Raw genomic sequence first — 144,179 nt, forward strand, 5'->3', positions numbered from 1 at the left:
GCCGAAACTGATCTCCTTCATTCACTCATCCCTACCCATCCAAGCCACCCCTCCCCAGATATGTTCCCCTGCATTCTCAAGAGATATAACACTTGTCCCTATACCTCCTCCTTCAACTCTACCCATGGACCTCAGCAGTCCTTCCAGGTGCTACAGAAGTTCATGTTCACCTCATCTAACCTTAGCTACTGCATCCGGTGTTCTCGATGTGACCTACTGTACATTGGCAAGACTAAGCATAGACCCGGTGACCATTTACCCAAACACAGAATCGGTCCAGCATGGCCTGCAGCATATCTCGGTTGACATCCAGTTTAACTCCTCTTCCCATTCCCATACTGACCTTTCCATCCATGGCTAAGATTATCCATTGCCAAGATGAAGTCATGAGGAAACTGGAGGAACAACACCTCACATTTTGCTTGTGTAGCTTTCAACCTGTATGAACATTGAAATCTCCAATTTTAGATAACTACATAACCCACCCCGTCTTTTTTTTCCTATGTAACCTCCCTTCTTCATTCGCCACCCCTTCCTTTCCCCGTGCCCCACTTGGATTTGCATCTATTTCCCTCCCCCTCCACCTGCATCCCTTCTATCTTCACAATTCACAACTCTTAAATCCTTTTGGCTCACACCTTCTGTCTTTTTGTCTTTGGCATATATCTATTTGCCTAATAAAAAAAGCCTCCTCATCTGTGTGGTCCTATTACAAGCCAAGTTTTGTCCTGTCTCTCCTCACTTTTATTACACTTTCACCTCCACCCATATACTCAGTCCCAATCTGACAAAGGGTCCGGACCTGAATGGCACATATGCACCTATCCATGTCCTCCTGAGAGGCTGCCTAGCATGGTGATTTACTCCAGCACTGTCTTCCAAGGTTGAGAATGCTTTCATTTGTAATGAGCCTGTCCCACTTAGGCGATTTTTCAGGCATCTGCCAGCGACTGTCATGTTGCCGGCAGTAGCCTGGAAAACCGGCACACACACATCACAAAGGCAGGGGCCTGGGCAAGCGCTGTCTGAAATTCACATGCAAAGCCAAGGTGATACAGGCACACACCGCGATGAACAGGAAGGTTGGCGCTGTAATTAAGACGGCTAGCACAGTGTACGATAAGTCCTTTAAAAGGGGGGGGGGGGAGAAGGGGCGAGGGAGGGAGAAGGAGTAGAGACAACTGTTAAGAAGCCCGACAACATTTAAGAAACAAGAGACACACGGCTGTGAAGTTCGGCGGACATTTAACATTACCAGTTGGCTATCCTTGGTTCTGAAAACTACTGCTTACGTTTTTTTCCCCCAATGAAATTCACCAGTCAGCACTGGCCACAGCTTACGAGAACCTAAGAGAACTTTTGACCACCTGGCAACCCATTAGGACCTCCTTGCAACCCACCTACAGCTCGGGAATTCTCGCTACTCTCTAGGACGGCTTCATTCTAGTCACCGCTAATTTCTCAACAGGGCCTGTCCCACTTTGGCGACTTTTTAGGCGACTGCAAGAGACTTTGCCGTTGCCACATGTTCGCGGGTGGTTGCCGTGGAGTCGCCTTCAAGGTCGTGAATAATTCCCACAATTTGGGAACTAGTCGCGGCCTCATTATGGTCGCCGAGAATTTTTCAACATGTTGAAAAATTAGCAGCAACTAGAATTAAGTCGCAATGGAGAGTAGCGAGAATTCTCGAGTCTTAAGTGGGTCGCAAGGAGGTCCTAGTGGGTTGCCAGGATGTCCAAGGTTCTCATAGGTTGGAGCAGGTGCTGACCGGTGAATTTCATTGGCTCATTGGGGAAAAAAAAAAAAAAGTAAGCAGTAGTTTTCAGAACTAAGGAACCGACCGGTAATGCTAAATGTCCGCCAAGCTTCATAACCGTGTATCTCTGGCTTCTTAAAAGTTATCTCCACTCATTCTCTCCCCCCCCCCCCCCCCCCCCCCCCCCCCCCCCCCCTCTCTTTTAAAGGACTTAACGTACACTGTGCTAGCCGTCTTAATTACAGCGCCAACCTTCCTGTCCATCGCGGAGTGTGTCTGTATCACCTTAGCTTTGCACTTTACTGTCGCCGGCAGTCCGCTGAAAAATTGCCTAAGTGGGACAGGCCCATAACACTGCAAAGGTTGCAAAATATCTTTGGATGCTTCCAAGTGATAGAAAAATATTTATCTAGATGGCTGTCATCTGTGAGAAAGATTGTGTCTTTAAACATTGTGAAATTATATTTTATGACGATAACCACAGAAATATCTGGAAATACTCATGGAGCATTCGTGAAAAGAATGGGATTAGCATTTCAGGCTGCTGGATGTTCATCAGACTCTTTTGTCCAGCATTTTACATTTTGCCTTAAGTTATTGATCCCTTCGTAGATTCAATAATTTGAATCTCGAGTGTCTCATTGATTAAAAAGGAACAAATAGGTGTATACCAGAATCTGCAGTTCCTTCCTACACACGGGGTTACCAGTGCAAATTGGAGGAACGGCACCTCGTATTTCTCTTGGACAGCTTACACCCCAGGGGTATATTGACTTCTCCAGCTTCAAGTAACCGTTGTACCTTCCGACTATCTTCTTCTTCTATATAGTGTTTTTTGGCGGTTGGCAAACAACTTTTTTGGTGCATTACCGCCACCAACTGGCATGGAGTGTGGATCAAACAACACCATTACATATTCTAATAACCTATATCCTTCCGAACAAATTGGTTACCCTAAGAAAAAGCATCAGAATTTGATAGCACTTATTTGAACTCCCTTGCAAAATATCTACCAAATCAAATTGTACTCCTTCTTTTCTGAACTGCTCACTCATCCGTTCTCTCTCCTCCTCATACCTCTCACAATGTACAATGACATGCTCTATCGTTTCCTCTTGCCCACAGTATTTACATCTGCCTGTATTATGCTTGCCCATTACAAAAAGTGTACTGTTCAGACCAGTGTGTCCAAATCTAATTCTTGAAATCACTGTCTCCTCTTCTCTGTTCTTTCCTGCACATCTCATCACCAGGGACTATACTGGATGTTGGACAATTTTATACTGGACAATTTTTACATTTATCAAGCCAATTAATCAAACCAATTAACCTACAAACCTGTGGGTCTTTGGAATGCGGAGGAAACCGAAGATCTCGGAGAAAACACACGGGGAGAACGTACAAACTCTGTACAGACAGCGCCCGTAGTCGGGATCGAACCCGGGTCTCTGGTGCTGCATTTTGCTGCAAGGTAGCAACTACCGCTGCGCCACCATGAAGGAAACCCAGGCTTTCCTTCTCTCTCCATTCCTCCCCCTTCCTAGTTCTCTGACCAGTCTAACTGTCCCCCTGATTAAATGTTATCTCTGTGTGCTTCGTTGTCATCCTCTTCTGGGTAACAATCGTTTTCCTTGAACCTCAACTCCTTTGATGTCTCGTTTTCACTTCCTTTATCTCTGTTGTCTCCCTCTCTTGACTCTCAGTCTGAAGAAGAGTCAAGACCCGAAACGGCACTCATTCCTTCTCTCCAGAGCTGCTGCCTGTCCCGCTGAGTTACTCCAGCTTTTTGTGTCTATTCGGTTTAAACCAGCGTCTGCAGTTCCTTCCTGCACTCGACTCGTTCGACCAACGGTTCGACCGACAGCATCGCGCGTTCAATGCGCCTGCGCGCACGGTTGCCGACGGTTGGCGCCCACGTGACCTGCTGTCCCACGGGGCAGCGCGTGGAGGGTCACGTGGACGAGATGGCTGCCGCTGCCGCTGCCGCCTTTAACCGCCTCTCCACCGGCTCCAAGTTGGGCCCGCAGTACGACCAAGAGGGCAATGTCATCGAGGTACTCAGCTCGGGGGTCGCAAGCCGAGTTGCCCCTTCTGTGGGGTAAATGTTCGCCTTTAGTATCGGGGGCAAAGAACAAGCTGGAGGAACTCAACGGGTCGAGCAGCGTCTGTGGATTTAACGGATGGTTGAAGCTTGGGGGTGGTGACCCTGCATCAGGGTTAAAGGGGGGGTGGAGGGAGCTTCGGTCACTGGGTTCCTCCAGCAGTTTGTTGTCGTTGCTCCAGATTACAGTATCTGCTGTCTATTGAGTTTCCATTGGAACTGCAGGATACTGTGAAAATAAACTTTGCCTGTTTTACTTGGTGATATTTTTGATTATGTTTGCATGCATTTAATTTAAAGATACAGCAAGGAAACAGGCCCTTCGGCCACAATGGTTTTATCCACTTTCTCATAAACCTCCTACACGTAAATGGCAATTTTTACAGAGGCCAATGAACCTACAAGCTTGCATGTTTGGGGGAAGAAACCGGGGTACCCAGCGGAACCCCATGCAGTTACAGAGAGAATGTGCAAACTCCTCAGACAGCACCCTTGGACAGGATTGAACATCTGCGTCTGGTGTTGTGAGGCAGCAGCTCTATCTCTAGTGCTTCTGTATTTGTTCAGGACATTTTGCCAGTTTTCTGGGGTTTTGTTTTGTTTCTTGTACAGGAGAACTAATAAACAGATATTTGTTTCTTTTTTGAAAATGCTTAATTTATCTTTATTTCTATACATTTCTTGGTGTTGATTTTAATGTTTGACTTTTGCTCTTTGGCTATGATTTTCTCTCTGGACAAATGGTAGCCTGTATCTACTGCAAATGCTTTTTTATATTCCTACCTTTATTGTTTGGTGACATTCCTTAATAGATTTTTACTACTTTTAACTATTCTTTCCAAGTAAGCTTCTTAACTCTTTTAACCTACACATTGGTTGAGTGTGAAATATTGGGAGTACTAAACATATTGCTAGTCATCCTAAGGTATTTATAATTTTCTGGACACTAGATTTCCATAAACGAATTCAAAGCCAGATGAAATATAGCCCAACCTGTTGAATGGAGCAAAGGCTCAGCAATTTTTTTTTTTTTCAGGTGAAATGCCAGTGGTTTGGTCTGAGAGTGGTAGCAGTGTGGAATGAGCTTCCAGTGGAAGTGGTGGAGGCAGATTCATTGGTATCATTTAAAAATAAATTGGATAGGCATATGGATGAGAAGGGAATGGAGGGTTATGGTATGAGTGCAGGCAGGTGGGACTAAGGGGAAAAAAAATTTGTTCGGCACGGACTTGTAGGGCCGAGATGGCCTGTTTCCGTGCTGTAATTGTTATATGGTTAATATGCTGTCCTTTAAAAGGGAATGAGGGAATTAGCCAATTAGCTAAACTTTATTGATGATAACATAATTAGAATCCATTCTCGGTATTGATATCAGCCATACTTCGGCATCCATAGATGCTGCCTGACTTGATGAGTTCCTCTAGCAGTTATAGTTGTACAGCAGAGAAATTGACCCTTTGGCAGAATTTGTCCATGCTGACCAAGATGACCCATCAAAGCAGCAAGCATTTGGACCATAGCCATCAAAAATATTCCTATCCATGTGTCTGTCCAAAATGTTATTGTACCTGCTTTAATCACTTCAACTGGCAGCTCCTAATTCAGCCACCCACTGTTTAATAAAGTTGCCGAGTCTCAGGTTCCTAGTAAATCTTTCCCTTATAACCTTCTACGTGCTCTAATTCTTGATTTTGCCTACTCTGGGGGAAAATGACTCCATGCACTCGCCTTCATGATTTCAAACCTATCAGTTTCTTCCATTCCAAGGAATAAAGTCTGAGCCTGCCCAACATTTCTCTGTAGCTCAGGCCCTCAAATACCTGGACACGTACTTGGATAGGAATGGTTTTGAGGTGATATGGGCCAGACGTGGGAGTAGTGTAGACAGCAGTCTTGGTTGGCATATGCAGGTTGGGCCGAAGGGGCCTGTTTCCTTGCAGAATTTATTCAGTTCTAGCTGCATCCTTGCAAATCTTATCTGCATTATTTTTAGCTTAATTACTTCTTTCTTGTCGCAGGACGACAAAAACGGAGCACTTTTTTTTGCCTCAACTGTAGATACTTCAAAAATGAGGAATCAAAATAAAGTATGATTAATTTTCTTCTGCAAAATATGTCAAAAGCAACCAGCAGTTGATAAGGGTGTGCACCTCATTGTCTCTCAGGGCAGTGGAGGCAGGGTCCTTCATTACATTCAGATAAGACTTGGAAATTAAAATCATGGCTAGGGATTCTGTACGAGATAGTGATATGAGGTTGACTAGGTCTTGTTTTTTGATAAGTACATCCAAGAGAGGCTAACTGGCTACTACCTATGTTTATGCCCTTTCAATAATTCTGCTCTGGGTTTCGAGCATCTGCAGAATCTTGTATTTTGGAGCACTTTGGTATAGCTTAGTTCTGTTTGATTGCTTGTGGTAAAGCTTCATCTGTTCCCAAGGAACTCTATGTTCATGCATTTAACCCATTGTTTATTACATTTAATGCATTCATTTTAGTCATATCTAATGGTTTCTGAGCAAGTAAAATAAAATGCAATCCTTGTAAAAATGTATTAATTTTTGACCTATTAGGTTGAAACTCGTGAGGATGAGGAACAAAATGTCAAGTTGACAGAAATTTTAGAATTGCTGGTTGCTGCTGGATACTTTAGAGCAAGAATTAAGGGACTATCGCCATTTGATAAGGTGAGAATAATAAATGCAGTTCCTTCATATCTTCGGCAGTTCCTTGGGATGAAAGATGATCCAGTCTGGTTATGCGTCCATTCTGCTTCTGCACCAGAAGGGCATTCTGCTTCTGAACCAGAAGTCCATTGTGCTTCTGAACCAGAAGTCCATTGTGCTTCTGAACCAGAAGTCCATTGTGCTTCTGAACCAGAAGTCCATTGTGCTTCTGAACCAGAAGTCTGAACCAGACATTGTGCTTCTGAACCAGAAGTCCATTGTGCTTCTGAACCAGAAGTCCATTGTGCTTCTGAACCAGAAGTCCATTGTGCTTCTGAACCAGAAGGGCATTCTGCTTCTGAACCCCAAGTCCTTTCTGCTTCTGAAGTAGCTAATACGACTAAGCAGCTAATAAGCAGACTCCTGCACAGAACATAGAACAGTACAGTACAGGAACAAATGCTTTAGTCCATGACATTTGTGCCAACCACAATTCCAGTTTAAATGTATCCCAATACAGATCTCCATCCCTCCATCCCTTGCAGGTTAATATGCGTGTTTAAATGCCTCTGAAAAATTCCCACCACATCTGCTTCCATCACCACCCCAGGCAGAACTTTTCAGGCTTCAGTCTGGGTCTGGGTCTGGGTCTGTGTCTGTGTCTGAGCCCGGTAACTGGACCTGGGCAGAAGCAGAGCTGGAGCTCAAGTGAGGGAGTATTGTGTTTGGTATTGTGTTAGGCTGTTATTCATTGACTACAGCTCAGCGTTTAATACGATCATCCCCTCCAAGCTGGTTACCAAGCGCTCACATCTGGGTCTCTGTGCATCCCTCTGGAATTGGATCCTCGACTTGCTCATCCACAGACCACAGTCTGTCCGTATTGGTGGAAATGTGTCATCTACGATAACAATCAGCATGGGAGCACCTCAAGGCTGCGTGCTCAGCCCCCTGCTTTACCCATTCTATACTCATGACTGCGGAGCCGGACATAATGCGAACTCCATCATCACGTTCGCAGACGACACCGCTGTTGTGGGACGAATCACTGATGGTGACGAGTCAGAGTATAAAAGTGAGATCGACCGATTGACCAAATGGTGCTAGCACAATAAACTGGCTCTCAACACCAGTAAAACCAAGGAACTGATTGCAGAAGGGCTAGGATAGGGATCCACAATTCCGTTTATATCAACGGGACGATGGTGGAAAGGACTTCAAATTCCTGGGCGTGCATGTTTCCGAAGATCTTTCCTGGTCCCAGCACACTTATGCAATTATAAAGAAAGCACATCAGCACCTCTACTTCCTGAGAAGATTACGGAGAGTCGGTATGTCAAAGTGGACTCTCTCGAACTTTTACAGGTGCACAGTAGAGAGTAGCGTCCAGGAGCGAAGAAGAATGCAGAAAGTTGTGACCACTGCCCAGTCCATCATCGGTTCAGATCCCTTTGATGGCGGGGAGGTTAATCGCAGTCGCTGCCTCAAAAAGGCTGCCAGCATCATCAATGATCCACACCATCCTGGCAACACACTCATCTCTCCGCTGCCATCAGGTAGAAGATACAGGAGCCTGAAATCTGGTACATCCAGGTTCATGTACAGCTTCTTCCCCACAGCCATCAGGCTATTAAACTATCCATCAAACAAACTGAACTATAACAGATCCTATTGCACTTTATCTGTTTATTTATGTGTATATATATATGGTCTATGCTATATAGACTGTTCTGCATTTATACTAACTAAACTCTCTTGACTTGACTACTCAACTCCTCTTGTTATGAAGGCCAACATGCCATTCGCTTTCTTCACTGCCTGCTGTACTTGCATGCGTACTTTAATTGACTGATGAACAAGGAACCCCAGAATCCGTTGTACTTCCCCTTTTACCAACTTGACCCGACCATTTAGATAATAATCTGCCTTCCTGTTTTTGCTACCAAAGTGGATAACCTCATATTTATCCACATTAAACTGCTTATGCCATGCATCTGCCCACTCACCCAACCTGTCCAAGTTACCCTGCATTCTCATAGTATCCTCCTCACAGTTCGCACTGCCACCCAGCTTTGTGTCATCTGCAAATTTGCTAATGTTTCTTTGAATCCCTTCATCTAAATCATTGATGTATATTGTAAATAGCTGCGGTCCCAGCACCGAGCCTTGCGGTACCCCACTAGTCGCTGCCTGCCATTCTGAAAGGGACCCGTTAATCCCTACTCTTTGTTTCCTGTCTGCCAACCAATTTTCTATCCATGTTAGCACTCTACCCCCAATACCATGTGCCCTAATTTTTCCCAATAATCTCTTATGTGGGACCTTATCAAATGCTATCTGAAAGTCCAAGTACACAACATCCACTGGCTCTCCCTTGTCCATTTTCCTAGTTACATCGACACCATCAAAAGCTCCTTCATTTCAGGATGATTCGTCTTCTGATATTTCCAAACTAATTTATTTGTGTGGATGTATGTATATATTTTTATGTCCTGTACACCCCTGGAGCTCTAAAATCAAATGTGATTACATTTGGACTTTAGACGGTAAAGATGGAAACAGGCACTTCAGCCCACCGAGTCCACGCTGACCAGCGATCACCTCGTACATTAGCGCTACTCTACCTACTAGGGACAATTTACAATTCACAGAAGCTAATTAACCTTCAAACCTGTATGTCTTTGGAGTGTGGGAGGAAACCAGAGCACCCAGAGAAAACCCTCACGGTCACAGGGAGAACCTATAAACTCCGTACAGACAGCACCGGTAGTCAGGATCGAACCTGGGACTCTGACTCTGTTTGACAGGAATCTACCACTGTGCCGCCCAAAATGTTAAATATTTAGAACATACAAATGAATCATGCGTCACAAAGGTAGTCCCGATGTCAGAAACATTGGGGCAGGGATCTCTGCTGTTCCATTGACCACTTTTTGTTCTCATTTTGAGGTAGCTACAATGATTTTGGAAGTCATCTTAGTCTTCCAAGATCTTGCTGTAATCCATTATTGGTGGAGGGCAGTGTGGTGTGGTTGGCGGAGCTTTGTCTTTGCTTTGAAAGTGCAAACAGCAGCTTTGAGTTTGGCTGCTGAGCATTAACAAGCCTAACACCAGCTCTATTGTTGAGGTTTGGGGACCATGTCACTACCAATACACAGAGTCATTGAGTCAGACATCATGGACTCATCCATGCCGCCCAAGCTGCCTCATCTAAGCTCATTCCATTTGCCTTAATTTGACCCATATCCCACTAAACCTTTCTTATCAATGTGCCTTTCAAAGTGTCTTTTAAATGCTATAGTACCTGCCTATGTACTCTGGATCTCGATTCCCCTACCCTGAGTAAAAGACTCTGTGTATTTGCCCTATCTATTCACCTCATGTTTTTTATACCCATCAAACTCAGTATGAGAAGATTATGTGGATAAGTACAGATTTGAAAGAAAATACCATGATCAGTGCACAATGTGACCTTGTTTTTATAAATTATTCGATAAAGATCTGTCCTATATTCAACTTTAAAAACCCTTTTCTTGCAAGTTGAAAATGATATAAAGTCATGAAAGAGATATAAGAATGAGCGAGTACCTGGTTAAGTGTATGGGTAGAATCAGGAACTAGTTTGTTTAGGTGTGGCTGAAACCAGATACCAACATGTACTGTAGTGAGACCAGGCAGGTTGAGTGAAATAGTTTTTATTGACAAAACACAAACAAAAGCTCGTAACACCGCGTATCTAGTCTAACTAACGGATACAACTCCTGGCATTGCGAGGAGAGCTAATTACTATATAAAAGACCGCGAACGAACCCCCGCGGTCACGTGACAGTGCCGACCAATGATGAGGGTTCTGACTTCCCAGCCCCATCACTAGAAGCCGCTACAATACCATATTAACCACTGGGCTAATAATTTGATCATTGCAAGGGTGTAGTCAGGGCAGGTTAGTGGAGGACATGATTAATGTGAAAAATCTTCGACCCCATGTATCCTTTCATGGCCACTCAGAATTTCATCTTCCACAGAGTTACCACTCATTCTTCTAAACTACAATGACTTTTGCCCAACTGGCTGAAACTTTGCTCAAATAACAACCCATCCCTGAGATGAGTACACTAAGTAAACAGTCTGTAGTGCTGTTATCCTAACATAAATGTGGAGACAAACGATGAGTTATACCAAATGTGGTTTGAATAATGTTCTGTATGGTTGCATTACTTTTCCTATTTCCATACCATCTCTAGGCCACCAGTCTTAATTTACCCTCCTAATTACTTGCTATACCTTTTCATTTACAAGGGCATCAGATTCTTCTGCAGTCAAGACTGTTTAATTGTCATATGTACTGAAACAGAACAATGAAATTCTTATAGTGGCCCAACGGGTTTGTAAAACACAGTACTCAATAGATAACATAACATGCAAACAGTTAGAAGTCCCTAATGCAACAAAGATAATTTGTAGTATAGTTGGAGCTCATGGTGTTCAGTAGCCTGATGGTTGTTGGGAAGAAGCCGCATATTATTTTGTATTCTTTTCATATAAGCAATATTATGCTCTCCTGTTCTTCTTGTTTACCCTCATTATACACCACCTACTACATTCTTGCCCATATGTCTTTCCTGTCCAAAACCTTTGGCCAATTATTTGTGTCCTCGTGACTTACTTTCCATCTCACTTTTGTTCCAGTAGCAAATTAGTTTCTAACACTCTCACTCTTGTCATCTAAATCATTGTGTTCACAAATCAGCCTTCCCTCCCTCCAATCCTGATTGACTCCATCTACATTTCTCGCTGCCTCAGGAAAGCAGCCAACATAATCACATAATCAAAGATTATTTTCTTTTCATTTCCTTTTCTCCCCTCTTCCCGTGGGGCAGAAGATACAAAAGCTTGAATACTCCAACTCTCATGTATAAGTATTCTCATAAACTGAGAGTGTAGTCCTGATCTACCAACCTACCTCATTGCAGCCCTTGAATTTTTTATCTGCACTTTCTCTGTAACTAATGCTGCAAAACTACATTTTGTCCTCTAGTTATTTCTCTCTTTGCACTGCCCGGAGCACTTGTGTACGGCTTAATTGGACTCTAATATGTATTATTTGACTGGATAGTTGACCATCCGTTTAAATTTATTGTCATGCGCATGTTTGAAGAAAGACTGGATAGACTCGGCTTGTACTCGCTAGAATTTAAAAGATTGAGGGGGGATCTTCTAGAAACATACAAAATTCTTAAGGGGTTTGACAGGCTAGATGCAGGAAGATTGTTCCCGATGTTGGGGAAGTACAGAACAAGGGGTCACAGTTTAAGGATAGGGGGAAATCTTTTAGGACAGATGAGAAATACATTTTTCACACAGAGAGTGGGGAATCTCTGAAATTCTTTGCCACAGAAGGTAGTTGAGGCCAATTCATTGGCTATATTTAAGAGGGAGTTAGATGTGGCCCTTGTGGCTAAAGGGATCAGGGGGTATGGAGAGAAAGCAGGTACAGGATACTGAGTTGGAAGATCAGCAATGATCATATTGAATGGCGGTGCAGGCTCGAAGGGCCGAATGGCCGACTCCTGCACCTATTTTCTATGTTTCTATGAGATACAGTGAAAAGCTTTTGTTGAGTGTATCTCGGTACATAGGCCAATAATATACCAATAATAAAGATTGCAAATAGCTGAGATCCCTGTACTGATTCCTTGCATCTCACTAGTTACTGTAGAACAATAATTATGATTAAATGATGGCATGTATACAGAATGAAAAGCTTTTGTTTGATTTTTAACTGTGTCAAAAATTGTTTTCGGTAAAACAAAACAGTCGGTCTTTAACATTATTAATTTAAAAATAAAAGTATACCAATACACATTATTCCACAGGTGGTAGGTGGATGACAAATAGCAACTGAGATATTGATACTGATTTCCTTTTCTCAGAAAATTACTGTATTGGTCAATAATTATGATTAAATGATGGCATTTTGTATGGCTTAAGAATGAGCAGCAATAAAAGTTGGATGGTTGGGATTTTTAACTGATGTTCAAAATTGTTGTCCTTTCTGTTTATAATATATAAAACAAAACAAGTCGGTCTTTAACAACATTATTAATTTAAAAATTGCTAATTTAAAAGTATTGTAAAGAAATACACATTATTTCCACAGGTGGTAGGTGGGGTATGACATGGTGTATTACGACGTGCAACTTTGATATTGATGTTGATTTACTTTTTCAAGAAAATTCCACAATTGGTCAAAAGATGTAAGTTGAAATATTTTGAACATTTTTTATGGCTTAATGGAATGTAGCAACTACTTGTACTGTGCACCTTTTCAGGCACAATGCCCGAGAGTGCTTGGCATGAATGCAAACAGACCAAGCAGTACCAGAAAAAGCAATTTAATATGTTTTAGGAAGATCAGAATTCAGTAAATGGAGATAAATTTAGGAACAGTTTCAGAAAGTATCAACATGCAAATGACCAACGCCTGTAAGAGTAAGGGGCCAAAGGATGTGTGCTGCAGGGCTGCAGCAAGTAACATTACTTTTGAATGTCGAAAGAGTACTTCAGAAAGATAAGTGAATATTTTAGCTTGAAGAATCATAAGTAATTGTAATTTTTTCTGAGTTGTAACTAAATCATATTTCTTACTATGCAAAGTTTCTGTGGGCTTAAAATTTTTCTTACACTATTCCTCTGGTGAAACAATTTGTTGAATCACCAAACTTGTTTAAAATATTCTTATGATACACAAAATTACTGATGTTTCAATATTTAGTAGCACTATAAAAGAGGAAGACTTGCATAAAAGGTATGGTGGACATTTTACTTCTGAAATATATAGAGCCTTGCACAGAGAGAAAATTGTATCTGTTGAGGCCAATGGGTGAACTGTAGATGAGTAAACAGGTTTTGGAACAAAAATAAAATTCAGGGTCTGGATTTCATACACATATTCCCTGTTGTACAGGTGCGTAATGTTACCAAACACCAATTGATTTTTTTGTTAATTGGTACATTTTTTCTGAATGTTGTAAAATTCTTGTAATCAACAGAATGTTTCAGAATATGAAAATTACTTGCTGCTTAAAATGTTTGACATAAGCACTATTCCAGTCAGGAGCTAAACAATTTAATATAAAATAATAGCATTTGTTTAATGTTGCAAGGCATCCCAAGATATTTCACAAGGATGCCGTGATCCTGATCAGAGAATTTAAGCAGCATTTTAAAGAGGAAGAGTTAGACAGAGATGGTGGAAATTTTATTTTATTGAAACACTCTTAAATAGGCACAGCACAGAAGGATATAGATTTAATGAGGACCAATGGGTCTACTGTAGATGAGTAAAAAGGTTAGCATGGAGCAAAAATAAACTTGAAGGAACTCAGTGGGTCTAGCAGCATCTGTGGCGGCAAAGGGGTGATCAACATTTCAGGTAGTGACCCTGCATCAGGACTACATAGGCTCGGGTGTGAATGGCTGAAGGGCCATCTGACTAGAGTTGATCTGGACGAATGAGTTGCAAATTATAAAATAGTCACTTGCTCGTTTGAAGATTAAATTGTTTTTCGAAAGTTCCCTCTTAAACAATGGTCTTTTAATATTGATTTAGGTGGGTATAACATAGATAGCTTATAAATTAAAGGCCAATGTATGCACTGCCAATCAGCAGTAAACAGTTAGCGTAGGAGCTGCTTTTCGTAATTTTTCCCAATGAATAGTATTTGTATTAATGGCTGTGTTGTCTTTAATCACAAGTTAAATAAATCTTCATAACTAAAACACATGGCATGATGTCATAATCTTCATTGAATTACAAAAAAAAAAAATTCTATTTGTTTCACAAAATTGTTGTATTTTTATAAACTAGTTGTTTTCTACTTTATGTGTATTTTTTCATTGGAAAGCTATTCTTTACTGGGTTTATTTTAGAGATACAGTGCGGAAACAGGCCCTTCGGCCCACCAGGTCCATGCCGACCAGCGATCCCCGCATATTAACACTATCCTACGCACACTAGGGACAATTTTTACATTTACTAAGCCAATTAACCTACATATCTGTATGTCTTTGTACAGGAAACCAAAGATATCTGTATGGGATGCTCAGTCTAGCTAGCTATCCAAGTATGTAGCTCAATCTAGCTAGCTACCAAGTTATCCAGTATGTAGCCATCATCTAAAGATTAGTTAAAGTTCTCGAACAAAACCCACACAGGTCACAAAGAGAACGCACAAATTCCATACAGACAGCACCCGTAGTCGGGATCGAACTTGGGTCTCCAGTCCTGCAAGGGCTGTAAGGCAGCATCTCTATGGCTGTGCTACCGTGCTGGGTTATTGTAAAAAAAGTTGTAGACCGTCTATAATCACCCTGGACATTAAAATCTATAGTTAAATTCAAAATAAGTCACAACATTTTTGTATGTGGTGGGGGGAGGGGGGGAACACATTACATTTTATTATGTATTTTTCAGATTCCGTTTCAACAGCACAATAATTGTTTTGCAGTTCCCAATAGCTATAAAGTACCTTTTGATTTGTTTATTGGACTGTGATTTCATGGCAGATTAGAAATGGTCAACTATTGCTCAGTAACATGTCATTATTACTTTTAAGTGGTTGGTAAAACGTGCAATTGAAACCAGAGAAGAGATGGGAGATTATATTCGGGCATTTTCCATATCTCAATTTCAAAAAACCCACAGTCTGCTTGAGGTGAGTTTCTCATTCGCATTCACACTGTAAACTTTTAGAGTCATCATTTAAAGTACTGACAACAGACCAATAAAATTCCTAATTGCAGCAGCATGACAGGCCTGTGGATATGGTAATTAGTTATGATATATTTATCATTATACAGTGTGAGTTCGTAACCCAGTTAGATCGTTTGAAGAAAGGATCTCCATCCAAAATTCAAACACTAAAAGTTAAAATATTTTCTAATAACTCTGAGGTCAGTCCTGTGGGCTTAATGATTTGCTGAAGATAAAAAAAACAATCGAGATAAGCAAATATATTGTAGAGATAAGGAACTGCAGATGCTGGTTTACAAAAATAAGCACAAAGTGCTCGACGAACAACTGGTCAGGCAGCATCTCTCGAGAACATGGATAAGTGTGTTAGGTCGGGACCCTTCTTCAGCTGATTGTGGTAGGTGGAAGAAAGTTGGAAAAGATGTGGGGGCAGGACAAAGTCTGTCAAGTGATACAGGTGAGAGGAGGCGCAGAACTCGTTAATTTCATTAACTTTTCCACTAACTTCCACCCTACCCTTAAATTCTCTTGGACTATCTCTGACTTCCCTCTCCCCTTTCTTGATCTCCCTGTCTCCATCATGGAGAACACACTATCGATTGATGTCTACTACAAACACACTCTCACACAGTTATCAGTACTGTTACCCGAAACGTTGCCTATCTCCTTCGCTCCATATATGCTGCTGCACCCGCTGAGTTTCTCCAACATTTTTGTGTACTATCAGTACTACACCTCCTCCCATCCAGCTTCTTGCAAAGATGCTATCCCTTGCTTTCATTTTCTTTCTCTCTGCCACGTCTGCTCCCAAGGTAAGGCTTTCCATTCTGGAAATATCAAAGATGTCCTCTTTCTTTAATGTTGTTTCCCCCAGTTATCATAGATGGATTCCTCCTGTCTTCTGTGTCCTGTAGTTCTGTTCTCACTCCCCCCTACACTCAGACGGATATTTGAATGCCAAATTCTGGATGCAATTGTAAAACTCATCCTTGATTACCTTCACACAGCTGTAAAGTCATTCATATTCTCCATTTTTAATCTTTTTTCAATGATGACCATGTTTGCTTTAATGGAAAATTCATTCATAAAAGACGTGTGTAGTCTTTCATCATGTTGTGTGGTTTCAAATGAGCTGCCTGACAGGAAAAATGCAGTCTATGTAGTCTGCTCCCTTGGAATTCCGTCTGTACACTGGCATTTGCTCTTTTCTCGAACTGAGCTTTTCTAATATGGCCAATATTTTTGGTGAATGGCTCAACAATGTCATACTCCAGTATTTTGATATATTTGTTTGGCTTCCTTTGTTTTTCAAGGCTATGGTTTTTTCCAAATCAAAGGGTGTCATTAATTCTTCTGAGGGTTTTAAATTTCTCTGTCGCTGTTCTTTTTTTTCTACTCTTTTAGGGTGAAAACTGAATTCTGCATTCCCTGGAATGTAATTATGGTGCTGTAAGATTCAACAGTCTTAGTGAATTGATCCATCAACTGTATTGTGTCTCAAAATAGGTGCATGTGAATTGCATGTTTTTAGTGGATTTGGTGCAAAATATGTGGTGAATTGTATAATTTATTAACATAGAAACATAGAAAATAGGTGCAGGAGTAGGCCATTCGGCCCTTCGAGCCTGCACCGCCATTCAGTATGATCATGGCTGATCATCCAACTCAGTATCCTGTACCTGCTTTCTCTCCATATCCCCTGAACCCTTTAGCCACAAGGGCCACACCTAACTCCCTCTTAAATATAGCCAATGAACTGGCCTCAACTACATTCTGTGGCAGAGAATTCCAGAGATTCGCGACACTGTGTAAAAAATGTTTTTCACATCTCAGTCCTAAAAGATTTCCCCTTTATCCTTAAACTGTGACCCCTTGTTCTGGACTTCCCCAACATCGGGAACAATCTTCCTGCATCTAGCCTGTCCAACCCCTTAAAAATTTTGTAATTTTCTATAAGATCCCCCCACCCCCCCCTCAATCTTCTAAATTCTAGCAGGTACAAGCCGAGTCCATCCAGTCTTTCTTCATATGAAAGTCCTGACATCCCAGGAATCAGTCTGGTGAACCTTCTCTGTATTCCCTCTATGGCAAGAATGTCCTTCCTCGGATTAGGAGACCAAAACTGTACGCAATACTCCAGGTGTGGTCTGACCAAGACCCTGTACAACTGCAGTAGAACCTCCCTGCTCCTATACTCAAATCCTTTTGCTATGAAATATATAAATAATAAAATATTGTATTTCCTTTCAATATATTTGTATTAGGATGATGACTTCAAGCAGCGGAAAGACAAGGCTATGAAAACAGTCGTAGAAGTATCTGTAAGTAGAATATGGAGATCATTGGTTACTCTTCATTTTATTTCAAGCCCTGTTTGGGAAGAAAAGTACAATGTCATCAGAATCATCACATTTAATATGTTTATCAATTTGACTTCATCTTAAGCATTCTATTTATTTGTATGTGTAAGGATATGCACAGAATGTGATCAAACCATGCTTGCATAAAACGTGCAAAAAAAAAGCAATCGTGTGCAACACCTTTTTAAATTGCAGATTCACCATTCTTCTGTGGAGAAACACATTGTGCCATGGCAGAGTGCAATATTCAGATCATACAGACTCTGATTCAGATTAGTTTATTGTCACATTGACCAGGGTGCAATGAAATTCCTTGTTCTTATATAGTTTATAGAGTAAACAGTATAGGTTGTAACAATAAATCCATCAATAAATATAACGATGAGTGCAAAACACCAAAATGGTGTAAAGATTGGAGTGCCTTTGGAAGTAATTCAAAAGCATATACTGTAGTACAATAATAAATTAATCGAAAGAAATAAAGTTAAGAGTAGGAGTACATGGCAGCACCTCTGGGAAGGGGGTGTGAACAAGTTGATTGATTCAGGTGCCTGATAGCAGTGGGGAAGAACCTGTTCTTGAGCTCTGGTTTTCAAGCTCCTGTATTTATTTTCTATCAGAAGGAAAAACTTAGCGGAGTTTCCTCACCTCTCGATGCCTCAGCTCAAGAGCAAACAGTTGCCCTATCAACTACATGCCTTCTTGGCAATAAATGTCTTTCCCTTTCTTATCCCGACCGACCCCCACCCCCACCCAGTCTGAAGGCTTCAATGGCCGCGTTGACTAATCGCCATCGCAGCCATAGATGCTGCTTGACGCTGACTCTGACATCTTTTCTGTGTAACCTGCAGTGGAGAGAAGTCTTTTTTTGGCCTTCCATCACAGCTATGTGATGGATGTTTATGTAAAATTGTAATTATGTTGTGTCTGGGTCTATTTGTGTGTAATGTATGGCTGCAGAAACGGCATTTCGTTTGGACCTCTAGGGGTCCAAATGACAATTAAATTGACTCTTGACTTTACTGAGTACTGTGGACGGCTTGATTGTATCCATGTATAGTCTTTTCTTTGACTGGATAGCATGAAAACAAAACGTTTCCACTGTACCTTGGTACACGTTACAATAATAAACTCCATTAAAGATGCACCTTAACAGGATACTTTCTATAGTGCATCTGTTGAAGTTTGGGGGAATCAGTGGGAGCAGACCAAATGTTCACGGTTACCTAAGAAAGTAAATACACTGAAGTACTTAAACAACTATCGCTTTATAACCTGTTCCTGCAGTTGCTTTGTATCCTTCTGTGCAGTTCCAGTGTTTGTGGGCTTGAGATTCTCATCACCCTAAGAATTAAAAAAAATCTTCTTCCACTACCCTCTGAGCCTTTTGGCCCTTTCCCTAAACCTATGCTCTTTAGCTTTAGATAATTCTGCTATGGGGGAAAATGTCCTTTTATTCATCCTATATGTTCACATCATAATTTAGTATACATCTTTTGGCTTTTTCTACTGCATGGGAAACAAACTCTGTCTATCCAGTCTCTCAACTGAAATGCTCCATCCCAAGTAACATCTTGATGAATCTCTTATGTACACTATGGTGTAATTGCATCCTTCCTGTCGTGTGGATTTCAAAACTACATAGTACTCCAGCTATGGCCTATCCAGTGTAAAGTTACACCTTTACTTTCCTTGGTCTTGTATTTTATTCCCTTGAAAGTATCCCATATGCTTTCTTCATTTCTTATCAGTAGAGCCAGGATTTTGCCATAAATGCCATGTGCCTTTTCATGCCTTTTTTGATGATTTCTGGATGATAATGCCCTTTTCACGATTGAATGCCTAAATCAGCCTTTTTGTACTATTTTAATGTAACTTACAAGACAATTTATAGCACGGGGGCGAAACCCGGCTGTAAGTGGGTGTTAAGTGGTGATTGGAAAGGGGTGCTTGGGAAAGGGTCCAGTCTTTGCAGACTGGAGTCATGCTTTAAGTCGGTGTGAAGTGGTGATTGGGGAGGAGTATGTGGGGAAGGATCTAGTCTTTTCAAATTGGAGTCAAGCTGTGAGTAGGTGTGAAGTGTTGGTTGGGGATGGGATGTGGGGTACCAGGGTTAAGTTTCTGTTTATCGAACCTGCAGTAGAACTCGTTCAGGTAATTGGTCAGCTGACGATTGCCCAAGGAGCGGGGGAGTTTCCTCTTGTAGCTTGTGATTTCTTGCAAGCCCTTCCACACTGAAGAAGAATCATTTGCTGATAACTTGCTCCTCAACATCTCAGAGTACCTTTCCTTGGCAGCTCTGATTCCTCTTCTCAGCTTGTACTTGGCCTGCATGTAGAGATCTGCATCCCCGCTCCTGTAGGATCTACCCTTGCAAGCTTCAACATGCCTAAAGTCAAGTCAACGCCTTGTAAAAAACTGAACAATTTGGTGAGAGTGTACGGGAGTGATATATTATCTACAGACAACTGTGCAGTTTTGCAAAGCATGTGAGAAAGCAGTGAATCATGAGAAGAAATATTTCATCTCCCAGCATGTACAGACAACTAAACACAAGTCGACGGCAGAAAAAGGTAGTTGCAATGCACAAGATAACAGCATGAATGTAGAGTTTGTAGCTTGTTTCAGGAATGCACCCGTGACCTCAGCTGGGGTAGAAATAAGTTTTTCACAACTGAAGTCTATTCTGTCTGACAGACGGCATAGTTTAACACCAGATAATTTGAAAAAAATGCTAGTATGCAATCAGGCAATATTGTGGTATACCTTTATAATTATCATTTTTACCCATATTTTGGTGGTGGAAATACATGCCTTTTTATGCCTTTTTTTGTTGTCAATAAATGCCTTTAATGTCTTTTTTGTAATTTTATTTTGCCTTTTTGCCTGCCTATTTCAGAGATTTTTAGCGCCTAAACATCCTGGCTCTACTTATCAGCATGTACTACCACCTACAGGGATTCTTGGACTTGTACGCCAGGTCCCTTTGTCTTTCAATATGCCCTCAGCCCTGCCATTCATTGTGTATATCCTACTTTTACTAGTCCTGCCATTTCACCTGCTATTGGCTTTGCCCATCTTATCAACCGATCAAAGTCGCCTTGTGACCTAGAGGTCTCTTCCTCTCTCTCTGCAACACTACTGATTTTCATCTCTTCATACTAATCACACCTACTACATTCATGTATATTCATGTTTCAAGGTTTCAATCACGAATAAACAACCGACTACCACTGCCTCCTGTTGCCAAGACTATTTTGTATCCAGTTGCACTATTTGCTGTTTTCTCAGTTTTCCAAAATGAAATGGAAGAATAGTCTGATCTGATTTTAAGTTCTTTTTTTTCCCCCACTTGGAGACATTAGATAATTTTTATTTGTCCAGCTTTTCTCTTGCCCTCACAGAAGATATAAAGGCCATTAGATAGAAGATAGACACAAAAAGCTGGAGTAACTCAGCAGGACAGGAGAAGGAATGGGTGATGTTTCAGGTTGAGACCCCTTTTCAGTCTATCTTTGGTTTAAACCAGCATCTGCAGTTCCTTCTTGCATATAGACACCATTATTTTCCCAAATTGACGAGGCCTTGATTCTACCAAATCTGTGTGTGTGGGGGGGGGGGGGGGGTTGTCAGTTCCATTTGTCTTTTTATCAGTGTTTTGATTTTAGACTTAAGTCTTGTTATTTCAAGTCATTACAAGTCTATCAGTAACTGAAAAAGGTATAGGATAAACCTCCTCCTTACTAATAACCTTGGTGTAGCATCGTCCTTTAGGGGCATCTGGAAGCTATTTGGCCATCCCGCAACTATTGGTCTTAAATTTGAACACAGACTAAGTTAAATAAAAGCTATTGCTCTGTTAAAAGCTGTTGTTAGTGTAGAACCACCAGATGGCCAATAAATAGCATCCACTTTATTCTTAAATAACAACTAAAACTCCAGGCACACAAGTAAATAATAGAAAAAGAGCAGGATGATGATGGATAGGATGGTAAAAGCAACACACAAGAATTAGCAGGAGTAGGCTGCTTGGCTCCTCCAGCCTTCTCTGCCATTCAATAGCATCATGACAGATTTTTTCCTCCAAGCCTCATCTCCTTTTCACTGCCAGTTCCCCAATTGCCTTTAATTCTCTGACCTTTCATTAAAATGTATGTTCATCTTTTTTAACCCTCCTTCTCCCTCCCAAGAATCTAGCCTTCACAATTCTCGGAGGTTGATAATTCAAAAGTTCTGCCACACTGTTGTTTTAAAGGACTACCCACCAATCTTGCTAATACAACCCCTTATTCAAGGTTCTCCTATCAGTGGAAAACATCTGCTCTAGCATGCCCCCTAATGGTCATTGGCCAGTTGAGCTGATTTCAAGATTACTCTCTTTTTCCCCAAAATCTCTCCATTATCTCAATCTTTTCCTTCACCATATTTCATCCGTTCTTATGTTATCTGCACTTTTCTTGTCCCAGCATCCTGCATGCCTCTAACCTTTTAATTATTACATTACTGATAACCCTAACCTTTACACCAAGGGGGTATATGCAGTGGGCATCCAGTGAAAGCAGTGGAGACAGGTACAATTATAAAGTTTAAAAGCTGCTCAGATGAGTTCATGGATAGAAAAGGCTTTGAGGGTCTCATGCCAAATGGGATTGGTTTGGATATTCACTTTGGTCAGCTGGGATGTTTTGGGCCAAATGGCCCATTTCCTTGCTCTGAATCTATGATCTTAAGCTCTGGAATTCCATACCTAAGCCCCTCTGCTTAATTTAAAACACTCCTCAAATTTTACCTGCTTTTTGTAAATTTGTAATTATTTGTACTAATTTCCCTCATGACAGTGTTAAATCTTGATAAATCTTTTGTGAAGCACACTACAGCTTTTCACTATTAGCAATGCTGTATAAATGTGTTGATCACATGATCATTAGTTAAATTCTTCTGTATTCACAGGATGTTTATAAACCACAACGCAAGTATAAACGTTTGGCTGGTGCTGGAGAGTTAGTGGATGAAGAATCCAGAGTCCATTCTACCCTTCTGGAATTCGGCCGGTATGGTTTGTGATATTGATATTTTTAAATAGTAATAGCTTTGTTTTGCTATGTTTTAATTAGATTTATTAGCAGTTAAATTGATCTTTGCATATAAAGTGGTTGTAATTCCAGTTTACCATTATCCATTGCTAATTTCAGCTCCTCTGTCATTTTCTATAGTTTGAAAGACGCTGTTAAGCTTTATTAATATTGACTTTACAGTCTGAATAACTTTTACGGACCATTCTTTTGAGCTGATTATTATGCAACTTCAACACATTTTATACATCCAATGTATATTACTATTCAACTTCCACAGTGACATGAGGGAGTTACTCTTTGTTGCAGCTTGGGTATGAAGAGACTTCTTGCGTACCCTAGATGTTTTTCTTTAATAGTTTCCTCTTCCTGGATCGGTTTGCAAATTTGCATCACTGCTCATTTTGGATTAGATAGCTGTTGCTGGTGTGCTTAGTCTTGCTGTTAGCATTTGCAAATTTATAAGCAATAAACAAATGATCTATTGCCTGTAATCAATAAGGCAATATCATATTTTTCCGCAATGGAAAGTTTTTGAAAGTAAAACAAGTTTTCAAAATATTGTCTCCACTGGGTACTATAAGTCATTGGCCAATAAATACTTGGGGTTTTTTTTAACTGCAGTGGCTGTTGTTAGGTAATTATATGTGGTAGTTAATGCAGCAAAGACTTCTGCATTCCAAAGGGAGAAAAACTTTCCTTATTCAGAGCAAATTATTGATTGAGAAATCAATCCCAAAAACAATTAGATGTGCTCATTAGTAATGGTTGATGCAAAAGAGCACAATCTTACACTGGGAGAATTCTGTATTTGTTAGTGCCAGAAATTGGCTGACAATAGACAATAGGTGCAGGAGTAGGTCATTCGGCCCTTCAAGCCAGCACCGCCATTCAATGTGGTCATGGCTGATCATCCCCATCAGTACCCCGTTCCTGCCTTCTCCCCAGATCCTCTGACTCCGCTATCCTAATGAGCCCTATCTAATTATCTTTTGAAAGTATCCAGAGAACCGGCATTCTGAGGCAGAGAATTCCACAGACTCACAACTCTCTGTGAAAACGTTTTTTTTCGGGTTTTTTTTTTAAAGTACCAATACAGGTGCACAACCTTTTATCCGGAGTTCCGGAAACCGAAAAACTCCGAAAACCGGTCATTTTTTCCAGGATGTCGTCTGCACGCCAAAGCTCGCGTTTGGCGCCAAACTTGACCCGAAACGACCCACGGTCAACCCAGGTCTGTACTACTGTAGCGGCTGCCTCCTCCCCGGAGACCGGGGAGACACTTAAACATCTGTAAATCATTGCTTAAATGTTAGTCAGTTAGTTTGGAGGGCTTTTATGTGAAGGGGGGGGGTGAAGGGGTAAACTTTAATTCTTAGTCCCCTACCTGGTCGGAGAGGCGGGGAGCGGTCAATGCCTTACCGGGTCGCCATGCAGTAAGCTCCGCAGCGCTGGGGCTGCGGGCATCCGGCCTCGGGCGGCGCCGGTTGTAGCTCCGACCCAGGCAACTCTACCCCTGGCTGCGAGGCGCTCCAAATCCACCGCCGCTCGCGGCCGGACGCCCGCAGCCCCAGCTCCGCGAATGTTGGGAGTCGGCGGCGTCGCAGCGCTGGGATACCAGCGGGAAGCAGGCAATGCCTTACCGGGTCGCCATGCGGTAAGCTCCAGAGCGCTGTGGCCGCCGACTCCCAACATTCGCGGAGCTGGGGCTGCGGGCGTCCGGCCGCGGGCGGCGTTGGATTTGGAGCGCCTCGCAGCCAGGGGTAGAGTTGCCGGGGTCGGAGCTCCAACCGGCGCCGCCCGCGGCCGGACGGAGCCCCCAGCTCCGCGATGTTGGGAGTCGCCGACCAGGTAGGGGACTAAGAATCAAAGTTTCCCCCTTTTCACCCCCCCACCACCACCACCATATAAAATCCCTCCAAACTAACTAACTAACATTTATGCAATGATTTACAATGATTCCCCGGTCTCCGAGGAGGAGGCAGCCGCTCCAGACTTTTCAAGCCGCCCGCGCTACCTTCCTAATCTACGCTAAAAATCTTCCATTCGGAAATCCGAAAATGTCCGAAATCCGACAAGTGTCTGGTCCCAAGGCTTTCGGATAAAAGGTTGTGCACCTGTACCGCATAAACAATCATCTAATTATGCTCCTTTTCTTCAAGAAACTAATTTTAATTCACTTAAATGGATGAAATTAGATCACAAATAAAACTTGGCTTTCCAGACCTTAATTTTTAGTAATACACAGGTGATCGCAGAAATAATCTGCTATCTCAATGCCGGATATTTTATCTAAAATAATATTTTCTTCAATTGTCAAGTTTGTCTTTGACAGATGGTTGGTAGATAACTAAATTATTGCATTAATGGAGCTTGCTACACAAAGTAAGACCATCAAGGCTAGTCCCAGTTTTACAACGTTCTGGATTATCTAAAGTTTGTTCCATTTTTATTTAAAATCCAGTTTTATTTAAACTTTTACAACTTTTTAGAAGTTGTCTCAGATTTAGCCTTCATTACTCGCTACTTGAGAATTATATCGGATGATAATCCTGATGTTTCAAACCTTTTAATGTAAGAAGTTGTTTGCAATACAACTTAACCCCAAGGCTTTATCAGATGTATTCTATTTCATATGAGATCTTAGCGTATGTTTGAAGTTTTTGGAAATGAAGCGGAGCAAATGACTGAACTGTCAGAGGGAGCCCTTTAGAACCAGTGACTATAATTCTATTAGTTATAGAGAATAGTTGTAGAGAAATATAGAACTGTCATTGATGTTGAGAGAAGTTAGCCAATGCTAAAAGTGCTGGAGGTAAATAACGGACAAACTAGAAGATAAATTAACTAAATCCTGAGTTGGAAAGCAAAAGAGAAACTGTAAACCACCTGTACAATCCAAGAAAGAATTGCCCTATGACAATATGAGAACACAATATATTTTTTGTCATTGAGTATCCTTTTAAGCAAGCTTTATCTTATTGCCATTCCACCATTGTTCAAAATTTAATTTAAGGCACTGGCTAATACCTCCACTCATGACAAAATTTGTCTAATTTTACACAACTTGTTTTCTTTCAGAATATTGTTATGGTGGGGATTTGGCAAAGACATCCCATTATTTTGGGCTGGCTTTATGCAAGTGTCATAGGGTTTATCAACAGAATTGGCTTTATTGCCTCATTTCGCCATTGTTTCTAATTATTAGTTAGCCTGTAACTGTTTGCACTATATAAATAACATGACTAAACTATGTCATGCACTTAATTTGCATGTTACAACCCAGTTTCAATTGTAACAATATAACAGTTGGTTATTTATTTTGTGTTCATTTTGACATGATCACAAAAATTGCTCCAATTAAAAGACTGGTATTAACATGGAATGCTGGATATTTCTGGTTCATTCTGCATTTGTGGCATGAAAGCCAAAAGTTATTTTACCTGAATTATTCTGTAGAATTACAAAGTCAGTAATAGTGTACATTCAGTACTGAACTCATGAATTCACTCCGAGCGAATGTAAATGAAATAGTGAATGGCAAACAGGCTGAATCTCCTTTATCCAAAGGATTTTGCCTGTGGTATAGTTTTAATTGTTTGCTTCAAGGTGTTAAAATTGTCAGCATGATTAGCTTCATGGAAGAGATATAACCAAAAACTGCATGTAAACCTGGTTCACAGCTAATGTAAATTAAAAATTATTAACATTAGGTGTTTCTTCGCAAGACTTTTTATAGTAACTTATTAACAGCAGATGTTTAGATATTTTCTTTCCTTGCCACTGCCTTTCTCTTTTTATTTCCATATTACTGATCTTAATGACTTTCAAATCTTTCAATTACTTACAATTTATTCTTCCTGTTTTATGTTAAAACTTTATTTTCTCACTCCTTTTGTTGTTTTCTGACATTCTTCATTTTCATTAGCTTCCCTGATTCCCTCATGTAAGTATTTAGTATTAATTTTCATTTCAAAGCATGCACTTTTAAACCTCATTGCTAGTTTTCAAATTTAGTATTGATTTCTTAATTATTGGTAATTTAAGATAGTTGTGAATAAAATTCACAATAGGTAATGGGAACATACTCAGTTACCAGCTAGAAGAGTAAACACTGGGAATTGTTTTTATTTTATATGCATAGTAAAATTTAAGGAACTGAAAGGCAATTTTATAATTGGAGCCCTAGATGACTAAGAATGTGGTTACTAAGGGTGCAAATGGAGCAATATAAAGCTCATGGAAAGTTGTTAAGTAAATGTAGGCTATTCAACCCTTCAAATCTGCTCCATTATGACTGACTTTCTACCTGATCAAATTTGAATTTATCCCAGTTTCCCTTGCTCTCAAAAGATATTTGTCTGAATACACTCAATGATTGAGCATCCACAGTTTTCTGAGTAAACTGTTCCAAAATTCATTCAATTTTGCTCAATCTATCTGTTAAACAGTTTTCTGTGACCATGTTGTTGAATCTTTAGCCAAGTGGAATGACCCACATATAGACTAGTCTCACGAGAATCCTGTATAATTGAGCTAGATATCTTGTGTGGTTTGCATCGGTTCTCCTTCATTGGATCAGTTCATTACCCAATGTCCACACTGTAGCACAGCCCACTGGGGCTCATGCAAATTTTGTCACCTGCTACCCCTCCACCCAGCTCTACAATTCATAGTGTTGTCACAATAAGCTGTTACTTATCTCTACTGAGTCTCATTGAGTATCCTTTTAAGCAAGCTTTATCTTATTGCCATTCCACCATTGTTCAAAATTTAATTTAAGGCACTGGCTAATACCTCCACTCATGACAAAATTTGTCTAATTTTACACAACTTGTTTTCTTTCAGAATATTGTTATGGTGGGGATTTGGCAAAGACATCCCATTATTTTGGGCTGACTTTATGCAAGTGTCATAGGGTTTATCAACAGAATTGGCTTTATTGCCTCATTTCGCCATTGTTTCTAATTATTAGTTAGCCTGTAACTGTTCGCACTATGTAAATAACATGACTAAACTATGTCATGCACTTAATTTGCATGTTACAACCCAGTTTCAATTGTAACAATATAACAGTTGGTTATTTATTTTGTGTTCATTTTGACATGATCACAAAAATTGCTCCAATTAAAAGACTGGTATTAACATGGAATGCTGGATATTTCTGGTTCATTCTGCATTTGTGGCATGAAAGCCAAAAGTTATTTTACCTGAATTATTCTGTAGAATTACAAAGTCAGTAATAGTGTACATTCAGTACTGAACTCATGAATTCACTCCGAGCGAATGTAAATGAAATAGTGAATGGTAAACAGGCTGAATCTCCTTTATCCAAAGGATTTTGGCTGTGGTATAGTTTTAATTGTTTGCTTCATGGTGTTAAAATTGTCAGCATGATTAGCTTCATGGAAGAGATATAACCAAAAACTGCATGTAAACCTGGTTCACAGCTAATGTAAATTAAAAATTATTAACATTAGGTGTTTCTTCGCAAGACTTTTTATAGTAACTTATTAACAGCAGATGTTTAGATATTTTCTTTCCTTGCCACTGCCTTTCTCTTTTTATTTCCATATTACTGATCTTAATGACTTCCAAATCTTTCAATTACTTACAATTTATTCTTCCTGTTTTATGTTAAAACTTTATTTTCTCACTCCTTTTGTTGTTTTCTGACATTCTTCATTTTCATTAGCTTCCCTGATTCCCTCATGTAAGTATTTAGTATTAATTTTCATTTCAAAGCATGCACTTTTAAACCTCATTGCTAGTTTTCAAATTTAGTATTGATTTCTTAATTATTGGTAATTTAAGTTAGTTGTGAATAAAATTCACAATAGGTAATGGGAACATACTCAGTTACCAGCTAGAAGAGTAAACACTGGGAATTGTTTTTATTTTATATGCATAGTAGAATTTAAGGAACTGAAAGGCAATTTTATAATTGGAGCCCTAGATGACTAAGAATGTGGTTACTAAGGGTGCAAATGGAGCAATATAAAGCTCATGGAAAGTTAAGTAAATGTAGGCTATTCAACCCTTCAAATCTGCTCCATTATGACTGACTTTCTACCTGATCAAATTTGAATTTATCCCAGTTTCCCTTGCTCTCAAAAGATATTTGTCTGAATACACTCAATGATTGAGCATCCACAGTTTTCTGAGTAAACTGTTCCAAAATTCATTCAATTTTGCTCAATCTATCTGTTAAACAGTTTTCTGTGACCATGTTGTTGAATCTTTAGCCAAGTGGAATGGCCCACATATAGACTACAGTCTCACGAGAATCCTGTATAATTGAGCTAGATATCTTGTGTGGTTTGCATCAATTCTCCTTCATTGGATCAGTTCATTACCCAATGTCCACACTGTAGCACAGCCCACTGGGGCTCATGCAAATTTTGTCACCTGCTACCCCTCCACCCAGCTCTACAATTCATAGTGTTGTCACAATAAGCTGTTACTTATCTCTACTGAGTCTGAGAACTTTATTCTGCTTATTACAACATCAATTTGGCGAACAAGTTGTTTCAAATGTGGTTAGATGCAGAATGTGGTGACGGCTAAATTGACACTTGAATATGATGTTAATTATGAAGAGGTGGTACATTAATTCTATGTTACAATTATTGCAGTGTGCTTTTGATCAGTTGATAAACATGTGTATGCTTGAGTATTAATTGTTTTCTCCTCCACTCTCCCCAAACCTCTCTTTCTGCAGGAAGTACGGTTTCAGCAAGCAATCTAAAACTGAAACGGTAAGAATTTAGCATAAATCTAATTTACTCTAGTTTTTATTTCATCTTTGGAGACAAGAGGCTGCAGATGCTGGAATCTTGAGCAATGTACAAAGTGGTGGAATAACATAGCAGGCCAGGTAGTATCTTCTGTGGTGGGCAATGGAATAAACCATTTTGGGTCAGGATCCTTCTTTAGGTGGATCAAGTAGAAGGGTCATGTCCCAAAAGTCATCTACCCATTTACCTCCACCCGTGCTGCTTGACCTGCTGAGTTACTCCACCACCTTTGCTCGTCATAGCATTGCTCTGTATAAACTGCTAATTTGGATTTATTGGTTAATGTTTTGAGTCTTGGATCAATGAATATACTCATGATAATACAGCCAAAATCAACTCTAATTCCATCTACAAGTTTTTAGATGACATCACTTTGGTGTGCTGAATAGCAAACAATGACACGGCAAAGTAAGGAAGGAGAACTTAGTGACATGGTGCCAGGACAATAACATCTCCCTCAATGTCAACAAGACGAATGAGCTAGGTATTGACTTCAGGAAGCATGGTGGAGTATATGCCCCAATCCTTATAAATGATGCGGAAGTGGAAATGGTGGAGAGCTTCAAGTTCCTTGGCTTTAATATTACCAATAATCTGTCGTGGACCAACCACATTGGTGCGAAAGCCAAGAATGCACACCACACCTATGTTCCTGAGGAGACTGAGGAAATTTGGCACATCTCCAGTGACTCTTACGTATTTGTACAGATGCACCATAGAAAGGATACTGTCGGGTTGCATCACAGCTCAGTTTGGGAACTGTTCTTTCCAAGACTGCAAGAAATTGCAGAGAAATTGCAGGGAGTTGAAGATATAGCCCAATCCATTACACAGGCCAAGACTTCCTAATATTTACTCAATCTACATTTTGCTGGCACGGAAAAGCAGCAGACGTGTCCGATCCTGGTCATTCCTCTTTCTCCCTGCTTCTGTCCAGGAGAAGTTAGAGAAGCTTGACAGCGCACACCACCAGACTCTGAAACCGCTTCTTCCCCTCTGTTATCAAACTTCTGAACGATCCCTCCGTAAACTAGGGTACTGTTCGATTCACCTCTACCCCATTGAGGACATTGGTCTTAATCTAAAGAACTCGCGCTACAATGCTGAGAATTATATTCTGCACTCTGTATCTTCCCCATTGCTGTATCTATTATACTTTAGTTTGAACTAATTGTATCTATGTATGGTGTATCTGGCCTGTTTGAATAGCATGCAAAGCAAAGTTTGCACTGTACCCTAGTACATGTAACAATAATTAACCTAAACCTGAAATTAATAAGTATTACAACTAGAGGTTCTTGAAAATCTGTGTTAATTTATGCTCATTACCATAGAATATTGGGTACAATAATTAATTATGATGTTAGTGATGTACCTTTATAAAACATTTTAGAGATGTTGTTTCTTATTATTCACCATTTCCTCTTTGTATTAAATGTTCACATTTGTTCAAACGTGTTACATGTAAAAGTGTGTTAGCACCCCAAAACCTGGATGGCATTCTAGTGCTTCGCTGTTGTTACAGTAATTTTGAAGAAATTTGTGGTAATCTACATAATTTTTTATTTTTCAACATGGGATTACAGACTGAAGACAAAAAAGGCATCTTGCCAACAGGGTTGGCAGCTGAAATTACTAAACTCTCTGAAGATGATCTGGAGGCTGCTGAAGAGGTAGATAACAACACGTTCAATTTTATAATGAGAGATCCTGAAATATTTACCTTTTTCTGTTTGTATATTATATTGCTCCGCAACTTGTGGGATGCCAGTTCAAAGTGTGGGCCATTGGCTTTCCAATTTGCATATATTTCAGGTTACTAATCCTAAAATATTTTTTAAATGGGGAGCAGTTTAGGAATATTTCTTTAAAAAGCCAATATTATGAGAGAATAGAATTTGGATGAAATTATTTCCTTTTTAAACCTTGAACTGTGCAATTAAAATATAGTACATCAGGACTTGAGGTACATCCTGGAATTTGTTGACTAGCCTTTGAGAAGGATATTGACATAAGCAAATTAGAATTGCCCATAGTCAATGTAAATTGACAGCTTGTAATGAGTAGGCAGTGTCAAAATAAAATTTATTTTAGAACCATTAATTATAACTGAAATCTTTCATCCGTTTTTGACCTAAATGATGAAGAAGAAAATGTCTAGCTGCGTAAAACCATAATGTTCTCAAGATGAGAAGAAAATTCCTGAATGAATCTTAGAACAATAACTTTTGAAATATAATATTATGGAAGATATTGAACTTTGACTTAAACACTCACATTGTATCTCCTGATGTATGATATTAACATTCTACTGCAGCAAGTTGTTCAGCAAACTACTACAACTGCAAATTCAATCTAGGTTTGCAACAGCATTGCAGCTACCCAACTCAGTTATTTGGTTGCATGTGCACAATTCTTTGTACATTGCCACTGCAGCTAAAAATTAAATAATTATTTTTATAGATGTGGGGCTTGCTTTTAATTATTGCTATAGTTGCAGTTCTTTTGGAAGCAGAGGAAATAAATAATGATATGTGTGGAAAATATATGGATATATGAAAGCTGAGTGTGGAAGTGATGCTTGCTTTACAGTTTATAGGAATTTAATCGTATTACAACCCTGGCCAGACTATTACCTACCAAAATGTGTTAATCCTGGCTAAAATAGAGCAGCCATAGCACCAAAATTTAGTAAAGGACTCGTGTATTGTTAGGCCATTTTGGACAAGTCTGATGTGCTCTGCAGAAATAAGACAAGCTTCTGAATGATGCCAGTAACTCGGGGCCCAGATCAGTGTTGCATATTCAATTGACAGAAAGAATGGGATTTCTGCAGAGGACCTCCAAGGAAGTGTAAAATGCATGAAGTTGATTGGATTAATGCAAACTAAGTGTACATATTGTAAATTATGTTGCTAGACAGTTACCCTGTTGTTTGTTGATTGGCCAAAGTGTTGAGCCCCTGGCAGGATTGTTTGGATTCCAGGGTTAAATACAATACAATACCGTTTATTTGTCATTTGAACCTCACATGAAGTTCAAACGAAATTTGGTTTCTGCAGTCATACAACCAGAAAAGAACCAAGACACACCAACACAATCCACACATACATCCATCACAGCGAATCTCCTCACTGTGATGGAAGGCAGTGTTGCATTATTCAAGTTAGCTTCTTCTGGAAGCTTCTCCTGCAACAATGTAAGGGAGATTTTGTTATTGGTCTGGGAAACTGTCAATAATGTATTGTTGTAATTAATATGTTTTATTGGATTGTAAATAGACCACCCTTCTGTAGTTCGGCCCCTCAAGGTTCGGGGACCTATAAAAGGCAGCCCCCACAAGGTCCTTTGTCGATCTTCTGGAAGAGCGCTTGGGACTGCGTAACCTTTTGGAGTGTTTCTGCTTGCACGAGGCTGAAGGGCTTGGCTAGGCAGATACAAAGATCGAACCCGTGGTGGTTTAGGTATTGTATAGAGGAATTTGTTGTGCATTCCAAAAATGAAGATTAGTTGTTCCAGCGGTTAAATCAGTGTTTTATTGACTGAACGAGGGGGGGGGGGGGGGGGGGGGGGGGGGGGGGGGGGGGGGGGGGGGGGGGGAACTCAGAAGAGCTTATTTACAAATGCACGGTATTTTAAGACTAATGTATGGTGAATGATCATTGTGAATATTGGCATAATGAGCAAGTTGAATTGTATTCAAATGTAACATTTAGAATATTGTGATGATTCATAAACATTTTGAACTTGCTAATGTAGAAAATTATTGCTTATTCTGAAACTTTTCATCTTTAACCATATTCAAATTTCCATTTTTCCAATTAGCTTCGCATTAAGACATTGATGACTGGAATGGCAGCAATGGCAACAGAAGAGGTATAGATTAGGAATGCTCTAGGCGAAGCATTCATGATTCTGCTTGCAAGATACAGATACAATTAAGTACCCTGATTTTTGTGAACAGGTTGCAAGCAGAAGACTATTTTAAGGTTTTTTTCACTTTTAGAATTTTTGTGATGAAAAGCAAATAGTAAGCAACTGGTAACCCTTTTAAAGACTAGGCAATCCAGCATTTAACAACATTAACATTTTCAATATTTGTCCCAATTTGTTGCCAAGTGATGGGACAAACTTGAGACAAATTTAACAAAAGATGGTGATTATCTGTTTGTTTTTTTAATGCCAACTAAAATGTTAAATGTGTTATTGTAAGGTCCAATTAAAAAAAAAATTACAGTATAAATTAAGGATGAACAAGCAAGGAAATGGTGTCATTTCAAGGTATAATTAACAAAAAATTATCAAAAATGTCCTGTGTAAAGGTTACTTTTCCATAATTAGAGTAAACGAGCAAGGGACAGGTATCATGTTACAAGTAGGTGTAGGTAACATAAAATATTTTCAATATGACTTGAGTAAACAAGCAAGGAGTTAGTGTCATTTTGAGGTATGATTATCACAAATTTTCTGTGTAAATAAAGAAGTGACAAGCAAGTAAAATGTGTTATTTTAAGGTACAATAAAAAAACCCAGTATAAATTAAGGGTGAACAGGCAAGAAAGTGTCATTTCAAGGTGCAATTATCAAAAAATGTCTGCATAAAAGGGGCACCATGCCCTTTTACTCCCGCCAGGGGCATTGCCCCTCGGAACCCTACTGGGGGCAATGCCCCCTGGACCCCCATCTCTCTTCCTCTTTTTTTCATTTTTTTCCTCTCATGCCTGCCTTTTTTAAATACAACTACACCACCTTGCTTTTTTCTATTTCGTCCATTTTTTCTATTTTGTTCATGTTTAATTCCTAGTCTTTTTTTGCATGATTTTTGCTTTGATTCCTGGCCACATATGATTGCCTCCAGTTTCCAAATTGTATTACAGACATTAAATTACTCAAAGATAATTTAGCTCATTTTTAGTAGGATTGTCCCTTTTTATGGCTAATATTTTTCAAGAGTTTTAATCTATAAACCCTCTGCTTAATCAGTATCCCCACAAAATCTTATGGTTTTCATGCTTGCCCTGTTTTTATAGTTGGACTGTTTACAGTTCTGGTAGATCCTTCTCCTTACAAATTTAACACTTTTGCTGCCATCCTGTTTAAACTTTCAAATAAGATAGTTCCTTCCTGTTAGTCAGCGAGCACACGCATTGCTACAGCTCCTTCCTATCCTGGAACTGGTTCTAGTGTATCTTGAAAAGAAGATAGCACCGATAGCTCTATTTTTTTAATGAGTCTAATTGAATTTTGCTCTTTTAAGGACTAGTCTTTTTTTTTCCCTCCTTTACTCATGATTGTTCTGTGATTCCTGGACTACAACAAGTGGAATGCCTCCTTCCCTTATTTCTTTACAGACCTCTACTGAAATATCACTGAAGTAGCATACTCTTTTGGATTTTTGTGCTTGGCTTTAAAGAATGATATTATAATTGTGAAGTTCACCATATCTGCCATGGATATATTTTACTCCCACTCAATTCAGGATGACTTTAGAGCCACAGTCCTGATCTGTAATGTATTGTATTCAAATTTTTTTTTTAATTTTCAAATTCAAATTTTATTGTCGTTGCCTCACTTTGAGACAACGAAATGAATTTCCCGTACAGCAGTATCGTTAAAAAAAAAAATCACAAGAAAAATAATAAAAAATAAATAATAAATAAATAATAAAACATATTAAAAAATAAAATTGAAATTGAATTAAAAATTTAACAAAAGCACAAACACAAAAAGTCCACAACACAACATAACATAAATGGCACCCAGGTGAGGACGGCACCATAGTCCAGCCAGCCTCCCCTCCGTGTCCATCCGTAGTCGGGGCCTTCCGAGCACCCGCAGTCGCCGCTATAATAGTCTCCAATGCATTTTGCATAGAACTACCTGCCCAAATTCAACCCCTTTTCAATTTGTTACCTTTCAACCAACCATTTTAATGTACCTTTTCAAATTTGAAGTGCTATTTCTCAATATTGAATATCTGTTATTGTTCGATTCTTTGTAATTTCATTTATAGTGTCATATTGTGTTAATGATTTCTAATCTGAAGAATTTGACAAATATTCCTGGATATAATTGCCTTTTATATCAAACAAGATTCCCTCAGATTGTTGCTACCATAGGACTGACATGGTAGGAATGATGTTGCTGCATACAGCTCTCAAAACAAGAGTGACCCATATTGTTCATTCTGTAGTTAACCCTTCCTCTCTTCCCAACATTTTAAAAATACACTTGACCATGATCACTGGAAGCTATTGGAAACTATGCCATGAATGAGTTTTATATCAGGATACACCTGCCCCGTAATATTTGACAGCATGACTATGCACTCGCTTTACTTCAAAGATATGTTCAATTTAGGATGGTACATTATTTTAGTTAGTAAAAACAACTTGCACTCTTCCTCATCTTGATGATGCTACAGGATATAATGTTACTGAAAGTGTACCTGCATGTTTAAAGCCAGCATGTGTAATCATTTATGCGATTTCTGTTGTCGTTATCTGAAAGCATCAACTGATGAATGTGAGGAAAGTGATATCATCATTCTAAACTTTGAACCTTTGCTTAATTTGCTTCATATTTTTGATTCAGGGAAAATTGACAGCAAGTTCAGTGGGTCATATAGTAGGACTACAGTCAGAAGAAATTAAACAGATTGCATCAGAATACGCTGAGAAGGTAAGAAGTTATTGCATCTGCCTGACATTCCAATGTACTTCAAAGTCAATACTTTGATTATCAAGGGGTTATAATTTAAGTTTGGTCAACCTGCACAGAACATTGTAATATAAATTGCAAAATTGATGAGTGACAAGTTCATTAAAAGTTTGAAAATGATTAAATGATTGATAAGTTGTTGATTTAGTCCTTCGCGGTTGGCTTCTTTGTCAGTTGGGATTGTAGAACTACGGGGAAGAGAGGGATGGAGAAAGATTAAATTGTGATTTGTTTGATCCTTTAAACCTGCCATGCCATTTGTGGCTGATCATCGAAATCAGTACCCCATTTCACCTTTCTTTCCATTTTCCTTGAATCCCTCTAGCCCTAAGGACAATCCCTGACTTTTTGAATCTATATTCTTCATCTCATTGGCGTATTCCTTATCCCTTGGTCTTGGACTCCTCAGAACATCTTTCTAGCATCTCTTCTGTTCTATTAGTTTTTTCTATGTTTCTACAAGACTCCTCATTCTTCTTTACTACTATGTCTAGTAAATATAAGATGAACTGGCCCAATCTCTCGTCAAATATCAATGCAGCCAAGTCAGGTATCAATCTAGTGAATAAATATATTGGCATTTAGTACCAAATTTCCTGCAATTAATTTTGTTTCTATTTTCTGACTGACGTCACAGCTGCACAGTCAGTAAAGGTGGAGGTTTTTCCCTTCCCGAGATCATTATACATTTTACCTGGAGCTTTGACCTACGACTCAAGACATAGTGGCAATCTTGACTTAGTTGTGAACATGTATGTACCCCTCGATCAATGTTTTGGTTTTAAGTTTCACTGCAGCAATTTGATCACAAAAATAAAATAGATTTAACACTGCCTGCTCTTTTGCCCCCCTGCCTGCTATACCCACCTTGTTGTACTTGTTATACAATGAAGAGATCTGCTGTTTTTAAAAATACAATTTACACTTGCAGCAATCAGAGCTTTCAGCTGAAGATCGTCCTGAGCGGCTTGGAGCTGCTCAACAGTATCGAAGACAAATTGCATCTCTCAATAAACAAATCTTGCAAAAATCAAAACAGTTGGAAGAGGTAAATAAATGAAACTTTTCCATAGTTTGGAGAGAGATTTTTTCCTCTTCATAATAAGCTCTGTATTTTCATCAAAACTAAAGTTGAAATTACTCAAAAAAAAATGAGGATGCTACAGCACATTCTCCTTTATGTAGTTTCTAGTATGTTTTGATTTACAACTGACTTGCCTAAACTGGATATAAGTCACTGCATTCACTATATATATCTCCCTCATGATTTTATACACAGTAAGATCACACCTCAGTTTTCTGCACTCAAGTCAAGTCAAGTTTATTCGTCACGTACACATACGAGATGTGCTGTGAAATGAAAGGTGGCAATGCTCGTGGACTTTGTGCAAAAAGACAAACAAACAAACAACCAAACAAACTATAAACACAATCGCAAACACACACATATTCTTTTACATATTAAATATTGGAAGGAAAAACATTCAGTAAAGTTAGTCCCTGGTGAGATAGGAGTTTACAGTCCGAATGACCTCTGGGAAGAAACTCCTTCTCAACCTCTCCGTTCTCACCGCATGGCAACGGAGGCGTTTGCCTGACCCCAGCAGCTGGAACAGTCCATTGCAGGGGTGGAAGGGGTCTCTCATGATATTGTTGGCTCTGGAGTTGCACCTCCTGATGTATAGTTCCTGCAGGGGGGCAAGTGAAGTTCCCATAGTGTGTTCGGCCGAACGCACTACTCTCTGCAGAGCCTTCTTGTCCTGGGCAGAGCAATTCCCAAACCAGATGGTAATATTTCCAGACAAGATGTTTTCCACAGCCGCCAAGTAGAAGCACTGGAGGATCCTCGTAGACACTCTGAATTTCCTCAATTGCCTGAGGTGGTAAAGGCGCTGCCTTGCCTTACTCATGAGTGCTGCGGCGTGTGATGTCCATGTCATATCCTCAGAGATGTGGACTCCCAGATATTTAAAACAGCTCACCCTATCCACAGTATCCCCATTTATCCTCAGTGGTGTGTACGTCCTCGGAAGATGTGCCCTCCTAAAGTCCATGATCAGTTCCTTCGTTTTTTTGATGTTCAAGAGGAGGCTGTTGTCCTGGCACCAGAGTGCTAGATCAGCCACCTCCTCTTGGTAGGCCTTCTCATCGTTGTCTGAGATCAGGCCCACCATCACAGTGTCATCAGCAAACTTAATTATTGAGTTGGAGCTGAACCTAGCCACACAGTCATGTGTGTACAGGGAGTACAATAGGCTGAGGACGCAACCCTGGGGCGATCCTGTGCTCGGGGTGAGGGACTTTGATGTATTCCCTCCCATCTTGACTACCTGGGGCCTGGCGGTGAGAAAGTCCAGGGCCCAGGCACACAGGGGGGTGTTGAGCCCTAATTCCAGTAGCTTCCCGGCCAGTCTGGTGGGGACTATCGTGTTGAAGGCTGAACTGAAGTATTTAAAGTCCTAGCCTTCTCAAACTTTCCCTAAAGCTTAGGCCCTCGAATCCTGGCAACATCCTTGCAAATCTTCTCTGCAATCCTTCCAACTTAATAACACCCTTCCTATAGCGGGGTGACCAAAATAGAATAAATTTCTCCAAATACAGCCTCACCAATGTCTTGCACCACTGTCATAGGGAAGAAGATATAGGAGCCTGATAACTGTAATATCCAGGTTCAGGAACAGCTTTTTCCCTACAGCCATCAGGGTGGGGAAGTCGGTAGCCGTGATGGACTAGACAGTGTTGACCACTTTTTGCAGTCTTTACTCCTGTGTGTTCAAGTTGCCGAACCAGACCATGATGCAACCTTGTGCAACAAGTTGGATTTCAACTGACATTAAAATGGAACTATAAACTCTTTGAGAATACTCATGAATAAAGATACAACTAAATAGAGGTCACTTATATTGATATACCCTTTACCACTTTTTTTATTAGCTGCAAGTTAAATACAGTGAGATCCAGGCTACATGTGAGGAAGAGAAAAAGAAACTGGTGGAGGTATGATTTTATTTTATATGTATGGAAGCAAAGTATCTGGACATTTGCTAACAACTTGCACATAGAAGACAGAGTGTGTGTGTGTAAATAGCAGATATAGTTTAATCTGAGCAAATGTGAGATGATGCACTGTTGAATGTAAAAGAAAAGGACCTTTAACAGCATTGATGTAAGAAAAGGATTTTGAAGTCCAATTCCATAGCTCCCTAAAGGTAACATCACAAGTCGATTGAATGCTAAAGAAAGTATATGGCCTGCTTACTTTTATATTCAGTGCCCCGACTGATAAGTGTCAGTCATGTTGCAGCTTTATAAAACTTTGCTTAGGCCACATTTGGAGTATTGTTTGCATTTCTGGTCGCCCCATCTCCAGCCAATCAATTCACTCTACATGATATCGAAAAGAGACTGAGAGCACTGGATGCAGCAGACTACAGGACCACCGAGCATCCCGCCTATATTATTGAAGACTGGTGCTACAGAACTAATTACATCTCCAGCCAAGTTATTCCAGTACTATTACAACATTGGCATCTACTTGTGATAGTCAAGAAAGCAGTTTTCCATTACATTATCAAGGACTACCAGGGATGAGCAATAAATGCTGGCCTTGTTAGTGGCAACCAATCCTTAAAATGGATATTTAAAAATAAGGTGGTAATAATTTCAGATGAGCTGAAGCCTACTCAACAGGATTAATATGGTGAAGATGTTTAAGTTTACAGAAGTCATGAAGACTGCCGTTGTGGAGAACATTCGTGGTTAGAGAATGATATCAGTGTGCTGGTGAAATACGCTGCAGGGTCTTGGTAACATTGATGAACAAAGGGATCTTGAAGTACGTCCAGAGATCCTTGAAGATGGCAGCACAAGGCGATTACATGCATATGGCATATAGGTGTGGGATTGGATACAAAAGCAGAGGAATTATGCTCCAAATTTATAAAACTTTGGTTATATCTCAATTGCAGTGTTGCTTGTAGCTTTGGGCACCACACCAGAATCATAATCATACACAGGTAGACACAAAATGCTGGAGTAACTCAGCGGGAAAGGCAGCCATCTCTGTAGAGAAGGATTGCAGAGATGCTGCCTGTACCGCTGAGTTACTTCAGCATTTTGTATCCACCTTCGATTTAAACCAGCATTTGCAGTTCTTTCCTACTCATAGTCATACAGCGTGCTGCAACAGGCCCTTCAACGCAACTCGTAGAGTATCCATCTACGCTGGTCCCTTTTACCCATGTATGACATATCCTCAACCACTATAGGAAGATGTGATATTGATAGTATGAGTGCAAAAGAGATTCATCAGGATGTTGTCTGGGATGGAGTGTTTCAGTTATGAAGAGAGACTGTTGTCCCTGAAGTGGAGGTGATTAAGAGGGGACACAACTGAAGTATACAAAGGGGTATATAGGAGAAGTATAGATAGGCTCGACTGTAGGAAACCTTTCCCTACATCAGAGGTAAATCAAGGACATTATTTTTACGATGAGGGAAGAGATTCAGAAGGTATATGAGGGGGTCCTTTTCCTCCCAAAGAGTGGCGTGTACCTGCAGTGCAATGATCAAGAGAGTGGCTGAAGCAGGTTCACTGGCAGCATTTAACTAGTGTCCAGGCTTAGGCCCAGAAAGAAATAAGCCAAGAGCCGAAGATGGGATTGGTGCAAGAGTGCACACTGGTTGGTGTGAATATGATGGGCCGCAGGCATGTTTCAGCACTGAGTGTCTCTGACTGTTTTCCCCTGAAAGGGTCACAGTTTCAAAAGGAGCCAAGCTCTGCAGGACAAATGAGAAAAATCTTTACTAAAAAAGGGAGGTGACTCTCTACCCAAGAGGGCTGTGAAGTATGTCATTGATTGCATTCAATTGAGAGCAATAGGTTTCCTGATGATGGAGGAACTGGGATATGGAGCTGGGGCAGGAAAATGGTGGTGAGGTAGATGATTACCTTTGATCTTACTGAATGTCAGAGCAGGCCTAGTTGCTGATTGCTTTCTGCAGTGTTTAGCTTTTGCTTACAATGTCACCTTTTAATATCCCCATCAAATTTATTTTTCTACGCACTAATTAGATGGCCTCCAGTTTGTAGATTACTTTCATGCCTAGAACATAGTGATTCTGTTTGGTAAGAAGGGCATAGAAATGTTGACTTTCTGTACTTCCAACTTTCAGAGTATTTTGTTCTTATTATCTTGGTTGATTTTTTATTTTCAGGTTATGAATTATGGGCAGAAACTGGATAAGGAACTGGCGAAGCTCGAAGCTGTGGAATCCGAAGCTGATTCCAGGTAAATAGGAATTGGACTATATATTTAATTCAGTCTTCTGGATTTTGCAAATACTGGAAAGGCAGCATTTGAGACCCTTAAGATATCAACAGATATATTAGTTCTTTAATAAATTACTAAATTGAAAATTTTGTATCCTTTGGGATAATTAATTTGTCTGATAAAATTGGAATAATGGAATAAAGTGTCAAAATAAAATGAAGAGATAGAAAAATAACTAGTTGAAAGAGATAAAAAGCCTTGTCGGTAGCTTTGTGTTATGTTTCTTGCATGTGTCTTCTGCAAATAAAGAGAAGAAGAGGAGAGAAGGGGGAGAAGGAGAAGGGAGGGGGGGGAGGAGAGGGGGGGGGGAGGAGAGAGGGGAGGGGGGGGGGGGAGGGGGGGGAAGGAGGGGGACGGAGGGGGGGGGGGGAGGGGGGAGAGAGGGGGGGGGGGGGAGAAGGAGGGGGGGAAAAGGGAGGGAGGGAGGGCGAAAAGGTGGGGGGGGGGGAGGAAGGGGGGGGGGAAAGAGGAGGGGGGGGGGGGGGGAGGAGAGGAGGGGGGGGGGGGGGTGGAGAGAGAGTGCCTTTTTACTTCAACCCAAACCCAAACCCAAACAACCATATGCAGGCAGTGCTTTTTTTTACCTCTAACCATATTTTCATTTTCAAACCAAATTAAGGGTACTCACAGTGCTGTAGAGATTTGTCAGTGTCATTCAGAGCTCTGATTGAGGCACACCACTTGCAGAGACTGATTGAGGCACACCACTTGCAGAGACTGAGTGAGGCACACCACTTCCTGGTTTTATAGTCCCTCCCCCCTGCTGCTACTGGGGTCAGCAGAGAGAATGGAGAATTTTGTAAAATCATTAATATCTCTGTCATATTTCATCGACGGAAAAAAACCTCGGCACATATATGGCGGAGAGGGGCTATGAGCGAGGTGGCCAAAAATGACGGCCGTAGGTGGTGGCGTTCTCTCGGAAATCGCAACACAGATCACCAAAACCGGTCAAGAACAGAGTTTTAGTAATATAAAGATTCCAAAATTATCACTGCCCGGTGATCTGACTTTTTTGGAGCAACTTGCATTTTGTGTTTCATTATCTTAAACAATATTATCATAAGAAAAAGATCAAAAATGAACTCAAATTATTAATCAATTCTAATATTATGCATATTTTCCTTTAGTTGTCCCTGTTTTAATTCTTTTTACACAGCTTTATATAAATGTATTGTGTTAAAATAGTTTTCACTCCAGCATGTTATATACCAAGTTGTTGTGTTCGTAGGATCCATCATTTTCATAGTAAACGAGAGGACCTATTTCAACATTTACTGACCTCTGTATTTATTGCAAGTTTTTATTTCTGCACTGATTCTAATACAAGCACCTGTATTACATAGCATCCTAGAAAAGCTGAGAGAATTGGTGACAATGAATGAAGGTCTAAAGGATCAAGAACAACAGTTTAGGAATCATTGCAGGGTAAGAATGTGCTTCAGGATGATTATAGAATGATAAGACACAAAAATAACATGCCTAAGTTGCGTAAATCTTACTATTTCTATCCTTAAAAAAGCAGAATTCCCTTTTATTTTATATCATTGCTATGCCGCTTCTCTCCCCCTTCTCCCCCCCCCCCCCCCCCCCCCCCCCCCCCCCCCCCCTTGGCCCCCATTCTGCAAGTCTTTAATGGCTTTGTCAAAGTAGTACTAGATTGAGTGCTTTATCCTGAATTATTTGACCCCAATTACTCTGTAAAGTTTAAGTAGCTTGTTCTTGTGGTACTTGCAGTCTAAAGCAGAAACATATTTTTATTAAACTTAACTATACTTAAATTACTATGTAAACCTTTCCAGAAAATGATAAGATTAGCTTAGCAATATATAATTATTAAATGGGGTGACAGGTTTCTTACATTGTCAGTTCGTAGTGCTGCTTCATGGCTTCTGAAACCCAGATTTGATTTTGATCATTGGTGCTGTATGTGACATTTGCATTGTTTGTATTGTACTGTGTGAGTTACCCTTAGGTTATCTGACCAGTGTATCTTTCTTCGAGTAGGGTTGGTTGGCAGGAGAATTAGCAGTGGTGGAGCCTTGGGTTACTGATAGGGATATGCAGGAAAATGGGATTAGTTATATAGGTGCTTTTGATGGTACGAATACCATGGGCCAAATGGCTTATTCCTCTGCTGTATAACATTTTCTAAATGTGTGATTTTTAAGTTTGAGTATTGATAACAATAAACCTTCTCTTCCTGAATCCATGCAGTCATAAAATTTCATCGTGTCAGATCATTATATACTCCTTCCTACTTTCTGTCCAGCAACCAAACAATCCTCGTCTCTCTGTAGTATAAACCAGCTTGTTTTTTTTAAGGTTGTTTAATTCGAGTAGGACCAACCAATTAGGTTATGTCCGCCATTCCAGTCCCAAGTGCCATATTCAATATCGACCCAGTATTTCTTTTTGTGGAAATAAAAAAATTACAGATGCTGGAAATCTAAAATAAAATCAGGAAAGGCTGAAGAATTTTACAGCTTAATTTGAGACAGTTTACATTATATTTTGAGTTACATTGCAGGAGGAGATGGCCCGATTGCAACAGAATATTGAAAATCTCAAGAGTGTAGCTGGGAATGAGGAAGCTGAAGTAAAGGTACATTGTACTATCATAAATATGCTAATAAATCAATAAATAATCATTCTAATATCAAAGTAGATTTGTAATGATGAACATGAGAAAGTATTGATAAAGTAGCAATACCTTGAGAAAATGGAGATGCCCAGTTTGAATTTTCCCTTCATTTTTTGCACATAAGTACTGAAATTAACATGGCCCATGATCTTGAGGGTATTGCTACTTTATCAGTCCTTTTTTTAATAATCGTCTTTGTTACATTTGTCCTCCAATTAAAAAGAATTGTCATTTTCTACAGTAATGTACAGTTTGTAACTGTTATTTAAACTGTCATGCTGCTGGTTATTCAACAGGAGCAATCCTAAATAATTCAATTTCTTTCCCTACTAGTTCTAGAAAAGTGCAAGTTCTCGTGAATGCCTTTTTAATTGGTGTATTAGTGATCTACTTCATGTAATTATGAAGTAACTTGTTTGAATATAATAAGACTATTTTAAGGCGTTTTGGGGATACTGTATGAGAGAATGATCTATCAAAGCCTGTTTATTTAAATTGTTCCACTTTTTATCTTCCACTAGGAACACGGTGAATTAATAGAACAACAGTATAAAGAAGATCGAGAAAAGCTTCAGAAAATACGACTCTTGTTGGTAAGAATATTTTGGACTATTAATTCTCAAACACAAATGTTAATGAAAAGTCTTCTCTGGTGCATCTATCTTAAAACACTGAAGTTTTAACTCAAACTTTACCAATGTTCTCAAATTTGTGTCTATTACTAATATTGCCAAAAGTGGAATTGGTCTTAATACTCTACCTAGGCCTCTCATAATTCTGTGCATTTGCAATGAAATGCACTTTAAACATCAATAAAAGAATCCCACTCTGGCCCTCCCTCGAGTACACTCAACAGATTTCATAATTCTTATGTATATTCTCTAATGCGGCCTCGTACAAATTTGCTTTATATTTAGCGAATCACTTTGAAGTGCAAGGGCAAATACAGTACCCAGTTTTACACGTGTTTATTATTTCCTTATTGCAAAATCTTGCAGTTGTGGGTGAGAAAGACGTTTCTTGTTCATTGGACATTGGTATACTAACAATGCAGATACTTAATGTCCATCCATAGTTGTTGCTGAGCAGAGTGAATGAACTACAGATCTAGAGTCACATACAGGCCAGTTAGAGTGAGGATAGCACACTTTCATCCCACGAGTTCATTAGTGAGCTGAATTAATCCACAACTTTGTTTTATGTTCAAGATTCCGGCATCTGTAGTTTCTTGTGTCTTCATCAATGAACCACTAGGGTGTTTACAACTGTACAGTGGTTTGTTAGTTACTGGTGCCAGTTTTATTTCATTCTAGCTCTCAGGGTGGGATTTGAACATTTTTCTGAATAAATAATCCATGCTTCTGGATATTAATTCAATTATTTAACCACTCTGCCACTGTGCTTTTTGATTTTTGCCCCCAGTGACCTAGATTTGTGATATTTTTTCCAAAATTAAGCAGTTTACTGTGGGATGATTCAGTGTGTCATCCACGTAAATGATTTGCTCAGTTGGGTAATATTATAATAGGTTAATCTGGACCAGCTATTTGCTTTGTCCTGAGACACCTGAATGCTCTTATGCACATTGCCTGATTAAAAATATTAACCTTGTATGATACCTGGAAGTTTGAGTTGCAAAAAGGGTTTAGGTTTATAGATGTATATTTGAAAAAAAAAATCTGCATTTGCATTCTTGGGGTTTAATAAATTAAACTGAACCAGGATTACCTCGGTTAAATGTGGTCAGTTATCAATGTTGAATTTAAAATTACTTATTCAAATTATAGAATCACATTATAACATCAATGCTGTTTTGCTATGTGGGATAGCCTATTAAATTAAAAGTTTGAAAATAAGGTAAATCATAGTTCATTTGCATGCAGGCTCGACGAAATAGAGAAATTGCTGTTTTGCAACGAAAAATTGATGAAGTACCAAGTAGGGCAGAATTGACCCAATATCAGAGACGATTTGTTGAGCTCTACAATCAAGGTATGTATTTGATCTAATTTTCTTTTTTCTTCGCAAAATTTGCTCTGTAGAGCAGCTATAGGTCCATTATTAAATATATATGATATATAATATATAATATGTGTGAAATAAAATACAATAACTAAGAGTAGGGGAAAAATGGGAAAATAACCTAATTTTGCTAATAAAAATTGAAAACAACTTGTGTTTTCAATTTTCAGTTTTTTACATGTTTTAGAATTGGGTCATCTTGTACTTGTGAGGCTATTTGAGTCCCCCCCAGAATCACCCAAATCATTTAAAAGCCAGTGGGATGGTAGTTAAACTACACTCACCGGTGTAATATAAGAGATGCACTGGAAATTTGAACACTGCATACTCCACAGTACCATAATAATGATTGGATAATATGCGTCTCGATACTTGAAGTATAAGCATTGGGTAATACACTGGGGCCCCCCCCCCCCCCCCCCCCCCCCCCTGCTTGTCAAGATGGTGCTGTGGGTTTTTTTTTAACAGCGATCTGGAAATGTGAGCTTTGTTTAATGTCTCAGCCAAATTATGGCTTCTCAATCAGCCAATACACTGGAGTGTTGGCTAAGAATTTTGTATACAAATCTCTGGAGTAAAATTTGAATATGGCTCCAGCTGATTCCAAGACGTGATTGCTGCCAATTGGGTCACAGTTGTCAGTGTGACTAAATCTTGTGCATGCTTTATTACTTTTAAACTGGATTTTGCCCAAATTCATACCTGAATAATTATTTCAAATTACTTTCTATATTGAAATTAGTGAAACAATCCAAAGATTATTTTGAAGGATTCCACGTGCATTATATTTTGCAGTGAAACATTTGAAACGTAGATAAGGATTTGCCCGAATTAGATTTTAAATTATTTCTGTTATCCATATGTTTTGTTGCAGTTGCAGCAACTCACAAGGAAACAAAACAATTTTTCACTCTTTATAATACACTTGATGATAAAAAGGTGTACTTGGAAAAAGAGGTAAGGAAAACAGAAATCCATTGCATTGTATTCTCAGTCACTGATAAGTTAAACAATTGTGGCAAATACGTTCATCCAAAGCTATGACTATTAAAATAAAAATAAATACACATGATGGACCATGGAAATAAAAACAATGGATGGACTGAGCAAAATATCAGTCAAACCTGCTGAGTTATTTATAATTTGAGTTTGGCCTTCAGAAAAGGATATGGGTAGTCCCGGGGTTATATTAGGCTTCCGTTCCTGAGAACTGTCCATTAATATAAAATTATCTTCCTCTGCAGTTATCAAAATGTCCCATTGCTGGTTTTGAAAATCTTCATGTATTAATGAATATTAGTGAGTGATAAACAATGTTACAATGTCAATAGAAGCCTTTGTGGCGGGCTGAGCCATTTTGGTATTGAACTGTCGTTGGTTGGGCTAGAACTCTCGCGTGGGCCAGGCATGATCTGGGCCGACCAATTACGCGGTCAGAGGAGGGGGCCGTCATGGGGTTAGAGAACAAAGGATTTTGCGATTGTAGTTTAACCCGTTTCACGAGCGACGGCACGGGAATAGTTACATATTAACTTGATACGTGCGTGAGCGACGGGGCTGTAGCGGTTAATTATGAAATGGTGTTTACACAATACGTGGACCTCTACAGTGGTGACCCCAATGATCCAAAATGTCCTATTTTGGATTTTATCATGTTTGCAGCCGACAACCCAGATCTGCAGAATGCAGTTTTGATCAAACTGCCCACTTTCTGGACATCACAGCCCTGCTTGTGGTTTGAACAGGCAGAAGCCTAGTTCCACATTGCCAGATCACTGCTGATGCCACCAAATACTACTATGTGGTCAGTGCCATGGACCAGGACACCGCCGGGTGCCTAATCGATTACCTTCGCCAGTCACCAACCGACGGCAAGTGCGAGGGCCTCAAAATACTCCTCTTGCGCACGTTCGGTCTCAGCCGCTGCGACAGGGCAGCCAGACTCCTGCACATGGATGGCCTAGGCGACCGCAAGCCGTCCGTGCTTATGAATGAAATGCACGCCTTGATGGACGGACACAAGACCTGCCTCCTGTTCAAACAGGTTTTTCTCGAGCAGATGCCTGATGACATTCGCCTGCTCCTCGCGGATGCCGATTTCACCAACACCCGATAGCTGGCTACCTGTGCGGATGTGCTGTGGCAGACGAAACAGCAGGGTGGCGCCACCATCAGCCGGGTGGCGTCGGGTCAACGTCCGGTTCCAGCTTCTACCAAGGGCACAGCAGTGAGGCCGGCCACGAGTGACGCCGGCAAATGTATGTGATGTTACTACCACCAAAGGTGGGGTTCCGAGGCCCGCCGATGCCGACCAACCTGCACGCATCCAGGAAACGCCTTGGCCGGCCGCCAATAGTCGCTACTGCGGCCGGCCAGAAGCACCAACTGGCCAAAGACAAATTTCGCAGGATGGAGGAAATGGGCATAGTGCGCCACTCAGACAGCCCGTGGGCATCCCGCTTCACATGGTCCCCAAAGCGTCTGTGGTCTGAAGACCCAGTGGGGACTACTGCTTTCTCAATGACGTCACAACGGCCAACTGGTAACCTGTCCCTCGCATCCAAGACTTCACGGCCTCTCTGATCATAAGCTTATACGGTTCACCATCCCTTCTCCGACACCTCGCCCCCGCTTCCTCCGAGAAATCACCTTCCGTAATCTAAAATCCATTGATCCCCTCCATCTCTCTGACCTCCTCTCCACCACTCTCCCCCTGGACTCAGCCCCCATCTCACCTGATGATCTCACAAACCATCTCAACTCCACCTTGTCAACCTCCCTTAACACTATGGCCCCCCTCAAAACAAGAACCGTAACTTTCAATACATCTTCACCCTGGTACACACCTGCACTTCGTAAACTGAAACAGACTGGTCGCCGACTTGAATGGCTCACAAAGAAATCATCTCTCACAGTCCACCTTGAAGCTTACAAACTCCACCTCACTGACTACAAAGATGCCCTCATTGCTGCAAAATCTGCCTACCTCTCCTCCATATTCACTGATCCCTGCCTAAACCAGGGATCCTCAAGCCTCGAGCCAACACTCTCCCTACCTCTACTCCGGATCTCTGCACTCATTCCTCCACCAAAATCAGCACCATCTATCAATCTTTATCCCCTGTACCCGACTCCCCAGCATCTACTCCACCACCTACCAAGGCCCCTCCTTTCAACATCTCCACTGACCTCCTTACCCCTCCTCCACACTGCTTCCTCTTCCAGTTTGACCTGGTCACTTCTATTGAAATCTCCAAACTCATCAGCTCTTCCAAACCTGCTCAACCTTCTCCACACTCCCCTGCTGAAGTCCTGCCTCCCCGTTCTCTGCCCCTACCTCACTAATCTCTTCAACTCCGCATTGTCCCAAGGAATTGTCCCCTCCGCTTTCAAAACTGCTGCTGTCACACCAATCTTAAAGAAACCTGGTCTTGATCCCTCCTCTCTCATTAACTACCGCCCAATCTCAAACCTCCCCTTTCTTTCAAAAACCCTGGAGCGTATCGTTGCGTCACAACTTCATTCCCACCTCCTTGCGTATAACCTACTTGAACCCCTCCAATCTGGCTTTCGCCCCCTCCATAGCACAGAAACTGCTCTCCTCAAAGTCCTCAACTACCTCCTCACCTCTGCTGACACTAGTTCCCTCAACATCCTCATCCTCCTCGACCTGAGCGCAGCCTTCGATACAGTGAACCATAATATCCTGCTCACCAGACTCAAAGACCTCGGCACTCAGAGGCTCTGCACTCAGCTGGCTCCGTTCCTACCTTTCCAACAGATCCCACTTCATCTCTCCACAACCACACCTCTGCTACAGCCACAGTCACTCAAGGCGTTCCCCAAGGCTCCGTACTCGGCCCCCTCCTCTTCTTCATCTACATCCTCCCCCTTGGTCAGATACTCCACCACTTCAACCTGGACTTCCACTATTACGCCGATGACACCCAGATCTACCTCGGCCCCCACCCCCCCCCCCCCCCCCCCCCACCCCCCCCCCCCCCCCCCCCCCCCCCCCCCCCCCCCCCACCCCCCCCCCCCCCCCCCCCCCCCCCCCCCCCCCCACCTCTCCCATATCAACTTCTGTTTGTCAGCTATAAAAACCTGGATGCAACATAACTTCCTCAAACTCAACAGTGATAAGACAGAATTCCTCCTCATAGGCTCCAAAGCCACACTCAGCAAAATCTTTGATTCCACCCTCTCCCTTGAGCCTCACATTCACCATGTCATTAAAACCTCCTTCTTTCATCGCCGCAACATCGCCAAACTCAGACCCTCTCTCACACCTCCCGCTGCTGAAAGACTCATCCATGCCTTCATCTCCTCCCGACTGGACGATTGCAACTCACTTCTCCTTGGCATCAGCTCCACCTACATCAACCGACTACAACTGGTCCAGAACGCAGCCGCCCGACTCATCACCCACACCAAATCCTGGCATCACATCAGCCTAGTCCTCAAACAACTTCACTGGCTTCCCATCTCCCACCGGATCACCTACAAAATCCTGATCCTCACCTACAAAGCCGTCCACCATCTGGTCCCCCCATATCTCACTGACCTCTCCCCCTAACAACCCTCACGGTCCCTCAGATCAACCGGTCTCCTCTCCATCCACAAGTCCAACCTCTGCAGTTTTGGGGACAGAGCCTTCTCCAGGGCAGCTCCCAGGCTCTGGAACTCCCTCCCCCAACTGATCCGCAATTCCGTGTCCCTCACCATCTTCCAGTCCCGCCTCAAGACCCATCTCTTCACCTCTGCCTATCCTCAGCCCCACGTCCCCCTCCCTTTTCATCTGTGCACTAATTGCCTCATTGTGTTTTGAATTGTATTCTGTCTTTACTTTGTGTACTAGTCATGTCTCTACTATTTATTTCATTCCCCTTACATTTTTTTCCTCTACCTGCTAAATTTTTGTAAGGTGTCCTTGAGACTCTTGAAAGGTGCCCATAAATAAAATTTATTATTATTATTATTAGTCTCGATGGCGCCAAGGTTTTTTCCTAAATCGACCTGGTACATGGCTACCATCAGATTCCAGTCCACCAGGACGACATCCCCAAGACGGCTCTCATCACCCCGTTCGGGCTCTTTGAGTTCCTACGGGTGCCTGGAGCTCCTCGCGCTCTACCTGGCCATCCGGCATTTCCGCTACTTCCTTGAGGGCAGGGGTTTCACAGGAACAACAAGCCACTCGAGTTTGCCTTTGCCAAGGTGTCTGATCCCTGGTCATCCCGGCAGCAGCGTCACTTGGCCTACACCTCCAGCACATCGCAGGCAAGTGTAATCGGGTCGCAGATGCGTAGTCCCGCACCGTCATCAATGCCATCCATGCTTTGGTCCCAGGTTTCGACTACCCGGCCGTGGAGGACGTATGATTCGGGCCCGCTGACACCACATCCTTTGCGACGTGTCTACCGGACAGCAAAGACCCATCATCCCCGCAACCTGGCGCAGCCGGATTTTCGATATGGTTCATGGTCTGGCTCACCCTTCCACCCAGGCAACAACGGCACTGGTGGCAGCCAAGTTCATGTGGCACATGTTGCACAAACAGGTCGGCAACTGGGCCAGGGCGTGCATCCCCTGTCAAACCTCAAAGATTCAGCGACACATCAAGGCGCCGCTGCAGAATTTCGCCCTGCCACACTGGTGTTTCGACCACATCCACGTCGACATCGTTCGACCGCTGCCCCCATCCACAGGTGTCACCCACCTTTTCACCATCATGGACCGATTCACGAGATGGCCGGAAGCCGTCCCACTCTCGGATACCTCCACTGTGACGTATGCACGTGCCCTCACTGCCCACTAGATCGCCTACTTTGGTCTGCCGGTGGATATCTCCTTCTACAGAGGTGCGCAGTTTACCACTGATTTGTGGTCAACAATGGCCCGGCTGCTTGACGGTCAGCTGAATCACACTAAGGCCTACCATCCGCAAGCAAACTGCCTCTTGGAGCATTTTCATCGGCATCTGAAGGCATCCCTAAATGCACGGCTCACGGGCTCAGACTGGATGGACGAGTTGCCATGGGTCCTGCTGGGCATATGCGCTGCCTCAAAGGAGGACCTGGCAATTTCCTCGGCTGAGCTGGTGTACAGCGCCCGCTTACGGTCGCAGGAGACTTCATCTCGGCGACACATGGACATCGGGAATCGCCCATGACCATGTGGACGTGCCTCTGGGAGAAGATGGGCACACTCACGCCAGTCCCAACATCCCGGACTCACCACCACGTACATCCCACCTGCCCCCCAGGACTGCCAGTATGCCTTCCTTTGCCGCGATTCCCACCATACGCCACTGTAAAGGCCTTACGAGGGACACGGCACCATAACTTTTGTCATCAACATGGGCGGCAGACACGAGACTGTCTCTGTGGACCGTCTTAAGCCGGGACACTTGGACATGATATGATATGATATGCCATTTATTGTCACTATACATGTACAATGAAATTAAAAGCTGCTCGTACTCAGTGCATACATATAATTTAGTACAAAAAACAAGAAACAGAAAACAAAAACAAAAGGGAGAAGGGGGGGGGATAGGTGCACAATTCTGCGGCGCTATATACATATCTATATCATATCTAAAGGCAAAATGGTGAAGGAGATGTTTAAAGATCATATTAAATATTAAAATGTTTTATTTTTTTTAAATGTTAAAAATTACAGTTACAATACACATTACAGTTCCAAATTTCATTACGTGGATATAATAGATGGAAGTCCGGGTGTTGGGCTGTGAAGTCAGTGCATGTGTGAATTAAGAGTAGTTATAATTTTCGGAAAACAACTATTCCTGAGTCTATTTGTCCTGGATTTGATGCACCTATAGCGCCTTCCAGAGGGCAGCAGGTCGAACAGTCCAAACGCAGGATGGGAGCTGTCCTTGATGATATTCTTTGCCCTGCTAAGGCAGCGGGAGGTGTAAATATCCATCAGGGAGGGGAGAGGGCAGCCAATGATCTTCTGTGCTGTCCTAGTTACCCTCTGAAGCCTCTCCCTGTGCCATGGTGCAGCTGCCATACCATGCTGCAAAGCAGTATGTCAGCAGGCTCTCGATGGACGAGCGGTAGAAGGTCAGCAGCAGGTTAGAGTCCAGGTTGTGCTTCCTGAGGACCCTCAGGAAGTGCAGCCGCTGCTGAGCCTTCTTGATGACCGCTGTCGTGTTGCCTGTCCAGGAGATATCAGCAGCGATATGGACGCCGAGAAACCGGAAGGTGTTGACCCTCTCCACACACTCGCCGTTGATATGTAGGGGGACTAAGTCGGTGCTGTGCCTTCTGAAGTCGACAATGAGCTCTTTTGTTTTCCTGGTGTTCAGAGCCAGATTGTTTTCTGAGCACCAGGTTGTCAACTTCAGGACTTCCTCTCTGTAGGCTGCCTCGTCTCCCTTTGAAATAAGTCCGACTACAGTAGTGTCGTCAGCAAATTTGACGATGCGGTTGTTGGTGTGGGCCGGACTACAGTCATAGGTGTAGAGACAGTATAAGAGGGGGCTTAGCACACAGCCCTGTGGGGAGCCGGTACTCAACCTGCGAGTGGAGGAGAGGTGGGGGCCGAGTCTCACAGTCTGGGGCCGGTTGGTGAGGAAATCTTTTATCCAGGCACATGTGAGAGTGGGGAGGCCGAGAGTGACCAGTTTATCAATGAGAATGTCCGGAATGATTGTATTGAAAGCTGAGCTATAATCCACAAAGAGCATCCGGACGTAGCTCTGCCCCTGCTCCAGATGGCTCAGCACAGAGTGGAGAGCTACGGTAATGGCGTCTTCCGTGGATCTGTTTTGGCGATAAGCGAATTGGTGGGGGTCGAAGTCTGGTGGTAGATAGTCCTTGATGTGCTGGAGGACCAATCTCTCGAAGCACTTCGTGATTACCGGAGTGAGGGCCACAGGACGGTAATCATTAAGGCTGGTGATGGGAGACTTCTTCGGCACTGGGACGATTGTGGCTGATTTTAGGCAGGACGGAATAACTGCCTGGTCCAGGGAGAGGTTGAAAATTCTGGTGAAGATGGCAGTGAGCTGGTGGGCACACGCTTTGAGCGCCTTACCAGGTACACCATCTGGGCCGGTAGCCTTCTTGGGGTTCACTGCCAGGAGCACCCGTCTGACATCGTGCTCCCTGACAGTGAGTGGAGTAGTACAGGAGCCAGGTGAGGGTGGGAACAGGGCTGTAGCAGGTGAGTGCTGCTGTTGTGATGTTTCAAAGCGGGAGAAGAAGCAATTTAGCTTTTCTGCCAGCGGCACACTCAGGTCTTCTGACTTTGTGGCACAGCCTCTGTAGTTGGTAATGTCTTGTATGCCCCGCCATACCTCCCGTGTATTATTGCTGGACAAGTGGGACTCTATGCTCCTCTTATGGTCCGCCTTGGCTTTTTTAATACTACTTTTCAGATCGGCTCGAGCAGCCCTGTACAGAGCTCTGTCACCTGATCTGAAGGCAGCATCGCGGGCTCTGAGGCGTGTGCGGACCTGGCTGGACATCCAGGGTTTCTGGTTTGGGAAAACCCGTATGTTTTTGTCCACAGTCACGTTTCCGATGCAGAACTTGATATAGTCCAGCACCGATTCTGTGAGAGTTTCCAGATCCTGGTGTTCGAATATGTCCTAGTTTGTCTGTGTAAAGCAGTCCTGTAGATTGGAGAGTGCATTTTCAGGCCAGGTTGTAAAAGACTCAATCAACCAATGCAAGTGGCACAGCCCCGCTTTAGAGGGCGTCCACCATCTTGACCACACCCGCCCTCAACTCTGCCAGCAGCGATCCCGAACGCAGGAGACGCTTACACAAGATCAGGCCGCCTCACTCGTGAGCCTAACCGTTTCCATTACTCCGGTTCTGGGTCATGTGGCTGAGCCATTTTGGTATTAAACAGTCGTTGGTCGGGCTCGAACTCTTGCATGGACCCGGTGTGATCTGGGCCGACCAATCACGCGGTCAGGGGGGCGGGCCGTCATGGGGTTGGACAAGAAAGGATTTGGTGGTTGGAGTTTAACTCGTGTGTGCTCACGAGCGACGGCACGGTAATAGTCAAATATTAACTTGATGCACGCATGAGCGACGGGGCTGTATAGGTTAATTATTAAATGGAGTGTTTACGCAACGAGTGGACCTCTACACCTTGTCAGTTTCTGAAGCTAAGGGGCTGTCGCACTTAGGCAACCTAATTGGCGAGTTTAGGAGAGAAAAATGTCCTCCTTTGTAGAAGACCTCCTTCGACTGTGTTGAAGACCAGCTACGACTAACTTCGGGAAAAATTGGACACCGAATAGTGGAGAGTGAAGCCAACCTCCTTTGGCCTCCCTTCGACTATGAAGAAGACTACCTTCGACTACCTTTGACTACCCTCGACTACCATCGATTACCTATAACTAACATGCCGACCTACTACGATTAAACCTACAAGTAAAAAAAAGTATTGATTTTTTTTTTTCCATGGCGACCTTTTTTTACTCGCGGACATTTTTCAACATGTTGAAAAATACGCTGCGACCTAGCTGAGGCCTACGGCCCCTTCTATGGCCTCATGTTGACCATGCTGCGAGTATTAGTCGAGGGCAAACTCACCAGAACTCGCGGATTAGGTCGCCCAAGTGGGACAGCCCCTTAAGTGCTCTCCCTCTGTGGTCTGGCAGGTGCGTTATTAAAGTCGCAAGGAGGTTACATGTATACACATTTTTAAATTGGTTTTCTTTGGAATTTGCTTAAAATAACAAAATTAATAGGGGATTCAATACAATTTTAATAGCTACAATACTGTTAACTTTACAACATTTTATGTTGGACAAGTGGCTCCATGGAATTATGTATTTCCAATGTAAGGGCACTAAATGACAAGAAACGTCTGAATGTTCAGACACAATTATCCTCACACTTCATATAAGTACAAGAAAAAATATGGGTTTCCTGATCATTGTCTTGGTAGGTTTGGCTATAATGTCTTTATTGCATGTTATGGTGTTCATTATCTAATTTTAAGATTGCAAGATTTGGATTGGTTTAAATGTTTCAAAAGTAATAAATGACACAATGCTAAAGCAATATATGTCAAAAGGACTCAATCGGTTTTCTTACTTCCTAGGTTAACCTGTTGAATTCAATTCATGATAATTTTCAACAGTGAGTATCATGCAAGTTACATGGAACAGTTACATTTATGCCAGGAGAGGAATACTCAACTGCATTGTTGATGAATACAGTACCCTCCATAATGTTTGGGGGAAAAACTATCCATCCTTTATTTATTTGCCTCTGTACTCGACAATTTGAGATTTGTAATAGAAAAAATCTCATGTGGTTAAAGTGCACATTGTCAGATTTTTTTTTAATACATTTTGTTTTCACCATGTAGAAATTACGGCAGTGTTTATACATAGTCTCCCCTCCCATTTTAGGGCACCATAATGTTTGGGACAGTAAATGAAAGTAGTCATGCTTAGTATTTTGTTGCATATCCTTTGCATGTAATAACTGCTTGAAGTCTGCGATTCATGGACATCACCAGTGGCTGGGTATCTTCTCTGGTGATGCTCTGCCAGGCCTGTATTGCAGTCATCTTTAACTTATGCTTCTTTTGGGGGCTTGTCCCCTTCAGTTTTCTCTTTAGCATATAAAAGGCATGCTCAATTGGGTTCAGATCGGGTGATTGACTTGGCCACTCAAGAATTTACCATTTTTTGGCTTTGAAAAACTCCTTTGATGCTTTAGCAGTATGTTTGGGATCATTGTCTTGCTGTTGAATGAACCGCCGGCCAATGAGTTTTGAGGCATTTGTTTGAACTTGAGCAGATACAATGTGTCTATACACTTCAGAATTCATTATGCTACTACCATCAGCAGTTGTATCATCAATGCAGATAAGTGAGCCAGTACCTTCAGCAGCCATTCATGCCCAGGCCGTAACACCCCCACCATCGTGTTTCACAGGTGAGGTGATATGCTTTGGATCTTGGGCAGTTCCTTCTCTCCTCCATACTTTGCTCTTGCCATCACTCTGATATGTTAATCTTCATCTCATCTGTCCACAAGATGTTTTTCCAGAACTGTGGTTGCTCTTTTAACTTCTTGGCAAACTAACCTGGCCATCCTATTTTGGTGGCTAACCAGTGGTTTGCATCTTGCAGTGTAACCTCTGTATTTCTGTTCATTAAGTCTTCTGTGGTCATTGACAAATCCACACCTGACTCCCGAAGAGTGTTTCTGATCTGTCGGACAGGTGTTTGGAGATTTTTCTTTATTATAGCGAGAATTCTTCTAATAGTCTCTAACGGTTTTATTCTTGTTTCTCAGTCTCATAATGGCTTCTTTAACTTTCATTGGCACTACTTTGGTCCTCATGTTGATAAACAGCAAAAAAAAGTCTCCAAAGATGATGGAAAGACTGGCGCTCTCTTATACCTGCATTAAGGAGGCAATGAAACACACCAGAGCAATTACAAACACATGTGAAGCCATGTGTCACAAATAATATGGTGCCCTGAAATGGGAGAATATGTATAAACACTGCTGTAATTTCTACATGGTGAAACCAAAATGTATAAAAATGGCCTTTAATAAAATCTGGCAATGTGCATTTTAACCACAAGTGATTTTTTTTCTATTACAAATCTCAAATTGTCGAGTACATAGGCAAATAAATAAATGATCGGTCTTTGTCCCAAACATTATGGAGGGCACTGTATCTTGCAGTTTTTCCTCATTTATCTTTCTCATTATGCATAAGCAAAATACACAAGACCAGTATAATGAAAATTCATAGTGCATAATTGGTGCAGGTGTGCTCACAGTGTCCTTTAATTAGAATCTGTTAATTTTGAAGCATTAAATTATTAAACTGACAATTAACACAATCTCCCTTAATTTGTGATGTAGATTAGGGTATTTTACATTTTTTCCTCAACAATTATCAACCATCTATTACATTGACTTTCTACAAGTATTTGTAGATATGAGCATTTTAATCATTTGATCATTGTACACATTTTTAATTAAACTTGCATTTCAGGGCAATGGCATCCCCAGCTACTCGAGAACAGTTTTTGCGTCAGATGGAACAGATTGTAGAAGGTATTAAGCAGAATCGCATGAAGGTAAGAGTGCAATTAATTTCAAATACATTCTACTTGGTAATGTGATTAACTACTGATCAATGACATTTTGAGAGTAAAAGAAGAATTCTAGGCAGAAAATGGTAATGACAGTAAATTGGAGACTTAATTGAGAAACGTTCTAAGAAAGGATGGAGCTAACTAGAAATATTTTTTTGATATACAGTGGGTTGAGCTTGAATGGTTATTAATTTAGAATAGTGGGGGGAATCTATAATTTCTTCAAACATTCTTTCACATTTAAAGCTAACATCTAATCCAAACAAGATGGAAATTAATATGAAGAACACTTTTTTTCCAGTTTTATAACTTGAGGGTCTATTTTGAATACTCAGGTTGACAGTGGTGAAACAAATTATAAAAGATATCAGTTGCTCAAAGTTCTCTGTCATCAATTAAATGTCATTGCTAATCTCAAGCAGCTGATTTGCACATAAGGTTTCACAGATGACAAATTGAATGTTTAAACGAAGAACTGCAGGTACTGGTTTACAAAAAATACACAAAGTGCTGGATTAACTCAGAGGGTCAGGCAGCATCTCTAGAGAACATGGATAGGTGATGTGCTCAAAAAGCTGGAGTATCTCAGCAGGACAGGCAGCATCTCTGGAGAGAAGGAATGGGTGACGTTTTGGGTCGAGATCCTTCTTCAGACCAGGCCTCTGAAGAAGGGTCTCGACCCAAAACATCACCCATTCCTTTCCCAAGAGATGCAGCCTGTCCCGCTGAGTTACTCCAGTTTTTTGAGTCTATCTTCGGTTTCTACTTGCACATGGATAGATGATGTTTTGGGTTGGCACCTTGCTTTCTCCCACCATGAAATGTTATCTATCCATGTTCTCAAGGGATAGTGCCTGACTCGCAGAGTGACTTTAGCATTGTGTGTCTTTTTTTAAATGGAATGTTTAACCAGTTTTTATGATTTTGGTGGAAGAGCAACAGCTGATATACTAGTTTACATATCTCAGTTTACAGAGCGCCATGTACTATGTTTACATATCAGATGTGCTGCTGCAAGTAATAATTATATTGCTCCGTTTTGGGACATATGATGATAAAGCACTCTTGAGGAGAATGTTGAATAAAATGTGCCAATAACATTTCTACATGGGTAATATGCGGGCTGTACTTTAAATTTATTTATTGTTCATAGTAAATTAGCTATGAAAGATTTGCTTTAATGGACATTTATTTTCTTACTTTTGCAGCTAACAAATGTACTTTAAATGTAATGTCCTTTTTATAACTAGCTATACATGGCTATAAAAAAAATGTTTTTTGTTGGCCGCCTTCTCTCTGTCTCCCTCTTTCCCAACAACGCCCTTCGCAACCCCTCCCTCCCCTCTCCTCCAATTCCACAAAAACTAGCTGGAGAAGAAAAAGCAAGAAAATAAAATGAGACGTGATCAGCTGAATGATGAGTATCTTGAAGTGCTGGAGAAACAACGATTGTACTTCAAAACTGTCAAAGAATTTAAAGAGGTATTATATTATTTTAGCTTATACAAAATAAATCAAATTAAGTTGTAATTTTATTGGATTTTTTTTACACTTTATAGAAAATTTAAGTAGTGGGGAGTGAATGCTTGGGCGGAAATCCCGGGGGGGGGGGGGGGAGAATGGGGGACGCACGTCCCATGTTTTGAGAGGTGGCGGACAATTCCCCCCCCCCCCCCCCCCCCCATGCTTTGTAATCCGGATTTTGAAATTCGGTGAAAAAATAACTTCTATTAAAATCTCCGTTTTCCGCGAGACCGTGGGGGTGTCACTGTTAAGTGCTTGTTAATTGTTTCTATTAACATCGTATTAACATGATGAGTCGCCAGTTGCGTTTTGACCTTCAAGTATTACTGAAGGTATTCACGGAGAATTTCTTAAAGCTGTCTGATGTGGGTACAATTACCATTTGAACTAATTGGATGTATTGATGGATGGGAAAAATCTAAACTGTTATCGGATTTAAACGGGGCTGGTCATTAAGGGCTCCTGTCGAAAGGGTTTCCTGACTGGCTTGCAGGTAAGTCCCTCATTCACGGTCACTCACTTTATTTAGTATTTTTTCCCATCTCTCCGCCCTCCAAGGTTGGTTCTGTTTGTCTTTATTTGCTTCAGTTTTATTTGTTTGTGTTATTTATCACATTGTAGCTTTTGAAAGATTCAAGCGGGTATCAAACGCTTTCTAAGGGCTGAATCGGCCAGTTCACAGGACCTTTCATCACTCGGCATAGCTGAAAATCAAACTGCTGCATCGAGGAGATCGAGGCTCCCGATATTGAAACCCACGCCGGCTGGTTTTAAGCCGTGCCGGGTGATGAAAGGCCCTGCAAACGGGCAGTTTCAAGCCCCGCGATTCGGGGCGAGCGAAGCTGGAGTTCAGAGTCGGTCACCAACCAGGTCAGCTCCCGATGTTTCCGTCCACATGCGCAGCCACCAAGAAATTGTGTCCCCCCCCCCCATGTTTTCATAGCGATTTCCGCACCTGAGTGAATGGAGATTAGAGAATATCTTTAGGGCCTACTATCAATCTGAACGACGTATCAAATTTTAATTAAGTGGTATAGTTCAAGAAACTATTACTTTACTATATTTTTGTCAAGTTGTAGATTAGTAAACATGTTTCTAGGATGGTTCTGTGGTTAAAATATTTTTTCTTGTACCAACTGGAAGCAGCATTGAACTATTCATTATTGAGTGGCTGAGTATTTAAAGAACAACTAGAACATAAGGGAAATATAAACATATTTTGTCAAATCTTCAATAACATTCTATTTGCATAAATTTGCAATATAATTAGAGAACCATTCGAGTAACTTTTATTATGTGAAATCATAATGCTTTAATGTAAAATCAATGAGAAGTTAAATTTGGCACAGCACATAGTATTCCACGCATGTCCCATCCTTTTTGTCTGTTTTTTGCTTCTGTACTTTCGTTTGCAACTTTATAATTTTTGTTCATTACCAGAATACTTACTGCATCCCCCACCATTCATCTCCTCGTTTAACTTTTTCTCACTGAGAGGAAAGCATGTCAGTGCTATCAAATTTATGTGGAGTAAACTCCGGCATTGTACTGATGTGGATGGAGGAAGTTAATTTTGAGGATTAAAAGCGGAGTGACTGAAGGAGCTCAAGCATGGAGAGCAAAGAAAGGAGATTTGTCATGAATATAATTGGTTGGTTCGACCAAAAGTAAGGGAATTAATTTTGGCGATTGTGGAACTTGCATTGCCAATCATTTTTGCAGATGAACACAAAGAACAAATTGGCTTTGAATATTTTTCATGGTTTATTTCCTTGCAGACGAATATTGTACCTATCAGCTGAACCCTAAATGTTTGATTTTTTTTTAATCTACAGGAGTGCCGTAAGAATGAAATGTTATTGAACAAATTGAGGACAATGGGGATTTCCTGATTGAATTCACCAACGATCCAATGATGGCCTTTCTAACACCTACAAACAAAAGAATGGGTGCATGGAGCCATTTGCATTTCATTTACTTGTTTTTGTATCATGTAATTTTGTCAGATTTTGTTTCAGTGTCAATTATGAGTTGAGCAAGCCATTGTTTCGATGTAAAGAAATCTGTTGTGCAATAAAAATAATGCAAATTGACCTGAATTTTAGTGATATTCTTGGTTAATCAATTTGAATTTAGTTATACAAATTATTTATGCTACTGCCTTTAGGAATTTAAAGATACTCTGTTATGTGACAGGAGCCTTTTTGTTTCCTGCAATCTAATGGAAAAGTAAACATTTGTGCAATTATTTGCCAATTCTAGCACTTCCTGGAGTCTGCTGCTTTCCTTTAAGAATTTCAGCTTTTTGGTCTTTGAACCAAGGCTGTGATGTGGTCTGAAGTTAAATGGTATTGATTTTGTAAACTGGACCTACACAAGTAATTGTTTACTTTATCGAGTTGATGTCAGTGTTGCAATTGTACTGAAATAATTTGGTTGAAGGTGCATCTAGTTCTAGGATGTGACTTTGGCCCCAATAACCTCAAGTACTTCTTGGTCGGACTTATTTCAAAGGGAGACGAGGCAGCCTACAGAGAGGAAGTCCTGAAGTTGACAACCTGGTGCTCAGAAAACAATCTGGCTCTGAACACCAGGAAAACAAAAGAGCTCATTGTCGACTTCAGGAGGCACTGCACCGACTTAGTCCCCCTACACATTAACGGCGAGTGTGTGGAGAGGGTCAACACCTTCCGGTTTCTCGGCGTCCATATCGCGGCTGACATCTCCTGGACGGACAACACGACAGCGGTCATCAAGAAGGCTCAGCAGCGGCTGCACTTCCTGAGGGTCCTCAGGAAGCACAACCTGGACTCTAACCTGCTGCTGACCTTCTACCGCTCGTCCATCGAGAGCCTGCTGACATACTGCATTACAGCATGGTATGGCAGCTGCACCATGGCAGACAGGGAGAGGCTTCAGAGGGTAACCAGGACAGCGCAGAGGATCATTGGTTGCCCTCTCCCCTCCCTGATGGACATCTACACCTCCCGCTGCCTTAGCAGGGCAAAGAAGATCACCAAAGACAGCTCCTATCCTGCGTTTGGACTGTTCGACCTGCTGCCCTCTGGAAGGCGCTATAGGTGCATCAAATCCAGGACAAACAGACTCAGGAATAGCTGCTTCCCGAGAATTATATCTACCATAAATTCAAATCCACACATGCACTGACTACACCGCCCAACACGGACTTCCATCTGTATATATGTATATATGTATATAGCGCCGTAGAATTTTTGCACCTATTTGCCCCCCCCCCCCCCCCCCCCCCCCCCTTCTGTTTTGTTTTTTCTGTTTCTTGTTTTTTGTGTAAAATTGTATGTATGCACTGAGTACGAGCAGCTTTCAGTTTCACTGTACATGTATAGTGACAATAAATGGCATATCTATATCTATATCTATATCTGATGCCATGATGAGCGAATTGAATTGACTGAAGCCTTTTGTACCCCGTACTTGTCCCTGGCTTTGAGGAAGTGTCTTTTCTTGGACCTGTTGCTTCCTGTTATCTAATTCACCCTCCACCAGTTGTGGCAAAACCACATAGTTTTGATTTAATCTGGTGATTGTGGGATTCAGTAGGTCTGTCCAGGATCCACATTGTCCTGCATTACAGCTTCAGGTTACCACCTCATTTTAATCACATATAGTGTTGCTGCTGTTTTCACTTTCTGCACTGCTTGTATACATTTGTGCAGCTGTTGATTTACAATGTTTCTTGAATGCCCAGTTTTGACATGCTAGATGCATTCAGAATTTATCCCTTCTTGAGTATCACCACACAATGGAAAGTGTACTGGCCTGAAGATACAGTGCCCTCCATAATGTTTGAGACAAACACCGATCATTTATTTATTTTCCCTTGGACAAATTTGAGATTTGTAATGTAATAGAAAAAAAATCACGTGGTTACAGTTCCTCTATACACAATATTCCACCACTCACCCAAAGCCCCCAACTCCTCTCCCCCTAATCCCACACCCCACAATGAAAATCATGGTATTTTGTTTAAAATGAAATTCTCAATGAAAATCGCACGTTTTCGTTAAAATAACTTAAACACAATGTTAGCTGTTAATAAAAATGGAAGACTTGATTAAAACGGAGTCAATGTCAATGAAAATCACGATTTTTTAAATGTAAATGAAATTCGGGAACTCATTGTTAGGTCATTGTGACGATGAATGTGGCTCACGACCATATATATATGTCTGCTTCCCGGAGCCAATGAATGGACTCAACTTTTGGGTCGGTGTCGGTGCTCCCTGGAGACAATGAATCCTTCCTAGGTACAGAGGGAGGGGAGGTGGTGCAGTCGGCGCTTCCCGGAGTCAATGAATGGACTCGACTTTTGGGTCACCATCGATTCTCCCTGGAGCCAACCAACATTTCTCCTCCCATCCCGCACTCCGTCAACTCTCATAGCTTCGGTATTGGCAGCAGAGATCACATTGTGATGCCATTTTCGGTTGTTGGAATCTTCACGGCTGCTTGTGTAAATGAGATCCCATTGTGATTGGACGGCTGTGAGATGCCATTGTGACATCACTGGAAACTGCCAGAATCGTCTCCCACTCGCAGGCAGTTATTATTTTCAAAGTTGGCTTTTTATAAACTTTAAGTATCAATAACTTGTGAAATATAACATCAAATGTGAAGAAATTTGATACTAGTGACCATGGGAAAAAGTTGAGTAAGATTCTGCAAAAAAATTGCGCTATTGTTACTGTTTTGGCGTAGTTCCTTCATCTCAGACAAACAAGACGAGACTTTTAATAGTATACTAGACTAAGTGGGACCCATTGGGTCCCAACATCATACGGGAGAGCTGGCCCCTCAACACAATATTCCACCTCTCCACCAATTCCAATATTGGTGGCCTGAGGGGGGGGGGGGGCTTTCTGGAGCGCTAATATGGGTGTTGTGGGCTGAAGGGACTGGTTTCCAGAGGGCTAGTATGGACATTGTGGGCCAAATGGATTCTTGGGCTGGCGGCTCGGTCACTCAAGCCTGTTGTGCTGTCAGCTCACTTACTCATGGCTGGTGGGCTGGCAGTTGACTCACTGCTATTCCTTAAAATTCCATTTCAAGCAGGGTGCAAGGCCACCAAATTCAAGTGCAGTTTCATACCATTTCAAGCAGGGTGCATGGCCTCTAAAGACAGCGAGTCGTGACCTTTCCCTCCTCCATCTTGTAGAGACTGAGCCACGCCCACACTTCTGGGTTTTATAGTCCCACCCCCCCTCTTATTTTTCATCGATGGGCGTCAGCACCGGCGACAACCTACGACCTCCTGGTAACCCACTACCACTGCACCTACATAACGAGAATTCTTGCTACTCTCCATGGTGTCAAAACTCTGGTCGCTGCTAATATTTCAACATGCTGAAAAATTAGCGGCGACCAGAATGAAGCCATGACTGGTTACGAGAATGAGGGAACTACTCACCACCATGCAGGCGGCACCCTGGCCACCTCCGGCAAACATGTGACGACCTCATAGCCTCCTTTGCCACCTAAAAAGTCGCATACGCTACTCCATGCAAATACGGTTCAGACTCATCGTGTAACACATACACAATTAGCATGTTGACGATACCTGCTCCCAGAGATAAACATAAGTCCCAAGATCAGGATGAATCCGTGTTGAGACAGTTACGAGAGGGATAGGGTTCAATTAATCTACGCCGCGATTTCACTCACCTTGTTTGAGGTAATCTTTCAAGACCTTCTGCAATCTCCACATCTTTTTCTGTGCAGAGTTTGCATGTTCTCCCTGTGACCTTGGGGGTTTCCATCCGGGTGGGCCAGTTTCCTCTCACATCCCAACGACGTGCGAGCTTGTAGGTTAATGGGCCGCGAAAGTGGGATAACAGGACAAGTGTAAACGGGTAGAAACGAGGAACTGCAGATGCTGGTCTAAAAAAAAACACTATAAAGTGCTGGAGTAACTCAGTGTCAGCAGTAACTCAGACCTTGGATACGGTGGCACTTCCTGTTGGAACCCGCTAAGTTACTCCAGCACTTTGCGTCTTCTTTTGTAAACCAGTATCTGCAGTTCTATGTTTCAATATCTCTGGAGAACATGGATATGCAATGGTTGGGGTGGGACCCTCCTTCGGACTTATTGTATGTGGGGCTGGGGGTGGAAAATTGGCAGAGAGGACAGGGCAAAGCCTGGCAGGTTGATACAGGTGAGAGGGGGTTTTGATAGGCAGATAGTTAGACAAAGGCCAGAGAGGAAAAGACAGATGTGAGACAAAATGATTAGAGTTGCGAATTGTATAGCTAGGTGTAAGAGGTGAAGGGTGGAAACATAGATGCGTTCAGGTGGGATACCCGAGGAGAGGGGAGAAAGGGGCAAGTGGTGGGGGAAGAAGGCGGAGGGTGCCGTTGTAGTTACCTAAAATTGGAGAATTAAATGTTCATAGTGTTGGGTTGTAAACAACCCAAACGGAATACAAAGTGGTGTTGTGGCTTCCCTCTGGCAATAGTGGAGGCCCAGTGCAGTAAGATCAGAATGGGAAGAGGATTTAAAGTGGTTAGCAATCAGAATATCCAGCAGGCCTTGGCAGACCAAGCCTAAGTGTTCACTGAAAACAAGAACCAGTTTTCAGAATATCTGTTCTCATGTACATTACAGACAGGTTTTCTGTTGTCCTCTGCATCATTCAAATGTAAATAGGTTATGGTAGGTGTGAAGTTACTTGGAACGTCAAATGTGGCCATAGGCATATTTGTCTATATCAGTAATTGCAGTATTTTTGTACTTGAGAGCAGGAACACTAATTCTGGGGATCTGGATTCTCTGTCCTCATAATCGTTTGACCCATCCAAACTAGCAACGGTTTTGAACATTCAGAGGTGTACTTTCTGCTATTTTGATATTGTGTAATGCAGTGGAAACTTTGGTCAGACTCAAAATATCAAATTGAAGCAAGATCATTTTTGCTAAAGAAATTGTATGGAATCACCTGCTGTTATCTTTGATCTTAAGAGTAAAAACATGATGTCCTCTGGATTTGGGGGATTCTACTGAGATGATCTCCAATGTACAGTCTATTTCTGTTGACAACAAAGGACTTTTATATCAACTGGCTTCAAATTCCAAGTAACTGTTTAAAGTTAAGAGTGGGAACTTGTATGGGAATGATTAGGGCAGTATTTAGGTGTTAAATGAGCACTGTGCATCCTTTTTTACACCGAGAAGCAAGGGATTTCAGAGTATTCAATGCAGGGGTTAGTTGAGATACTGGAAACATTAAAAATAGCATTAGAGACATTAGGATGTTGGCTGAAATTAAAACTGGCATGTCACCAAGGCTGGCTGGGACACCTCCTGGGATTTTAATGGAAATATGGGAAGAAATCTTTCCAATGTTATTGGGATACATGGATGGTGCCAGAGGATTGGAGAGCAAAAAAACGTTATTCTCTGATTCAAAAAAAGTAAATAAGGATAATTCCTGCGGTTTATTCTTGGGGGTGGGAGATCTTTTGAAACCATTGATCTGGGATAGGATTTAAAATCACCAGATCACGGCAATCTGGCATTGATTTAAGGGCACATCATGTTCAATCGATATGATAGAACTTGAGGCCAACACAGTTGATGTGGTGTACATGGATTTCCTGAAGCACATTCAGATTCAGATTCAAGTTTAATTGTCATTGTCAGTGTACAGTACAGAGACAACGAAATGCATTTGGCATCTCCCTTGACTTGAGAGCGACATATTCTGGCAAACTGGATCCTTGAATTTTGACCCAAAAAAAATAATAAGTGTACCGGGGGGGGGGGGGATATTGGGGGGGGGGTGTGATTGGCAGAGTCATCAAATTGAGGTACGTTGTTTAGTAAAGAGATTGATGGAATCACCTGCTGTTATCTTTGATCTTAAAGTAAAAACTGTTCCTCGATTTGGGGGTTCGGCAACGGAGATGACCTGTAGCGCCTGACCCAAAGGATGGTACTGGCTTCAAAGGGTAAACAGTCCATGGTTGTATGGGGTGAGAGCAGTCCTTAGGCGATGCTGAGCATCCTTTTTCCGCAGACAGCGCAGATACTGGAAACCTGTAACGCCTAGCATTGTAAGGAGGGTAACCCATCCAGGGTTGGGGCAGAGCAGTCCATGCGATGCTGAGCGCCCTCCGCAGACAGGTTTATAATGATTGGACAGACTCAATGGAGGGGAGCGTGGAACCGGTGATGCGTTGGGCAATTTTCACCACCCTCTGCAATGCCTTCCGGTCAGAGACAGAGCAGTTGCCATACCATACTGTGATGCAGTTGGTAAGGATGCTCTCGATGGTGCAGCGGTAGAAGTTCACCAGGATCTGAGGAGACAGATCATGGACCTTGATTCAGTCTCCTCAGGAAGAAGAGACTTGAGGCCAACACAGTTGATGAGCCTTCTTGATTTCAGAGTAGAAGGGCCATTGACACCAAAGATTATAGAGGGGCGCTCCTCTAGGATCTTTGATTGACACCACGAGTTAGCTAAGCAACAGAGAGTCACGGTGAATTGTTGTGTTTTGGATTGGAGTTAGGTGGTTGAAGCTATTCCCAAGATTCCGTGTTAGACCAATTGCTTCTTTTGATCTGTATAAATTACCTGGACTTCCTGTAAATTACTATTTCTAAATTTGTGTACAACAGAAAACTTGGTTTTATTGTGAAGAGCAAAGATACTACCAATAGAAAGCAAAAAGCTACCAATAAGCTGGTAGTATGAGGGGGAGGGAGACATTGAAATCTAATATATGCATGCAAAATGAATTTCACTGTGTAACGTTTAATTGCATATGTGACAATAAATATCCATTGATAATGTAGAGAAATGTGAAGTGATGTATTTCTGTGAGAAGAAAAAACATGGGAGTGTTGCATGCAAAACATGTTAAAGCTGTTTCCATTGTAGCCTGTGGGAATTGGAAAAATACATTGTTGAGTAAAATTTACAAGACCACAGCAAATGATCTGGTGAAATGTTAGACAATGTGGACATGAAAAGCTGAATGGCCTCCTCCTGTGCTGTCCTCAATGTAGTTTATAGGTAGTAAGGTTTTATGCTGTCAAAAAGTGAGTCATTCTCACTAGAATGCACAGCCTCTGATATGCTCTTGTAGCCATCATTTATCTGGCTGATCCAATTGACTTACTGGTTAATGATGACTTCCAGGATGTTGATGGCCATGCCATGGAATACTGAGGTTAGGTGAACAAGCAGCCTAATTCCACCCATGTCTGAATGTTATTGGGATTTCTTTATGCAGGCATGGACTGTTTTGTTTGAGGAGGAATTGTTATAGAGAAACAGCACAGACACAGGCTTGCTAGACCACTGGGTCTGTGTCACCACGCATTTACACTATCTCCCTATATTCTCCTTAATCGCCATCAGATTTTAGCATTCACTCACACACTGGTAATATCAGTGAACAATTTACTTGAAATGAAATTCACAGCTCTTGGAAGATTCAGTATACTGAAAGCAAAGAGCTGTCGTAATATGAATGCACTAGAAAATAATTCAATGTTTGCATGAAGACCAGATTTGTAATGTAGCCACCCTAGAGTTAAAGGTCCTTAAATTCTGGTGAGGTATGATGTTTATGCTTAAAAGTTTACTTTTGTAGCACAAACCAAAGATTGAATGTACTTGCCTAATAAAAAATAAAAAGCATCTGTTCCAGGTCATCTTCCCAGAAGAGTCTTTAAACCTGAGAACTCCCAATTCAGATGTTCTCACCAAATGTCTGAAGAACATAGGATTAACTCCTTTGCATTGGTGACAGCTTGAAGTAGTTAGCAGCAGTTTCGGATAAAATTTATGGCAGGAATTCCGCAGGGTTCTTTTCAACAGTGCAACACAAATCTAAAGTGTTAACAGTCCCCTTACACACTGCATGTCTGTGGTCAAAGTCATCACAAGCCTAAGTCATCTATCTTCCTTCATACAATTTATTACCCCATCTCAGAAATAAATAAAATCTTATCAACCACTGTTGGAAGCAGTCAGAATCATGTATTGCTCCACAGTTGTTATTTGCTACCTGGTTTGCTAAATGGAAGTTTTATGCAGGTGATTCAAATATTGGCATTGGAATATTGTTTACCATTCTGGCTTCTCACCAAGGAAACCTATCAGCTGTGCAGTGTAAACCAAAGTATTAATGAAAGAGTCTTCAAGTGAGCACAGCCGAATAGGATCAAAATCTTCTCTTTATTAGTTCTGCTTATGCAAAATTGTTTAGGGTGGCCAATGAAGAATAAATAAGCTGTACAGCAGTGGGCACAATGACAGCTGGCATAAGAAGGAACAGTAACTGTATAACAGATGATCTTGTGACCATGGGGCACAGGAATGATGATTTCTACCGGCTCTAATTTTGGTGAATATCACTCAATGTGAAGCTTACACTTACTTCCTCCCCCCCCCCCCCCCCAATACAATAGCAGACTACAATATAAAATGGATCACAATATAGGTTCAAGGGAGATTTCTGGGCATAATCTTTGGATAGAACAAAAGCAACAGCAGAGATTGTTAAACATGGGGGAAAAAATCTGGCAAAACTAAAAAAAAGATGTTGATCAAGCAGAATATATGTCCATTAAATGACAAACTATCCAAGTGAATTTATGTGATTGTGGCAACTAGTATGGAATAGTTATTGCAGTCACAAGACTAGACAATTATATATACATCAAAGTTATTTGTTCAATAGGTCACAAAGTTAATGCGGTTATTAAACACCTCCATTGAAGATTATCCTAGAAAGGGGAATGTGATGGGTCTGAATACAAAATATCAGTGATCCATTTATTATAATTCAAAATATTGTAAAGCTATCAGTTTACAGGTTAACAATATACTCAAATTAAACTTGAACACTGTGTAAAAAGATATAACTTTGTAGGAATAGAATTGCAACCATGACTTAACTTGATTCAGTTCAGGTCTGAAGAAAGTTGCCCAAGTTGGTTAGCCAAAGGCAGTTAACCAAGGGTAAAATATATTTGTTATTGTTTATTTTTTAAAAGAATGGCAGCTTTGAAACGGTCATCTAACGGGAAAACTGTCTGTTGTCTGCCTTATTCCTGCCAATTTGCTTGAAGATTTTTGCTTTACGGACATTTTTGGACTTCTGATATCCAAATCCACCTCCACCACCTCTTTTCTTCAGTTTCATTCCTCTGCTGGCATTTATATCTAAAGTACAGAGTTAAGAAAACCATATGCAGGCACACAGAATGGCAATTTATGGTGGAATTCATTTAGAAGAATGTTTCCATTACACTAATGACAAAATGTCTATCAGAAAAGATGTATGATGACAAATGCAAACTGCATGGAAAAACTATCAAATCAAAATGACCTAGTCAGGAAATTCTATTAAATTTGCATTTCTCATGTTCTCTTACATCACAGCAATCCATAGAGTGTATGTCAGAACTCATCAGTCCCATTCTCCCATATTTATCTTCACAATTGCATCATGCTTCTCCTTCCACCACCAACACTAGGAATAATTTACAGCAGCCCTACACTGCACCACTGAACCTTCTTATCCCTAGCCTTTTCAGGATGCGAGCTGGTCTATTGCGTAAATTAGAATAATAAGCATAATGTCCCAGTTCAGATTTTCTCACCAGAAAGTTTAGCGGCTTGAACTCCAGACTTGCTTAACCAGCGAGCCCAACCCAAAGTTAACACACCAGTCTATGCAGAAGGAAAGGTACAGATTTAAAAGATCTACAATATCGGCTTGCTCAAGAAGAGTAAGGCGATGTGCCTCAATGTCTACCGATGGTGGCACTAATGACCCAAGTGATGAAATGCTTTGACAGATAAGACACAAAATGTTGGGAGTAACTCAGCAAAACAGGCAGCATCTCTGGATAGAAGGAATGTGTGACGTTTCGGGCCGAGACCATTCCTCAGAAGGGTCTCGACCCGAAACACCCATTCCTTCTATCCAAAGTCTGAAGAGGGTCTCGACCAAAAACATCACCCGTTCCTTCTATCCAGGGAGGCTGCCTGTTCTGCTGAGTTACTCCAGAATTTTGTGTCTATCTTTGGTGTAAACCAGCATCAGCAGTTCATTCCTACACAAATGCTTTGAGAGGTTGGTTAAGGCACATACCAATTCCTACCTCAACAAGAACCTGAACCATTACAATTTTCTTAACGCCACAACAGGTTACTGGAGGATGTGATCTCACTGGCTTTCCACTCTGCACTGGATCACTTGGACAATAAATCACATATGCCAGGTTGTTGTTCATAGACTACAGCTCGGTATTCAACACCAGCATTTACTCCAAGTTGGTTACCAAGCTCATAGAACTGGAACTCTGTGCATTCCTCTGCAACTGGATCCTCGACTTATTAGATCACCAGCAAATAGATGTAATCATGCAGTAGGCATGCCAGTGCTTCTACCTTCTTAGAAGTTTAAAGAGACTTGGCATGTCGCCGAATACTCGAACAAACCTATAGATGCACTACAGAATGTATCCTGATGGCCGCATCATGGCCTGGTGCGGCATCTGCAATGCAATTTTCAGAATGATCACAAGAATAGCTATGGAGAACTGAATGGATTTGTACAGTGCATTCACAAAGTATTTAGACCCCTTCACTTTTCCCACATTTTGTTACGTTACAGCATTATTTTAAAATAGATTAAACATTTTTTTTTATCATCAATCTATCTACAATCTATCATCAATCTACACACAATACCCCAGAATGAAGAAGCGAAAACAGTTTAGAAATTTTTGCAAAGTAATTAAAAGTAAAAAACTGAAATATCACGTTTACAGAAGTATTCAGACCCTTTGCTATGACACTCAACATTTAACTTAGGTTCATCCTGTTTCCATTGATTATCTTTGAGATGTTTCTACAATTTGATTGGAGTCCACCAGTGGTAAATTAAATTGATTGCACATGATTTGGAAAGGCACACACCTGTCTATATAAGGCCCCGCAGTTGACAGTGCAGGTCAGAGCAAAAACCAAGCCATGAAGCCGAAGGAATTGTCTGTAGACCTCTGAGACAGGATTGTGTCGAGACACAGACCTGGGGAAGGGTATAAAACAATTTCTGCAGCATTGCAGGTCCCGAAGAGCACAGTGGCCTTCGTCATTCTTAAACGGAAGAACTTTGGAGCCACCAGGACTCTTCATAGAGCTGGCCACCCAGCCAAACTGAGCAATTGGGGGAGAAAGGCCTTGGTCAGGGAGGTGACCAAGAACCCGATGGTCACTCTGACAAAGAGCTCCAGAGTTCCTCTGTGGAGATGGGAGAACCTTTCCAAAGGACAACTATATCTGCATCACTCCGCCAATCAGGCCTTTATAGTAGAGTGGCCAGACAGAAGCCACTCCTCAGTAAAAGGCACATGAGAGCCCGCTTGTAATTTACCAAGATGCACCTAAAGGACTCTCAGACGATGAGAAGCATGATTATCTGATCTGATGAAACCAAGATTGAACTCTTTGGCCTGAATGAGTGGCTGAGGGGCTGGAGCAGGCAGCAAGGATTTAGATTTATAGACCATTGGGATCTCTTCTGGGGTAGGAGTGACCTGTATAAAAGGGACGGGTTACACCTTAACTGGTGGGGGACTGACATTCTAGCAGGCAGGTTTGCTAGGGCTACAAATGTGGCTTTAAACTAAATAGTGGGGGGGAGGGATTGACAAATTGAGAGTATAAAGATAGAGTTGAAGGGGAAGCGAATACAGGAAAAATTACTCTTGAATTAATGGGAAGGAAAGTTCGAGAAGGGATAAGATAGTATGGTCAGGGCCAATTGTGAGCGGTGCGAGAGGGGAGGTGAATACCGAGGTCAAAGTTTTGTATATGAATGCGCGAAGTATAAGAAATAAAGTGGACGAGCTTGAGGCTCAGTTAGAAATTGACAAGTATGATGTTGTGGGAATTACACAGACATGGCTGCAAGAGGGCCAGGGCTGGGAACTGAATATTAAAGGGTATACCTCCTATCGAAAAGACAGACAGGTGGGCAGAGTGGGTGGGGCTGCTCTGTTGGTGAGGAATGAAATTCAGTCCCTTGCAAGCGGTGACATTGAAACAGGAGTTGTGGAGTCAGTATGGATAGAACTAAGGAATTGTAAGGGTAAAAATACCCTAATGGGACTTATCTACAGGTCCCCAAACAGTAGCCTGGACATAGAATGCAAGTTGAATCAGGAGTTAAAATTGGCATGTAGCAAAAGTAATGCTGTGGTTGTTATGGGAGATTTCAACATGCAAGTAGACTGGGAAAATCAGGTTGGTACTGGACCCCAAGAAAGGGACTATTGTCTATAAAATAGCTGTGCATCAACGCTCCCCATCCAACCTGATAGAGCTTGAGAGGATCTGCAGAGAATGGGAGAAATTACCCAAATACAGGTGTGCCAAGCTTGTAGTGTTGTATCCATGAAGACTTGAGGCTGCTATTGCTGCCAAAGGTGCCTCAACAAAGTACTGAGTAAAGGGTCTGAATACTTACGTAAATGTGATATTTCAGTTATTTATTTTTAATTACTTTGCAAACATTTCTAAACACCTGTTTTCACTTTTTTATTACAGGGATTGTGTGTTGATTAATAATAAAAATAAAAGAATGTAATCAATTTTATAATAAGGCTGTAACATAACAAAATGGGGAAAAGTGAAGGGGTCTGAATACTTTCTGAATGCACTGTATATGGGATTCCTGATGAACACTGCGCCAAAGAACAAGAATTCATGCACTTTAAAGGACTTAGTAGTTTGTGATGTTCCGTGCAAAGACAGGTTTTTACCCCAAAACCCTCACACCCAAATTACTGTTTACACTCATGCATACACAATCTGCCATTGAATATCAGCTCTGACCAATGACAGAATGTTAAAAAATGTTTTTCATCATCTTTGAAATGTTTCACAAGGAACTGCAGATGCTGGAATCTTGCTAGAACACAAAGTGCTGGAGTAACTCAGCGGGTCAGGCAGCGTCTGTGGAGGACATCAGCAGGTGCATTTCAAGGTTGTGACCTTACTTCCGGACTAACAAAAATCTGAAGCCATAACGATGAATGCTTTTTGATGTATTAGGGGAAATATTGTTCTAGAACTATTCAAATTTATGACGATAGCATAAGAATGTAACATCAAAAGGATACTGAGATCAACATGGGGTGGTACTGTGAAGCCAAATGATAATGCTATTTTGGGCAGATCCAGGTTGTTGACACTGTAGATGTCCTTGAGAGAATGAGAATCATAGGCTCGGATATAAGACTTGTAAGCCTCTTGTGCTGATTTGTGCAAATAGTAATTTTTTTCAATTAGTTTTTCAAGCTGAAAAAAAAAACAAATAATGTTTAAATTCAAGGTGATGAAAACAAATGGAAATCACTGGAGAAACTAATCAAGTTGAGTATGAATTGATTTTTGTGTGTTCATTACGCTTCATGTGCCCGCCAGAAATTCAAAACATTCTAATTGTCAGCTCATTAGAAGTGGAGTAAAAGGAGTATCAAAGCATAGTGCTAAAGAGAGTAATTTAGTGAAAAAATCCATATAACTCAGTTATAGGTACAGTTTACTTTGAAGCCACTGACATGGTAAGTTCCAATTTCAGCAGTTTAGAAGAGGTACGGTGCTACTTACACAAAGACGGTCAGTGCTCAAAGCAATAACCCACCAGCACCTTCTGAATGGAAATTAAGGATGTACAATGAATACAAGCTGTGAGAGCCATGCTCACATTCTATTCATGAACGTAAAGAATCTAAGGCACATTTTCTTGTTCAAAGTTGATTGCAACCATGTATGGTAGAATAGTGACCTTCTCCTCAACTTTCTTAAAATCATCAACTAATCTTTAATAAAAACATTTTCATAAAAAACACTTCATGTGATAGGGTGTATATAATACACCCACGTTTTCTAATTTTCGAATTTGATCTAATGAGATTAAGCATACAATTCAGAAGCTGCTGTGTAAACATTTATCTTCTATCTTTATTCATGAAGCAATGGTAAAAATAAAATCAATTTTATATTCCTGGATTAATCACATCTTTGAATTTCATAATTCCACGGTTGAATTCCCATCTTCCACCCACAGTGAACTTAAGCTCATCAGTCTATATTATACTAAAAGTCTTGTCTTGTTTGTCTCTGTCTGTGAGATCAAGGAATAACGCCAAAAGGTACACAATAGCCAATTTTATTTTGCAGAATCTTACTCAACGTTTTCCCGTGTTCGTTAGTATCAAGTTTCTTCACATTTGATGTTATACTTCACAAGTTATTGATATTTAAAGTTTAAAAAAACCCAACTTTGAAAATAATTGCCTGTGAGAGTGAGAAATATCTAGCAGCTTCCTGTGATGATGTCACAATGGCATCTCACAGTCGTCCAATCACAATGGGATCCCATTGACACACGTTGCTGTGAAGATTCCGAAAAGCGAAAATGACATCACAATGTGATCTCTGCTGCTAATACAGAAGCTATGAGAGTTGACCGAGTGAGGGATGGAAGGAGAAGAAATGTTATTTAAACATTGTCTTTAGCGGGAGAGTGCAAAAGGGGAGAGGAGAGGGAGGGAGTAACTGAGGGTAGGGACAAGGAGACGGAGGGAGAGGTGATAGAAACCATGGGATCAGCAGCTTCAAGGGGAGTAAGTAGAAAGTTAGATTTTTGCCCCCCCCCCCCCGGTGGGAAGGATTGATTGGCTCCAGGGAGAGCTGACGCTGACTCAAAAGTCGAGTCCATTCATTGACTCCGAGAAAAGCTGACTCCCCGCCCCCCCCCCCCTCCCCCAACTGGGAAGGATTAATTGTCTCCAGGGAGAGCCGACCCAAAAGTCGAGTCAATTCATTGGCTCCGGGAAGTGGCGACGGCCCCCACCCCACGTGGGAAGGATTGATTGCTTTGGGGAACCGGTTGCATTGGGGGAATGGGTTAGTGGTAGAAACGGGTGAGTGGTGGAATACTGCGTTGGGGAAAAAGGGCCCAACGGGTCAGGGGAGTAGGGAGAGGAGAGAGGTTATGGAAGGTGGGAGGGAGTGACTGAGGGTAGGGGAAAGGAGTGGGAGGGAGAGGTGAAGGAGGGAGTGGAGGAGCGGAGGGTAGAGAAAAGGGAGGGTGAAGAGGAGGGGGAGGGAGTGTTGGTGGAAGAGGGGAAATGAGCAGCACCTACGCAGTTGGGGGCTATGGGTGAGTGACAGAATATTGCGTTGGGCAAACGGGTTACGTTGGGGGATCGAGTGATGGGGATAATTGGCTCCGGGGGGCGCTTGTATCCGGGGTGAACGCCGACGCCGGAGCCAAGTGATGGGGATAATTGGCTCCGGGGGGCGTTTGTATCCGGGGTGAACGCCGACATTCGGGGACCAGCCGGCCCGTGTGAGGCTGCACCCCCCCAGACCCTCCCCCCCCCCCCCCCCCCCCGCGCGTTGGGGGACGTGGCCCAACGGGTCCCACTTGGTCGGGTCTGTCTGTCTGTCTGCTGTCTGTCTGTCTATCTGTCTATCTATCTATAACTAAAACTCTCATCTTGTTAGCTTCCGGTTTGTGTTGTTTTTACATTTCCACAAAAACATGATATGCTATGATTTTTCACTACCTTACTCACCATTCTCCTGTGCTGCAAGTGCACCAAGTTTGAGGGATTGGGGAAGGGTAGGAGAGGGGAAAGAAGAGGGAGGCGAGGAAGAAGAGTGGGGGAGGAGGGGGAATAGAGGGAGAGGAGGTGGGTGGTAGGGAGTGGGGAATAGAGGGAGGTGGGCAGTGGGGGAGGTGAGGAGGGAGACTGGGGGAATTGAGGGAGAGGAGGAGGGAGGGAGGGAGGGAGGGAGGGGAAATGTCCATGTCCTTTAAAAGCTATTTTCTTTAAGTTCTTCGTTATGCATTCTAAATTCTCTACCTGCTGCTCAGTTAAAATTTCCTTTAAAACAATCCGATTAATAGCACCTCAATGTGTAAAGCATGGATTGATATACATTTAGTTTTAATTAGAAAAGGTTTACTTTGTGTAAATATATCTGTACGAGTGATAACAACCGTTTCATTGGTGGATTGCTCACTTAAGGGCCTGTCCCACTTGGCGATTTTTTCGGTGACTGCCAGCATCATATCAGTGTCGCCAAAAGATTTTGAACATTTCAAAATCCAGTGGCGACAAAATAAATGTTGCGACACTCGAAAAAAACACCGCGCGTCTTACGTCATCATGCCGCATCATCGCCGCAAAATTTTCGGTGACCTGATACGTCAGTCAATGATGCCGGCAGTCGCCTAAAAAAAAAAATCGCCAAGTGGGACAGGCCCTTTATACAGTGAAACTATCCCGCTCTGAAATTCACTCATGTTCAGACCGATTTCTTATTTTGACCTTTATAACTATCTTTGTAACCAAGCCTGTCATTTCAGATCTCAAGACCTAATTTTATTACTTTGCACATTAGTTTTTGTATGATTAAACTGGTATTAAATAATTCAAGTTTCCAGCCAGATCCACCATTTTGGTTAAAAAAAACTCAAACATTATTATAACAGATGAAAATTATTATATATGTATATGGTACCTGTGCCTGTATGTTTGAAATCTTACTCCAAGAAAATTCAAACTCATTCAATGGTACCTATGAAAATCAAATTTGACATTATTTAAATACATTTATTGCTATATATTTGTGACTGTAATTTAAAAACCTAACTAGTCAATGTTTATCATGCATACAAATTCCCTTTTACAATAATGATCACTCAATATAGATTCCATTCTTTCTATTCTTGATTATAATAATAGATAATGCTCAAATAATTTCAAGCTTTTTTCATAAATAAATTTTAATTTTCATCTGGTCATATTTAAACAATGAATAGTAAACAAAGATGAATCTATACTTTATACGGACAAAAGTGTCTTTGATTCCCAGTTAGTAGCTGGTCCAAGTATTGACACACAGGTTTAAAAGAATTGCAAGGGGAAAAATGCATGAGATAGGGAAACGCTGGGTCAGTCCTAGTGTAATACAGCACGGAAACAGGCCCACCGTCCCAGCTTGCCCGTGCCAACCAAGGTGCTCCATCGACACCTGTCCCACCTGGCCATGCTTTTCACATATCCCCCTCTAAATCTTTCCTATCAATGTAGCTGACCAAATGACTCTTAAATGTTTAAGAAAAAACTGCAGATGCTGGTAAAATCGAAGGTAGACACTGGAGAATGCTGGAGAAACTCAGCGGGTGGGGCAGCATCTATGGAGAGAAGGAATTGGCAACGTTTCGGGTCGAGACCCTTCTTCAGACTGATGTCAGGGAAGGGGTAGGCCAAAGAAAGAATGTAGGCGAAGACGGTGGGACTAATGGGAGAACTGGGAAGGGGAGGGGGGGGGGGAAAGAAAGAGAATGCAGGGAGAGAGCAAGGGCTACATGAAGTTAGAGAAGTCAATGTTCATACCGCTGGGGTGTAAATTACCCAAGCGAAATACGAGGTGTTGTTCCTCCAATTTGCGCTGGGCCTCACTCTGACAACGGAGGAGGCTCAGGACAGAAGAGTTAGATTGGGAATGGGAGGGGGTGAGTTAAAGTGCTGGGCCGCCGGGATACAGGTAGGTTAAGACGGACTGAGCGGAGGTGTTCAGCGAAACGATCGCCGAGCCTGCGCTTGGTCTCGCCGATGTAGAGAAGTTAACACCTGGAACAGCGGATGCAGTAGATGAGGTTGGGGGAGGTGCACGTGAACCTCTGCCTCACCTGGAAAGACTGCTTGGGTCCTTGAATGGAGTCGAGGAGGGTGGTAAAGGAACAGGTGTTGCATCTCCTGTGGTGGAGATGGGAAGATATAGCCAGTAGTGGGATCCCTTTGGAGGTGACGAAAATGTTGGGAGGATTATATGCTGCATCTGATGGCTGATGGGGTGGAAGGTGAGGAGAAGGGGAACTCTGTCCTTTTTACGAGAGGGGGGAGGGGGAGTGAGAGCCGAGCTGCGGGATATCGAGGAGACCCTAGTGAGAGCCTCATCTATAATGGAAGAGGGGAACCCCGTTCCCTATAGAATGAGGACATCTCCAATGCCCTGGTATGATAAACTTTGTCCTGGGTGCAGATGCGGCGTGGATGGTGTATGTTGTCTTAGTTTCTGCCTCAACTACTCCAGCAGCTCATTCCATATACTCCCTACCCTTCAAGATGGGTCTTTAAAGATATTGCATAAACAAATAAACAGAGGCAAAAGCCAAGAACTTCTTGAGTAGTATGAAAATTTCCAACTAGATAACAGGATCTGAATTAAAATTAAAGATATTTACCCTGGCCTGTTTGAGATAACGAAGAAAACCCAGCTCTTCTGCTTGCAGGATAAGCAAGGCATGTCCCCGTCCATTAAGTCCTCGTGCAGTCCTTCCGACACGGTGGATATATTCCTAGCAGAAATATGACATGGCAGTAATACTTTCATGCAGAAGTGTTTAAACTCACCCATGATCTGGGTGTTACTATAAGGCCAATTTGCTGCTCATCCTTAATTGCCTTTGAGAAGGTGCTATTGAGTTGCCTTCTTGAAGTGCAACAATCATTCCGGTTAAGGTACTCTTGAAGTGCTGAGTAGAGTGTTCCAGGATTGAGACACAGCTATGAACTGAACATACAGTTCCAAGTCAGGACAGAGTGAGACTAGGGAGTGGAGCTTGCGGGTGGTGCTGCTCCCATGTACCAAATGCACTTTTACTTGTTGGTGGTGGAGGTTAGGGGTTACAATTTTCATTATGCCAAATATAATTTATAAGCTCCTATATCTAAGCAGTATTACCCTGCAAAACAGTGATGATATATAAATGTACCTTGAAAGGTCTATAAAATGTAGACTACATTTCAGAAAAAAAAATGGAAAAATATAGAGGTACCGAGGTGAAAAGGCAAAGTTAGAATAGTTAAAGGGAAGAGATTCATAAATTCACCAAATTATACATCACAGAAACAGACCCTTTGGCCCAACACGTCCAAGTGTAGATGTCCTTCTACATTAATCCTGTGTTTGTATGTATCCCTTCAAACTATCCATACGCTTGTCCAAATATCTTTTAAACATTGTGTTTTTAAACTTGCCTCTACCACTTCCTACCTGCCCAGGGAAATAGGCCATCTGCCTTATATATACCACCTTAATGTTGCAAAGGCCATCCCCAAGTCTACCTCGCTCCAGAGAAAATAGTCCCAAGCCATCCAGTCTCTCCTTATAACTCAAGGCCTCCTGTCCAAGCAATATTCCAATGTATCTTTTCTGCTTAATCACATCCCTCCTCTAACCAGGCTAACAGAACTGCATACAATACTCCAAATGTGTCCTAACCAACAACTGTAGCATAATAACCCAACTCCTATGTTCAATCCTTCAACCGATGATGACAAGCTGACCGTTTGCATTCTTCACCGCTGTCTATTTCTATTGCTACTTTCAGGGAACTATGTGGTTGTGCCCCAAGGTCTCGCTGATCATTAACAATCCCTTGGGCCCCTTGTAAGGTCTGGTTATCTTCCCAAAATGCATTATTTTCAACGTCCAGGTTAAATTCCATTCGCCATTCCCTCACTCACTTTCCCAGTTGATCTTAACCAAGCTCTTCACTGTCCATGATACCAGAGAAAATAGAAATGCTGAATGGAAGCTATGTGTTTAGTTAAGTAATGTAGGTTACTGATATTGGTGGAGTAATTTTATATGTTACAGATTTTTCAGATACAACTTGGCAACATTGTATAGGTTGAATTATTTCAGCAAAGTTAGAAAGAAAATGTCAAAGCAATAACAGTAACAAATGTCTAAAGCCATGGGTATTGAAATGTAAAAAGTTGACATCAATGACCTCAATGATAATATGTATGAATCATAGCAAGTACATTATCTTCCCTATTAAATATTGCCCCTCAAAATTAGCACAGAAAGGTGCTTCAGGGGAATATTATCAAACAGAATGTGTGACCCACCAAATGAAAGATTAGGACAGAACAGCATGTGAGAAAATTTGGGCAAGGAACTACAGAAATAAGGTTACAAACTGTTTGTTCTGCAACAATGAAATTATAAAAAAGGAAGAGGTGCAAACGTTTCATATTGGAAAGTTGCAAAGATTAGTTACTGAATTTCAAGGCTTTGGTTGCTGAAAGTAAGCATGCAGGTATAGCAGGCAGTGAAAAAAGCTAATGGCATGTTGGCCTTCATTGCGAGAGGATTTGAGTTTAGGAGCAAGGAGGTCCTACTGCAGGGACCTGGTGAGACCGTACCTGGAGTATTGTGTGCAGTTTTGGTCTCATACCTTGGGGAAGGAAATTATTGCTCTTGAGGGAGTGCAGCGTAGGTTCACCAGGTTAATTTCCGGGATGGCGGGACTGCAATATGATGAATGAATGGGTCAAATGGGTTTATATTCACTGGAATGTAGAGGAGAAGGGGTCTTATAGAAAAATATAGATGCAGAAAAAATGTTCCCGATGTTGGGGGAGTCCAGACCCAGGGGTCACAGTGTAAGAATAAGGGGTAGGCTATTTAGGACTGAGATGAGGAAAAACCTTTTCACCCAGAGAGTTGTGAATCTGCGGAATTATCTGCCACAGAAGGCAGTGGAGGCCGTTTCACTGGGTGTTTTCAAAGGAGAGTTAGGGTTAGCTCTTAGGGCTAAAGGAATCAAGGTAAATGGGGAAAAGGCAGGAACGGGCTACTGAATTTGGATGATCAGACATGATCATATTGAAGTTGGCTCGAAGGGCCGAATGGCCTACTCCTGCACCAATGTTCTATGTTTCTATGGAGCTGGAGATGGTTACATTGATTGAAGCTGGTTAGGCCAAAGGATTTGAAAACTGGATGAGAATTTTTACATTAGGCATTGGTTAAATGAGAACATGGTTCAGGTCGTAGGAAATAGGGAGTAGAATTCGGCCATTTGGCCCATCAAGTCTACTCCGCCATTCAATCATGGCTGATGTATCGCTCCCTCCTAACCCCATTCTCCTGCCTTCTCCCCATAACTGCTGACATCTGTACTAATCAAGAGTCTATCTATCTCTGCCTTAAAAATATCCACCTACTAGACCGCCACAGCCATCTGTGGCTAAGAATTCCACAGATTCACCATCCACTGACTAAATAAATTTCTCATCTCCTTCCTAAAAGAACGTCCTTTAATTCTGAGGCCACGACCTCTAGTCCTAGACTCTCCCACCAGTGGGAACATCCTCTCCACATCCACTCTATTCAAACCTTTCACTATTCTGTATGTTTCAATTATGCCCCCCCCCATGTATAGTGACAATAAATGGCATATCCCCTCATTCTTCTAAACTCCAGCGAGAACAGGCCCAGTGCCGACAAACGCTCATGATAGGTTAACCTACTCATTCCTGGGATCTTTTTGTAAACCTCCTCTGGACCCTCTCCAGAGCCAGCGCATCCTTCCTCAGATATGCTGCCCAAAATTGCTCACAATATTCCAAATGTGGCCTTATCAGCACCTTATAGAGCCTCAAGTATTCAATGTATACAGCCTTGAATACGTTCACTGAATGAATATCCATAATTGAAGCAGAGAATCTCAAAGATTTATACCCTCTGAAAATTTAACACTTATGTCTTGAATAGATTTTTTAAAAATCCCCAAAAATTGTTTACCTAGTTCTAGGCTCCAGTTAAATATTTGTTAACCCCCCCTCAGAATCTTACATGTCACTGTAGGGTCATCTGTATTTCTTCTAACCTCCCGTGAATATGGATCTATCTTTTTCTATCTCTCTTCAGCTTACAATCAATCCCCCAATCCCAGGAAGCAATCCAATGAATCCATGATGGACTGACTCCAAGCCAAGTAGATCCTCCATTAGGCACAACACTTAGTTCTTCAAACATGCTTCTAAAAGAAAAATTGCCAACGTAATCTCAGCCAACTACCACATACTTATTCTCCAACCGTTAAAAATGTCACTATTTGCCTCCCTAATTACTTAGCTTACAATTTGCATTTGATTCGTATATTTCTGAACATCAATATCTATTGTTTTTGCTGCACATTATTTTGAGCATTTTTTTCTTTCTAGTGCTCTTCTTGGAGACAAAAAGGTGCCAATATGCATCTTTAATAAACATATGTGTCACGTGGCTAGAAAACAAAACAATGAAGTTCAACTTTTTAAAGAGGCGCCAGTATGCCGTACCACCATAAAAAAAGCTGGTTCTTCCTGTTAGTCCTTCCCAAGTGCATAATCTCACAATACTGTAAGAGCTAGCGCGGTCCCCGCCATCTTATTTAGCTATTTTAGTCACAATACAATCGACCTAAATCTTCGTAACCATTTAATCTTTCTTTCTCGCTTCGCCGACACTTTCCAGCACCTTATTCTCACGCAGAAATTTGAACTAAAGAATAAACCAAACAAGAAAGCTTGTAATGAAGTTTGTGTTTACTTTAAAAAAAAATCGAAAATGTTATACCTTTGGATCATCAGGAGGGTCATACTGTACAATCCAGTCGACTTCAGGAATATCCAGCCCTCTGGCAGCTACATCTGTGCACAGCAATATTCCCTCACTTGCATTACAGAACTGGAAGAAAGTGGATGTGCGTTTTGTTTGCTTTTGCTTACCCTAAAAATATTTAGAGAAAATTGAGAAATTAAAACATGTTTCGCATTTAATATTGGAAACATAGAAAATGAATTACAGAACACTTTTTTCAATGTATTGTATGGAATTAGAACCTATAATCTGGATAGACAAGGACCCAAGAAACTACAGATGCTGGTATCTTGTTTTTTTCTTTTAAAATCTTTTCATTCGTTTTTTTTTCCAAAAACAAAACCAATACAAAAAAAAAGAACGATAAACATACAATGATATTGATACATAGGGATCACTATTACATTAATAACAAGTATAACCTAAATATGAGTCCAGTGTCAAAATACACATTGAGTATAGACCTCCCTCTATGTAAATGTAATTAAGTGTTTAAAAGAGATATATATAAAATCAAAAAGATAAAAAGAAAAAAAAAGAAGAGAGAAAAGAGAAATACAAAACCCCCTAAACTAAAAAAAAAGCAAAACAGAATCTGGGCTGCAAAGAATTTCAACAATTTAACTCCCTGTTTGTCGTCAAGTCCGTTCCACCGTATAAAGGTAAAATAATTATTATAACGGTTGGAGAGGGGACAATTTATATTGTGTGAAAATGTTGATTAAAGCTTCCCAAAGTCCTATCAAATTTAACCAAGGGTTCAACAATGCCATTCCTAACTTTTTTCTAAATTTAAACATGATATTGTTTCAGAGTACCAATGGAGTGTTGTCGGAGGATTAGAGTCTTTCCATTTAAATAAAATAGATCTTCTCGCAATTAATGTAGTAAAAGCAATCAGCCGATGGGCGGAACGGGACAGATGAGTAGAATATAACATCGGTAGTCCAAAAATTGCAGTAATAGGATGAGGTTGTAAATCAATACCCAAAACTACAGAAAAACAACAAAAATGTATTTCCTGAAGGTAGTTGAGGCCATTGGCTATATTTAAGAGGGAGTTAGATGTGGCCCTTGTGGCTAAAGGGATCAAGGGTATGGAGAGAAGGCAGGTACAGGATACTGAGTTGGATGATCAGCCATGATCATATTGAATGGCGGTGCAGACTCCTGCACCTATTTTCTATGTTTCTATGATTTTTATTCTGCCATATGTATGAAGAAATATTTGAGTCAATAATATAAAATAAAGATTTAGCAATAAAAATTGTTATCGACTGAAATAAATACAAAAATTTAGGTAGGATAAACATTTTAATAGCATTGTTTGGCCAATTAGAGATAAGGACATTGGTGACCATTTAGTAAACTGTTGTCTGATATTGGCAATTAGAGGCGTATAATTGGCTTTAAATAGATCTTGGTAATGTAATTACCAAGATGTGTTTCTTGGTAATCTTAATGCCTAAATAAGTAAACCAGTCAGTAGTCAATCTAAATAGAAACTGTCCATAATTCGAAATTAGATTGTTTAATGGAAAAAGCTCACTCTTACTAAGATTTAGTTTATAAACAGAAAAACTACTAAATTCATTGAGTAGTGCTACTATTGCCGGAATAGATTTCTCTGGGTTAGATATAAATAATAACAGATCATCTGCATAGAGAGATAGCTTATGTGTCTTATTCTCACGGACAATACCAAAAATATGAGGGGATTCCCTAATAGCAGAGGTCAAAGGTTCCAAAGCAATATCAAACAGTAAAGGACAGCCCTGTCTAGTACCTCGAAAGAGCCTGAAAAAAGTGGATCTCTGATTATTGGTAAGTACAGAAGCCTGAGGTATATGATATATCAGCTTGATCCAAGAGATGCATTTTGGACCAATCTTACATTTTTCAAGTGTATTGAATAAGTATTCCCATGCTACTCTATCAAATACCTTCTCAGCATCAAGTGAAATTACACATTCTGGAGTTTTATTTGACGCTGTATATACAATATTAATTCATCTCCTAACGTTAAAGTATACGTAACGATTTTTTAATAAAACTTGTCTGATCTTCAGAAATAATTTGCAGTAAAATATTTTCCAATCTCATAGCTAGTATTTTTGAAAGAATTTTGGAATCTACATTTAACAGTGATATACGGTTCACCAGACTGATCCTGGGATGTCACTTCATGAAGTACTGGGTAGACTTGGTTTATACTCTCTAGAATAGAAGATTTTTTTAAGAATTACAAAAAGAAATAGATGCTAAAGGGGAAATCCTTTAAAAATGAGGATTGTGTGTGGAACTCTCTGCCACAATAGTTATTCATGGCTAAAAAGGGGCTTCTTGGAGAAAAACCTTGTATCAGCCATGAGGGGGTGCACAATAAACTTGAGAAATTCCAGGCTTCTTTAAAAAACCCATAAACTGAGAAATTCCAAAACTCATCTAAACTGGGAGCTTTACCAGAATTCATCGAAAGGATTGCTTTCTGTATTTCTTCCTCCGTGATGGGTTAATCTAACAACACTCATTATGTGGTAAATTTGGCAAGTTCAGTTTCTTTAAAAACTCATGCATTATATTGGAATCAGTAGGAAATTCTGATTGGTATAGGGAGGTATAAAATTCCTGAAAGGATTTATTAATTTCATCATGGTCTACTGTCAATGTACCATCCCAGACTACACCATTGGATATTTCTTCGGTAGAGTTTGTTAAGAAGAAGAAAGCAATCTGATCTTTAATAAAATTAACAGAATTTAGATCTTGAAGCAGTAGTATTAAATCGCCATTGTTTAGCACTAAACTTGAAATCAGGTAGTTTAATTGATACTTTCAATGGTGCATGATCAGAAATAGCAATTGCATCATACTCACACGCAGTGACCGATGAAACTAGCCGAGAATCTATTATAAAGTAGTCAATCCTAGAGTAACTATGATATACATGAGAGAAAGAAGAAAATTCTTTGTCATTTGGGTGTAGGAATCACCAAGCTTCTAACATTCCAGAGTCAAGTAAAAAATAATTGATAAAACTAGCTGATTTATTTGGAAGCACATGATCAGATGCAGATCTGTCCATCGAGGGCTTCAAACAGCAGTTAAAATCTCCAAATTATCAAAAGATGTTCATTTAAATTAAGAAAGGATGCAATTAACTGTTTTAAAAACTCAGGGTAATCAATATTAGGTGCATAAACATTCACCATAACAACTTTTTGGTTATGAAGAACACCAGTGATCATCAAAAATCTACCATTTGGATCAAAAATTGTTTCATAATGAACAAATGAAATTGAGGAGTCAATACAAATAGAGACTCCTTTCACCTTTGCCTGTGAATTTTAATGAAACTGCTGTCTTCTCCAAAACTTAGAGTCATTGATTGTCATCTTTCCTTACATGAGTTTCCTGAACAAAAATAATCTGAGCATTTAGTCTACGAAGAATTAAAAAAAAAAAAAAATTCTCTTAATGGGATGGTTCAGACCATTCACATTCCATGAAAGGAAATTAATAACTTTATCCACATTGTTTGTAAAAATCATGTGGAATGTAAAGGGTTAATTTCGTAGGCCATAGTAGTTCATGATACTGGAAGGAGAAGAATCTAAGGCGGAGCCAGAAGTGATGACATTTCAGACATTTTTGTAGTACAAATTCCGCCCAGATAGAAAAAAATAAACTAAAAGCAAAAGTCCCCCCCCCATGCAAAGCCCGAAACGGACTGGTAGGCAGTCAGTACACTACCTAATCCCTCCCCTGCCCCCATCTCTCCTAATGACAGCCCCCAACGTAAAAAGGCATATTTACCACTCAATATCCAAAACAAATTAATGTTATGGTTAAAAAGTGCATGCTAACTGTTAAAAAAAAGAGCTACGTCATATTGTTTATCCAAGGTCAAAATACGTGCAAACTATGAAAAACAAGAATTGCTTCACTTTGTTTGTCTAAAGACGGGAAAAATTCCTTTGATGGACATTTTAAAAATAGAAGCTAACAAAGAAGATCTTAAAAATTCCGTCGCGGCTTCAGCCCCATAAGCCTCCAGAAAACTGGAAGCTTCTTGCGGATTGTTAAAAAATCGGTTGTTACCATTAAGGAGTCGTTAACGCAGTCTAGCTGGATAGAGCAAGGCAGGGCGCAGCTTTTTCTTAAACAACTCAGACATTACATTATGGAAAGGCATTCTCAATCCCATAAGCTCAAGGCTGTAATCAGGGACAAACCAAAACTTGCATCCTTCATATTCAACCATGCCCAACTTTTTTGCTGCTCGGAGGATATTCTCCTTCATCTGCAGAAAGTGAAACCGAATGATCAAATATCTCGGTTTATCTTGGAGACCAAGTTTCTTCCCGATCCTGTGTGCATTATCCAAAATTGGATGATTTTCATAGTGCTCGATGTTGAAAGTCTCTATCATTTTAGAGGCATATTTTATAACATTATCCCCTTCTTGACCTCCAGGCAAACCAACAATTCGCAGATTCAGTCAACGGCTTCTGTTTTCCAGAACCATATTTTTAGTCATGTATTGCTCAAGTGCCCAAGTATTTTTGTTCATTTTCCATTCCAGTATTTCAATCTTCAAATCTCATTCCTGACCCAAGGTTTGCAAGTTATCAATTTGTTCCTTCTGTTCACGAGATTCATCTTGTAACATAATCAGCTTGTCTTGAACTTCCTTCAATTTGCTCAAAATTCCTTTCATCATTTCTTCCAAACTGCAGAATCTTGTTTTCATTTCTCTGTTCATTTTCAATATTGCTTCTAAGATACCAGTCGAAAGCTGCGCCTTCCCCACGCTCCTTCCTTGGCGAAGCTTTTTTTCCTCTTGTCTCCATCCTTTACACGATTGAAGCGCTTAAAAGTGTTATCAACACTTTAAGAAAGGTTAGACTGTGTCTTGAAATCAAGTAATAACAAGTAACATTGAAAGAGTGATAAGCAAGAAGTTAAAAGTTAAGGAGCAAACAAAGTTACAACCCTTACAGCATGCTGCCACTAGGAGAGTGTCTGGAATCTTGAACAGAAGAGAAACTGTTGGAGGAATACAGAAACAAGGAACTGCAGATGCTGGTTTACAAAAAAAGACAAAGTGCTGGAGGAACTCAACAGGTCTTGAATACCATATTAATTACAGTCAGATGAATGGGTTGTCAGAATCAAAGGGAAAGCGTAGCAATTTTTACTTACATGAATTGCCATTACAGGTAGATCAATGTAGTTCAACAACTCATAGTGAAACTTCACAGACATGCATGAAGAGAAGAAAACCATGAGCTTCTTCTTACGATTCTTCTTGAGAAAAGTGAAGAGCAACAGGAATCTCTTCTCCGATGGACAAACCACATAACCCTAAATGTAAAGTAAAATAAATGAATACATATTAAAATATTATACATGAATTGTACGTTCTTTTACAAGTGGTGTACTAAAAGATTGTGTTTTATTACGTTTCCTGTAATGTCAACATTGTAGTTTTTGTGCCAAAAAAGTCTAAAACTGCAAGATTCTGAATATATGCAAACAGCAAATAATTTACACAAAAATGTTGGAGAAACTCAGTGGGTGCAGCAGTATCTATGGAGCGAAGGAAATAGGTGACGTTTCGGGCCGAGTCTGAGTCTGAGTTTGAGTCTGAAGAAGGGTTTCGGCCCGAAACGTCACCTATTTCCTTCGCTCCATGGATGCTGCGGCACCCGCTGAGTTTCTCCAGCGTTTTTGTGTACCTTCGATCTTCCAACATCTGCAGTTCCTTCTTGAACAACAAATAATTTACATTGTTTACAGATCTTCACAAATCTTTGAAGGAATTTGAACGATAATTGGAACTTGAAATAGAAGATGTAATAGTCTGGTTTATTTTTTAACATAAACAACTACCTTGAAAATGCAAAATACATTTTAACCTTAAGTAATCAGTGATAGGAAACGTGTTGGCATAAAAATTGTTCGAAAAACAGTTTTATTTTTGCACATTTAGCCTCCTTTATTGTCACTGATATGGGATGACTGAAACTTATAGCAGATGAGTTACTCCTTCAATTCAGATCATGGTAAAAAAAAAATGGTTTCTACGATTGGATCCGATCCAATTTATTTTCATTGGTACCATTTTCTAGCTATGGCAACATCCTTACAAATCCTCTTTTCATTATCTCCAGTGCAAGCGCATCTTCCCTGTAAAGCGGCAATCATAACTATATGCAATATTAAAGCTATGGTCTAACAAGTATTGTAATGCAATTCCAGAATAATTTCCTGCTCTAACATTTTGCGCTTCAAATAACATTATTTAAAAAAAAATTACACTGCCAGTCCTATCATCTAGAAGGATCTTTGGAAGGTCGCATTCCTACACAATTCTCAATATCCTCCCATTATTACTAGCCATGGTGCATTGCCCCAAAAGGTACATCTTCGTTAAAGACAACCAAGTAATGGGCTTTAACTGTATCAGTGAGGATGTTATCTTCACTCCTAAAATAAAAATTTACGAATAAGGGGTAAGCCATTTAGAACGGAGACGAGGAAACACTTCACACAGAGAGTTATGAGTCTGTGGAATTCTCTGCCTCAAAGGTAGTGGAGGCCGGTTCTCTTGATACTTTCAAGAGAGAGCTAGATAGAGCTCTTAAAGCTCTCAGGGGATATGGGGAGAAGGCAGGAACGGGGTACTGATTAGGGATGATCAGCCATGATCACATTGAATGGTGGTGCTGGCTCAAAGGGCCGAATGGCCTACTCCTGCACGCACCTATTGTCTATTGTAAAACCCTGGAATTAGGTTGAAAGCAACCGATATATTGTAACATTAGAAAGTCTATATTATTGGAAATAAACAAACACACAAAAGACACACAACAAAAGCAGTGTTGAAGATATTGCAAAACCAAAATTAAAAAAATCTATAAAACACCCATGTCAGGCACTATCTGTGGTGGAAGAAATATGTTAATATGTTTCAGGTCAATGAGTTCAATGCGCACAAAAATAAAAATGAACTGCATTTTAAACCAATTGTAATATCCAAGTAAAATGCAAGATGGCGAGTGAAGCATATACTAAAAAGCAATGATCCAGAAGATATTTTAAAAGGAAAGTAAAGCAGCAAATTAACACATTTCTAAGAAATCCAAAGAGGAAGGGTACAACTGACTTATGAAGGTGGCATAGGAGATCAGGATGTGGATAAAAATCAAGGATAAAAACCCAAGAATGAAGTTTATGATCATGTGGATTGTGTGAATAACTCCACAAACAACAAATTTATCTCTTCTCAGAAAACACAGTTGATCGTTATCCAGGGATTTTTTCTATCAACACACAACGCTTAATAATTTCAATGACTGCCAAGTCAACTTCAAATGAATCATGGGATAAAGAGTCGAGAGTTTGTCATATGCATTGGATGTGAATTAGAACAATGAAATTCTGTGAGTTTACTGAAATAATATTTTGAATGTTGGACAGTCTTGTTTGTAAAAAGTATGTTAAATGCTTACAATTTCTGACAAATTATGTCATGCTTGTCTTCGTTTGTACAATGATGCGATATTTAGAAGTCAGCAAACACACACATAACACTAAAAACATTCAGCTCACTTGTTCAAGGCCATCTACAGTTGCAGTTTCCTTATCATCATCAACGCCAACGTACAAGGGCTCTTTCTTCAATGAGATTCTGGCCAAATCTTCCACCTTTCGAGTTTGTGTGGCAGAGAAAAGCATTGTCTGTCGCCGTTCTGCAACAAAAATTTAATTTGCTTTTGCTCAAAACTTGATTTTGCAGGGCAGGCTTTCCTTCAATTGCCAATTAGTTTAGTTTAAAGATACCACCAAGTCCATGTTGACCAACTATCACCCCATACTCTAGTTTATCCTACACTCTAGGGACAATTTACAAAAGCTAATTAACCTACAAACCTGCGCGTCTTTGGAATGTGGGAGGAATCCGGAGCACCCAGAGAAAGCCCACGCGGTCACAGCGAGAACGTGCAAACTCAGTAAAAATGTTTGTAAAAAGTCATGTTTTTTACCTCCATCGTTTAACAAAGTAAAACGTTAGTTTTGGCTTAAGTTAAAACTAATGCTCATATTGGAGAAACTTTTAAATGTCAGAGTTGGATAAATTGAAACAAACTATTATGGATTCAAAAAGTTGAGCTTTTGAGAAATAATTGCTTGTAAGGGATGTTGAGATTTAAAAAAATGTCTTGCACCTTCTGCATACATTACTGCGTCCTTTTATTTTCTGCAGTAACAGCTTGCAACTGAATTTTTGTAGATTCTAATGTGCAATTTAATTTTGTACAGGTTTTTAGGCTACAAAGTCGGAATCTGTGGGAGCTGGAAATCTACCTAATTTTTTTTAAATGTTCAAATGTACATGTTACAATACAAAATCTACTGAAGGTGCTTGGATGGAATTCAGTATCTGTGCTCTCACATTAACAGTATCCATTAATTGTGAGTAAAGATAATTGATCTTGGCAGAATCATGCTGGTGCAGTGAGTCCGTTCAGAAAAGCAGGAATAAAATTGTAGACATATCGACAAATATATGATGAAAGGGAATTAAATCAAATCACTTCGAAACTTCAAGACAATTGTTTGTCAAGAATAAAAAAAGTTATAGTCATTTTTAAGGAACCTACATATTAATGAAAAATACCAGATTACACCAAAAAGATGCTTAGTTGTGCAGTATAATCAAACATTTAAAATTCCTGTGCTTACTATCCTTTGGGTATTCAAATCTGCAAAGTAAATTAACATTCATATCCTTAAAACAGATCAAGGAATATGAAATGGAACAAGATTCATAAATCAAGCTTGCAAACGATTTCAGCTTCCACAAACACTGACATAGCCTGCTTAAAGTTAAAAATGCTAAGAAGGAAGGAAGATTTAGCAACCACTGAGGCAAACTGTGAAAATCAATTTGAAATGGAAAATATTCAGAAATGTATTTTGAGAAACTTTATCAAGGTGAAAATTCATTAAGGATATTAAAAAATATTGCACACATCATTCCTCTACCAGAATAATAAATTCACTGGATTAACGCACTTGGCAAAAGTCTGATTATCTGTTTCAATTCCTCTTCAAATCCCACTTCTAGGATACGATCTGCTTCATCTATCACAAGGCATTGCAGGTTTTTGAACATAAATCCTGGTGTGTTCTGTCAAGATATGATTAGGAAATAAAATCAGCCTCACCCATCTCTTCTCAAAGTATGAATGTCAAAAATACACACAATAAACACACAAATATACAAACAAATGTAAAGAAGGGAAGAAACATTCCGTTCAAAAGAAAAGTAATTAAAGTAATTTAGAAAACATCCAGATTTTAAATAAAGGTCTAGGAACATGTCAAAACCACTGGGGATAGAGAAGATTAATACAAGTACACGAAATAGGGTTTCAGATAATTCCGTAATTTAGTCTACCAAATATTAGGACAAGACAAGTATTCCTCACAAGCTATGGCAGCTTATGAAGTCCGAATGCCTCGGTAGAAGTACCCTGCCCTCTCTGTGACATTCTTCCTGATTAGCAAATAAACTCCCCCACTTCTTTGGTGGCCGATTAGGAAAAGGGGAGATGCAACAAGACCTGGGTGTCATGGTACACCAGTCATTAAAAGTAGGCATGCACGTGCAGCAGGCAGTGAAGAAAGCGAATGGTATGTTAGCATTCATAGCAAAAGGATTTGAGTATAGGAGCAGGGAGGTTCTACTGCAGTTGTACAGGGTCTTGGTGAGACCACACCTGGAGTATTGCATACAGTTTTGGTCTCCAAATCTGAGGAAGGACATTCTTGCAATAGCGGGAGTACAGAGAAGGTTCACCATACTGATTCCTGGGATGTCAGGACTTTCATATGAAGAAAGACTGGATAGACGCAGCTTGTACTCGCTAGAATTTAGAAGATTGAGGGGGGATCTTATAGAAACTTACAAAATTCTTAAGGGGTTGGGGACAGGCTGGATACAGGAAGATTGTTCACGATGTTGGGGAAGTCCAGAACAAGGGGTCACAGTTTAAGGATAAGGGGGAAATCTTTTAGGACCGAGATGAGGAAAACATTTTTCACACAGAGAGTGGTGAATCTCTGGAATTCTCTGCCACAGAAGGTAGTTGAGGCCAGTTCATTGGCTATATTTAAGAGGGAGTTAGATGTGGCCCTTGTAGCTAAAGGGATCAGGGGGTATGGAGAGAAGGCAGGTACAGGATACTGAATTGGATGGTCAGCCATGCTCATATTGAATGGCGGTGCAGGCTCGAAGTGCCGAATGGCCTACTCCTGCACCTATTTTCTATGTTTATGTTTCTATATTTTAGCCCCCTCTATCTCATCTGAAACATCAAAATACAGGCAAGTTAAGCTGCCAGTCGTGTACTTCTTGCAATTAAGGTTCCGTAATGGCTAACACATTATAATTCCAAGCACTGATCCAGACTGTGAGTTCATCAGCTTTACCCACAATACTTGTATTGAAGTAAACACACTTTAACCCTTGAATACCCCATATTCAAGAACCTCTCCCTGCTTGTCCTTTTTTTTGAGATTTGTTTATCATAACCTGCATTTCACATCAGCCCTTCCATTTGCAGACTTTTTATTTTAGAGATACAGCGTGGAAACAGGCCCTTCGGTCGAACCGACCAACGATCCCCGCACATTAACACTATCCTACACACATTAGGGACAATTTACACATACACCATGCCAATTAAGCTGTACGTCTTTGGAGTGTGGGAAGAAACCGAAGATTTCGGAGAAAACCCACGCGGTCATGGGGAGAACGTACAAACTCTGTACAGACAGCACGCGCAGTCGGGAATGAACCCGGGTCTCCGGCGTGGCAAGCGCTGTAAGGCAGCAACTTTACCGCTGCGCCACTGTGGCCGAACAGACCTGCTATTCTGGTTCCCATCCCCTTGCCATTCCAGTTTAAACCTCCTTGAGTAGCACTAGCAAAACCTGCCCCTGTTGTACAGGTCACCCCGGCCCCAGAATAGATCAGTGTATCAGTTTAGATTATTGTCACATGTACCAAGGTAAAGTGAGAAGCTTTTGTTGCGTGCTATTTAGGCAGCAGAAAGACAATACATGATTACAATCGAGCCATTTACAGTGTATAGATACAAGATTAGGGAATATCATTTAGTGTAAGGTAAAGCCAGCAAAGTCTGATCAAGGATAGTCCGAGGGTCACCAATGAGGTAGATAGTAGTTCAGCACTGCTCTCTGGTTGTGGTAGGATGATTCAGTTGCCTGATAACAGCTGGGAAGAAATTGTCCCTGAATCTGGAGGTGTGCGTTTTCACACTTCTATACCTTATGCCAGATGGGAGAGGGGAGAAGAGGAAGTGGCCAGGGTGCGACTCGTCCTTGATTGTGTTGCAGGCAGCGTAAGATATAAATGGAGTCAAATAAAAGGAAGTTGGTTTGTGTGATGACCTGGGCTGTGCCCACAATTCGCTACAATTTCTTGGGGTCTTGGATGGAGCTGTTCCCACACCAAGCTTTGATGGATCCTGTTACAATGCTTTCTATGGTACTTCAATAGGTTGGTGAGGGTTGTATGGGACACGCTGAACTTTCTAAGCCTTCTTAGGAATTAGATGTAGAAGTGTTGGTGTGCTGATCTCAATCAGCAGATCAAAATAAATTCCTAATGGTCCTAAAATCTGAACCCCTGTCCCCTGCATCAACTTATCAGCCACGCATTCATCTGTCCTGTTCTCCTATTGCTACCCGCCCCATCACGGAGCATTGATAGTGAACTAAAGATTACCGCCCTTGAGGTCCTGCATTTTACCCTTTTGCCAAACCCCTATATCCACAGTCCGCAGGGCCTCATCCCCTTTCCTATCCATGTCATTTGTGCCAACACCAACTTCTGGCTGATCAGCCTCCCCCTTTGAGAATGCTCTGCAGCCGCTCAGTGACATCTAGGACCTTGACACCATGGGGGCAAGAGGGCACCCAGGAGTCCCATTTGCTGCCACAGAATCTCCTGCCTGCACACCTAACATTCAAGTCCCCTATTACTATCGCTCTGCCTAACTTCACCCTACCCACTGTGTCTCAGTGCCAGGTGCCAATAGCCTGGCCCCTGCTGCTCTCTGCTAAACGATCACTCCCCTTTAACAGAATTCAAATTGGAGTACTGCCTTTCCAGGGTGATGCCTCGACAATAGTTTATCTTTCCCTTCTTTCTTTGTGTTTTAATAGTATGTGTTAAATGTATGTTGTTAGTGTTCTTTAGCTTGTTTTATGTGGGGGGTGGGGGAATTGGAGGAAACTTTTTCCAATCTCTTACCTTGACAGAGATGCAATTTGTTTCCGTATCGTATTTCCGTCCACACTGCGGCCTACCATCGTGGAGTTGGCGGCCTTTGCTGGAGACCGACTTTTGAGAGCTCTACTGCGGGGAGCTTACAGGATTTAACATCGCAGAGCCCGCGAACCCTTTGCCAGGGATCGACCTCGGAGCTCCAACTGTGGGTGCTTGCGGACTTAACATCACGGAGCTCGCGGTATCTGGTCAGTGACCGACATTAGGAACTCGAATCGGCAGAAGCTTTTATCACCCCGACGCGGGAACTTTGATCGCCCCGACGCGGGAGCTTCGACTGCTGGCTGTGGGAGCTTCGATCGCCTCGACGGATGGTTCGACTGCCCCAACCATGGGTGAATAAAGAGAAAGAAGATTGGGCTTTTTGCCTTCCATCACAGTGAAGAACGTGGGGAATCCACTGTGGTGGGTGTTTATATTATGTAGTTATGTGTCTTTTTTTTTATATGGCAATTCGCATATCACTGTACCTTAATTGGTACGTGACAATAAAAGACCTTTGAAACCTTTGCTTTTCAGGAGAATGACCGGAAGGGATCGCTGAACTCTTTTTCTACTTTGTTTCCTGGTGGTCACTCATCTATTCTCTGTCTACACAGGTGTGCCATCCTCTCGATACCTCCAATGACTTCCCTGAGGCCCAAGGTCGTCCAGCTGCAGCTCCAGTTCCAGTTCCCTACCAAGATCTTTAAGGGGCTGCACTTGGATGCACCTCCTGCACATCTACTCCTCAGGCTCACAGCCTGTCTCTTCATAGGTGAAGTCATATTTATTCATAGGTGAAGTGATAAATGCACAATACCTGCATATGATCCAGAAGTCTGCCTGGAGTTGCTATTATCATGTTGATTCCATTTGCCAGTTTTTGTGCTTCTGCAGTTCTATTACTGCCTCCCATGAGCAATCCATAAGTATGAACATGGTGCGCCATTAGTTCTTTCATAACACCATATGTCTGCATCGCTAATTCCCGGGTTGGTGAAAGAATAAGGACGCCCGTCCCTGAGGAAAAATATATTTCTATTATAGACCAACCTTCAGCTGAATAAATTTATTCATGCTTCAAATATATATTCAGTTGCATGTCTAATCTTTTATACAATTTAACAAATGATTCAAACAGCACATTTTTGTTAGGTTTGAAATTATGGTCATTTCTCCCAACAAAAAAGTCAATCTTTCAATTAATTTAGTTTGTAAAACGGCAATACCAATGATTTGGAAAACGGCAATACCTATTTGGTCTTATTTTAAAAGTAAAAACATATCTTTCCCACCCCCCCATCCAAATTGAAGACATTCTAATTGACTAAAAATCTTTTTATGTTAGAATAAATATGCCCAATAGCGTTTGACCTGCACTCAATTAAAATACTTAAGATTTGAGCCACTTGCTTACCATTTCTTGGCATGAACTTCAGTTTGTAGATGAGCTCAACACCAGGAATAAGGAACGCCAATGTTTTCCCACTACCGGTCTTTGCAGCAGCCAGAATATCCCTAAAAAAAGTTAAATGAGCATTTTAAAGACTTGTCTCAAAAATTCCTCCTAACCTTTCTTACTACATCTGTTGAAAAGGTATGTTACGTCTGGACAAACATATCTTATAAACTTATTTTTTAAATTAGATGATTTATTGGAATCAAATATTGTGAACCAATATAGCAATTACAGAAGAATATAATTTAAATATATTCTGAAAGCAACAATATTCCCTCCTCAAAATTAATAACCACATTTATTATGTCCTTCAGTGTCCTTTGGGATAGGATATGGAGATAGAATTTTCACAGCTGAAGTTTGCAGTGTATGCAGGACAGGACGCTGTCTGGGAGGCATTGGAATAGTTACATCTACTGGGACAAAAGCAAGATGAAGGATCCAGTGCAGATATTAGAAGAGCACACAGACAATGCTATGGAAATAGAAGCTGGTAGTCTATGAAACAGTAACAATTTGTAGTTTGAAATTCTTCAGTGTCACATTGCATGTCATGATTGCAAAAAACCCACAATAACAGCGGCAGGGTAGATGTTCTAGCTGTTATACTGAAATTGCAGCAATAATCTATAGTGATTGCTTCTGTTGTTGCACATTAAATTACAAGAGTGAACACAGGATAGACAGTCTGATAGGAAAGCAGAGTAGTCTGTGATGAAATGGTATTAGCATACTTGTAGTAGCTGAATCAGATCCCAACAGTGCTCATTCTCATCAGGGATGCATAACAGCATAGCAGATGGAAGATGTACAAATAAGGTGTACTTGATAAAGTAAGTAAGTTTATTGGCCAAGTATTCACATACAAGGAATTTGCCTTGGTGCTCCGCCCACAAGTAACAACATGACATACAGTGACAGTTATGAATGACTCAGAAAACACTAAACATTAATAATAATAAAACATGAAGGATAAAACACCATTGATCAAGCATGTGAACCAACAAAATTCCAGATCAAAGGAAGGCTACAGTTATTTGGCTGTTGAGCAGAGCTACTACTCGTGGATAAAAAATGTTTTTATATCTGGCTGTGGCAGCTTTGACAGTCCGGAGTCACCTTCCAGAGGGAAGTAATTCAAAGAGTTTGTGGCCAGGGTGAGAGGGATCAGAGATGATCTTGCCCGCTCGCTTCCTGGCCCTTGCAGTGTACAATTCATCAATGGAGGGAAGGTTGCAACCAATAATCTTTGCTGATTGGACGATTCGCTGCAGCCTCCAGGTGTCGTGCTTGGTGGCTGAGCCAAACCAGATCATGATGGAGAAGGTAAGAACAGACTCTACGATGGCCGTGTAGAATTGGACCATCATTGCCTGTGGCAGATTGTGCTTCCTCAGCTGCCGCAGGAAGTACATCCTCTGTTGTGCCTTTTTGACTGTGGAGTCGATGGTAGCCCCCCACTTAAGGTCCTTGGAGATGATGGTTCCCAGGAACTTAAAAGACCCCACAGATGTGACTGTGGTGTTGTTGATGGTGAGTGCGGTGAGGGGAGGGGGAGCTCGCCTAAAGTCTACAATCAATTCCACTGTCTTAAGAGCATTGAGCTCTAGGTTGTTGCTATGGCACCAGGACGCCGGCTGTGACACTTCCTGTCTGTAGGCAGATTCCTCCCCATCCTGGATCAGTCCAATCAGGGTTGTGTCGTCCGCAAACTTGAGAAGCTTGACAGAGGTGTCTGTGGAGGTGCAGTCGTTGGTGTAGAGAGGAGAGGAGAGTAGAGAGTACGCAGCCTTGCGGTGCTCCTATGCTGAGCGTTTGCGGGTCCGAGATGTGCTTTCCCAGCCTCACATGCTGCTTCCTGTTTGTCAGGAAGCTGGTGATCCACTGACAGAGGGGTTCAGGCACAGTCAACTCGGAAAGTTTAGAGTGTTGTAGCTCTGGCACAAAGGTGTTGAATGCAGAGCTAAAATCAACAAACAGGATCCTCGCATAGGTCCCCTAAGTAACACACAAATATTGCTGAGCAAGTTCTATATTTATGATTAACTCAACTTACCTGCCCTCCAGCAAAGGTCGGATGCTTTTCTGTTGAATTTCAGTCATATGAGTAAAGCTCATATCTGCAATTCCTTTTAAAGTATTCTCACTAACTAGGCCATCCAGGGAAGAAAAGGCAGTAGCTTCAAAAGCCCCTAAATGTGAATATAAAATTAGGTCAAAAGGCATTCTTTGAAGGACCAGTTAATCAAATAAACTATTCCATTATAGCCAAATTCTGCTGAAAATGCTCCTAAAACTATCACATAATAGATTGAAAATGGAGGAATGTCTTAAAATTTCCGTAGTTAAAGCATTTCTTCCCTTCACATTCAGAGATTATTTTGCTGAACTGTACAGAAATGTTCCACTTCAAAATCTCACGTTTTATTTATTTTCTTTACAGCAAGGAAAGCAGCCATCTGACCTAATAAACCCACGGTGGTTCTTTGCATGAGCAATCAAATCAGCTCCATTCATCAGCTTTGCTCGATAACCAATATTTTTCTTTCCTCTCAAGTATCTCTCCAATTCCCCTTTGAAAACAAACATTAAATCAGTTTTCACCATCAAGGTGTGAATTCAATCATGGGCACTTGCTGCGTGAAAAAGATTATCCTCACATCACTCCTTGATCTTTAACCAACCAAATATATTCCACAGTACAGCAAATGAATATTTCCATTTACACTGCAAGATACATTCTAAATAACAACTTTTCTTTAAAATTGATATTAAATTACTTTATGTTGACCCAGACCATGAAGCATTTCCCATGCACCAATTTATTCTCTAATACAATTATATATACAACTGCTGCCTGCTGAACAAAGCCTGCTGAAATAATTGCAGCAAACAAAACTGCATAGGGTGTTCATCTCACCACAACCTAGCACAAGCATCCTTGAAATATAAAATAACACCCAAGTGCTGAAAAGGTAGCGAAATTTGCTCTACTTATTAACAGTGAAAATGAATACAAACAGAATGTGCATGAAATGTCAAATCATTTTGACCAGAATACCTTAAGTAAATGAACGTTAAAGAGAGTTAGCCTGGTCAAAGTAAAAACAAATAAAGGGGCTTGCAGAGTATAAATAATATCACCATCCAAACCTCAAGTAATTTCCTATCAACATCCTAACCAACCAATTTTACTGTGCACAATAGGAAAAATCCCTGTGGCCACATTACATCGCTGAGTTTGATAATTTTGGAAATGAACCGTTGAAATGCAATCAAAATACAGCAAATGCTATAAACATTATCAAAACTGAAGAAAGATCTCAAATTAAGAGAAGTAGTTTTGATATCATGACCGTATCTGTGGAAAAGAATGATGAAAGAAAAAGGTGTCTACTAGCAAGCAAATAGTATTTTGTTTGTTATGTGATGAAGTTGGTCAAACTAAAAGTGTTCTGATTAAATGTTATTTGCTTGAAGCATTAATTCCTCTTTTCACAGGTGTGCTCTGACCTGAATAATCCCAGCATTTGTTATTTATATTACTTGTATCTGCCACACTTTACACTTCTGATTGTTTTAATAGTAATCCTGCTTCGGCAATTAACATTGACTGGATATCTTTTCTGCCCCGCCATCACATTGTATTAAAAACATGGTTGTTTAATCACCATGGCAATCTATCCAGTCATAGACCTTCTTTTGGTTTTCTCTTCCTATTTCTTTTTCCACATTTATTTTCAAAATCTACAAAATTCTGTAGAAATAACCTTAACTGTCTTTTCAGAGATGCTGCTGAGCATTTCTAGTACTTTGTTTTTATTTCAGAATTTCCAGCAGTCACATTATTTTTCCTTTCCCGTGGCATCTGTACAGATATTATGAAATTACAGGTTTGCTGTAAAACCCCACCCAGTTCACTATATTGTTTTAAGTAAGGAAATGTGCTGCCTTTTCTAGTGCAACTTCAGTTTCTTAATAAAGTGGCAGATTTTTTCATATCCACTGAAATGGCCCATAGATCACAGAGATCAAATGCGTTTTGATAGGGCCTTGTCAGAAATTCTCTTATCCCATTACTTCACCACAACCATTCTTGAGAAAAGTAATGACTCTTCTTGTCTGTAGTAACATGGCATTGCAGATGCTGGTTTATTTAGCTATATTTAAGAGGGAGTTAGATGTAGCCCTTGTGGCTAAAGGGATCAGGGGGTTTGGAGAGAAGGCAGGGATGGGATACCGAGTTGGATGATCAGCCATGATCATATCGAATGGCGGTGCAGGCTCGAAGGGCCGAATGGCCTACTCCTGCACCTATTTTCTATGTTTCTATGTTTCTATGGTTCACAAAAAAAGGCAGTGCTTGAATAACTCACCAGGTCAGGCAACATTTCGGACTAACATCGATAGGTGACATTTCAGGTTGGGGACCTTCTTCAGACTGCAGCTTGAAGAAGGGTCCTGATTGGAAACATCACCTATCCATGTTCTCCAGTGATGCTGACTGGCCCGCTGAGTTATTCCAACACGGTGTCTATTCTTCTTGTCTTCTAACTTATACAACATCCAGCCCCGAAGATTGATCGTTTCCACATATCAAATAATACTTGTATTAAAGAAGATTTATACAACAATAACATTCTTCAATGACATTGTAACAGCTTGCTTCTGAATACTGAATTCAATACTTAAACCTCGGAAATATGTTTACCTGTCAACCCCATTGGCAATGTTGGACCTTCATCTTCGGATGTCTCTTCATTGTGCTCATTCTTCTGATCTTGCTCCACCGCCAAGGTATCATCTTTGTTCGTTTCCAATTCATCATTCTTATTGCAATTTGCATACTTTTGTTTTTTGATATCTGAAATTTGGAAATTGAAAATAAATTGGTCAACAGTTAGGTTACCTCCCATTGTCACCAATAATAAATGCCAGTTTGGGAATGGTTGGGTAATCGACCAGAAAGACTGCACTGCTGTAAATGAGCAGGAATTTTGATGGCTATCATTTATATGCCACATCTTCTACTCATTGCATTTTTCCAGAAAGATTACCTTACATTCCTTGGGAAAGTTTGACAGAAATTATTTCACATTTTCTTTTTCTTTTTCATCAACCCTTCATATTTTCAAAATAAAATAACCACTGAATCAACTAATCAACTGTTTGGTACAAGCACAGAGGAAAGCATGCTTTGCGTTCTTTGGCTGGGTCAATAGTTTTTTTTGTAAATATTAATGAATCTGAATTATTTCCATAAGGATTGAATCCGTAAGCAATTGAATCCACATTTTCTTGCTAAATTAAATTATAGCTGTGCATAAATGCAAACAGCCTAATTTCAGAGGATGAATTGCTGCAACTACTACCAGAGAGAAAAATACAGTTTATTAAACAATAGGTATAAAACTGTGCTTTTCCATTCCGTTACTGCTTTCTCCAAATGATGCTAAATATTATAAGCCACTTCATGGGGGAGCAGATAAATGCCTCATAAGGCATCAGGTACATCTAAACAAGTACAGGTGCACAACCTTTTATCCGAAAGCCTTGGGACCAGACACTTCTCGGATTTCTGAATTTTTCGGATTTCCGAATGGAAGATTTTTAGCGTAGATTAGGTAGGTAGCGTGAGCGTCTTGAAAAAGTCTGGAGCGGCTACCTCCTCCCCGGAGACCGGGGAATCATTGCTTAAATGTTAGTCAGTTAGTTTGAAGGGATTTTATGTGGTGGTGGGGTGGGTGAAGGGGGAAACTTTAATTCTTAGTCCCCTACCTGGTCGGAGAGGCGGGGAGCGGGCAATGCCTTACCGGGTTGCAGTAAGCTCCGGAGTGCTGTGGCCGGTTGGAGCTCTGACCCCGGCAACTCTACCCATGGCTGCGCGGCGCTCCAAATGCAGGGTCGCAGCGCTGGGATACCAGCGGGGAGCGGGCAATGCCTTACCAGGTCGCCGTGCAGTAAGCTCCGGAGCGCTGTGGCCGCCGACACACATCGCGGAGCTGGGGCTGCTGGCGTCTGGCCGCGCTGGATTTGGAGCGGGCCGCGCTGGAGTTGCCGGGGTCGGAGCTCCAACCGGCGCCGCCCGCGGCCGGAAGCCCACAGCCCCAGCTCCGCGATGTTGGGAGTCACAGCGCTCCGGAGCTTACTGCACGGCGACCCGGTATGGCATTGCCCGCTCCCCACCTCTCCGACCAGGTAGGGGACTAAGAATTAAAGTTTCCCCCTTCACCTCCCCCCCCTTCACATAAAAGCCCTCCAAACTAACTGACTAACATTTAAGCAATGATTTACAGATGTTTAAGTGTCTCCCCTGTCTCCGGGGAGGAGGCAGCTGCTACAGTAGTAAAGACCTGGGTTGACCGTGGGTCGTTTCGGGTCAAGTTTGGCGGCAAATGCGAGCTTTGGTGTGCAGACGACATCCTGGAAAAAATGTCCGGTTTTCGGAGCTTTTCGGTTTCCGGAACTCCGGATAAAAGGTTGTGCACCTGTACACCTAAACATCGGAGGCCTGGATCACATCAGCGCAGAGGGAGAGCAAGGAGGGAAGAGACAACGGCTTTCGGACTTTTTGCCTTCCATCACAGTGAGGAGGTGCCTGGTGGACTCACTGTGGTGGATGTTGAACTGTGTTGAGTGTGTGGTTTGTTGTTTGTTCTATGCTATGACTGCAGGCTAAACCATTTTGTTGCACTGAAAAGCGCAATGACAATAAAATTGAATCTGAATCTGAATTTGCAAGTTAGATATAAAACAAAATCCTTCCATTGACCATACGTAATATTTATTGCTACATCAGAGCAAGATGGCAAATCAACTATCTTTGTGGTTCAAGTACAAATAAATAAATAATGTTCCTTGACCCCAATGTCATTGGTCAACATGTTGAGATTAATCAAATCAATCAATCTCCATTCACATTCTGACTATTACCAGAACCTTTCATTCTATCTGTTTTAGCGCAGGATGAATATAAAAGACAGCAATATTAGACCCCGTTATGACCATAGAAACATAGAAATTAGGTGCAGGAGTAGGCCATTCGGCCCTTCGAGCCTGCAACGCCATTCAATATGATCATGGCTGATCATCCAACTCAGTATCCCGTACCTGCCTTCTCTCCATACCCCCTGATCCCCTTAGCCACAAGGGCCACATCTAACTCCCTCTTAAATATAGCCAATGAACTGGCCTCAACTACCCTCTGTGGCAGAGAGTTCCAGAGATTCACCACTCTCTGTGTGAAAAAAGTTCTTCTCATCTCGGTTTTAAAGGATTTCCCCCTTATCCTTAAGCTGTGACCCCTTGTCCTGGACTTCCCTAACATCGGGAACAATCTTCCTGCATCTAGCCTGTCCAACCCCTTAAGAATTTTGTAAGTTTCTATAAGATCCCCTCTCAATCTTCTAAATTCTAGAGAGTATAAACCAAGTCTATCCAGTCTTTCTTCATAAGACAGTCCTGACATCCCAGGAATCAGTCTGGTGAACCGTCTCTGCACTCCCTCTATGGCAATAATGTCCTTCCTCAGATTTGGAGACCAAAACTGTACGCAATACTCCAGGTGTGGTCTCACCAAGACCCTGTACAACTGCAGTAGAACCTCCCTGCTCCTATACTCAAATCCTTTTGCAATGAAAGCTAACATACCATTCGCTTTCTTTACTGCCTGCTGCACCTGCATGCCTACCTTCAATGACTGGTGTACCATGACACCCAGGTCTCGCTGCATCTCCCCCTTTCCCAATCGGCCACCATTTAGAACACCAGGAAAACAAAAGAGCTCATTGTCGACTTCAGGAGGCACAGCACCGACTTAGCCCCCCTACACATCAACGGCGAGTGTGTGGAGAGGGTCAACACCTTCCGGTTTCTCGGCGTCCATATCGCTGCTGACATCTCCTGGACGGACAACACGACAGCGGTCATCAAGAAGGCTCAGCAGCGGCTGCACTTCCTGAGGGTCCTCAGGAAGCACAACCTGGACTCTAACCTGCTGCTGACCTTCTACCACTCGTCCATCGAGAGCCTGCTGACATACTGCATTACAGCATGGTATGGCAGCTGCACCATGGCAGACAGGGTGAGGCTTCAGAGGGTAACCAGGACAGCGCAGAGGATCATTGGCTGCCCTCTCCCCTCCCTGATGGACATCTACACCTCCCGCTGCCTTAGCAGGGCAAAGAAGATCATCAAAGACAGCTCCCATCCTGCGTTTGGACTGTTCGACCTGCTGCCCTCTGGAAGGCGCTATAGGTGCATCAAATCCAGGACAAACAGACTCAGGAATAGTTGCTTTCCAAGAATTATATGAAATGAAAAAAATGAAATGATTCAATTTATTGTCATTGTCAGTGTACAGTACAGAGACAACGAAATGCATTTACTGCTTTATATCTACTATAAATTCAAATTCACACATGCACTGACTACACCGCCCAACACGGACTTCCATCTGTATATATGTATATATGTATGTAGCGCCGCAGAATTTGTGCACCTATTCCCCCCCCCCCCATCTCCCTTCTGTTTTTTGTTTTTTCTGTTTCTTGTTTTTGTGCTAAATTGTATGTATGCACTGAGTACGAGCAGCTTTCAGTTTCACTGTACATGTATAGTGACAATAAATGGCATATCTATATCTATATCTAATAGTCTGCAAACTAGTTATATATTGAAGTAACAATTTGGAAAGCTATAACCTAATCATCTTATTTGATAGAAGCTCACATATCCACCGTTTTCCCAATACTTGTTAAATTTCAAGAGTGTGCCTAGTTATTTCTTATAGCTTTGTACACAAGGGGACAAGATATGGCATATTCTCCATTTAAACATTGAGTGTGGGTTTGGAGATTGTTTTCACCAGAGGTCAGAAATACATCTGTGTTTTTACATACAGATTTCCTTTTCTAAATGCATACGTTCATTTTTACTATGGAATTACTTATGTAAACACGTCATGCTGTAATTACACATTTTACATGGGAAAATTTCTGAGTTATCACTAAACATCACAAGACCAGTAACCATAGTCAACCTGCCTTTAATTATATAACCAGTCCCTGCAAACATTTACTGTCCCTGCCTGCTTCAGTCTCCACTATTGTCCCTATACCCAAAATGGCAAGGATTACTTGTCTTAATGACTACAGGCCTGTCGCACTGACCTATGTAGTCATGACGCCACTCGAAAGGCTTGTGCAGGCCAAGCTGAAAAATATCACAAACTCCCTGCTGGACCCTCTGGAGTTTGCATATCGGGCCAATAGATCTGTGGCTGATGCAGTCAACCTGAGCCTGCACTTCATCCTACAGCACCTAGACCGTCAGGGGACCTATGCGAGGATCCTGTTTGTTGATTTTAGCTCTGCATTCAACACCATTGAGGCAGAGCTACCACACTCCAAACTTTCTGAGTTGACTGTGCCTGAACTCCTCTGTCAGTGGATCACCAGCTTCCTGACAGACAGGAAGCAGCATGTGAGGCTGGGAAAGCACATCTCGGACCCGCAAACGCTCAGCATAGGAGCACCGCAAGGCTGCGCACTCTCTCCTCTCCTCTCTCTCTACCAACGACTGCACCTCCACAGACACCTTTGTCAAGCTTTTCAAGTTTGCGGACGACACAACCCTGATTGAACTGATCCAGGATGGGGAGGAATCTGCCTACAGACAGGAAGTGTCACAGCTGGCGTCCTGGTGCCGTAGCAACAATCTCGAGCTCAATGCTCTTAAGACAGTGGAATTGATTGTAGACTTTAGGAGAGCTCCCCTTCCCCTCACCCCACTCACCATCAACAACACCAGTCACATCTGTGGAGTATTTTAAGTTCCTATGAACCATCATCTCCAAGGACCTTGTGGGGGGTCACCGTCAACTCCAGTCAAAAAGGCACACAGAGGATGTACTTCCTGCGGCAGCTGAGGAATCTCAGATTTACTCTTCCCTCCATTGATGAACTGTACACTGCAAGGGCCAGGAAGCGAGTGGGCAAGATCATCTCTGACCCCTCTCATCCTGCCCACAAACTCTCTGAATCACTTCACTCTGAAAGAAGTCTCCAGATTGTCAAAGCTACCACAGCCAGACATAAAAACTGTTTTTATCCACGAGTAGTTGCTCTACTCAACAGCCAAAAATCTGGAGCCTCTGGTATTTTGTTGGTTCACATGCTCGATCAATGGTGTTTTATCATTAATGTTTTATTATTATTAATGTTTAGTGTTTTCTGAGTCATTCGTAACTGTCACTGTATGTCATGTTGTTACTTGTGGGCAGAGCACCAAGGCAAATTCCTTGTATGTGAATACTTGGCCAATAAACGTACTTACTTACTTATACTAGACCAAGTGCCCTCAACGCGCAGTTGCGGGGGGGGGGGGGGGGGGGGGCATCACACACACACACTAACCACCCCCCCCACACACACACTAATCCCCGTGATATTATATTAATATTATAATTAATATTAATTAATATTTAATTAAGAGACAGAAGGAACTGCAGATGCTGGTTTACCAAAAAAGACACAAGGTGTTGCAACTCAGTGGGTCAGACAGCATCTATAATAATAATAATAATAATAATAATATTTATTTATATAGCACTTTTCAACAAAACCAGTATTTGAACCAAAGTGCTTTACAGAGATTGATTAAATTAATTGATCAATGCAATAAATCCATACAAATCAAAAAGAGAAAAAAGAGAAAAAGAAAAAAGACACAGAAACAGTACACTATAGAAATCAACATGAAACGTCCCCCCACAGCAGAATTCACTGTGAGGGAAGGCACCAAAAATATCCAGTTCTCCCCCTCATAGTCCACCCGAGGTCGGGGCCTATATCTGGCCTCCTCAGCCAACCCGGTGTTTTCAGGCCCTCCTGCCGCGAAGCTGGATCATCGGCGTCGGTGAACATCCATCAGCGGCTTGGACTGAAGCGGCCGCTTCCCCCCCCGAAGACTGCAACGACCAAAGTTCACAGGCCGCGGCGGCCGAACCTTCGACTCTGGCGATCTCGGATCCCAGGCTCCACGGTGCCGTCGACGGTCACAGTGCCCCAGAGCTTACCGCAAGGCGACCCGGTAAGGCATCGCCCGCTCCATGTAGGTGTCCCAGCATCTACACCGCCGTCGAAGCTGCAGTCCCAGCAGGAAACGCCGCTCCAGCGCTGCTCCAGTTCGATTGTAGGCCGCACAGAGAGGACGAAGATGCGGTTCGGAGAAAAACCGCATCTCCGACCAGGTAGGACTGGGGTTAAAATAGTTTCCCCCTTCCCCTACCCCACCCACCACATAAAAGAAGACCTCCAAGAAACACCTTATATGAACAGGACTAAAAATAAAAATAAAAAAGGGTGAAAGGACGGACTGCAGGAGGAGCAGCCATACACAACGGCGCATCACCCCCGCAGTCCGCCATCTTGAATAATGAAAGACATCGATAAGTGACATTTTGGATCAAGACCCTTCTTCAGATTTATTTAGTTAGTTAGATTTAAATCCCACAGATGCCTTGGAGGGATTTGAACACCTCTCTCTGGTTCCCTGCACTATTAAGCACATAGTTTACCAATCAGGAACATTGACCTGTACAGTAAATCTGATAATTCCAATTTGGAAAATATTCAATGTTGAAATGTTGTAGTAAATTGGTGGCTTTGGCTCAAAGAATCCTCAGCATCAAAGGTGGATGGTGCTGCAAGGTTTGTAGTATAAGAGATCAGTTCCCCATCTGCTTGCTTCCATTAACATTCTGGAATTTGAGCTATGGTTCTCTTCAAACTAATTTCCCATTGTTTGTTTTATAATCATGACACAAATTTGGTACCTTTGACATTAATTTCAAGAGAAAATTGTTTCTTGTTGCATTCGCAATATTGAAATAGTCAAACCAAGATCAACATTGATGAGGCCCTCACCCGTGTCTCCTCGGTACTGGGCGATCGTTTCGCGGAAGACCTTTGCTCAGCCTGCCTGAAGCAACCTGATCTCCCGGTTGCGGGACACTTTAATTCTCCTTCCCATTCCAACACAGACCTTTCTGTTCTCGGTCTCCCCCATTGTCAGAGTAAGGCTAAACACAAATTGGAGGAACAGCACCTCATATTTAGCTTGGGCAGCTTGCAGACCAGTGGTATGAATATTAATTTCTCTCACTTCAGGTAACCCAGGCATTCCTTCTCGCTCTCTATCCCTCCCGCAACCAAGTCCCACTAGCATCTAATTTTTACCCTACAAACAGCTTACAATGTTTCATTTATTATCGTCTCTTTTTTGCATATCTTTCATTCATTGTTCTTCATCTCTCCACATTACTATCTATATCTCTTGTTTCTCTTATCCCTAACCAGTCTGAAGAAGAGTCTCAAACCGAAACAACACCCATTCCTGTCCAGAGATGCTGCCTGTCCTGCTGAGTTACTCCTGCTTATTGTGTTTATCAACATACCAAATTCCTGGATGTTGTTTGCATTTTTCCTTTTCTTTTTCATTTCCGATTTCAGATCAGCCCCTTCTTTCACAATCCTTTGAGCCGTCAACATTTTTACAGTCTTTTCTTTATTGTTGGTTGAATCTTGTGGCATTTCATTTTCCACTTCGTTTTGCTGGATCACTGTTAACAAAAAATCAATGTTGTCAAGCAGAGTGTAGACATACTTGAAGTTCATGTGCAAGATCTCAAATACCACCAAAAAAGTTTGCTGCTTCAGAATGATGTGGTGAATGTGCTGGGAACCCATTAAAAATATATTTGAATCACAACTCCAAGGACAAGAACTGCTGTGATAGTGTGTGGCTGAGGTATAAATAAAGGCCCAGGTACTCCCATGCCCCGTTTGAAATTAATTTCACATTTTCTGTCCAGGCAGTCTCCAAAATTTCCTATACAATATGTTCATTACTTAAAACCAGTGATGTCAGGAAGCATGACAACAGGGAGTTCACATTGTCACCATTACAATAAAGGAGAAGAATGAGAAAACCATATTGTGCTAAACATAAGTCATGATATAGCCCTGTAGGATTTTGGTCAGGTCACATTTTGAGTATTGCATGCAGTTCTGGTCATCCCATTACAGGAAAGATGTGGAAGCTTTGTAGAGGGTGCGGAGGGGGTTTACCAGAATGCTGTTTGGATTAGAGGGTTTCAGTTGCAGGGAGAGATTTAATAGATTTGGATTGCTTTCTCCGGAATGTCGGAGGTTACGGGGAGACTTGATAGAACCATATAAAATTATGAGAGGTATAAATAATGTACAGTCAGAACTTTGTTCCTGAGGGTGAAAATGTCAAACACTAGAGGGCATAGCTCTAATGTGAGAGGGGGAAACTTTAATGGAAATGTGGAGGAGTTTTTTTTTAACACAAGAGTGGTGGGGATCTTGAATGCATTGCCAGAAGTGGTGGTGATCTTGAATTCATTGCCAGGAGTGGTGATGCTGGCAGATACATTTAAGAGGCTTTTAGATAGGCACGTGGAAGTGCAGGGAAAAGAAGGATATGGATCACTCACTGGCAGATTAAATCAGTTTGGCATCATGTGCGGCAGAAATATCATGGGACGAAGGGCCCGTTCCTATGTCTTACAGTTCTATGTTCCATGAGACTAGATGTAGATCTGCAGATGTTGGTTTACACAAAACCACAGCATCCAATGGAATTGGTTTCTGTAAATTGTCCCCAGTGTGCAGGATATCGTACAGGTGATCATTGGTCGGCGCAGACTCGATGGGCCAAAAGGTCTGTTTCCATGCTGTATCTCAAAAAATCTAATATATAGTCTGTGAGTTTAAAATTGGATGGGCGCAGACTAATTTGACCAGGTCCCGACCAGAAACGTCACCTGTTTCCGCGACCAATGATCACCTACATATTGTCCCTAGTGTGTACGATATCCTACACACTAGGGACAATTTACAGAAACCAATTAACCTACAACCCTGCACGTCTTTAGTGTGTGGGGGCAAACCGGACAACCGGGAGAAAACCCACGTGGTCACAGGACGAACGTACAAACTCCGTATAGACATCACCCGTGTTCAGGATCGAACCTGGATCTCTGGCGCTGTAAGGCAGCAACCCCTCCGTCGCGCCTTTTGTTTCGCTTTAAAATCGCAATTGAAGATTCCACCGGCTGTGTTTGTAGATAGCTTGTTCGAGATGGTGAATCTGGTTTGTAATATTTATTGGCGCTACTAGTCTCCGACCAAGGACTCGAGGATCTGATCCCATGCCCCACACCGGAGCTGGAGCGCACACGCCAGGAGGCGGATGATATCACGATCTCGCCCATGACCAGACACTCACCCTTTGCGCTGGCGGCTATATGTTTAATCTTCTCGCTTCTCCTCTGCAGCCGCTTGCGGATGATCTTCATGTGTAGATCCGCCATCTTGCCCAGCCACACGCGAGAGAGCAAGGACCCGCGCCCGAGGGGGTCACGAGAGTGCCCGCCAGCAGGGAAACATGGGTTTGGTTTTTTTTCTCAAGTTATATTTCAGTCTCTCTGCTTTATGTTTCGCGATAATTATTATTGTTTTCTTTAAATTGCGATTTGACGATTTTCTGGCGATCTAGTCAGACAGCTGTACTCTGCGCAGCCGGAGATGCGTTGGCGGAGGCGGCGGCAGGGCCAGGGGCAGGGGGCTGGGGCAGGGGGCAGGTATAGGGGCAGGTATGAAGCTGAGAGGTTGGACTCGTTCTCCGCCGAAACACTGGGGGTGATAAATGATATGAGCGGTCCGTAGTCATATTTTTTTAAGAGTAGTACGTCTTGACTATTAAGCGCTGAAGCCAGCGACCGCGGCTTTTAAGACCTGAATTTTGAAGCAAGTCCTGAGTGGTTTCGTTGAAACTTAGATAATAGGTGCAGGAGCAGGCCCTTCAAACCAGCACGGCCATTCAATATGATCATGGCTGATCATCCAAAACCAGTACCCAGTTTCTGCCTTCGCCCCATATCCCTTGATTCCATTAGCCCTTAGAGCTAAATCCAACTCTCTCCAGTGAATTGGCCTCCACTGCCTTCTGTGGCAGAGAATAGGGCCCTTGCACGGCAGGGGAGGTCAGGACACATAACCCGTACTGTTGCCACGCAACGCATTCTGGAGTACAAGCGGTGAACTTCAGGTAAGTGATGGGTATGGGCAGGCATGTGCAAAACCCGATTCAAAAGAGATTATTACTTTTCCAGGCAGGCAGAAGTTAACAAGATTAACCTTCCAAGCAGGCAGAAGCAATGTGACCACGGTGCTGCCAGGTTGGAACCCAAACTGCATCTAAAATATCCTCACGCTGCAGTGTAAAAGCACCTTCAGACTGACTTAAAATCATTGTTTGTGCATTTAACTTTAAACCTATTCCGAGAGGCACTGCAACTATAATAAAATATTCATCAGTAATGTTGCAAAAAGAAAAGGACCTTCAGCCAAACGGCTGCCACAATTGTCCTAGCTATCATCTCTAATTCACGCACATTGCAAATGTCTAATAAGCCGTCTAATGAAACCCAATCTGAAACAATAAGAGCATTTACTTGAGCACCATTTGAGAACAAAATTTAATTCCCGAGCAATGACAGACATTGTTTAGGAAGAAAGGACAGAGCAAGCACAAATTCAAGCATTTACTGGAGACCATTTCATTCATTTCAAGTCAAGTCAAGTTTATTCGTCACATACACATACGAGATGTGCAGTGAAATGAAAAGTGGCAATGCTTGCGGATTGTGCAAAAAAACTACAAAACAGAATGGAACAGAATCAGTAATGACACATTTGTGGGAAAAAACAAGAAAAAACAGCAATTTAAAAAATACACCACACAGCAGTAAATTGGTACAGTAAGTTTGTCCCTGGTGAGATAGGAGTTTACAGTCCTAATGGCCACTTGGAAGAAACTCCTTCTCATCCTCTCTGTTTTCACAGCATGGCAACGGAGGTGTTTGCCTGATCGTAGCAGCTGGAACAGTCAGTTACTGGGGTGGAAGGGGTCCCCCATAATGTTGCTGGCTCTGGATCTGCACCTTCTGATGTATAGTTCCTGCAGGGGGGCGAGTGTAGTTCCCATTGTGTGTTCGGCTGAATGCACTACTCTCTGCAGAGCCTTCTTGTCCTGGGCAGAGCAGTTCCCAAACCAGATTGTGATGTTTCCAAACAAGATGCTTTCCACAGCCGCTGAGTAGAAGCACTGCAGGATCCTCGGAGACACTCTGAATTTCCTCAATTGCCTGAGGTGGTAAAGGTGCTGCCTTGCCTTACTCACCAGTGCGGCAGCGTGAGATGTCCATGTCAGATCCTCTGAGATGTGGACTCCTAGGTATTTAAAGCAGCTCGCCCTATCCACAGTATCCCCATTTATCTTCAGTGGTGTGTATGTCCTCGGATGTTGAGCCCTCCTAAAGTCCACGATCAGTTCCTTAGTTTTTTTGACATTCAAGAGGAGCCTGTTGTCCTGACACCAGAGTGCCAGATCAGCCACCTCTTCCCGATAGGCCTTCTCATTATTTTCGGTGATCAGGCCCACCACCACAGTGTCATCAGCAAACTTGATTATAGAGTTGGAACTGAACCTAGCCACACAGTCATGTGTGTACAGGGAGTACAGTGAGGACGCAACCCTGGGGGGATCCTGTGCTCAGAGTGAGGGTCTTCGATGTATTTCCTCCCATCTTGTCTACCTGGGGCCTGGTGATGAGAAAGTCCAGGCACACGGGGGTGTTGAGCCCCAATTCCAGCAGCTTCTCAGCAAGTCTGATGGGGACTATCGTGTTGAAGGCTGAACTGAATTCTATGAACAGCATCCTCACATAGCCCCCCTTCTGGCTGTCAAGGTGAGAGAGAGCGGTGTCCAGAACCTGGGAGACCGCATCGTCCGTGGATCTGTTCGGACGGTTTGCGAATTGTAGCGGGTCCATGTTGCGAGGGAGGAAGGCGCGGATGTGTTTCTTGAACAGCCTCTTAAAGCATTTCATGACTACCGAGGTGAGAGCCACCATTCAGACAAGCTAAGGGAGGCATTTTTAGGTACAGGTACAATGATGGATTTTTTGAAGCAGGCAGGGACCAGGGAGAGGTTGAATATTGTAGTGAGCACCAGAGCTAGCTGCGTAGCACAAGTCTTAAGTTCTCGCCCAGAGATGCCATCTGGGCCTACAACTTTCCTTGTGTTCACACGTGTCAGAGCCCTCCTCACGTCGTGCTTGGACAACGAGAGTGTGTACCCATCCCCAGCAGTGGCCCTCCCTCCAGCCTCGCTTGCTAGCGCGCTGGCAGTGTTGTCGTTAGCTGGCAAGCCTGGGGTGATGTTGCCCGTCTCGAAGCGAGCATAGAAAGAGTTCAGGTCATCAGCTAGGGAGATGCCGGCACATCCGGTTGAGGGGGGGACTGCTCCGGTAGTTGGTTATAGTCCGTAGCCCCTGCCAAAGGCGTCTGGTGTCCTGCTGCTCCATCTGTGACTCCATCTTGTCACTTTACCTCCTTTTTGCATCCTTCACCACCCTTTGCAGTCGGTAGGACTCTACCTTGTAGACGTCCATATTTCCGGATGCTAGGCCGGAGTTGTAGGCAGCGGTGCTAGCATTCAAGGCAACACGAACGGATCTGTCCACCCAGTGTTTTTGATTTGGAAAGATGCTAACTCTTACCCTGGGGACGATGTTATCGGCAATTGTTGCGATGAACCTACGATTTTGTTACCAGAAATGTAGATTGAATGCTTTAATTAGCATAATTAGATAATTCTCAATATTTTCAATCTTGATATCTGCATAGCCAATGTTCGCCAACCACTTTAACTGTTGTTGTCCCTTCAGCTCTCGTTTCTCTCTACCATAATTTCTCCTCACTTTTGGAATTCTGAAGTACGATAAATGTCTCTCACAGTTACCCCTATTTCCACAAGTTTTTAAAGCACAAAAATTGACCATTTGCATCTCAGTCCTAAATGGCCTACCCCTTATTCTTAAACTGTGACCTGTGGTTCTGGACTCCCCAACATCGGGACCATTTTTCCTGCATCTCGCATGTCCAATCCATTAATACTTTTATATGTTTCTATAAGATTCCCTCTCATCCTTCTAAATTCCAGCGAATATAAGACCAGTCGATCCATGAGTCAGAAAGTGCTGCAGAGCAACTTCAGGTGGTCTCCTCTCGGGATTGCTTTATGATCCTCGTTCTCAAATATTTATCTAATTTTGTTTGTTCTCACCTATATATCGTTAGCTAGTTGTAACTGTAAACCAGGATTTTTTTGTGAACCAACTCACTCACCGTTCTCCTGTGCTGCGAGTGCACCAAGTTTTGTTCTGATCGGTGGCTTATTGTAAAAGTTGGCGAGGTGTAAAAATCTTAAAAACCGTGCATGCGTAGATCGATTTCCGCACCTGCCAGTCAGCGGCGCGCAGATTAGTCTCTTCTCCTGTGGCCGGCGGAGGTCTCCAATCCGGACACAATTTTCGGAGGGACCTGAAGCGGGGCAGAGTCGGAGATGTCGCCGATGTCGCCAAACGGAAAGCGTGGTCTCTGATCCCGGCGGAGGAGAACAACCGGCGCCCACTGTGAGTCCCCATCGCACTGCCATCTCCAGCCCCTTCCCCTCTGCCCCCCTCCCCCATGGCTCTTCCCCAGTCTATTCTCCGAGACCTTTCCCCCCGCCACACACACCCACCCCCTCCATAACTCCCCCCCCCGCCCCCCACACCTATCCCCCCACATCCCCCCCGCCACATATCCCCCTGCCCCCCTTCCCCCACACACATCCCCTCGCCCACACCGCGCCCACCCCCAACCCCCGCCCACACACCCCCTCCCCCCCACAATCCCCTGCCCACACACCCATCCCTCCCGCCCACACACCCTCACACCCACACACCCCCCCTGCCCACACAACCTCTCCCCCCCACAATCTCCCCCCCCGCCCCCACACCCCCCTCCTCCCACATCCCCCCGCCCACACACCCACCTCGCCCACACACACCCACCTCCTCCCACAAACCCCTTCCCCCGCCCACAGAACCCTTCCCCCGCCCACACACACACCCTCCCCCACGCATCCCCCCCCTCTCCCTCCTCCCCCTCCCCCTCCCACATCCCTCCTCCCCTTCTCCCACATCCCTCCCGCCCACATATACACCAACTCTCCCACCCCCCACACCCCCCCTCCCCCACACCCCCCCCCCTCCCCCCACACCACCTTCTCGCCCCCCCTCCTACACCTCCCTGCCCACACACACCCCCATCCCCTCCCCACCCACACACCCCCCCTGCCACACATCCCCATCCCCTCCCCACCCCACACCCCCCCTATAACACACCCCGCTTCCCTCCCCTTCTCCCCGCCCACACATGAAGAGGAGGGTGAGGGAGTGCTGGGGAATGAGGGGAAATGAACCACGCCTGCTCAGTTAGGAGCTATGGATGAGTGGTGGAATATTGCGTTTGGGAATGGGTTGCGTTGGGGGACCAGGCCTCCTGTGTGACTAGGGTCCCACTCAGTCTAGTTAAAATCACATCCATCTCATCAAATAAAGTCATGTCCTGAATATTTTGTCAAATTACGCTTAAGGAGTAACATTCCCTTAATACATCCTCTGTTCACTGTTGGTTCTAACCTTTGCACATTTCATTGTTCCAGTTCCGGTTCATGTAATTAAAATACAGTTGAACAGCTAATTCAAAATTTCCTTTAAAATAACTAATTTAAACTTTGACAAATTGATTAACCTTAATTTGCATTTTGTCGTGGCCTGAAAGTGAACTGTAACCACAACATCTGTTGTATGGTTACATCTTTAAACAATAAGGATATATTAAAATGTTTGACATTTTCAATCAATAAAATGTTTACTATTCTAAAAGTGTTATGGCTGGAATGAAACAACACAGATCAGAATACTTGAGCAATTAATCATAAATTTACAGTAGTCTGTGTTAAATGTCACTTACCAGAGAAGTTGGCCTTGAAACCTGATTACTGAAAGCACAATCAATCAATTTCAATTGTGTCCCTTTGACATAATGTCAAAGCTGGTTACATTATATCTAGATCCAGCATTATTGTTGGGGGAAAATGCTAAGTACAATACAAAATATTGGGGGGGGGGTTAGCCAACTGTCTAACAACGAATAAGAGCTGCATAACCAGTTTAGCATTTTTACTTATACATTTTTAAGGGTCTAAGTGTTGCTGGCAAAGCAAGCAATTATTGCTTCAGAAACCAATTCTTCTGTGATTTGGGTATTGTTAAGACTTAAGAGGGACTTGGGACAAACCTTCAGCTAGAGGTACTCTCACAGTGAGTAGTGAGTTCCAGGATTTGGACCTAGTGGTGACAACACACTGGGGGATGATTTTCAGTCTGAATAGTGTTCATTAGTTTTAACTAGATACTGTATTAGATTATACCTTGGCACAGGTACAAATGATAACCTTCCTATCAGTTTTCAACTTTAGTCATTTTATGTAATAATGTTCTAAACGTAAATATGAAGATTTCATTTGTCAACTGTATAGGAAGAAACTACAGATGCTGGTTTATACCGAAGATAGACACAAAATGCTGGACTAACTCACTGGGTCAGACAGCGTCACTGACGAAAAGGAATAGGTGACATTTCACAGAACCCTTCTTATTACCATATAACCATATAACAATTACAGCACAGAAACAGGCCATCTCGGCCCTACAAGTCCATGCCGAACAACTTTTTTCCCTTAGTCCCACCTGCCTGCACTCATACCATAACCCTCCATTCCCTTCTCATCCATATGCCTATCCAATTTATTTTTAAATGATACCAACAAACCAGCCTCCACCACTTCCACTGGAAGCTCATTCCACACCGCTACCACTCTCTGAGTAAAGAAGTTCCCCCTCATGTTACCCCTAAACGTCTGTCCCTTAATTCTGAAGTCATGTCCTCTTGTTTGAATCTTCCCTATTCTCAAAGGGAAAAGCTGATCCACATCAACTCTGTCTATCCCTCTCATCATTTTAAAGACCTCTATCAAGTCCCCCCTTAACCTTCTGCACTCCAGAGAATAAAGACCTAACTTATTCAACCTTTCTCTGTAACTTAGTTGTTGAAACCCAGGCAACATTCTAGTAAATCTCCTCTGTACTCTCTCTATTTTGTTGACATCCTTCCTATAATTGGGCGACCAAAATTGTACACCATACTCCAGATTTGGCCTCACCAATGCCTTGTACAATTTTAACATTACATCCCAGCTTCTATACTCAATGCTCTGATTTATAAAGGCTAGCATACCAAAAGCTTTCTTTACCACCCTATCTATATGAGATTCCACCTTCAAGGAACTATGCACAGTGATTCCCAGATCCCTCTGTTCAAATGTATTCTTCAATTCCCTACCATTTACCATGTACGTCCTATTTTGATTTGTCCTGCCAAGGTGTAGCACCTCACATTTATCAGCATTAAACTCCATTTGCCATCTTTCAGCCCATTCTTCCAAATGGCCTAAATCACTCTGTAGACTTTGGAAATCCTCTTCATTATCCACAACACCCCCTATCTTGGTATAATCTGCATACTTACTAATCCAATTTACCACACCTTCATCCAGATCATTGATGTACATGACAAACAACAAAGGACCCAACACCGATCCCTGAGGCACCCCACTAGTCACCTGCCTCCAACCCGACAAACAACCATCCACCATTACCCTCTGGCTTCTCCCATTCAGCCACTGTTGAATCCATTTTGTTACTCCTGCATTTATACACAACAGTTGAACCTTCTTAACCAACCTTCCATGAGGAACCTTGTCAAAGGCCTTACTAAAGTCTATATAGACAACATCCACTGCTTTACCCTTGTCAATTTCCCTAGTAACCTCTTCAAAAAATTCAAGAAGATTAGTCAAACATGACCTTCCAGGCACAAATCCATGCTGACTGTTCCTAATCAGACCCTGTTCAGAAAGTTATGTTCACTGCCAGAATGAGGGCACAGGCAAACTGGAGAAAAAACACCTCGTATTCTGCTTAGGTAGCTTGCAATCCAACGTACTGTAGCTTATGTATGGACATTGAATTCTCTAATTTTAGGTAACTAGCCAACAGCCACTTACCCCTTTCCGCCATCCTCTTCCACCTACAACCCAACCGTGGTCTGCACGTTTTGCACCTCTTCTCACTGTTTCTCACCACCCCCCCCCCCATCTCTCAGCTGTATCTCACTTGCTCTGCTTTGTCCTGCTCCTACCTCACTTGCAGCTTTCTACCCCCCTCCCCTTCTCGCCCACAATCTACAGTCAGTCTGAAGAAGGGTCGCAACCTGAAATGTTGCCTAGCCATGTTCTCCATAGATGCTGCCTAACCAACTGAGTGCTCCAGTGCTTTGTCTTTTTTTTTTGTAAATAAGCATCTGCAGTTCCTTGTCTACATGTCACCATAGTCAGCAGTTCCAGGGGACATTTTGACTTTGATCCTTGAATATTTTATAATTGGAATAACCTTTCTGCTGGCAATACAACACCACAGTAAAGGAAGCATTCAAAGAGTAGCATGAACAAAGATACAACAAGCGTTTTCCCTAAACCCAGGCTATCTATTGGTCATATAAAAACAAGAAATTGCAAATGCTCGTTCTGAAGAATGGCCCTGATCCAAAACATGACGTATCTATGTGTTGGAAAGAACTGCAGATGCTGGTTCACACCAAAGATAGACACAAAATGCTGGAGTAACTCAGCGGGACAGGCAGCATCTCTGGAGAGAAGGAATGGGTGACGTTTCGGGTCGAGACCCTTCTTCAGATCCTTCTTGTCAGAGATGCAGCCTGTCTCGAGTTAGTCCTGCATGTTGTGTCTATCGTTATTACCTATGTTCTACAGAGATGCTGCCTGACCCACCAAATTACTCCAGCACCTTGTTTCCTTTTATCTATCAGTCATGGATTGTGCTATAAAATGATCAGAAAGGGTGTCTGGTATATGACAACAGTTTGCTAAAGAAACTATGGGCAGTCTCTAATATGCTCTAATGACCACTGGCTATGGTCAAAATGCTATAATGTTGTTCTGCACGAATTTCATGACAAGTCCACATACCCCCACAGTTAACTTGATTATACTTCCTTGCCTCTATTCTTCCAAAGGAACACTGTTCCATTTCCTGATTTCCTCTGCTCTGGTGATGAGACTTTGTTTATAGATGTCTGTGAAATGTCTTCCCTTTTCCTCAAGTGTGACTTCTCTTCTATCTTAATTGATGTAGCCTGATACATCTCATATCTCCTGCATCTCCACTCTCACCCTTCTCCCAGTCTGATCAAGGATAACAGTTCCCCAGGTTCTCACATTCCATCTTAGCACCCTCTGCAAACATCAGGTCATCCTTAGCAATTTTCTTCAACAGGATGATACCACCAGGCACATCTCCCCCCTTGAGCATTCTGAAGAGACCATTTCCTTCATGATTTTGTGGTCTGCTCGTCTATCTCCATCATCCGCTCCTCTCATGGCAATTTCCGATGCGACTGCAGGCAATGCATTATCTGAAGTTTCGCACTGTCATTGAAGAGATGATGAAGGATGGTACACTACCTATAAGTGATACTATTTGCATCGTTACTAAATGCCCTGCATATGCAATTTGTAAGTTCATGCAAACTTTCTATAATACATTGACTATATTAATGTATTCACAGGAACATCTTGCCTTAACTGGTGAAAAGCATGCAGCAAATGCTGATTCCTCTATCATTCATTCTGAAGTTACTTCAGGATTATTCCCTTCTGGGAACAGACCTCAGAGATGATTAACTGACTTTAGAGGCAAAATAATTCCCTAGGAGCTTCTTTACTCCCTTCATGTGGTCTCTTTGAAGACAGTTTGACAGATTGGACCTGTAAACTGCTACAATTAATGCTTATGATTATTTGGTTTTGTATCACTACCATGTGGTGATCTCCTAAAACAGCATCATTAACAAAAGGATTCTGTTTTATTTTGTATATGAACAAAGTTATGCAACTGGCCTCATAAATTTGTTTTGTTGTTCATATTGCATAATCATCTTAAATTAACGTGGATTCTTCAGATGTTGGCCTTCTTCACTAATTGTGTGATCATTCTTATTAATGTATACAGTAGTAATTATTTAGGGAAGTGAAAATAAAATAGGGTCCACCTTGCAAATAGAACCGTTAATTTCCATTTGCCTTTGTAACCTGATATGCTGTTCTGTTTATTATTTTCCTGATATATTGGATCAGGCACTTGCAGGGGAAGCATTTCAATTGCTTGTGGTAATTGTAGCTGAAAGCTAATTAGCCATTACAGTGCTCTCACTTAACTTTGTTTCTCTGTTGTCAGCCAGGCAACCTAGGCAGCTTTTTAGGTTGCCAAATAACAATTTAGGTGGTCATTTAGAAACATAGAAAATAGGTGCAGGAGTAGGCCATTCAGCTCTTCGAGCCAGCACCGCCATTCAATATGATCATGGCTGATCATCCAACTCAGTATCCTGTACCTGCCTTCTCTTCATATCACCTGATCCCTTTAGTCACAAGGGCCACATCTAACTCCCTCTTAAATATAGCCAATGAACTGGCCTCAACTATTTTCTGTGGCAGAGAATTCCACAGATTCACCCCTCCCTGTGTAAAAAATGATTTTCTCATCTCGGTCCTAAAAGACTGCCCTCTTATCCTTAAACTGTGACCCCTTGTTCTGGACTTCCCCAACATCGGGAATAATCTTCCTGCATCTAGCCTGTCCAACCCCTTAAGAATTTTGTAAGTTTCTATAAGATCCCCTCTCAATCTCCTAAATTCTAGAGGGTATAAACCAAGTCTATCCAGTCTTTCTTCATAAGACAGTCCTGACATCCCAGGAATCAGTCTGGTGAACCGTCTCTGCACTCCCTCTATGGCAATAATGTCCTTCCTCCGATTTGGAGACCAAAACTGTACGCAATACTCCAGGTGTGGTCTCACCAAGACCCTGTACAACTGCAGTAGAACCTCCCTGCTCCTATACTCAAATCCTTTTGCAATGAAAGCTAACATACCATTCACTTTCTTCACTGCCTACTGCACCTGCATGCCTACTTTCAATGACTGGTGTACCATGACACCCAGGTCTCGCTGCATCTCCCCTTTTCCTAGTCGGCCACCATTTAGATAATAGTCTGCTTTCCTGTTTTTGCCACCAAAATGGATAACCTCACATTTATCCAACATACCTTCCTGGAGTCTTGTTTGCGGCCACAGAAACGCCTTTCTATTCCCCTTACAACTGAATCCCCTATTACTATAGCCCTTCCACTCTTTTTCCTCCCCTCCTGTGCCGCAGAGCCACCCATGGTGCCATGAACTTGGATGCTGCTGCCTTCCCCCGATGAGCCATCTCCCCCAACAGTATTCAAAATGGTATATCTGTTTAGGAGGGAAATGACTGCAGGGGACTCCTGCACTACCTGCCTACTGCTACGCTGGCTAATGGCCATGCGTTCCCTTTCTGTCCGATTAACTTTTACCTGCGGTGTGGCCAACTCACTGTACATGCTATTCACGACTTTCTCAGCATTGTGGATGCTCCAGTATGAATCCATCCGCAGCTGCAATCGTTCAATGCGGTCTGCCAGGACCTGCAGCTGGACACACTTTCTGCACACGTAGTCACCAGGGACACCGACAATATCCCTGATCTCCCACATGTTGCAGGATGAGCAAACCATGGGGCCGATCTCAACTAACATGGCTTACCCCCAAATTAAATCAACTCACTCACCATAAAATTCTTAATCCTTTAAACTGTACCTTTACTAAAAAGCACTGTACACTTAACTCACTGTACCCTTAACTCATTGTACCCTTAACTCACTGCACCCTTACTCACTGTACCCTTAACCAGAAAGCAGAAACGCAAACCTGGGGTTGCTCCCAATCAGCTGCTTCCTCTGGTCCGCTTCCACCAATCAGCGGCTTCCACCAGATTGGATACTCCTCCTTTTGCTCCAACAGCTCCTGGGCCTCAGTGAAAGCAAGCCCCGCGCTCGATTTTTAAACTCACCGCCTGAAAACTCCTCCTCTTGCTCCAACAGCTCCCAGGCCTCTTTTAAGACGGCTTGCATGACGCGTGCGAAAATGTGCTCGGCCGAAGTGCGTAGTTACCAGTCAGAATTATGCTCAATGAAGCATTCACATATTTCTGCTTCAATAAAGTCACAAACTAAACATATTCACCAATCAAGACATGATATATACCACAATGACATGCCACAAAATTACAATACAGTATCTCAACTCTTTTTACACGTTGCAATGGATGCAATTTCTATTATTTCTTTCACTTCCAAACAAAAATGTGGTTGGATTATTCAGCGTATGATCAACCTGTGTTAATAATTCTTGGACCATGGTAACATATATGCTTAACCATACACACTACAGATTGATGCAAGCATGTTTTCTGTGAAGGACTGAAAATTATCATGACATGGCCATAGCATGGGTTGTTATTGCTATTGGTACATAAACAATCTTGCTTACCACATAATTTATCTACAACAAAATATACAGGTTGCAAGGAAATTTCTAATGGCAGTTTATGATAATAGCTGTTAAAACCGACTGTACCCACCTGACAGGTTAAACATTACACGAACTGACAAGAGATGGCCAAAGGACATAACTGCAGCAAATGTTATTTTGGCAAATGTTTAAAGGTGTCAAAACACCACATTGTCGGACATTCAGATTAGATGTATGTGTTGTGAACAGCAATGAAGATACCGAGTTTGTGCACACCAGATTTTATTGATAAATGCTGTTTCCACCATTCTCACTTCAGAATTAACGTTAACATTTCAACTGAAATATCTCCTGACCAAATTAGTGATGTATATGACCGACTGTTGAAGTAAAACCTGGATAGATCCAACGAATAGTTGTGAATGTTGCTCATTAAATAACTCCAGTACTGATACTCCATATTAAGAGCATTGATTTGCCATTTAAATGAATTATGTAATAATGTGTCAATTGCAGCAGTGACAATCGAACACTGCGGTTTTAATGTTTCACGCTTTCACAATTTAATTAATCCATCTTAATGGATTAAAACAAATAATACCATTGGGAATTAAAACACATATGATTGCATTCCGTTATCAAACATAGTCAATGGTCGCTCTGAAGACATTTCCAGCGCAGTTGGGGGGGGGGGGGGGGTGAATCAGTGTGCGATGGATAGATGGGGGGTGGGAGTTGAGAAGGCAGTCGGTGTGGGATGGATAGATTGATTGAGGCAGGGGAATTAGTGTGTGTTGGTTGGAGTAGGTAAAATTGTAAGAGGAGAGCGCGGGGGGTGTCTGGGGATTGAATGGAGTAGGTATGTTACAAAACCTACCTGAATCGTGGCTGAGCATCTGCCCTACCCCGTGTGCGCGATTTTGGCGCTGTTTAGAGGGGGCGGGTTTAAAACGCGATTTTTACTAGGCTGTTCCAGTCGAAAATGTTCAGCCTAGTAAATCATTAACGGAAAATCGCTGAAAGACCCCGTCGCAAAAGGTATTATTAGTTTTTATGGCCTTGTATAATATTTATAGTAGTTTAAAAATCACTCTCTCAACTCGCAATCTCTCGCAGCCCCAGGGTTTTATAAAGCAAACAATTAAAGGTATGTACCTTATTTTTACATTAAATGGGGCTTGTATATAACCCTGTATATAAAGTTTTCTATAGCGAGTAGTTCATTTTGGACTCTTTATATCCCGCAGTATTTTTCTGGGCATTTGAGGGCACAAATCCAGCGCAATGTGAACGTTCTAAACCAGCGCATTCACAGGAACCCACTAGAAAGCCGATTTAAATTGACTTTAATTTACAGCAATTGAACACTAAATTCCTTCCATTTGGCCTATAAATTGATGTAAATGAGATATAAAAATCATGTTTTATTGTGAATTATTTGTGAATATTATTTGGACACTTGGGCTATTTAAAAATGTTAATCATTTATTAAGAAATGGATAGATGTTTAGATCTAGTAATTGGAAGTTTGAAATTAGCTACAATTGGGTAACTAACTAATTATATGCTTTAATTTCAGGTCATCCAAGTAAGATTATTTTATATTTGTTTCAGAATGCTTCAATCTATGATAACTGAAAATTTCATTCAGTTCTCTTAATTTTTAAGAAGGTTATGGGCTTTTGACTGTCCACGATCACAGCTTTTTTGTTATGTCCATAGAAAATCAATAGGGAACAAGATGCTAATTTCCGAGTATGAAAATGGCCATAACTTTTTTATTACTTGAGATATGAAAGTGAATTAGGTGTCAAATTAAACTTATTGTTATGCTTTATCTGATGGGATAAATTGCAGACTTGATTTTTTAAATCTCAAAATTTTGTAACATTGCTAAATGGAGGGATCAGTACGGGAGAGAGAGAGAGAGAGAGAAGGGGGAAGGGGCAGAGTAGGTTGGGAAGAAGGAAGGTCAGCGCTCCTCGGACAACACCGGCATCATCGCCCCGCTGCCTTGGTAATCCTTGTCCACTGCCATGTGCCGCCGCCAAAGGGGGTGACAGTGGGCAGTACGAGAGCTGGGAAGGGGAGGGAAAAGAGTGAGAAAGCGGGGACTACCTGAAATTGGAGGTCAATGTTCATACCGCTGGGGTGTAAACTACCTAAGCTAAATGTTAGGTGCTGCAGTTGGATTTGGAATGGGAGGGGGAGTTAAAGTGCTCAGATATCGGGAGATCAGGTTGGTTATTGCGAACCGAGCGGAGGTGTTGGGCGAAGCGATCGCCAAGCCTACCCTTGGTCTCACTGATGGAGAGCAGCGGACACCTGGAGCAGCGGATGCAATAGATGATGTTGGAGGAGGTGCAGGTGAACCTCTGCCGTACCTGGAAAGACTGCTTGGGTCCTTGGATGGAATCAAGGGGGGAGGTAAAGCGACAAGTGTAGCATTTCCTGCGGTTGCAAGGGAAAGTACCAGGGAGTTCAGGAGGGTGCGGTCTCTGCGGAAAGCCGAAAGGTGAGGAAATGGGAAGATGTTGCCAGTGGTGGGATCCCGTTGGAGGTGGGGAAAATGTCGGAGGACTATCTGTTGTATGTGACGGCTGGTAGGGTGGAAGGTGAGGACAAGGGGGACTGCCCTTGTTACGAGTGGGGATGGGGAGTGAGAGCAGAGTTATGGAGTATAGAAAAGACCCTGGTGAGAGCCTCATCTATAGTAGAAGAGGTGAACCCCCGTTCCCTAAAGAATGAGGACATCTCCGATGCCCTGGTTTGGAACACCTCATCCTGAGTGCAGATGCGGCGAAGACGGAAGAATTGGAGTAGGGGATGGAGTCCTTACAGGAAGCCGGGTGGGAAGAGGTGTAGTGCAGATAGCCATGGGAGTCAGTGGGTTTATAGTAGATGTTGGTCAGTAATCTGTCACCTGCGATGGAGATAGTGAGGTCTAGAAACAGTAGGTAGTTGTCGGAAATGGTCCAGGTGTATTTGAGTGCCGGTTGGAAGTTAGTGGTGAAATGGATTAAGTCAGTGAGTTTTGTAAGGGTGCAGAGGTAGCACCAATGCAGTCGTCGATGTAGTGGAGGTAGAGTTCGGGGATAGGGCCACAGTACGCCTCAAACAAGGATTGTTCCTTTCTTTTGTGTAACGGTTGTCGCGTGGTGTCCACCAGCGACCTGGTTGGCACATTAAGTGCACTTATTTCAATAACCTTTCTCAAGTTCAAGTGAGTTTATTGTCATGTGTCCCTGTATAGGACAATGAAATTCTTGCTTTGCTTCAGCACACAGAACATACTAGGCATATTACTACAAAACAGATAAGTGTGTCCATATAACATAATATAAGTATATACACACATGAATAAATAAACTGTTAAAGTGCACATAACAGAAAATGGGTTATTAATAATCAGAGTTTTGTCCGAGCCAGGTTTAATAGCCTGATGGCTGTGGGGAAGTAGCTATTCCTGAACCTGGCTGTTGCAGTCTTCAGGCTCCTGTACCTTCTATCTGAGGGTAGCAGGGAGATGAGTGTGTGGCCAGGACGGTGTGGGTCTTTGATGATACTGCCAGCCTTTTTGAGGCAGCGACTGCGATAAATCCCCTCGATGGAAGCAAGGTCAGAGCCGATGATGGACTGGGCAGTGTTTACTGCTTTTTGTAGTCTTTTCCTCTCCAGGGCACTCAAATTGCCGAACCAAGCCACGATGCACCTGGTCAGCATGCTCTCTACTGTGCACCTGTAGAAGTTAGAGAGCGTCTTCCTTGACAAACGGACTCTCCGTAATCTTCTCAGGAAGTAGAGGCGCTGATGAGCTGTCTTGATAATTGCATTAGTGTTCTCGGACCAGGAAAGATCTTCAGAGATGTGCACGCCCAGGAATTTGAAGCTCTTGACCCTCTCAACCATCGACCCATTGATATAAATGGGGCTGTGGGTCCCCCTCCTACTCCTTCCAAAGTCCACAATCAGTTCCTTGGTTTTGCTGGTGTTGAGGGCCAGGTTATTGCGCTGGCACCATATGGACAGTTGCTCGATCTCTCTTCTATACTCTTGACTCATCCCCATCAGTGATATGCCCCACAACAGTGGTGTCGTCAGTGAACTTGATGATGGAGTTCGCACTGTGACTGGCTACGCAGTCATGGGTATACAGTGAGTACAGCAGCCTTGAGGTGCTCCCGTGCTGCTTGTTATCGAGGCTGACACATTTCCACCAATACGAACAGACTGGTCTGTGAATGAGGAAGTCGAGGATCCAATTGCAGAGGGATGCGCAGAGACCCAGTTCTGCGAGTTTGGTAATCAGTTTGGAGGGGATGATTGTGTTAAATGCCGAGCTGTAATCGATGAATAACAGCCTGACATATGAGTTTTTGTTGTCCAAGTGGTCCAGAGCAGAGTGGAGGGCCAGCGAGCTTAGGTGGGGAATCCACCTACTTGATTTGTTGTGGCGGTAAGCGAACTGCAGTGGGTCCAGGTTTTTGTCGAGGTAGGTGTTGATTTGCTCCATGATCAACCTCTCAAAGCACTTCATCACCACCGGCGTTAGTGCCACTGGTCGATAGCACATCACCTTGCTCTTCTTGGGCACTGGAATAGTACTAATATTTAAAGCAGGTGGGGACCTCAGACCTCAGAAGTGCGAGGTTGAAAATATCCGTAAAAACTCCAGCCAGTTGGTCCGCACAGGTTTTTAGAACACGACCGGGTATACCATCAGGTCCATGCTTTTCGGGTGCTTTTATGAATACCACATGGAACAATAAAATTGCAAACACCATTTCCACTTCATTGACCTGATCATGCAGTAGAATACTGCATCCGTCTGAGTGGACACCGGCAACGTGCGTTACCCATCATACACACAAACGTTAGTTGCGGTGGACACTAAAAGATTTGGTGTCTCAGAAAACGAACGTTACATTATTTGCGAGAACAAAGCATTTTCACCAATGTGTTCTAAACGGTACATTGCTTTATGGATTTGAGCTATTGATGGCCGACGATTCGTCAGATCGTTTGATTTGGGCTGATTTTTTTGTAAGTAAAATGTCTCCGTAACGGTCGTTGCAGAGCTTCCCGAAGTTGACACGAGGGAATGAAGTCAGCGACTTGGTCAGTAGGAAAGGCGAACAAGAGGCAGTGTGTTACCAAAAGATTGGCTCGGTTTCTTAGTTTTGATGACCAATTTATGTCCAAAAAATGTATTTAATTGATTTTAAAAAGTCAGAAAATATATATGAAGTTTAATTATGAATTAAATATTCATGACTAAATGTGGCAGGGTTTTTAATGTCACATTTGTGGTGTCCAAATTGGTGGTAAAATGATGAAGATTTGTCTGTCATGAAAATTTGTTTTGACGTTCGGTCTTGAAGCTATCTAATTTATACCTGTTATTTATAAGGTTTCACATGATGGGTAGATTTTTGTTAAGAACCGTGTATTGGTGTAAAAAACTGAATAATAATCTTGGTCCTCAAAATCTCTCCAGTATTGTAAAAAGACACATATACATGTCCAATCTGAGTTACTGCAAGTGATTAACTATTGTTTTGTGAAAGAGCCAGTCAATGGTTATAAATTAAAACTCCTACAGGAAAACTGCTCAAAATACAATATTGTTGTGAGGGCATGATTGATATTGGTTATGATTTGCTCTCTCACAGGCAAAATTACAAATGGTATAATCAGCAAAAAACAAAGTACCGGAGGAACTCCATTGTTCAGGCAGTATCTGTGGGGGGATTGGACAGATAGCGTTTCGGGGTCGGGACTCTTCTTCAGACTCAATGGTATCATCAATAATTGTGCAATATTTTCACCAGTTCAAATCACATTGCCTTGGATAGTACATTGACATATTTAAGATCCTAATAAACAGAAAATGCTGGAAAAACTCAGCAAGTCAGAAGCATCTATGGAAAGGTAAATAGTTAATGTTTTAGATCAAAGACCGTTCATCAGGATTGAGACAGATGTTAAACTATTTGGTTTAAGTTACTGAAAAGATGGGAATGGCAGTGTGTGATACAAAGGGAATGTCTGTCATAGGTTGAAATGACATAGTCAGTACATGGACAGTTAAGGGGCTGTCCCACTGCGGCGACCTAATCTGCGAGTTTAGATGTGTTTGCCCTCGACTCAAATTCGCAGCATGGTCGACACGTGGTCCTAGGAGGTACCTATGAGGTCACTGGAGCTATCCTTCATGCTCGATGGAAGTTCCCGAATACTCATGGCCTCAGCTAGGTCGCGGAAAAATTTTCGGCATGTTGAAAATTTTTCTGTGAGTAAAATTTGGTCGGCATGGTTCTTTTTGACTCGTAGTGCAATGGAGTGGGATCACTGTTTAGTTACAGGCAATCGAGAGCAGCCGTAGGCAATCTCCTTCACTGACCGGGTATTTTGATTGGCTCACTGGAGTTTTCAGGACCAGGGAAAACCGACTGGTAGGTAAAATGCCCGCTAAACTTTATTATCCATCTATCTATCTATCTATCTATCTTTAAAACTCTGGCCCCATCCGACCGACTGCCGACCGGCGCCCTTCCTGCCTTTCGATTCGTGCCCGATACTCGCAGATGTCCAATCGGAATGGCCGATGCTCGCAGATGTCCAATCGGACTGGATTAATTTGCATGTACGGCTGCCGGCTGCATTTCTTCCTTTGATTCATTGCCACGCCCAATCCAGACGCTCAATCTCCGAGATATTTTCCATTTCGGTAGAGATTTCGCTTTTCTTTCGAAGTATCCGCTCCTCATTTCATCTCGTCGTCGTGTTGAAGTACACGTTTTTAATCAAATCCTTCTCCCCCCCCCCCCCCCCCTCCACACCCAAGTATTTCAAAATTAACTGGCTTCTCCATTTACATGTCAGCTTCCAACACACTTCGAAACAAAGTTGCAAGACAGGAACACTGAACTTTTCACTGCTGCAGCAGGCAGGGGAGGTGCCATTGGATTTTTTTTTAAAGAGGCAGGGCAGTGCTGGAATCTTACTTTTGAGAACGGCTTCAGTTCCATTGGAGGAGACGGGTGCATGGTGTAATATTGGGTTGGGGGATCACACCATTGGGGGAGCAGACCCAACGGGGCTGCACTTGGTCTAGTATATCTATAAAACTCTGTGCCTGACGACTGGCTACCTTTCTGCATTTTGATTCGTGCCCAATACTCGCAGATGTCCAATCGGAACGGCCGATGCTCGCAGATGTCCAATCGGAATGGCCGATGCTCACAGATGTCCAATCGGAATGGATCCTTTTACTTTCTTCCTTTGATTCTCTGCCACGCCGAATCCAGACGCGCAATCTCCAAGGTCTTTTCCATTTCAGTGGAGATTTTGCTTTTCTTTCTAAGTATCCGCTCCTCATTACATTTCGTCGCCTTTAAGTACACGTTTTAAATCAAATCCTTCTCCCACCCCCCCACTCACTCATTTTGTCGCCTCCTGCTGGCCAGCGACCATAACGGCTGCTGGCGCCTGCATTTCAACCTCAAGAGACGCCATTTAATTCGGCCTTTCAAGAAGGGCTTCAGTTCGAGGGCCACGTCTCCCGTGGGGGCTGCGGGTAGGGAACGGCTACGGATAGGGAACGGCTGTGTTGGGGGAGCAGACCCAACGGGTCTGCCATTGGTCTAGTTATAATATAAAAGTCTGTGGCTGCCGGCTGGCTGTGTGTGTTTCTGCCTGACTTGTTGCTGCCAGCCTTTGATTCATTGCCACGACAACACCCGACCCACAAACGCCCTGATTTTTTCCATTTCGGTAGAGATTTCACTTTTCATTCCAAGTATCCACTCCTCATTAAATGTTGTTGTGTTTATGTACACTTTTTCAATGAAATCCTTCTCCTCCCCCCCACTCACTCATTTTGTCGCCTCCTGCTGGCCAGCGACCATATCGGCTGCTGGAGCCCGCATCTCGCCTCAAAGACGCCATTTAAAAACAGCCGCACTGCTGATTCCTGAGCCGCTTGAGTTGGAGGACCACATCTCCCGTGGGGGCTACGGGTAGGGAACGGCTGTGTTGGGGGAGCAGACCCAACGGGTCTGCACTTGGTCTAGTATATTTAAACTGTGTGTGTCTCTCTCTCTCTCCCCTTCTTCCTCTCTCCCTCTCCCTCTCCCTCTCTCCCTCTCTCCCTCTCCCCCTCTCCCCCTCACCGGCTGCTGGCCTCTGCTCCAAAAACCCCGACATTTTTCCCTACCGAAAAAGATCTTTACTTTCTTTCTGATCTGTTTTCTCATCCTCATTATGTAACTTTCAATGGACAGGACAAACTTCCTGAATTCCAGTTCACTCGTGGAAGAGCTTGGCCTATTTCCAATTCTATTGTTAACTTTGTAGTAAACTTTAAAATGTTATGACCTGTACTCAAGAGTAATAGACAATGTATATGTTTGGACGAGGAACACGGTCCTCTTCCTAACATATTTTATATGAATATCAAATAGGATATAACCTTGGAGCACATTTTATATGTGGGTGTTTTATTAGAGGGGTGTTGCTTCTTAGATGTGGTGTGTCAGCCTGATTATCAAACTGTATAGTCTGTTATATTTTTCTGGTATGCCTTATGACATAGGTTTTAGGTGATGCTCGAATGATATTTGGTTCTGATATCTTGGAAACTGGCGAGAATTAAATATTCCGCAGGTGTAATAGAATAGATAATTGAATATTTATAATGTACTGAGACCCACGTGTAGGCAGCATATCAAATTTAATAATAAATTTGATAATTAGAGTATAATAGATATAACATTGAACTTTGTACTTCTAATAATTAGATTTTAATAGATATAACATTGAACTTTGTACATTAAAATAATTGTTAGACAAAGACATGATCTATCATTTGACTTAACTAAACATGGCATATAAATGTGATTTGCAGTAGATTAAATCATTAACCTTATTAAATAACTTGAAGGCCTTTGCAGAAATTCTTTTTTAAATAACTCGAAGGCCAATGCAGACATTCTTTATAGTTTAGGAGATTTTCTTTTGTAATATAGTGAAATGTTTGTTTTTATGCATTAAAACCTGTATAAAAGTTGAAGAGAACATACTGAAAAAGGAAGTATGTGCTCAATCATATCATCATATCTATATTACTAAAAGTCTGATCTTGACCACTTCCTGTTGTTCTGTATATTGATTTTAGAAAAAACGCTGCCAGTTACGGCTGTGATTTTTGGCCATCTTACTCGGAGTCCCCCTCTGCTGTGCAGGACAAGAGGATTTTTCCCATCGATGAAAAAATAAAAGAGTTATTAGTGTTTAAAAAATGTTGAGATTCTCTCTCCTGTAGGCCACGCCCCTTCCGGAGGGACTATAAAACCCAGAAGTGTTGAGTGCTTCAGTCAGTTTCTGCAAGATGGGGGAAGCGAGAAGGTCACGTCTCTCAGTCTGAGCTGTGAATAACACTGAACACATTTCTACTAAACTGAGTGTGGTTTTACTGACCTTGCGTGCCTTTAATGTGGTTTGAAAAACAAAATGTGGTTGGTTTGAAATAAAGCACAGCAAATGGTTGTTGGTGGTGGTTGGTTTGAAATAAAGCACAACAAATGATTGTTGGTGGTGGTTGGTTCGAAATAAAGCACAGCAAATGGCTGTTGGTGGTGGCTGGTTCGAAATTAAGCACAGCAAATGGTTGTTGGTGGTGGTTGGTTTGAAATTAAGCACAACAAATGGTTGTTGGTGGTGGTTGGTTCAAAATAAAGCACAGCAAATGGTTGTTGATGGTGGTTGGTTCGAAATTGCAAATGATTAAATGTCTAAACTTGACAACTTCCTGTTTGCACTATATATTGATTTTAGCAAAAACGCTACCACGTATGGCTGTGATTTTTGGACATCTTACTCAGCCCCCCTCCGCTCATCAGGTGCAGAGGATTCTTCCCATCAATGAAAAATAAAAGTGTTATTTGTGTTTGAAAAATGTTGAGAATATCTCTCCTGTCAATCACACCATGAAGGCCATGCCTCTTCTGGTGGGAGGGGGGAGGGATTATAAAACCCAGAGGTGTGGGTGTGGCTCAGTCTCTGCAAGATGGTGATGGGAGAGGTCATGACTCCGCCTGAGCTGTGAATCAACTTAACACTCTGAATGTACTGAACTGTGAGTGTGGTGTTTTGTGTGGTTGTATGGTGGTTTCACCCTGCTTGAAATGGTATGAAACTACATTGGAATTTGGTGGCCTTGCACCCTGCATGAAATGGTATGAAACTGCACTTGGATTTGGTGGCCTTGAACCCTGAAATTGAAGCTTGAAGTGGTATGAAACTGCACTTGAATTTGGTGGCCTTGCACCCTGCTTGAAGTGGCATGAAACTGCACTTGAACTTGGTGGCCCTGCACCCTGCTTGAAGTGGTAGGAAACTGCACTTGAAATTGTGGCCTTGCACCCTGCTTGACGTGGTACGAAACTGCACTTGAATTTGGTGGCCTTGCACCCTGCTTGAAGTGGTCGGAAACTGCACTTGCATTTGGTGGCCTTCACCCTGCTTGAAGTGGCAGGAAACTGCACTTGAGTTTGGTGGCCCTGCACCCTGCTTGAAGTGGTAGAAAAATGCACTTGAACTGCATACAATACTCCATATGTGGTCTAACCAAAGATTTAAAAAAACCTGCAACATGACTTCCTGAATCTTATTTTTCCTGTAGTCATTGGCATTACTTTAATGCGATTGGTAGCATCGGCAAATTTTCATGCAGCATTTAGCTTTATTTCTAATTCCATGTGCTGTCCATCTACATTGATATACACGACTGGAACTCGCATAAATAATAAAGGTAATTTTGTCAAAAAATGAATGCCCCTACCTAAAAAGGCAAGCATATGCTAGGTGTCCTGTAATTAACTGTATACTTTGCCCTTACATTTGACCTCCCAAAGTGCAACACTTCAGACTAGCCTGGGACTCCAATTGGCATTTCTCTGTCCAAATCAGTAATTAATATAAATCCTTATTTCCACTCTTAAACAAGGGAATATCTTTGGCTATTCTCCTATCTACCGGGACCTTGGCTGTGGCTAGAGAGGATACAAGATCTTCATTGTCCCCAGAAACTGCAGATACTGGTTTATATCAAAGAAAGACACAGAACGCTGGAGTATCTCAGCGGGTGAGGGGCCATACCTGGAGAACATGGATAGGCAACATTTCGGGTCAGCCAAAGTTGAAGAGAGGGGAAAGAAGGAGTTCAAGTCAAGTCATTTTATTTGTCACATACACATACGAGATGTGCAGTGAAATGAAAGTGGCAATGCTCGCGGACTTTTGTGCAAAAGACAAACAACCAAACAAACTATCAACACAATCATAACACACATATTCTTTTACATAATAAATAATGGAAGGAAAAAGATTCAGTAGAGTTAGTCCCTGGTGAGATAGGTGTTTACAGTCCGAATGGCCTCTGGGAAGAAACTCCTTCTCAACCTCTCCGTTCTCACCGCATGGCAACGGAGGCATTTGCCTGACTGTAGCAGCTGGAACAGTCCGTTGCAGGGGTGGAAGGGGTCTCTCATGATATTGTTGGCTCTGGAGTTGCACCTCCTGATGTATAGTTCCTGCAGGGGGGCAACTGAAGTTCCCATAGTGCGTTCGGCCGAACGCACTACTCTCTGCAGAGCCTTCTTGACCTTGGCAGAGCAATTCCCAAACCAGATGGTAATGTTCCCGGACAAGATGCTTTCCACCGCCGCTGCGTAGAAGCACCGGAGACACTCTGAATTTCCACAATTGCCTGAGGTGGTAAAGGCGCTGCCTTGCCTTACTCACGAGTGCTGAGGTGTGTGATGCCCATGTCATATCCTCAGAGATGTTGACTCCCAGATATTTAAAACAGTTCACCCTATCCACAGGATCCCCATTTATCCTCAATGGAGTGTACGTCCTTGGATGATGTGCCCTCCTAAAGTCCATGATCAGCTCCTTCGTTTTTTTGATGTTCAAGAGGAGGCTGTTATCCTGGCACCAGAGTGCTAGATCAGCCACCTCCTCCCGGTAGGTCTTCTCGTCGTTGTCTGAGATCAGGCCCACCACCACAGTGTCATCAGCAAACTTAATTATTGAGTTGGAGCTGAACCTAGCCACACAGTCATGTTTGTACAGGCAGTACAATAGGGGCTGAGGACGCAACCCTGGGGCGATCCTGTGCTCATGGTGAGGGACTTCAATGTATTCCCTCCCATCTTGACTACCTGGGGCCTGGCGGTGAGAAAGTCCAGGACCCAGGCACACAGGGAGGTGTTGAGCCCCAATTCCATTAGCTTCCCGGCCAGTCAGGTGGGGACTATCGTGTTGAAGGCTGAACTGTAGTCTATGAACAGCATCCTCACGTAGCCCCCCTTCTGGCTGTCCAGATGGGAGAGAGCGGTGTGCAAGACCTGGGAGACCGCATCGTCCGTGGATCTGTTCGGACGGTATGCGAACTGCAACGGGTCCATGTTCCGAGGGAGGAAGGCGCAGATGTGTTTCTTCACCAGCCTCTCAAAGCATTTCATGACTACCGAGGTAAGGGCCACCGGACGGTAGTCATTCAGACAGGCTGGGGAGGCATTTTTTGGTACCGGTACAATGATGGATTTTTTGAAGCAGGCAGGGACTCACGGACTTGTCCAGGGAGAGGTTGAATAATGTAGTGAGCACTGGAGCTAGCTGCGTAGCACAGGACTTGAGTACTCGCCCCGAGATGCCATTGGGGCCTGCAGCTTTTCTCGTGTTCACCCGTGTCAGAGCCCTCCTCACGTCGTGCTCGGACAGCGAGAATGTGTGCTCATTCCTCCCTTCAGCTTCGGTAGCCAGCCCGCTGGCAGTATTGTCGATAGTCGGCAGACCTGGAGTGGTGTTGCCCCTCTCGAAACGAGCGTAAAAGGAGTTCAGGTCATCAGCTAGGGCGGTGCCGGCACTTGCGGATGAGGGAGGGGTGCTCCGGTAGTTGGTTACAATCCGTAGCCCCTGCCACAGGCTTCTGGTGTCCTGCTGCTCCATCTGTATCTGTAACTCCATCTTGTCTCTGTACCTTCTCTTTGCGTCCTTCACCGCCCTTCGCAGTCGGTAGGACTCTGCCTTGTAGACGTCCATTTTTCCTGATGCCAGGCCCGAGTTGTAGGCAGCGGTACGAGCATTCAGGGCCACACGAACAGACCTGTCTACCCAGAGTTTTTGGTTCGGAAAGGGGCTTACCTTTACCGTGGGGACGATGTTGTCGGTTACTGTTGCAATGAAGTCCGTGACTGCTTCCGCGAACTCACTGACGTCACTGGAACTTGCTTTGAACATATTCCAGTCGACATCACTCAGTGCATCTTGCAGCATAGCCTCTGACTGGTCGGGCCACCGCTTTACGTCCCTCGTCTCTACCGATTCCCGAACTATCCTCTTTATACTCCGGCAACAGGAAAATGGCAGCGTGGACAGATTTTCCTAGGGGAGGGAGTGAAACGGCCTTGTAGCCTTTCCTGAACGGTGTGTAGCAGTGGTCCAAAGTTCTCTCCCCCCGGTGGCACACGTGATGTGTTGGCAGAAGTTCGGCATGACCTTCTTGAGATTCGATTTATTAAAATCTCCAGCCACCACCATAGCCGCATCTGGGTACTTGTTTTGATATCGACATAGCACATCGTGTAGGACCGTGTAGGACCGATAGTGCCATGTCGGTGTCCGCCTGCGGTGGAATATAGACGGCTGTGATGATCACTGAGCTGAACTCCCGGGGAAGGTAGAATGGGCGGCATGAGATCGTCAGGTGCTCCAGGTCTGGCGAGCAGGAACGGGAAAGCATCTTGATATTTCCAGGGTTGCACCAGTTGTTATTGGTCATGAAGCAGACTCCTCCACCCTTGAATTTCCCAGATGCTTCTGTTCTGTCAGCACGGTGGACAGTGAAGGACTCGGTTAGGCAGATTACCTGATCCGGAATCAGCGAGGTCAGCCATGTTTCGGTCAGGCAGAGGATGTTGCAGTCCCTTATGTCCCGCTGGAATCTGACCCTCGCCCTGAGGTCATCCAGCTTGTTTTCCAGGGACTGGACATTCGCCAGAAAAATGCTGGGCATAAGTGGACGAAAGGCTTGGGCTTTCAGCCTATTCCGAATCCCCCCCCGCTTCCCTCGATGTTTTCTCTGGGTTTTCCTTGCAGCCGAGCTCCCATTGTTGTTGCAGCAGCTTCTGCTGATCTCTGCTGGCCATGCTGGATCAGTAAGTACAAAGTTTAAAAAGTCTCCGTTTGCCCTGGAGTTTAGATTTAAGAGGGTTTCCCTGTCATACTTTGTTAGTACCAGGGAGATAGAACTTAGAAATAAGTTAAAAAGGAACATAAGGAACAACATTTCGTTCAGACCGAAAGGTCTGAATGACAAATAAAGGATTCAATTCAAAAGTTAAAAACACACACAATTTTCGCGGAGCTGCCACAACGGCGACTGGACAGGACCGCGCCATTTTTTTTTGTTGTGAAGGGAGGGGTCGTTGCAAACGGTGGATGTGTCACATCTTCCCATCTTCACCCCTATGCACCTTCCACAGAGACTGGTCACTTCACAACTTATTGTTCACTCATCCCTTCTCACCCAATCCACACCCACCCCGGAACCTTCTCCTACATCTGCAGGAAATGTGTAACATCTGTCACTTTACCTCCTCCCTTGCCTCCATCCAGGGACCCCAAATCTTTCCAGGTGAGACACGGGTTCACATGTACCTCCTCTAACCTCACCTACTGCATCCATTGTTTCCAATGTGGCCCCCTGTACATTGGCAAGACCAAGTGTAGACTTGGTGATCACTAAGGCCCACTGGATCTTCTGGTTGCTAACCAATTTAACTACCCTTTCCATTCCCATTGCTGGAGTGAGATCACACAAACTGGAGGAACAGCAACTCGTATTCCGTTTGGGTACCTTACAACACAGTGGTATGATAATTTAATTCTCCAATTTTAACCTCCAGTAGCCCTCTTCCGCCTCCCCTTTCTCCTCCAAGAAACCCCAACTTTTCTATCCCTAGCTTAACAATGCACAACTTTTTATCCTTTTCGGGCATATACCTGTCTTTTTATCCTTGACCTTCGTCCAACAATCTCCCTATCAAAATGTGTTCACCTATTGCTCCCAAGCTGAAATAAACCAAACACCCACCTCTTTCTTGATCTCAGAATGCCCTTGCATATTAGTATACTCCACACTGATTTCACTATCCATCATGTTTTCTCCTTGGTGAAGACTGATACAAAGTACTTGTTTAGTACTTTACATACTGCCTTTAACTCCAAGCATAAATTCCCTGTTTTATCCATGAATGATCCTACTCTCAGCCTAGTAACTTAGTTGTTCTTAATGTATAATCAAGTTCGGTATTACAACTGCGCATGTGTGAGTTTGCCCAGGTCATGGGTCATTCGGGATAACATTCACGATATCTGAGCTAATGTGCTTATACATTGCGATTGATAATTGTTTTGACCTGCATTTCATACGTATTTTCCAGTTTTTCTTCTTCAAGGTAAGAAAATACTGCTTTCTAAACTATTAACTAGGTGTATTTATGGTTCATTTGTACAAAACTACAATGATTTTGGAGGTTTCATTGGCTTTTCCTTGGTCGCTTGCTGGCCCGCTTCGGTGAGTGAGTGATGGTGAAAAACAACCATTTTTTTATTGTTTTTGTTTGGGGGGGGGATACTGAAATTAAATGTATGATTTCTATTACTATCGATAGATAATATGAAAAGTATTTGTGGAGTTTTCACCTCTTACTATACTAGTCCACGGCCACGGGCTGTTTGCACATTTGTTGACTTCTGAATTAGTTCTGCATGTACATGTGTAAGTAAAGTTCTGTAGTACAAAACTTAGTCACGAGTCTCCTGACTAATCATGTCTCTTCTCATTCCCATTACATTGGATAATTTTAATCAGTATTTGACATTCTAATTTTCTATTATAATCTTGTGATTGTATAAATTAGTTCAATATACTAGCACCATTTTCTTTTGCATTGTTACTTGCATATTTAATGAACATGCTTACAGAACCCTATTTGAATTAACATATAATTGACTTTGTTATTTATTTTTATATGTTACAGGACAAAGCCATGCGCATTTGTGCAATTTTAGGCTGTGGGAACAGCACGTATCACCTGAATAGGTGGATGCAGAATTTGTGTGAGAGCCACAACTGTAAATTTTCAACGGGAAACTGTTTCTGCCCACCTCCCTTCAAACTCTACCCATTTCCGACAGAGAAGAGGGATGGAGCAGCCCGGTTGCGTTGGACCAAACTGGTCAACCGAAAGGATGTGAAAGGCAAGAATTGGCAGCCTGACCCCAAAGACAACAGCCGCGTGTGCTCTAAGCACTTTGTGGACGGCGAGCCAACAACGCTCAATCCAGACCCGGTCCTGAATCTTGGTTATTTGTTATCGAACTCCCCAAAGTTCCCACATGCACTCCCTTACAGAGATGGAAAACCTTCAAATAAAAGGAGACAGTCGGTAAGAGCAACGCAAACCAAGGTTGACCAACATGTTGACAATGGACCAGACAACAAGTGTATACGAGCTTTTGCTGTAGATCATGCTTATGTATACAAATGCAGCTGTCAAGAGTACTGTAATTGCATGGGATGCATCCAAAAACAGAAGGACATAAACAAACTGACCGACAAAGTTGAAATGTTGGAAGGCAAGGTAGAAGATTTGAAATTAAAACTGAAGAATTTTGCAGCTAAAAAGCGTTCTTGTAGCAATATCAAGAATGACAAAAATGTGAGAAGATTGACAGGTCTTTCTTCGAAGGAAGACTTAGACAACCTATGCGAGTATGTGTTGCATAAAGCAATGAAAATGCGATATTGGGAAGGGAAGAAAAAAGTACCAAGAACATTTAAACAATCGCATAAGAAGTCTGGACCCAGATCAAAACTCAGCATCAAGGATGAAATGGTACTCGAATAAAGAAAATGGAATAGAACTAAATCAGGAATTAGGAGAACAAGAAAGGGCCCCGAAAAAATCTTAAAGAGAACACCAAGATATTCTTTATACTTCTCAAAGGACCTGATTGATTTAATCTTTGTTTTTGGGTCATCCATCCCGTAAACCTATTCTGCACCCTTTCCAAAGACTCCATATCCTTCCTGTAATGGGGAGACCAGAACTGCACACAGTGCTCCAAATGTCCCATCATTAGAAACGGGAATAGTGCCGGAGGATTGGTGTACTGCGTATGTTGTTCCATTGTTTAAAAAGGGGTCTAAGAGTAAACCTAGCAATTATAGACCTGTTAGTTTGACGTCAGTGGTGGGCAAATTAATGGAAAGAATACTTAGAGATAATATATATAATCATCTGGATAAACAGGGTCTGATTAGGAACAGTCAACATGGATTTGTGCCTGGAAGGTCATGTTTAACTAATCTTCTTGAATTTTTTGAAGATGTTACTCGGGAAATTGATGAGGGTAAAGCAGTGGATGTTGTGTATATGGACTTCAGTAAGGCCTTTGACAAGGTTCCTCATGGAAGGTTGGTTAAGAAGGTTCAATGGTTGGATATTAATGGTGGAGTAGCAAGATGGATTCAACAGTGGCTGAATGGGAGATGCCAGAGAGTAATGGTGGATGGTTGTTTGTCAGGTTGGAGGCCAGTGACGAGTGGGGTGCCACAGGGATCTGTGTTGGGTCCACTGTTGTTTGTCATGTACATCAATGATCTGGATGATGGTGTGGTAAATTGGATTAGTAAGTATGCAGATGATACTAAGATAGGTGGGGTTGCGGGTAATGAAGTAGAGTTTCAAAGTCTACAGAGAGATTTATGCCAGTTGGAAGAGTGGGCTGAAAGATGGCAGATGGAGTTTAATGCTGATAAGTGTGAGGTGCTACATCTTGGCAGGACAAATCAAAATAGGACATACATGGTAAATGGTAGGGAATTGAAGAATGTAGGTGAACAGAGGGATCTGGGAATAACTGTGCACAGTTCCCTGAAAGTGGAATCTCATGTAGATAGGGTGGTAAAGAAAGCTTTTGGTGTGCTGGCCTTTATAAATCAGAGCATTGAGTATAGAAGTTGGGATGTAATGTTAAAATTGTACAAGGCATTGGTGAGGCCAATTCTGGAGTATGGTGTACAATTTTGGTCGCCTAATTATAGGAAGGATGTCAACAAAATAGAGAGAGTACAGAGGAGATTTACTAGAATGTTGCCTGGGTTTCAGCAACTAAGTTACAGAGAAAGGTTGAACAAGTTAGGGCTTTATTCTTTGGAGCGCAGAAGGTTAAGGGGGGACTTGATAGAGGTTTTTAAAATGATGAGAGGGATAGACAGAGTTGACGTGGAAAAGCTTTTCCCACTGAGAGTAGGGAAGATTCAAACAAGGGGACATGACTTGAGAATTAACGGACTGAAGTTTAGGGGTAACATGAGGGGGAACTTCTTTACTCAGAGAGTGGTAGCGGTGTGGAATGAGCTTCCAGTGAAGGTGGTGGAGGCAGGTTCGTTTTTATCATTTAAAAATAAATTGGATAGTTATATGGATGGGAAGGGAATGGAGGGTTATGGTCTGAGCGCAGGTATATGGGACTAGGGGAGATTATGTGTTCGGCACGGACTAGAAGGGTCGAGATGGCCTGTTTCCGTGCTGTAATTGTTATATGGTTATATGGTTATGTAGCCCAAATAAAGTTTTATAAATCTGAAACATGATTACTTCTTATATTCAATGCTCTGACTGATGAAGACAACTATATATTGTATTTCTGCTGACGTAGAAAAGAGGTGCAGGAGCAGGCCATTCAGCCCTTCAAGCCAGCATTGCCATTCAACATGATCATGGCTGATCATCCAAAATTAGTACCCCGTTCCTACTTATTCCCCATATCCCTTGATTCCATTAGCCCCAAGAGCTAAATCTAACTCTCTCTTGAAAACATTCAGTTAATTGGCCTCCGCTGCCTTCTGCAGCAGCGAATTCCACAGATTCACAACTCTCTGGATGAAAAAGGTTTTCCTCATCTCAGTCCTAAATGGCCTATCCTTTATTCTTAAACTGTGGCCCCTGGTGCTGGACCACCCTAACATCAGGAACATTTTCCTGCATCTCACCTGTCCAATCCCTTAATAATTTAATATGTGTCTATAAGATTGCCTCTCATCCTTCTAAATTCAAGTGAATACAAGTCCAGTCGACCCATTCTTTCCTCATATGTCTGTCCCACCATCCCGGGAATTAACCAGGTGAACCTACGCTGCACTCCCTCAATAGCAAGAATTTCACTGTAAATGCTTTTCGTGTCACCTGTAAACTTATTTGCATCAATTCTCTTTTACCTTTTATCTCTGTTTGCTGATCCTCATTTTCTCATAATTAAGTAATGCATCAGTATTAAACATATTTTCAAACCC

The 144,179-nt window shown here is 42.1% G+C and overlaps 2 protein-coding genes across 2 annotated transcripts; one reads left to right on the forward strand and one right to left on the reverse strand.

Moving 5' to 3' along the window:
* Window positions 1–3,672: 3,672 nt before the first annotated feature.
* Window positions 3,673–61,970, forward strand: ccdc93 (coiled-coil domain containing 93). Its single transcript, XM_055638815.1, is given in 24 exon segments — window positions 3,673–3,810; window positions 6,431–6,763; window positions 12,653–12,780; window positions 13,365–13,404; window positions 13,407–13,490; window positions 15,142–15,240; window positions 17,543–17,599; window positions 22,589–22,689; window positions 29,432–29,468; window positions 31,094–31,180; window positions 33,333–33,383; window positions 36,102–36,188; window positions 37,159–37,275; window positions 39,162–39,224; window positions 41,445–41,518; window positions 42,907–42,988; window positions 44,091–44,165; window positions 44,726–44,797; window positions 46,088–46,196; window positions 47,101–47,183; window positions 56,322–56,359; window positions 58,245–58,329; window positions 59,716–59,829; window positions 61,707–61,970. Coding segments are annotated over 24 exon segments (2,163 nt in total). The 5' UTR covers window positions 3,673–3,720; the 3' UTR covers window positions 61,764–61,970.
* An 8,105-nt stretch (window positions 61,971–70,075) lies between these two features.
* Window positions 70,076–112,677, reverse strand: ddx18 (DEAD (Asp-Glu-Ala-Asp) box polypeptide 18). Its single transcript, XM_055638592.1, has 14 exons — window positions 112,544–112,677; window positions 110,685–110,849; window positions 102,939–103,091; window positions 100,284–100,419; window positions 98,186–98,286; window positions 97,589–97,788; window positions 93,483–93,597; window positions 92,016–92,155; window positions 89,604–89,765; window positions 84,375–84,527; window positions 80,203–80,316; window positions 78,474–78,530; window positions 75,056–75,233; window positions 70,076–71,084 (listed from the first exon to the last, which is right to left on the reverse strand). The coding sequence occupies exons 1-14, from the start codon at window positions 112,626–112,628 to the stop codon at window positions 70,939–70,941; spliced, it is 1,905 nt and encodes a 634-aa protein (XP_055494567.1). The 5' UTR covers window positions 112,629–112,677; the 3' UTR covers window positions 70,076–70,938.
* Between the last annotated feature and the right edge of the window lie 31,502 nt (window positions 112,678–144,179).

This window comes from Leucoraja erinacea, chromosome 7 (genome assembly GCF_028641065.1).
Source record: "Leucoraja erinacea ecotype New England chromosome 7, Leri_hhj_1, whole genome shotgun sequence".
Taxonomy (NCBI): domain Eukaryota; kingdom Metazoa; phylum Chordata; class Chondrichthyes; order Rajiformes; family Rajidae; genus Leucoraja; species Leucoraja erinaceus.

Coding starts and splice junctions, on each gene's coding strand:
- ddx18 (XM_055638592.1), bottom strand. CDS start 112,628: ATGGCGGATCTACACATGAAGATCATCCGCAAGCGGCTGCAGAGGAGA. Junction 92,156..93,482: donor GATAATCAGACTTTTGCCAA/GTGCGTTAATCC, acceptor TTTTTGTTGCAG/AACGGCGACAGACAATGCTT. Junction 89,766..92,015: donor CTGTAGATGGCCTTGAACAA/GTGAGCTGAATG, acceptor CTTTACATTTAG/GGTTATGTGGTTTGTCCATC.